This window comes from Oncorhynchus kisutch, linkage group LG23, assembly GCF_002021735.2.
Source record: "Oncorhynchus kisutch isolate 150728-3 linkage group LG23, Okis_V2, whole genome shotgun sequence".
Taxonomy (NCBI): Eukaryota; Metazoa; Chordata; class Actinopteri; order Salmoniformes; family Salmonidae; genus Oncorhynchus; species Oncorhynchus kisutch.
Genome location: NC_034196.2, coordinates 33,634,251 through 33,777,631, shown reverse-complemented (window position 1 = coordinate 33,777,631; position 143,381 = coordinate 33,634,251). Strand labels below are relative to the sequence as shown.

Below are 143,381 nucleotides of genomic sequence, written 5' to 3'. Positions count from 1 at the left end.
TACATTGGATTTTAATGTTTATTTTTCATACAATCAATTTGACAATCAATCTAACTGCTACATAATGGTAGTAATCTATTTGAATGTTAAATCTCTACTGATAAACTGAGTTAATCAGGATGTAGCCTAGGTCTATCCACAATACAGGTGACTGCACATTCAATATGAGTGTGCAAGCATTGAGTTATTGAGCTTGTTTTGTCTGATTTCATGTGGCTACTACAGATGACAAACACAGGCTGTGTGTGTGTGTGTGTGTACTTCCTACCTCATCTATTACAAACAAACTGTTCCTGTCTGTTATGCAGTGGGCCAATTGGGTCAGTGTGATGTAAAGCTATACTTATACTGTTGTCCAAGCAGCTACACATAGCTATCAAATCAAATTGTATTTGTCAAATGCTTACTTACAAGCCCTCAACCAAAAATGCAGTTAAGAAAAATAAGAGTTAAGAAAATATTTACGAAATAAATCAAATTAAATAATTAGATCAATGGTCAGACTCGCAGAACCACACAACGTAGATCAATAATTAGATCAATGGTCAGACTCGCAGAACCACACAACGTAGATCAATAATTAGATCAATGGTCAGACTCACAGAACCACACAACGTAGATCAATAATTAGATCAATGGTCAGACTCACAGAACCACACAACGTAGATCAATAATTAGATCAATGGTCAGACTCACAGAACCACACAACGTAGATCAATAATTAGATCAATGGTCAGACTCGCAGAACCACACAACATAGATCAATAATTAGATCAATGGTCAGACTCACAGAACCACACAACGTAGATCAATAATTAGATCAATGGTCAGACTCACAGAACCACACAACGTAGATCAATAATTAGATCAATGGTCAGACTCGCAGAACCACACAACGTAGATCAATAATTAGATCAATGGTCAGAATCGCAGAACCACACAACGTAGATCAATAATTAGATCAATGGTCAGACTCGCAGAACCACACAACGTAGATCAATAATTAGATCAATGGTCAGACTCGCAGAACCACACAACGTAGATCAATAATTAGATCAATGGTCAGACTCGCAGAACCACACAACGTAGATCAATAATTAGATCAATGGTCAGACTCGCAGAACCACACAACGTAGATCAATAATTAGATCAATGGTCAGACTTGCTCTTGCAGCTCTTCTCTAACATCCTCACCGTCGGTTGTAGTCTTCCGAGACCCAGATCACATTGTGTGTCCATTAGCACCACAACATGGCTGTTACTCTGTATAGACTACTATTCCCATCGGGCAAAGCAAATATATAATCTAATTCATTATTGAAGGTAACTTAATGCAGACACACACACCATGATGACACAGTGTATTGAAGGGAATAAATAGGGAAGAAGAGTATTCCATTGAGAAATGAACAATCACAAAGAACAATTCTGAGTGGAATCTTCTCTTGTAATCAAAGCTTATCCCGGCTGCCAGTCTGAAGGCTTTGTTCTGTCTACCTTTCTTCCTTCCTCTCTCCCCTGCCTGTCTGTCTACCTCTCTGTCCGTCTGCCTGTCTTCTTGCTCACCGGTCTCCCTGCCAATGGCTTGCAAAGGAAGCCAGGCATTCCCAAATATTTGACTAATAAATTATTTTATAATTTTAATTGATTTATCTTTCATCTCTCTCTGTTTTCATAATTTTTTGTCAATTCGCAAGTCCTGAATCTCACTGGCGAAATGATCAGAGCGAGGGAAACAGCACCCCTCTGTCTCAGTATGTGTAGCCCATGTATCTGACGCTGTCTGGACCAAAAGAGTATAACATGTGACCGCCACTGTATTTGATTGATTGATGCCAGCAAGCATTTAGCCTCCCTTCATTTAAAAAAATGCCAATCGGCGTTAAGCTGAGCAGAGCTCAACTGTGGGTTTTCCTGGTGCAGCAAAACACCCTGCCCTGCCTGCATGTCTCCCTGCCTGCCTGTCTCCCTGCCCTGCCTACCTGCATGTCTCCCTGCCCTGTCTGCCTGTCTCCCTGCCTGCCTGTCTCCCTGCCTGCATGTCTCACTGCCCTGCCTGCCTGTCTCCCTGCCTGCCTGTCTCCCTGCCTGTCTCCCTACCTGCATGTCTCCCTGCCTGTCTGTCTGTCTCCCTGCCTGCATGTCTCCCTGCCCTGTCTGCCTGTCTCCCTGCCTGTCTGTCTGTCTCCCTGCCTGCATGTCTCCCTGCCCTGTCTGTCTGTCTCCCTGCCTGTCTCCCTGCCCTGCCTACCTGCCTGTCTCCCTGCCTGCATATCTCCCTGCCCTGTCTGCCTGTCTCCCTGCCTGCATGTCTCCCTGCTCTTAATGTCTGTCTCCCTGCTCTGCCTGTCTCCCTGCCTGCACGTCTCCCTGCCTGCATGTCTCCCTGCCTGCATGTCTCCCTGCCCTGTCTGCCTGTCTCCCTGCCTGCATGTCTTCCTGCCCTGCCTGCCTGTCTCCCTGCTCTTCCTGTCTGTCTCCCTGCTCTGCCTGCCTGCATGTATCCCTGCTCTGGCTGCCTGCATTTCTCCCTTTCCTGCCTAGTTTCTGTACTTTAGCAGTGAACCGTCCTCCAGTCAGGGGGCATTGGGATAGTTTGTGTTTGCACTCGTTTGAACACTGGTTTAAGATCACTTCAGGGAGCTCGAGGGAGTGGGTGTTTTGCAGATGGTTTAACATTAGTTTAGTTTAGCTCACTCCGGTGGCTCCCTGCGATCAAGGTAGAGGTGATGCTTAAAGCGCCAGGGAGGAAAGAAGAGAGGAAGGAGAGAATTGTCAAGTGAGGATAGAGGGATAGAGATGAGGGCTAAAAGAGAGGTATTTCTATGGGGGATTACACTGGAGAGAAAGAAAGAGTAGACAGACATTTTTAGCTGGGTCAGGGTTTATTCCCCATTTCATCAAAATAAGAACATGAGTGCAGAGCCAATTGACAATTTATTGTGGCCTTTTATACTTGACCTCTCCCCGAAGCAGATTGATAAGCAGACTATACTATAAAGCAGACTGGGCTCTAGCTAGAAGAGTAGAGAGCACCTCTCTCTCACTCACACACATGGAGCTTTCCCATTCCAGAGACCTATATTTTGTGTGCTGATTTAGCAGGCCAAAAATATCTCTGCTGTTTCCCCTCCAGTCCTCCAGAGAGCTCATTTACCCACACACACACCACAATGTCAACACACCACCACCCACTAACCTAATATTACAGACACCAAATCTCACAACATTCAGTACTCTACACCCACCCCTTAAACAGAGCCAGCGCCACCCACTAACCTACTATTCCAGTTGGAGACGAAACAAAGTTTTGCTGTAAATAAAATAAAACTTCAGACAGAGAGAAAACGTGTGTGTGTGTGTGTGTGTGTGTGTGTGTGTGTGTGTGTGTGTGTGTGTGTGTGTGTGTGTGTGTGTGTGTGTGTGTGTGTGTGTGTGTGTGTGTGTGTGTGTGTGTGTGTGTGTGTGTGTGTATGTGAGAGCGATCGAGAGAGAGAGAGAGAGAACAGAGAGAGAGAAGGGACACAGAGATTTCTGGACAAATCAAATCAAAGTTGATTTGTCACATGGGCTGAATACAACAGGTGTGCAACAACCTTACAGTGAAATGCATGCTTACAAACCCTTAACCAACGGTGCAGTTTTGAAGTAAAAAAAAAGAGGTATTAGGTAAACAATAGATAAGCAAAGAATTAAAATGTAAAAAGTAAAAAATTACATTAGCGAGGCTATATACAGACATAAATACAGAAAGAGACAGACGGACGGACACACGGAACAGAGAGCTCAAGCCTAAGCTTACTGTAAAAACAATACACTCTAACCTCCAACAAAATATAACCTAAGCTTACTGTAAAAGCAATACACTCTAACCTCCAACAACAGATAACCTAAGCTTACAGTAAACACAATTCAATCTAACCTCCAACAAAAGATAACCTAAGCTTACAGGAAACACGATTCACTCTAACCTCCAACAAAAGATAACCTAAGCTTACTGTAAAAACAATACACTCTAACCTCCAACAACAGATAACCTAAGCATACAGTCAACAAAAGACAACCTAAGCTTACAGTAAACACAATACACTCTAACCTCCAACAAAAGATAACCTAATCTTACAGTAAATGCAATATACAGTGGGGCAAAAAAGTATTTAGTCAGCCACCAATTGTGCAAGTTCTCCCACTTAAAAAGATGAGAGAGGCCTGTAATTTTCATCATAGGTACACAACAACTATGACAGACAAAATTTGAAAATAAATCCAGAAAATCACATTGTAGGATTTTTTATGAATTTATTTGCAAATTATGGTGGAAAATAAGTATTTGGTCACCTACAAACAAGCAAGATTTCTGGCTCTCACAGACCTGTAACTTCTTCTTTAAGAGGATCCTCTGTCCTCCACTCGTTACCTGTATTAATGGCACCTGTTTGAACTTGTTATCAGTATAAAAGACACCTGTCCACAACCTCAAACAGTCACACTCCAAACTCCATTATGGCCAAGACCAAAGAGCTGTCAAAGGACACCAGAAACAAAATTGTAGACCTGCACCAGGCTGGGAAGACTGAATCTGCAATAGGTAAGCAGCTTGGTTTGAAGAAATCAACTGTGGGAGCAATTATTAGGAAATGGAAGACATACAAGACCACTGATAATCTCCCTCGATCTGGGGCTCCACGCAAGATCTTACCCCGTGGGGTCAAATGATCACAAGCAAAAATCCCAGAACCACACGGGGGGACCGAGTGAATGACCTGCAGAGAGCTGGGACCAAAGTAACAAAGCCTACCATCAGTAACACACTACGCTGCCAGGGACTCAAATCCTGCAGTGCCAGACGTGTCCCCCTGCTTAAGCCAGTACATGTCCAGGCCCGTCTGAAGTTTGCTAGAGAGCATTTGGATGATCCAGAAGAAGATTGGGAGAATGTCATATGGTCAGATGAAACCAAAATATAACTTTGTTAAAAACTCAACTCGTCGTGTTTGGAGGACAAAGAATCCTGAGTTGCATCCAAAGAACACCATACCTACTGTGAAGCATGGGGGTGGAAACATCATGCTTTGGGGCTGTTTTTCTGCAAAGGGACCAGGACGACTGATCCGTGTAAAGGAAAGAATGAATGGGGCCATGTATCGTGATATTTTGAGTGAAAACCTCCTTCCATCAGCAAGGGCATTGAAGATGAAACGTGGCTGGGTCTTTCAGCATGACAATGATCCCAAACACACCGCCCTGGCAACGAAGGAGTGGCTTCGCAAGAAGCATTTCAAGGTCCTGGAGTGGCCTAGCCAGTCTCCAGATCTCAACCCCATAGAAAATCTTTGGAGGGAGTTGAAAGTCTGTGTTGCCCAGCAACAGCCCCAAAACATCACTGCTTTAGAGGAGATCTGCATGGAGGAATGGGCCAAAATACCAGCAACAGTGTGTGAAAACCTTGTGAAGACTTACAGAAAACGTTTGACCTCTGTCATTTGCCAACAAAGGGTATATAACAAAGTATTGAGATAAACCTTTGTTATTGACCAAATACTTATTTTCCACAATAATTTGCAAATAAATTCATTAAAAATCCTACAATGTGATTTTCTGAATTTTTTTTCTCATTTTGTCTGTCATAGTTTAAGTGTACCTATGATGAAAATTACAGGCCTCTCTCATCTTTTTAAGTGGGAGAACTTGCACAATTGGTGGCTGACTAAATACCTTTTTGCCCCACTGTACCAGCCTTTCTAAAAGTATTGGTCGCGACCCAAAGAGGGTCATAGTAAATGTATAAATATTTAATTAATTACTGGAATTGACTTGGCCAAGTGCAACTGCGCTCTCTGTTCAGCAGCGGTGTCTCTGCTGAGTTTGGCAGCTGCGCGAGTGGGAGGGAGATGTGCGTGTGCTTCGTGGTTAACCAGATCTTTTTTATGCCGTTTCTGCATTCAGCAGCAGGTGATGCGCTGTCAGCCACTGTCCTGTCATTCCCACTCGCCATCCCTCACCACTGTCATCGCTAGCCGAAGAACTCATCGAAGGACTCAAGCTAGCTAACTCTAGCTAGTCTCTTTAATAAAAATCAAACGCTCCTGTCATGATGTAATCTTGTAAAAGGCCTGTTTTCAGAAGCTTAGGCTACATTATTTATCTCATTACGGCGTACTCTATTTGAAGAGTCTGGATTGGTGCCCCCCTTTGGGTTGTGCCGTGGTGGATATCTTTGTTGGCTATACTCGGCCTTGTCTCAGGATGGTAAGTTGGTGGTTGAAGATATCCCTCTAGTGGTGTGGGGGCTGTGCTTTGGCAAAGTGGGTGGGGTTATATCCTTCCTGTTGGCCCTGTCCGGGGGTATCATCGGATGGGGCCACAGTGTCTCCTGACCCCTCCTGTCTCAGCCTCCAGTATTTATGCTGCAGTAGTTTATGTGTCGGGGGGCTAGGGTCAGTTTGTTATATCTGGAGTGCTTCTCCTGTCTTATCCGGTGTCCTGTGTGAATTTAAGTATGCTCTCTCTAATTCTCTCTTTCTCTCTTTCTTTCTCTCTCTCGGAGGACCTGAGCCCTAGGACCATGCCTCAGGACTACCTGGCATGATGACTCCTTGCTGTCCCCAGTCCACCTGGCCGTGCTGCTGCTCCAGTTTCAACTGTTCTGCCTGTGATTATTATTGGACCATGCTGGTCATTTATGAACATTTGAACATCTTGGCCATGTTCTGTTATAATCTCCACCCGGCACAGCCAGAAGAGGACTGGCCACCCCTCATAGCCTGGTTTCTCTCTAGGTTTCTTCCTAGGTTTTGGCCTTTCTAGGGAGTTTTTCCTAGCCACTGTGCTTCTACACCTGCATTGCTTGCTGTTTGGGGTTTTAGGCTGGGTTTCTGTACAGCACTTTGAGATATCAGCTGATGTACGAAGGGCTATATAAATACATTTGATTTGAAGAACAGTCCCAGCAGCAGGATTTGTGACATTATGCGAATATTTCGGTAAAATTTGGGGGAAAAACATCAGACTTCATGTGAATGGATTTGTGCGTCATAATAGGATCCATATTTATTTTCCTTTTTCCAGGAAAGCCAACAGACAAGGACAAGTAGGCCTATCTTTATTTTGGCTCCGTCATGCTCTAATGTTGTGTCAATACAAAAATGCAATGGATCCTCTCCTGCCTGGCATTTCTTAATTTGTAGATTCATATTTATAAGTAATAACCTTAATAACAAGGAAGTGTAATGGCTTGTTTCAAATAGGTTTTATTAAGAAGCATATCCATGTTAACAAGTATACAAACCAAATTGTGACCTCCCCTTTTTACATAGGGCCTTTATTTTATTTGTTTATGTTTATTTAACCTTAATTTAAAGAGGCATTTATAACCTCAAAACAACAGTATCATACATTTAAACAAAATGGACACCTATGAAAAATGAATGAAAAGGGAAATAAAAGGATAAAACAATAACGAAGTGGAATAGTAAAATTGCAGATGTTTCTTTTGAGTCTGATAGCCTATGCCAGACTGCAAATTGACCGCAAGAAGCCCAAACAGGTATAACATTTGACAAAAACATCATTTTAAACCTTGTTACATGTGTAAACGATCACATATACAGTGCCTGAGTTGTGTTACAGCCTGAATTCTAAATGGATTATATAGATTTTTTTTCTCACCCATCTACACAAAATAACCCATAATGACAAAGTGAAAACATGTTTTTAGACATTTTTGAAAATGTGAATACTTTGTAGAAGCACCTTTGGCAGCGATTACAGCTGTGAGTCTTTCTAGGTATGTCTCTAAGAGCTTTCCACATCTGGATTGTGCAACATTTGCCCATTATTCTTTTCACAATTCTTCAAATTGTTTGTTGATCATTGCTAGACAACAAATTTCAGGTCTTGCCATATATTTTCAAGTAGATTTAAATAAATAAAAACTGTAACTTGGCCACTCAGGAACATTCACAGTCTACTTGCTAAGCAACTCCAGTGTAGATTTGGCTTTGTGTTTTAGGTTACTGTCCTTCTGAAAGGTGAATTGATATCCCAGTGTCTGGTGAAAAGTAGACTTAACCAGGTTTTCCTCTAGGATTTTGCCTGTGCTTATCTCCATTCCGTTAATTTTTTAAATCCTGAAAACCGACCCAGTCCTTAACTATTACAAGCATACCCATAACATGATGCAGCCACCACTATGCCTGAAAATATGAAGAGTGGTATTCAGTTATGTGTTGTATTGGATTAGCCCCAAACATAAGACTTTGTATTCAGGACAAAAAGTGAATTGCTTTGAACAGCTTCTATCCCCAAATGGATAAATAGCTACAAGGACCGAGTTCACCTTGAATCTTTATTTACCTTTGATTTCAGTACTGCACTGTCTCTATGCACACGCACAGGTCCCTACACACTCACAGGGCCCTACACACTCACAGGGCCCTACACACTCACAGGGCCCTACACGCTCACAGGGCCCTACACACTCACACACTCTATCACTACAACACACACAAACACTCACTCACACATAATATGCACATACAATTATACTGACACACCTGCACACCCACTCACATGCAAGATGCTGCTACTCTGTTTATCTTATATCCTGTTGCTTAGTCACCTTACCCCTATACATATCTACCTCCATCGCCCAGTATCCCTGTCACCTTACCCCTATACATATCTACCTCCATCACCCCAGTATCCCTGTCACCTTACCCCTATACATATCTACCTCCATCACCCCAGTATCTCTGTCACCTTACCCCTATACATATCTACCTCCATCACCCCAGTATCCCTGTCACCTTACCCCTATACATATCTACCTCCATCACCCCAGTATCCCTGTCACCTTACCCCTATACATATCTACCTCCGTCACCCCAGGATCCCTGCACATGGAAATATGGTATTGGAACTGACTTTTTAAATATTTGCTGTATATAGTATGCTTGCTTACTTAATTTGCATTTCATATTTCTCTTTTTTTTCTAGTAATACATTGTTATTGAGTTGTTTGAGTTGGCAAGAAAAGCATTTCACTGTTTTTGTGCATGTGACATGACATGTTTTTTTGTATTATTACTTTAGTGCCTAGTTGCAAACAGGATGTATGTTTTGGAATATTTTTATTCTGTACATGCTTCCTTTTCATCCTGAAATTGTAACTACAATGTTGTTGATCCATCCTCAGTTTTCTCCTATCACACCATTAAACTCTGTAACTGTTTTAAAGTCACTATTGGACTAATGGTGCGATCCCTGAGCGGTTTCCTTCCTCTCCGGCAACTGAGTTAGGAAGTATGCCTGTATCTTTGTAATGACTCGGTGTACTGATACACCATCCAAAGTGTAATTAATAACTTCACCATGCTCAATGGGATAGTCAATGTCTTTTTTATATTTTTACCCATCTACCCTTTTTTCGAGGCATTGGAAAACCACGCTGGTCTTTGTGGTTGAATCTGTGTGTGAAATTCACTGCTCGACTGAGGGACCTTACAGATAATTGTATGTGCGGGGTACAGAGATGAGGTAGTCATTCAAAAATAATGTTAAACACTATAATGGCACACAGAGTGAGTCCTTGCAACTTATTATCTGACTGAAGCACATTTTTACTACTGAACTTATTTAGGCTTGCCATAACAAACGGGTTGAATACTTATTGAACAGCTTTTCTTTTTTTATTAATTTGTAAACATTATGGGGTATTATGGGGTATTGTGTGTAGGCCAGTGACAAAACATATCTCAATTGAATCCATTTTAAATTCAGGCTGTAACACAACAGAACTTGGAAAAAGTCAACAGGTGTGAATACTTTCTGAAGGCACTGTACAGTATCTCTCTATTATGTGTGTGTCACACTCTGACCATTATTTGAGTTGTTTGTTTCTATGTTTTGTTTGGTCAGGGTGTGATATGAGTGGGCATTCCATGTTGCATGTCTAGTTTGTCTTTTTCTATATGTTTTGGCCTGATATGGTTCTCAATCAGTGGCAGGTGTTTGTCGTTGTCTCTGATTGGGAACCATATTTAGGTAGCCTGTTTTGTATTGTGGTTGGTGAGTTATTGTCTATGTGATGTTGCATGTTTGCATTCAGTGTTGATAGAGGTCACATTCTATGTTATGTTTGTTTAGTGTACTTCGTGTTTTTTCGTCTTTCATTAAAAAGATGTATTCACATCACGCTGCACTTTGGTCTCCTCACTACGACGATCGTGACAGTGTGGGAATAATTTGGAACAGTTTGCAAAATAAAAATCACTTGGAGCTGATTTGCAGGTGTTCTTACAGTCTTTTATGTCCAACAATTATTTGAAAACTTGGGGGCCCAAATAAAATCACCCACTGGCCAAATTCGGCCCACGGGCCGCCAATTGGGGAACCCTGGCCTATGCTTTAAGTTGTGTCAATACAAAAATATTATTATTACTAAAGTAGTGTACTTTATTATACTACTTTAGTATACTCAACTAATATTTAGAGGTAATAATAACTAACTAACTAGGTAATAATAACTTGAATAATAATTATAAAATGCTACTGATAATAACGAAGTGTAATGGTAATAGTGAAGTTGCAGATAAAAATGTACATGTTTGAGTCTGATATGTGCCAGTGACCATGTACATTGGCCTGGCCAATTACCATAACCTCAAATCCCAAGACGTCACAGCCCTACATCCAAGAAAAGACAACCTCTCCCTCAACGTCAGCAAAACAAAGGAGTTGATTGTTGACTTCAGGAAGTAGAGGTGGAACATGCCCCGATCCACATCAATGGGACTGTAGTAGAGAGTCACAAGTTTTAAGTTGCTCGGCGTCCACATCACAGAGGACTTGTTATCACCACCACTCTTGTCAAGAGGGCGCAACAACGACTCTACTTCCTAAGGTGGCTGAAGAAAGCTCACTGTAAACACAATACACTCAAACCTACAATAACAGATGTTGACAGACTGAGAAGAAACAGTCTTTTGCTCAGTCAGAGCTGCTCACTAATCTGTCTGTTTTTTCCACTGGGTCTGCTCCATGCATGGTGTTAAGTCAGGCTTTAGTAAGAGCCTTGTCATGTCTCAGCCTACCGGCTGACTCACGGTTACTCAGTCACTCTCTCAGTTACTTTTTACATGTTCTGACCTGTGTCGTTCTAAAACCTTTACACAAGTCTTCCTGTTGGGAAAACTTGGGCAAATGAAAGGGTAAGGCTAAATGATGACGGCAGCAATGATTCAGCAGAGCACAATAATAATCATGCCACTATCCACTGCAATGAAAACGCCACACACACCTTCCTATCTCACACTCACGATACCCTCCAGTAGTGTGTATGCAAGACATCTCTCTCGCCTTACACTCTCTCCCTTCGCCTGTCACAGTATGCCCATATGAGAGGGTGAGCTTAGTTGTCCCATAAACAGCTACATTTTGAAAGGCCATTGTGAACACCACCGACACACAGTGTTTGCATTGTGTGTTGTAATCACTGTGTGTTGTAGTCACTGTGTGCTGTAATATCCACTGTATTACTCTGCTGTAGTTAGTGTATAACAGGGACCGAGCACAGATCTCATGGAACTGTGTCCTGGACTTCCTGACGGGCCACTCCCAGGTGGTGAAGGTAGGAAACAACACATCCTCTTCGCTGATCCTCAACACTGGGGCCCCACAAGGGTTCGTACTCAGCCCCCTCCTGTACTCCCTGTTCACCCATGACTGCGTGGCCAAGCACGCCTCCAACTCAATCATCAAGTTTGCAGATGACACAACAGCAGTAGGCTTGATTACCAACAATGATGAGGCAGCCTACAGGGAGGAGGTGAGGGTTCTGGGGGTGTGCTGCCAGGAAAATAACCTCTCACTCAATGTCAACAAAACAAAGGAGATGATCGTGGACTTCAGGAAACAGCAGATGAAGCACCCCCCTATTCACATCGAGAGGACCGCAGTGGAGAAGGTGGAAAGCTTCAAGTTCCTCTGTGTACACATCACTGGCAAACTGAAATGTTACACCCACACATACAGTGTGGTGAAGAAGGCACAACAGTGCCTCTTAAACCTCAGGAGGCTGATGAAATTTGGCTTGGCACCTAAAACCCTAATAAACTTTTACAGATACACAATGGAGAACATTCTGTCGTGGTACCGTCCTGGTATGGCAACTGCACTGCCTGCAATTGCAGGGCTCTCCAGAGGGTGGTGCGGTGTGTCCAACGCATCACTGGGGGCAAACAACCTTCCCTCCAGGACACCTATAGCCCCCGATGTCACAGGAAGGCCAAAAATACCACCTGCACAACGGTCAGGAGGAATTTTGTACTATTCCTCTTTACAAAACTGTTTCAGTTCAGCAATATTCTTGCAAAGTCTGGTGTGAAGCATCTCAAATCGGGTTGAGGTCAGGACTCCAACTGGGCCACTCCAGAAGGTTTATTTTCTTCTGTTGAAGACATTCTGCTGTTGATTTACTTCTGTGTTTTGGGTTTGTCCTGTTGCATCACCCAACTTCTGTTGAGCTTCAATTGGAGGACAGATAGCCTAACATTCTCCTGCAAAATGTCTTGATACTCTTGGGAATTCTTTACATACTTTACAGTTGGGATGAGGTTTTGATGTTGGTGTGCTGTGCTGTACCCTTTTCTCTTCACACAGTGTTATGTGCTCCTTCCAAACAACTCAACTGTAGTTTCATCTGTCCACAGAATATTTTGCCAGTAGCGCTGTGGAACATCTAGCTACATTTGTGCAAACTTCAGACGTGCAGCAATGTTTTTTTTGGACAGCAGTGGCTTCTTCCATGGTGTCCTCCCATGAACACCAATCTTGTTTAGTGTTTTACCTATCGTAGACTCGTCAAGAGATGTTAGCATGTTCCAGAGATTTCTGTAAGTCTTTAGCTGACACTCTAAGATTCTTCTTAACCTCATTGAGCATTTCGCGCTGTGCTCTTGCAGTCATCTTTTCAGGATGGCCACTCCTAGGGAGAGTAGCAACAGTGCTGAATTTCTCCATTTATAGACAATTTGTCTTACCGTGGACTGATGAACATCAAGGCTTTTAGAGATACTTTTGTAACCCTTTCCAGCTTTATGCAAGTCAACTATTCTTAATATTTGGTCTTCTGAGATCTCTTTGTTCGAAGCATGGTTCACATCAGGCAATGCTTCTTGTGAATAGCAAACTCAAATTTCGTGAGTGTTTTTTTGTAGGGCAAGGCAGCTCTAACCACATCTCCAATCGCGTCTTATTGATTGGACTACAGGTTAGCTGACTCCTGACTCCAATTAGCTTTTGGAGAAGTCATTAGCATAGGGGTTCACATACTTTTCCCAAACTACACTGTGAATGTTTAAATGATGTATTCGATGTAAAAAAGAAAAATACAATAATTTGTGTGTTATTAGTTTAAGCACACTATGTCTGTCTATTGTTGTGACTTCAGATCAGATCAAATTTGATGACCAATTTATGCAGAAATCCAGATATTTCCAAAGGGTTCACATACTTTTCCTTGCCACTGTATTTATATATTCTTAATTCATCATTCCTGTACTTAGATGTGTGTGTATTGGGTATATGTTGTGAAATTGTTAGTTATTACTTATTATATATTACTGCTCTGTCAAAGCTAGAAACACAAGCATTTCGCTACACCCGCAATAACATCTGCTAAACATGTGTATGTGACCAATAATAATGATTTGATTATCAAAGGAACAAACAGCTGTATAGAAAAATGCCAACAAACACAAACACGGGCCAAGAGAAAAGGATAGACTTCTTCATCACGCATGTCAACCACCACTCCAGCATCTCTATAAGTGTATGTGAGTGAGTGAGTGAGTGAGTGAGTGAGTGAGTGAGTGAGTGAGTGAGTGAGTGAGTGAGTGAGTGAGTGAGTGAGTGAGTGAGTGAGTGAGAGAGAATGAGAGAGAGCAAGAGAGAATGAGAGAGAGAGCAAGAGAGAGAATGAGAGAGAGAGAGAGAGAGAGAGAGCGAGAGAGCGAGAGAGAGAGAGAGAGGATAAATGCATGTCAGTTCTGCTGTTGGAGAGGATGTACAGTATTATTGTAGGTTCACATGTCACACAAGTTGGTTTTTATGTGATCTGTGCAGTGGGTGGATGCTCTCAGAATAACAACAGCAGAGAAGCAGATCAGTGTTGATGAGGTGTGTCTTACCCTGATCCTCCTCATGGCTGCTACGATCTCCATACGACTGTTGGGCCTGGGAACATCCAGACTGCCCACATACTGAACAACACACACAAGACATATGTTATAGATAAGACAGGTATACAAAACCCAGTTCTACATAGGACAATACACTCAACATACAGTTATAGACGCTACAAAACACAACAGTATGTTTCGATAACACTATATAATACATGACACCTCTCCTTGCAATTATCCTGTGTAAGTGGTTATGCATAGCCTAGTAGCCGATTGCAACCAATAAGTAGCCTTCTAATATTGTTTAGGAAAATATAACTAGTTATTGATTTTTTGACTGTTATTATACTGCTATACACACTTGTAGTGTTTTATTATAAGCATCTTGTAGGATGCAACTCAAATCTTCAAACATTGGGATTTGTTATATGTGTTTTACAAACTTAAATGTATATAATGTTCTGTGTTTTCTGTTTTGCCTCCTTTTGACTAATTCATTAACAATAGTTTGAGTAAGAACCGTCAATATTGAGTACTCTGGTGAAAGTAGGCGACAGAAATGGAGGGAAATGTGAATGTTTGCAGGTTTGGAAAACGTACTCCTAGAAAGCACATTTGCAACATATGGGGGTGGGGGAAATTTGACAAATTATCTAAAGTCACTGGAAATAAGTCACGTCGTTACCACAAAACGTGCACCTGTCCTGAGTTTCATAACGCAACCATGTCAAATTAAATTATCGGCTAGTCCTACCCCAAATGAGACCTTTGAAGTTGGACACCAAAATATAACGCGGCGGCAGAACTGTTTCAAGACGCTCAATGGGAAAGACAATGAATACAGGGAAAACATCAAAGTGCCTTGTTTATTCTAGAAAATGTACATATACATTTCACCTTAGCTTGAAAATGTATCCCGTGTTGGTACGCTTCTTCGTTATGGAGGGGGACCCGCGAATCCGCGACATCGTCCACCAGATTGTACCTGTTCCGTCCAGGCATCTTCAGTCCTATTCCCCTGGACCTACCAAACGCGAGTGAAGGAAACACTACCAGAGAACGATGTTAACATGGGAAAGAACACACGTTACGAGGCATATCTACCACTGACCCACTGAGATGTGGCACACAGAGTGAGCTCCCCGTGGAGACCTGAGTCCATTGTTGCGGTAGCTCCGCGAGAGTGGCGCTCAAAGCGCAGAGAGGGGACCCGTCCACTGAAGGGACAGATTTGGGCGCCTCTTTTTCTTTTATTCCAAGAGCGCCTAGTCTTGCTGCTGACACTCCTTTTGTCAATATAGGGTTCTCTGCTTAGCTAACCGAATCAACCCATAGACTGTCCAATACTAAACCACAATAGTAACTTCTCTCAGGTAGCCCTAGCATGGGTCTGTTGCAGGTGGCTGTTGGCCGCTTGCTGGTGGATGTCGCTTTGCCGGTGTTTTTGAATCTCGGCCATTGTTGGTAGCATTGACGCTGAGCCCTCCCGCTTCAAAGCCATAGACGTTAGTTCAGAGCGAGTCCTGATTGGAGCAAAGTTCCAATACATGACGTAACCCAGTGTTTTTTGGAAGCGTCGACAAATAAACACTCAACCATAAATAATAGTACATGTCCCACCCTTTCTGTCCTGTCAAGGCCGTTTCTTTAAAATCATATCACAGTGTAACATGGTTTTTGACTTTATTGATTTCAGATTGTAAAAACTTACCCTGGTGAAGAGCCTTTTGAAGCCAACTTTTGATGACCCGTACCACTACACCACTGCCTACAATGTAGCAACTGTAGAGCTTATGCTCTTAGAAAAAAATGTTATTTGGGGATCTATACATAACGTTTTGGTTCTTTGGACGAGATTAAATAACCCTTTACTTAAAAAGGAAGGATAGATAGATTTGATAGGATAGGATTGATAGGACTACCTACCCAGTGAAGGCAAATAACCTTGAGGGTTCTATCCAATGATGCATATAAACCCTGATTGCTGTGCTATATATTGGCATTTAAGGGGTCATATTGGCACTCCCCAGTAGTAGTCCTCCATAGAAATGAATGGAATTCGACAGTGTTTCAATTAAATGTTTCAAGAGCAAAATTAAGGTTTACCTTCCAACAGGACAACAACCATAAGCACACAGCCAAGACAACGCAGGAGTGGCTTCGGGACAAGTCTCAATGACCTTGAGTGGCCCAGCCAGAGCCCAGACTTTCACACGCTCGAACATCTCTGGAGAGACCTGAAAATAGCTGTGCATCAACGCTCCCCATCCAACCTGACAGAGCTTGAGAGGATCTGCAGAGAAGAATTGGAGAAACTCCCCAAATACAGGTGTGCCAAGTTTGTAGCATCTTACCCAAGAAGACTCAAGGCTGTAATTGCTGCTAAAGGTGCTTCAACAAAGTACAGTGTAAAGGGTCTGAATGTTTATGTAAATGTCATATTTCTAAAAACTTGCTTTTGTTTTGTCATTATGAGGTATTGTGTGTAGATTGATAAGGGAAAACCAATTTTAGAATAAGGCTGTAACCTATCAAAATGTGGAAAAAGTCAATGTGTCTGAATACTTTCTGAAGGCACTGTGTGTGTGTGTGTGTGTGTGTGTGTGTGTGTGTGTGTGTGTGTGTGTGTGTGTGTGTATATGTGTGTATGTGTGTATGTATGTATGTATGTATGCATGTATGTATGTGTATATACACTGCTCAAAAAAATAAAGGGAACACTAAAATAACACATCCTAGATCTGAATAAATGTTCTTATTAAATACTTTTTTCTTTACATAGTTGAATGTGCTGACAACAAAATCACACAAAAATGATCAATGGAAATCAAATTTATCAACCCATGGAGCTCTGGATTTGGAGTCACACTCAAAATTAAAGTGGAAAACCACACTACAAGCTGATCCAACTTTGATGTAATGTCCTTAAAACAAGTCAAAATGAGGCTCAGTAGTGTGTGTGGCCTCCACGTGCCTGTATGACCTCTCTACAACGCCTGGGCATGCTCCTGATGAGGTGGCGTATGGTCTCCTGAGGGATCTCCTCCCAGACCTGGACTAAAGCATCCGCCAACTCCTGGACAGTCTGTGGTGCAACGTGGCGTTGGTGGATGGAGCGAGACATGACGTCCCAGATGTGCTCAATTGGATTCAGGTCTGGGGAATGGGCGGGTCAGTCCATTGCATCAATGCCTTCCTCTTGCAGGAACTGCTGACACACTCCAGCCACATGAGGTCTAGCATTGTCTTGCATTAGGAGGAACCCAGGGCCAACCGCACCAGCATATGGTCTCACAAGGGGTCTGAGGATCTCATCTCGGTACCTAATGGCAGTCAGGCTACCTCTGGCGAGCACATGGAGGGCTGTGCGGCCCCCCAAAGAAATGCCACCCCACACCATGACTGAACCACCGCCAAACCGGTCATGCTGGAGGATGTTGCAGGCAGCAGAACGTTCTCCACGGTGTCTCCAGACTGTCACGTCTGTCACGTGCTCAGTGTGAACCTGCTTTCATCTGTGAAAAGCACAGGGCGCCAGTGGTGAATTTGCCAATCTTGGTGTTCTCTGGCAAATGCCAAACGTCCTGCACGGTGTTGGGCTGTAAGCACAACCCCCACCTGTGGACGTCGGGCCCTCATACCACCCTCATGGAGTCTGTTTCTGACCGTTTGAGCAGACACATGCACATTTGTGGCCTGCTGGAGGTCATTTTGCAGGGCTCTGGCAGTGCTCCTCCTGCTGCTCCTTGCACAAAGGCGGAGGTAGAGGTCCTGCTGCTGGGTTGTTGCCCTCCTACGGCCTCCTCCACGTCTCCTGATGTACTGGCCTGTCTCCTGTCTCCATGCTCTGGACACTACGCTGACAGACACAGCAAACCTTCTCGCCACAGCTCGCATTGATGTGCCATCCAGGATGAGCTGAACTACCTGAGCCACTTGCGTGGGTTGTAGACTCCGTCTCATGCTACCACTAGAGTGAAAGCACCGCCAGCATTCAAAAGTGACCAAAACATCAGCCAGGAAGAATAGGAACTGCGGAGTGGTCTGTGGTTATCACCTGCTGAACCACTCCTTTATTGGGGGTGTCTTGCTAATTGCCTATAATTTCCACCTGTTGTCTATTCCATTTGCACAACAGCATGTGATATTTATTGTCAATCAGTGTTGCTTCCTAAGTGGACAGTTTGATTTCACAGAAGTGTTCCCTTTATTTTTTTGAGCAGTGTATATATACACAATGTTTGGATCACATAATATAATTTAAAAGTATGCTTTTTTCTTTTTTACCTTTATTTAACTAGGCAAGTCAGTTAAGAACAAATTCTTATTTTCAATGACGGCCTAGGAACAGTGGGTTAACTGCCTGTTCAGGGGCAGAACGACAGATTTGTACCTTGTCAGCTCAGGGGTTTGAACTTGCAACCTTGCGGTTACTAGTCCAACGCTCTAACCACTAGGCTACGCTGCCACCCCATTAGGGTGTGTGTAATAGAATAAACGTGGCTTCCAAAATATTTTCAAAAATGGAGGAGGAGTACTAAGATGGCTGTGCGGTGGCTTCAATACAGCGCCCCTGTCAGTCCAGGGTTTATATACATAATTGGTTCTTTCCCTACCCCAAAGTGTAGGCCTAATTGGGATTGTAGAAATCAACAGCTAACAAAAGCTAACCCAATTACATCAAGCTCTAAAACGACAGCTAGCATTCCTTTTGAATTTGTTTTAGCTGTTTTCCATTGACATTTACATGCATGTTAATGATGCTGCTGCATGATTTTGCCTGGTCAGAAAAACAGTCAGCGGACGTCCCGACATCAGCTCTCTTTGGCAAGGGGAAGATCTAATTCATATTTTGCAATAGTGTTGCTGTCACGTCCTGACCATAGAAAGCCTCTATTTTCTATGGTAGAGTAGGTCAGGACTTGGCTAGGGGTTTTAGTCTAGTTTATTATTTCTATGTGGGGGTTCTAGGTTTATTTTCTATGTTGGGGTTTGTGTATGATTCCCAATTAGAGGCAGCTGGTAATCGTTGTCTCTAATTGGGGATCATACTTAAGTTCCATTTTTTCCACCTGTGGGTTATGGGATATTGTTTGAATGTATGTGTTTTGAGTTAGTGCACATAGCATATCTGTAGTCACGGTTCGTGGTTAGTTTATTGTTTATTTGTTTTTGTCATTGCTTAGTTTCACTTTCATTAAAAAGTGCGCCTTGGTCCGACCATCATTATTACGAACAACGTGACAGTTGCAGAGGTCTGAGTGGTAAAGACCTCTGTGACCTCTGAGTGTAAAGGTTCTTACACACCCGTGCTGTTGCAAAATAAATGCTAGCTAGAAGCAACAGGAAATAATGTGCTTAATAAAAGCATACACTCTATATATAGAACATTTGGGTCAATTCAACATTTGACTGCAATTCTGATTTTAAAAAACAACTGCCAATCCATTCCTGCTTGATGACACAAGAGGACGGTGGTTGAACCAACTTCCAAGTAGGGATGATTTGCAGGTTGACTCATAACCCGCAGTCCCTGCAGTTATATCCGCGTGGTGGGCGGGTTTAGGGTCATTAAATACTGTGTGGATGAAGGGCCGGTGTGTGGCGGGCAGCTTGAATAAAGAGAAAACAATAGTCTAATTATAGGCTACATTGAGCTTTTTCTTTCATTATTTTTAGGCTTTCTGGCATTATTGTGTAAACTTAAGCTTTAGGGTCTAACTGTAGCTACCCACCAAATAGCCCACACACCAATCACCAAAAGCTTTTGGGAATGGGCAGAAAGTCAGTTTAATTCAATAAGAGAAAAGCTGCGAAATGGAGAGTTGGTGAATGGTAAAAGATAATGACTGCAGTGCCAGCTATGTTTTGTGTGATGAAGATGAGGCGCGCTATACGAATTTGGCAGTCACAAGACAGGGACTTCAAATAGGCCTATGGCACGTCAAGGGAACTGTATCCTTTTCTGTTCAGATGGGTTCAATGGAAACTGAAATCTGGACACTGACAGTAGGTCTATAACCTCTTGCATAGCCTTCATTTATTTGCAATAAAATTATAGACCTACACCAAAATGTAGCCTACATTTAGACTTGGGAACAGGTGTTGAGAAATATTTCTTTCTTTCAACATCTTGAGAGAATGAAATGTGCAGTTAGCACCTTTACAGACGGTCCCTATCTTTATCAGCATCATGAAAGCTGAAAGTATTTCCACCACATCAAGTATCCATCCAAGCAGACATTAAATCTTATCAGAAACATGTTGAGTCAGTTTCACAGCTTTCTATTTCCTTACAACCGGTCAAACTCATTTTATGCAGAAAATCTTTCCTGTTATTTAGTTATTGCATTCTCCCCAGTCCCTAAACATCTTTCCTGTTATTTAGTTATTGCATTCTCCCCAGTCCCTAAACATCTTTCCTGTTATTTAGTTATTGCATTCTCCCCAGTCCCTAAACATCTTTCCTGTTATTTAGTTATTGCATTCTCCCCAGTCCCTAAACATCTTTCCTGTTATTTAGTTATTGCATTCTCCCCAGTCCCTAAACATCTTTCCTGTTATTTAGTTATTGCATTCTCCCCAGTCCCTAAACATCTTTCCTGTTATTTAGTTATTGCATTCTCCCCAGTCCCTAAACAGCTTTCCTGTTATTTAGTTATTGCATTCTCCCCAGTCCCTAAACAGCTTTCCTGTTATTTAGTTATTGCATTCTCCCCAGTCCCTAAACATCTTTCCTGTTATTTAGTTATTACATTCTCCCCAGTCCCTATACATCTTTCCTCTGTGAAAGAAGCAAAGATGACTTTAACAACGTCAACTAGATTGACGCATTCATTCCATCAATTTATGACATTCCATTGATCAAGGCTTTATTTTAGTCTTCTAGGGCAACATATAGGCTAATGACAGAAGAGAAGCTGCATGTATATACAGTTGAAGTCGGAAGTTTACATACACCTTAGCCAAATACATTTAAACTCAGTTTTGCACAATTCCTGACATTTAATCCTATTAAAAATATCCTGTTTTAGTTCTGCCCAGAAATTCTCTACAGGATTTAGGTCAGGGCTTTGTGATGGCCACTCCAATACCTTGACTTTGTTGTCCTTAAGCCATTTTGCCACAACTTTAGAATTATGATTGGGGTTAATATCCATTTGGAAGACCATTTGCGACCTAGCTTTAACTTCCTGATTGATGTCTTGAGATGTTGCTTCAATATATCCACATCATTTTCCTACCTCATGATGCCATCTATTTTGTGAAGTGCACCAGCCCCTCCTGCAGCAAAGCACCCCCACAACATGATGCTGCCACCCCCATGCTTCACGGTTGGGACGGTGTTCTTTGGCTTGCAAGCCTCCCCCTTTTTCCTCCAAACATAATGATGGTCATTATGGCCAAACAGTTCTATTTTTGTTTCATCAGACCAGAGGATATTTCTCCAAAAAGTACGAGTCTGGCTTTATGGCGGTTTTGGTGCAGTGGGTTCTTCCGACTGCTGAACGGCCTTTCAGGTTATGTCGATATAGGACTCGTTTCACTGTGGATATAGTTACTTTTGTACCCATTTCCTCCAGCATCTTCACACAATGTCCTTTGCTGTTGTTCTGGGATTGATTTGCACTTTTCACACCAAAGTATCTCTAGGAGACAGAACGCATCTCCTTCCTGAGCAGTATGATGGCTGCTTGGTCCCATGGCGTTTATACTTGCGTACTATTGTTTGTACAGATGAACGTGGTACCTTTCGGCATTTGGAAATTGCTCCCAAGGATGAACCAGACTTGTGGAGGTCTACAATTTTTTTCTGAGGTCTTGGCTGATTCCTTTTAAATTTCCCATGATGTCAAGCAAAGAGGCACTGAGTTTGAAGATAGGCCTTGAAATACATCCACAGGTACACCTCCAATTGACTCAAATGATGTCAGAAGCTTCTAAATCTATGACATCATTTTCTGGAATTTTCCAAGCTATTTAAAGTCACAATCAACTTAGTGTATGTACACTTCTGACCCATTGGAATTGTGATACAGTGAATTATAAGTGAAATAATCCGTCTGTAAACAATTGTGGGAAAATTACTTGTGTCATGCAGAATGTAGATGTCCTAACCGACTTGCCAAAACTATAGTTTGTTAACAATACATTTGTGGAGTGGTTGAAAAATGTGTTTTGACGACTCCAACCGAAGTGTATATAAACATCCGACTTCAACTGTAATTATAGACAAGTTGACTAACAACCTGCCTACCAAAATGTCTAAAATTATAAGCAGAAACATATCTGCTGAAAAAAATCCTTCACCCCCTGTTAAAAAAAATTGTTCAGCTGTTTCTCAATGGCCTACAGCCATTTTTTATATTTGCGGATTATAGACCATTTATGCTCGCTCTGAAGATGCGATCCGTAGGAATCATACGGAGGTCTGATGCAATTGCAGAGCCTCTGGAGGCTTGCTGAAGCCAAATCGAGTTCTTATTTTACATCATTTATTATAAATAATTGATACATAATCTACCTCCTCTCAGTCAGCAACAGTCTTCTATTGGCTTCATGAAACAGGCTAGTCCCTCAATCGACTCCACACTGAAATACGGAAATAAAATAAACAATTAACTATTTTCCAATGTCAGGCTGGGTATGTAGCTCTTTTTGACATATCCCACAATAAAAAAATGAAGTTTATTTGAGAGTTAGCTGGCTAACTTGTAAAGTGGCGAATAAAAGTCTAGCTAGCTGCTTACAAACGTGCTCAAAACACTTTATCTAGCCTATAGTTTATCATATGACTTTGGATTAATATATTTGAATTAAATAAATCAACTTTGCTTACCTTAACACATTGAAAAATAACTTGCTTATTGGTAAGAACAGAGCAAAATACACTAATGAACAAGGTATATCATATTGAATTGGTAAAGTTGACATGGACTATCATTGGGCGGCAGGTAGCCTAGTGGTTAGAGCGCTGGACAAGTAACTGAAAGGTTGCAAGATCGATTCCCCGAGCTGACAAACTATCTTTGCATATAATGACAATCAATTCTAAAAAACATTGCTGATATTCTTGTTTATTAAATGATATTCTTCACTCAAATAACTATTTAATAGCAGTAGACAATTCATAAATTACACAGGCTTCTATATGGAACCATTTTGGTTCACTGAAGAAAAACCTTTTTTTTTTACACACACAGCAAATATAAATGTAATATGTGTTACATTTATTATAAGCTACCAATAATTCATTGGATAGCATTTAGAATCAAGTCTTAAGCTTTTTATCAGATCAGGCTCGAATTTAATCGTAATCAATCACAAGTTTACTCAGGTGTCATATACATGTGTAAAGAGCCTAATCAATTGATATCTGGCATTTTAGCTGCAAATTTCTTTAGTGACACGAGCACCAGGGGCTCCCGAGTGACGCAGTGGTCGAAGGCGTCACTACAAAACCTGGTTCGATTCCAGGCTGTATCACAACCGGCTGTGATTGGGAATCCCATAGGGCGGTGGACAATTGGCCCAGCGTCATCCGGGTTAGGGTTTGGCCGTCATTGTAAATAAGAATTTGTTCTTAACTGACTTGCCTAGTTAAATAAAGGTTCAATTTAAATTTAAAAAAATTTAAACACAGACATATGCAGAAAGAGGCGAGTACAGACGCATGGCTAAAGTAGTGCAGGCACGCCCTCTACTGGTCAGATATAGATCTGCTCCAAAAGGAGGCTCAGCAGCAGGTACACCAGTGAGGTTTCGGCACATCTTGGACTGGTAACTCCGATAGACCTAGCTACTCAAACATAAAACTACAGCTAAACTAAAACACAACCAGCTATAACACACGACACACCATGTTCTAAAAAATAAAAGTGTTTAATACAAACAAAGGCCTTTCCAGTGATGTACAACTTTGATAAATCCTCTTTTCACTTCTGTACAAATCAAAATGTAGTTTTCATTACACCTCACAAAATAGTTTAAAAGAATGGTTCAAACAAAAACCCTGTACATTTATGTCAGTGCCATGATACTCTTAGGGAAACATAATATAAAACTCTGAATGTGAAATAAGGTGCTTCGTCATAAGGTGCCCAGTACATTGGGGATTCACTCTCAAAGGTAAAGTAAAGACAGTGAACTTGGATCATTACCTATTGACCGTGTTTGTATGTACCGGTCAGTATTGATGCTGTACTCCATATTCGTCCATGATGTCTGATCTGGGCATGACCAGGCCTCTCTCCTTCAGGGCCAGGTGTTTGGTCTTCTCTGCCTCCTGCCTGCTCTGCTGCTGCAGTCGCTGTTCCTCCAGGATGTCCTCAATACACACCTGCTGCAGACTGGTGTCACTCTCCTTCTCCAGGTCCTTCACAGGAGTAGACACACATTCAGACATTGGTGTTTGTGTGTGTAGGAGAAGGGGGAAGTTGAATCTCAATATGGCGACCGGAGAATAGGCGATTGGGCGTGTGGAAAGCAAATCAGTGGGCGAGTGGAAAGCAAATCAGTGGGCGAGTGGAAAGCAAATCAGTGGGCGAGTGGAAAGCAAAGCAGTGGGCGAGTGGAAAGCAAAGCAGTGGGCGAGTGGAAAGCAAAGCAGTGGGCGAGTGGAAAGCAAAGCAGTGGGCGAGTGGAAAGCAAAGCAGTGGGCGCGGGGGAAAGCAAAGCAGTGGGCGAGGGGAAAGCAAAGCAGTGGGCGAGTGGAAAGCAAAGCAGTGGGCGAGTGGAAAGCAAAGCAGTGGGCGCGGGGGAAAGCAAAGCAGTGGGCGAGTGGAAAGCAAAGCAGTGGGCGAGTGGAAAGCAAAGCAGTGGGCGCGGGGGAAAGCAAAGCAGTGGGCGCGGGGGAAAGCAAAGCAGTGGGCGAGGAGAAAGCAAAGCAGTGGGCGGGGGGAAAGCAAAGCAGTGGGCAAGGGGAAAGCAAAGCAGTGGGCGAGGAGAAAGCAAAGCAGTTGGCGAGGGGAAAGCAAAGCAGTGGGCGAGGAGAAAGCAAAGCAGTGGGCGAGTGGAAAGCAAAGCAGTGGGCGAGTGGAAAGCAAAGCAGTGGGCGAGGAGAAAGCAAAGCAGTGGGCGAGGAGAAAGCAAAGCAGTGGGCGAGGAGAAAGCAAAGCAGTGGGCGAGGAGAAAGCAAAGCAGTGGGCGAGTAAAAACACAATTTAAAACATGTATTACATTTGTTTTATTTTATTGCTCTGCTATAGGTTAGATGGTTTTGACTGAGCTGTGTTTAATTGTTCTTCCGTTTCCTACCATGAAATTACCTTACATTGAGCTACCTTACCGCAAGAGCTCAGACTTCTGTTAAGAAGCCTGAGTCGTATGTGTCTGAGTCGTATTTCACTGTTAGTTTTAGACAAAAAATTGTAAATGTTCAGCTATAAAACTGACAATAGTTTATTTTTTATTAAAGTATTGATGGGTCTACTGTTGCTTCATGCGTTGTATGCGTGTGCTTAATGTGACTGCCACTCTGATATTGGCTAATAGGTAGATACTTCCCGCGGCGTTGCCAGACAGTAGCACTTGTCAAGTGGGAGCAAAGGGCACTGTGTCCTGGTGTTGTTGCCATTCATGTCCTCCCCATTGAGTAGTAGACTGTATATACACAGTACCAGTCAAAAGTTGACACGCCTACTCATTCAAGAGTTTCTCTATTTTTACTATTTTCTACATTGTAGAATAATAGTGAAGACATCAAAACTATGAAATAACATATATGGAATCATGTAGTAACCAAAAAAACTTAAACCAATCAAAATATATTTTAGGTTACTCAAAGTAGCGAACCCTTGGCCTTGATGACAGCTTTGCACACTCTTGGCATTTTCTCAAGCCAGCTTCACCTGGAATGCTTTTCAAACAGTCTTGAAGGAGTTCCCACATATGCTAAGCACAGTTTGGCTGCTTTTCCTTCACTCCGCAGTCCAACTCATCCCAAACCCTCTCAATTGGGTTTAGGTTGAGTGATTGTAGAAGCCTGGTCATCGGATGCATCACTCCATCACTCTCCTTCTTGGTCAAAGCCATTACATAGCCTGGTGGTGTGTTGGGTCATTGTCCTGTTGAAGAACAAATGCGCAAACCAGATGTGATGGTGTATCGCTGCAGAATTCTTTCGTAGCCATGCTGGTTAAGTGTGCCTTGAATTCTAAATAAATCACAGACAGTGTCACCAGCAAAGCACCCACACCTCCTCCATGCTTCACGGTGGGAACCACACATGTGGAGATCATCCGTTCACCTACTCTGTGTCTCACAAAGACACGGTAGTTGGAATCAAAAATCTCAAATTTGGACTCATCAGAACAAAGGACAGTTTTGAACCAGTCTAATGTCCATTGCTCGTGTTTCTTGGCCCAAGCAAGTCTCTTCTTATTATTGGTGTCCTTTAGTAGTGGTTTCTATGCAGCAATTCGACCATGAAGGACTGATTCAAGCAGTCTCCTCTGAACAGTTGATGTTGAGATGTGTCTGTTACTTGAACTCTGAAGCATTTATTTGGACTGCAATTTCTCAGGCTGGTAACTAATGAATTTATCCTCTGCATCAGAGGTAACTCTGGGTCTTCCTTTCCTGTGGCGGTCCTCATGAGCGCCAGTTTCATCATAGCGTTTGATGGTTTTTACGACTTGAAGAAACTTTCAATGTTCTTGAAATTTTCCAGGTTGACTGACCTTCATGTCTTAAAGTAATGATGGTCTGTCATTTCTCTTTGCTTATTTGAGCTGTTCTTGCCATAATATGGCCTTGGTCTTTTACCAAATAGGGCTATCTTCTGTATACCCCCCTACTTTGTCACAACACAACTGATTTGCTCAAACGCATTGAGGAAATCAATTCCACATATTAACTTTTAACAAGGCACACCTGTTGATTAAAATACATTCCAGGTGACTACCTCATGAAGCTGGTTGAGAAAATGCCAAGAGTGTGCAAAGCTGTCATCAAGGCAAAGGGTGGCTACTTTGAAGAAACACAAATATAAAATGAATTTTGATTACTACATGATTCCATGTGTTATTTCATAGTTTTGCTGTCTTCACTATTACTCTCAAATCTTTTGACTGGTACTGGATGTATCAAGGTGACAACTAGATGGTTATCAATATTAGTTATTTCTTGTGTAGGCTGCTATCATACTTGAAATAAAATCTTGTGAGAGAAAAAAAATGGCCACGTAGCTACCGCCAGCGACCCGACACCCAGTAGGACTCACTTCAAGTCAGCAGGCACAACACTGGAGTACTGGTCGGCGGCTTACTATCGACTCGTAGTGCAGCCCAATCAGCCACAAATAAACGCTCTTGAGTGGCAACAAATCTTCCCATTTAGCCGATGCGCTTTTCATACACCCATTCCCGAGTGGCGTAGCGGTCTGAGGCACTGCATCTCAGTGCTAAAGGCGTCACTACAGACACCCTGATTCAAATCCAGGCCGTGATTGGGAGTCCCATGGGGCAGCGCACAATTGGCCCAGCATCGTCCGGGTTTGGCTGGGGTAGGTTGTCATTGTAAATAAGAATTACAACTACACATACTTGGAGTGTAAGGGGGTCTGTGTGTGTTTGTTGCTGACTTACGATCTCCCCCAGGAGAACTACGTTCTCTCCCCTGACGATAAAGATTCCTCGAGGGATGTCTCCATACCTCTTGCCCACGTGGATCCTCTCCACCGTCTGCTGCAGCACCAGGTTGGCTACACACACAAACACGCACACAAAAATGCTTGGTTGCTTTCTGACTATGTTGTATGCAATACTATGGTATTGCAATGCAATGGTTGGAATACTTACATACCAAACTGATCAATGCTTCTGAGAAAGCCGATCAACGTTCTTCCATCTCTGAGCAGGACGAGATGTTTTTCTGTCAATTCAAACAGGCAGCAAAATGATTGTATATTTGATGCAATTACTATGGTTAACTGTGCATTTTTGTTGGGGGTTATGAAAAGAGATCATGATTATTGATGGTTAGATTAGTAGCCTACTGGTCATGCTCTGCTTACAATCGCGGCCTACAGCCGTTGCCCCTGACCTAGGGAGGTAGCTATGTTGACAGTTGATTTGATAACAGTGTTCAGGTGTGCACTCATCTAAGTGTCAGGCGCACACATCAAGTCCTCTGCTAATGCCATGTGTGTGCATGTCATGTTGGCGCTGCTTTACAAGCTGTTATCTAACAAATATATCAATGGACATTATTTCTAAAACCCTCTACCAGAACCAACCAACGGTAAAAACCGGTGCATCTCGACACAACACCGGCTAGCGGTGTTAGCATGCCTTGGAATGGCCATGCAGCGCCATCGACTTACTATCGATATCCTCGATGAGGCTGGCTGTTCCTGGCATGTAGTTCATTTTTGGTCGGCTTGTAAATCTCATGTACACGATGTTTGGTGCGAATTTAGAGGGGTTATTTGCTGTTGTGTCACTGTCCTTTCAGGCCATCGGACTCTCGTGCAGTTCGGTTTGGGCGATAGTGAAACACTTCCTGTTATGTAATGTACGCACAAGACAGTTGGGTAGCCCCGTTCTCTGCTACTATTGGTCAAACCAAATTTGACGCCACTTGAAGTTTTAATTCTAGAGTGTTATTACAGAATATATGTATTTGTCGGTAGGTTATAATATTAAACCCAAATAGACACCAGTAATTATATAATCTTCAACAACAAAAATCGACCCACTTCTTATCCCCGTACAACACCATGGTTGTCACTAGTTACCACAGCCACAAAATAAAAATTGTTCTAATTTAAGGTTAGTGATAGGCATTAACAGTGGCTGATTTAGGCATAGGCGACATAGGCAGGCGTACAGTGCGGCATCTTGCCGGGTATGGCACAGAGGCGCTGCACGAATTATGTTCAGAATGGGGTCATTTACGCGATCGTTTTTTTAGCACTCATTTTACTAGACAAGTCAGTTATTTTCAATGACAGCCTAAGAACAGTGGGTTAATTGCCTTGTTCAGGGGCAGAACGACAGATTTGTACCTTGTCAGCTCAGGGATTTGTTCTTGCAACCTTTCAGTTGCTAGTCCAACGCTCTAACCACTAGGCTACCTGCCGTCCCACTTCATGTCAATGGTATCATGTCACCGTGTGGGGCAGTTGGTCAATTAACCTTGTCGGAGTGGGTGCCCTGTTTCTAGTTTGTGAGCTAAGCAGGCTACTGCCTGGGAAGGTCTCCCACTCAGAAGTACGAGATGGGGCGGAGGCGGGGGCGAGAGTAGGTTGGTCCTCAGGTCTCCCCACCTCTATATTTGTACAGTACTAATTACTTATTTTTTATATTTACGAGTCTTATTTTTATATATATTTATACAGTTTTAAATGTTTTGATTATTTATTTGTGTTGTTCCAAATGTCTGAATAAAAATGACAGTTAGTGCAGAATGGTGTTTTGGGAGGGGGGGTTCGCCCAGGGAGCCATACAAGCTGGAACTGCCACTGGATAAGGCTAGCAGTGTGGTTAAAGTTAGGGTTAAGTTTAGGGTTAGGCTTAAAATCTGATTTTGAGTAGAGAACTTGTATAAATAGGTGGAGTTTAGCCATAATTATGACTTTGAGGCTGTGGTAACTCGGGTCGACCCAGTACCATACTTGATTGGTTTCATCATCTCATTCCACAGTGATGCCACAAGAGAGAGTATAATCATGTGTACATGTTAAGAGTTTGACCATGGATGGAAATTCTGGCCATTATCTACTTTTATAAAATACAAATATATTACAGTCTTAAACTTTCTTCCTGCTTCTATTGGTCTACACATGCTTCCCTAAGTTCCCTCAGAGACTATACCATATGGACTCATTTAACCCAAACATCTGCCTTCCTATGCTGGAACATACACTGAGTGTACAAAACATTAGAAACACCTACTCTTTCCATGACATATTGATGTCACCTGTTAAATCCACTTCAATCAGTGTAGTTGAAGGGGAGGAGAAGGATGTTAAGCCTTGTGTGTGTGTGACATTCAGAGGGTGAATGGGCAGGACAAAATATTGAAGTGCCTTTGAACAGCAACACTGCTGGGTGTTTCACACTCAACAGTTTCCTGTGTGTATCAAGAATGGTCCACCACCCAAAGGACATCCAGCCAACTGGACACAGCTGTGGGAAGCATTGGACTAGCATCCCTGTGGAATGCTTTCAATACCTTGTATAGTCCATGCCCCTACACAGTGGCGATTTTAGCATGTAAATCTTGGTGGGGCAAACACACAACAAATGTGGGATGCATGCCAGAAAAGCCACTACACAACACAACACTAAACAATACATGAATTACACTATAACAGTGACAAACGGTGCCCACAAACTGTTAGGGCCTAAAGCTGTCCCAACAGCAGAATCCCAACAGCAGAGTCCCAACACCTTACCACTGCTACACCTGGCTATCATCCGAGCCTTGTCTGGCAGCGAAACAGTTCATTCAGCCTCAATTACTGCCTTTTAAAAAAACATAGCTGATACGGCTGACTTGCTTAAACAAATGTGGTTTCTACAAAAAAATGAGATGTACAAATTATGGCATAAGAGGACAACAAGCAGATAAGAGGCAATCCGTAATTTCGATTAAGACATTAATGAGCAAGCGACGACAGACATAGTCAATATAACTATGTGTTCAGCACTTTTGAAATGTACAACGACAGAATTCAGAACATGGGCCGTTCTTACAACGTACTCCCTGTACCAGTCAGAACCGTAGGATAAATAAATGGGGTATATAAACAGACAATGAAAGCTCTTACAATATTCGATGAGTACATTTCTCTAAAACAGGTTATAGGCTATTTGTGCACCACCAAGTTAGAACAGTAGGTGAAATTAAGAGGTGAAAATAGACACAATTATTAGGCACATTGAATGTCGTTTGGGTCTTTACGTGTCAAAAAAGATACACGTCATATAACGCTATTTGACGCGTTAAATAACACAATTCTATTATAGAATGTTGTGTGAAGCCATTACCACAACTACTAACGTTATGTGTTTACAATACCGCGTTGGTGAAAATAGACCAAATTATTAGGGTGAGGCACATTGGTGACTAACAGCTTACTACACAACATACACTTAGTATTACTTTCTTAGCTACATTATACATGTCTCCCTTGTATATAACATAATTTATGCAGCAGCATACAATACCTTTTGTGAAGGTGGCGCAGCGGTCCTTGGTGGGCAAATTTTGTCTCAAACTTTGACATGAAAGTCTGCAATTCTATGGATTTATGGTTGGAACTCTGAAAAAACACAGCCATTCCATTGAATAGCAGGCTAACATTAGTGTTTTTTTGCAATGCTTGCAGTTAGCCACTGATTCATTCCAAACTACTCATTGTTGTGTAATCTTCATGTACAATGGCCAATGAGCATGGATACTTTTTATCTATAATTTCTCTTCATTATTTATCTTCAATGACTAGGATTAAAAAGGATTTGCCAGTAGATTGTCAACTTGATGAGCAAATCAAATCAAATCAAATTGTATTTGTCACATACACATGGTTAGCAGATGTTAATGCGAGTGTTGCGAAATGCTTGTGCTTCTAGTTCCGACAATGCAGTAATAACCAACAAGTAATCTAGCTAACAATTCCAAAACTACTGTCTTATACACACAAGTGTAAGGGGAAAAAGAATATGTACATAAAGATATATGAATGAGTGATGGTACAGAGCGGCATAGGCAAGATGCAGTAGATGGTATCGAGTACAGTATATACATATGAGATGAGTATGTAAACAAAGTGGCATAGTTAAAGTGGCTAGTGATACATGTATTACATAAAGATGCAGTAGATGATATAGAGTAGAGTATATACGTATACATATGAGATGAATAATGTAGGGTATGTAAACATTATATTAGGTAGCATTATTTAAAGTGGCTAGTGATATATTTTACATCATTTCCCATCATTTCTCATTATTAATGTGGCTGGAGTTGAGTCAGTGTGTTGGCAGCAGCCACTCAATGTTAGTGGTGGCTGTTTAACAGTCTGATGGCCTTGAGATAGAAGCTGTTTTTCAGTCTCTCGGTCCCAGCTTTGATGCACCTGTACTGACCTCGCCTTCTGGATGATAGCGGGGTGAACAGGCAGTGGCTCGGGTGGTTGTTGTCCTTGATGATCTTTATGGCCTTCCTGTAACATCGGGTGGTGTAGGTGTCCTGGAGGGCAGGTAGTTTGCCCCCGGTGATGCGTTGTGCAGACCTCACTACCCTCTGGAGAGCCTTACGGTTGTGGGCGGAGCAGTTGCCGTACCAGGCGGTGATACAGCCCGCCAGGATGCTCTCGATTGTGCATCTGTAGAAGTTTGTGAGTGCTTTTGGTGACAAGCCGAATTTCTTCAGCCTCCTGAGGTTGAAGAGGCGCTGCTGCGCCTTCTTCACGATGCTGTCTGTGTGGGTGGACCAATTCAGTTTGTCTGTGATGTGTACTGTATGCCGAGGAACTTAAAACTTGCTACCCTCTCCACTACTGTTCCATCGATGTGGATAGGGGAGTGTTCCCTCTGCTGTTTCCTGAAGTCCACAATCATCTCCTTAGTTTTGTTGACGTTGAGTGACGTTGAGTGTGATAACTGATGATGACTGCTGGCTAAGACTTTGAAAGTAAGATGTTGACATGAGTCCAATCAAAGCTACTGTAAATATAACGTGATTTGATGTCATTCTATCTGTGGCCAATGACCTTGAGCCTTCTTGGATGGGCACTTCTAATATAACTCTATGGCAGAACTCAAGGGGCTAAAATTTGAGAGCTCTAACCTTAGAATTGGGGATGACGTACTGTCCAATGAGTGACAGAAAACTGAGCCAATCATGAGAGAAAACTGAGCCAATCAGGCGCAACGCTCTGTATTTTCTGCTGGCTAGCCCCACCACCACAGAAAGCACTGAGCTAGGCTGAAACACAATTTTGCATCTGCCTTACTCAAGAAAACAAAAAAGAGACCATGTTTGTATGCAGCTTTATTAACTTAATTAAAACATTTTTTTTTACATTGTTTGCAAACTGATATGTGACACATATTAATGCCAAAATAACAAGCAAAACAGATATTATTTTTTTTTACCTAAAAGTGTTCCTAATGTTTTGTACAGTCAGTGTACAGTAGGCCTACTCATGATTTCACAAAGATGGATGCATGCAGATAACCTGGCTGACAGCAAATGGAGAGTTGGGGGCACTAGTCGCCAAATTCAATTTCCATGGATAAATCCTAAGTAGGTAAACATCTTATAGGCCTACATTTATATCCTCAAACTAACTCGGTATAATTGAAGGATGTGCTTAACTATCTGTTAGTGCTTAGGCCTATAGTTTACATTGGCATTTGAGTAATTTAGCAGGCACTCTTATCCAGAGTGACTTACAGTTAGATAGGTGGGAAAACCACATATCTCAATCATAGTAAGTACCTTTTTTCTCAATAAAGTTGCTATAGGCAAAGTCATTGCTAGTAGGGAAAAAAAACTCAAGTGCAAGTGTTTGTTCACAAAAGGGGGGGGGGGGGCTGATACTCTTTTAAGAGGTATGGTTTCAGATGTTTTCGGAAGATGAGCAGGGAGAAGCTTGTTCCACCATTGGAGTGCCAGGACAAAGAAGAGATGTGTCTGGGCTGACGGGGGCTGCCCTACCGTAGGGGTAGAAGGACCAGGAGAGAAGAGGTGGCAGAACAAAGTACTCAGGTTGGGGTGTAGAGTTTGAACATAGCCTGAAGGCAGGGAGGGGCAGATCCCCTTGCTGCTCTGTAGACAAGCAGCATGGTCTTTTAGTGGATGCAAGTCAGTGGAGTGTGCAGAGGAGTTTGTGATCTTTGGTTCAATGTTTTTACCCTCTGAGTTGTTCTGAGCTGCGGAGGAATCACTGTACTGCTGAACATCATTTCACTTTGATGCTCAGGGTTTGGGCCCTGAGAGATGGAGAGAGAGAATGAGTAGGAAACCCAGATACCTAGCTCACACTGCAGAGATGGAAGAGAGAGAGAGATCTACAGAACCCCAGCTCACACTGCAGAGATGGAAGAGAGAGAGATCTACAGAACCCCAGCTCACACTGCAGAGATGGAAGAGAGAGAGATCTACACAACCCCAGCTCATACTGCAGAGATGGAAGAGAGAGAGATCTACAGAACCCCAGGTCACACTGCAGAGATGGAAGAGAGAGAGATCTACACAACCCCAGCTCATACTGCAGAGATGGAAGAGGGAGAGATCTACAGAACCCCAGCTCATACTGCAGAGATGGAAGAGGGAGAGATCTACAGAACCCCAGCTCATACTGCAGAGATGGAAGAGAGCGAGATCTACAGAACCCCAGCTCATACTGCAGACATGAAGGAGAGAGAGAGACAGAACCCCAGCTCACACTGCAGACATAAAGGAGAGAAGAGAGAGAACCCCAGCTCACACTGCAGACATGAAGGAGAGAAGAGAGAGAGACAAAACCCCAGCTCACACTACAGACATGAAGGAGAGAGAGAGGCAGAACCCCAGCTCACACTGCAGACATGAAGGAGAGAGAGAGACAGAACCCCAGCTCACACTACAGACATGAAGGAGAGAGAGAGACCAAACCCCAGCTCACACTGCAGACATGAAGGAGAGAAAGAGACAGAACCCCAGCTCACACTGCAGACATGAAGGAGAGAAGAGAGAGACAGAACCCTAGCTCACACTGCAGACATGAAGGAGAGAAGAGAGAGAGACAGAACCCCAGCTCACACTGCAGAGATGGAAGAGAGAGAGATCTACAGAACCCCAGCTCACACTGCAGAGATGGAAGAGAGAGAGATCTACACAACCCCAGCTCATACTGCAGAGATGGAAGAGGGAGAGATCTACAGAACCCCAGCTCATACTGCAGAGATGGAAGAGGGAGAGATCTACAGAACCCCAGCTCATACTGCAGAGATGGAAGAGAGCGAGATCTACAGAACCCCAGCTCATACTGCAGACATGAAGGAGAGAGAGAGACAGAACCCCAGCTCACACTACAGACATGAAGGAGAGAGAGAGACCGAACCCCAGCTCACACTGCAGACATGAAGGAGAGAAAGAGACAGAACCCCAGCTCACACTGCAGACATGAAGGAGAAAAGAGAGAGACAGAACCCTAGCTCACACTGCAGACATGAAGGAGAGAAGAGAGAGAGACAGAACCCCAGCTCACACTACAGACATGAAGGACAGAGAGAGGCAGAACCCCAGCTCACACTGCAGACATGAAGGAGAGAGAGAGACAGAACCCCAGCTCACACTACAGACATGAAGGAGAGAGAGAGACCGAACCCCAGCTCACACTGCAGACATGGAGAGAGAGAGACAGAACCCCAGCTCACACTGCAGACATGAAGGAGAGAAGAGAGAGACCGAACCCTAGCTCACACTGCAGACATGAAGGAGAGAAGAGAGAGAGACAGAACCCCAGCTCACACTGCAGACATGAAGGAGAGAAGAGAGAGACAGAACCTTAGCTCACACTACAGACATGAAGGAGAGAGAGAGACCGAACCCCAGCTCACACTACAGACATGAAGGAGAGAGAGAGACAGAACCCCAGCTCACACTACAGACATGAAGGAGATAGAGAGACCGAACCCCAGCTCACACTACAGACATGAAGGAGAGAGAGAGACAGAACCCCAGCTCACACTACAGACATGAAGGAGAGAGAGAGACCGAACCCCAGCTCACACTACAGACATGAAAGAGAGAGAGAGACAGAACCCCAGCTCACACTGCAGACATGAAGGAGAGAAGAGAGAGAGACAGAACCCCAGCTCACACTGCCACAGACACCCACACCTAAGCCTGGTTCATGTTTCCTGGTCCTCCAGACCACAACCCAGTCTTAATGTGGTTCTAAGACATTTAGATAAAGTCCAGATTTGAACTCCCTTTGCCTAAAAAAATACACAGATCTTGAGACTAAATAAATAGTAATAGATACAATAAACATAGTCTGTATCCACACAGGAAACAAACCCTGGTCATAGACATAGCTCAAAAACCACAATGTCCTCTAACATGAAGCTGCTTTACCGGAAGACTGATGGTTTTAGGTCAACTCATTCCATGATGTCATGATACATTACCACTGAGCTATACAGTACATTATATTGTTCACTCCAAGTCAGGAAACTACTTTTGATTCATCAGAATTTCCCACACAAACCCACAGAACATAGAGCTCACATCATTAGTAGTGTCTTTAAAATGGTTTATTAGCAAAGCATTCATATTCCATTTATAAAGCTGGAGAACATAGACAGAATGGTATTCCAAGGCTCTGATTCAAGGGAGAGGATTTGTTAAAGGAAAACTCCACCCAAAAACTGTCTTTTGGTATTTGTTTCATTAGTCCATTGTTGACATAGTTCCAAAATGTTTTGCTTGTCAGCAATCAAGTTTTCAAGATATATAACTTCAAAATATCCCTATGATGCAAAATGACCAAATATCAACTATGCATCAACTTAATAACTATCTGTCAACAACACTTTGGTCATCATGAGTTCCATTTTACAAGTACACATAGGCTAACCATGAAACACTCATATACACACACTTGAGATGTCTGTTAAACACATTGAATAACTTTTCCATCGTGAGTGAATGTGAGAGTGTGTCCACAGTGGTGTGTGAAGTGATACTCCAAGCGGCACTTCAGAGGTTTCTACTCATCATCAGTTTGACCTCGGACATGGTTTGTCCTATACTTCACCACAGCCATGATGGTGCACAAGAGGAAGACCACTGCATTAACAGTTTTCGGCAGGTAGAATAATGTTCGCTCACATCTGTAGAAGAATAGCATTGCTTTGAGATAGTAATTAATGAAATCTTTGCATAATGACTATAGGATGGTGTAGCCTACCGCTGGGCTCCATGGTGTGTGTTGTTGACTGAGGCCTGCGAGGTGGAAGAGGAGAGTGCATATTCTCCCGTCATAACTGAGAGCTCTTGGGTAGTTGGCATTGGCATTGCTGTCAATGTTTAAGAAAAAACGTAGTATCAGTACTTCACAGACTAGGATCAAAGTGTGACTATAAAGCAGAACCTACATCAAAATGGGAAGTTTTCGCATTACTGATTCACAATATTGTGTGAAAAGAGATTGCGCAGTACTTACTGATGGTGGTGGTAAACTGTGTTGTGGTTTGAACTGCAAACATCTCTTGAATAGTTGGTATTGATGTAAAAACACTACCCCCCTCAACTCCAGTCTCCTCTTGGTCAACAATAGGACTGTCTGAATAGAGGTTCAGAACACAAGAACTCAGGAGCAGAAAAACAACGTCCATTCAAGACTCTTAATTCAACAGACCACTAAGTTACATGATGTGTAAGTTTCATTATCAAAATAGACTGACACAGAATTGTATTTCAAATGTCATTCTTCTACAGTACTGATATTTATGCCATTCAACATGTTATCTACATTTCTTGGGTCAGCTTGCTAGTTGATAGTTATCAGAAAATGAAGCAATAATGTCAGTAATTGTCTAAGAATGTCAGTGACACATTCATCAACAGGACTATCCATTGGACATTACTGAGCATTATTCAATGTGCTTTACTAAACACAGACACAAGCAGTGCAGGGATCTTCTTACCTGTAATGACTAGTTTGAACAATTCTAGCCATTCATCTGGTCCGTTCTTCTCCACTACACACCAGTAAATATCAGAATCACTTTGTTCTAGACTTTTCATAGTCACAGTAAAGGTTCTCAGATTGACGGCATCAGATATTGAGGTTTTACCACTGCTGTTGGGATGGTCAGTCCGTACCACATAAGAGCATGTAATCCAGGAATCCCCTTTACACCAGTATTTGACATGGTTTAGGTAATCCTGATGATAGATACATGGGAGGGCGATGGAGTCTCCTGTCCACACAGACATCAACCTAATCCAATCCGTTCCTGTAGACATAGAAACAGAAAACATTCTATTCGATGTCAAGATGTCTTGTGATTTTAGGGTTCTTTTTCTTGTCAGTGCAGGAATGATGTACCTTTTTCCATGGTAACTGTAAGTGAACATTTCTTGGGCTATACCGTATATATACACACACTACCGGTCAAAAGTTTTAGAACACCTACTCATTCAAGAGTTTCTTTATTTTTTACTATTTTCTATAGTAAATAGTGTAATAGTGTAATAGTGTAGACATCAAAGCTATGAAATAACACATATGGAATCATGTAGTGACCAAAAAAGTGTTTAACAAATTAAAATATATTTTATATTTGAGGTTATTCAAATAGCCACCCTTTGCCTTGATGACAGCTTTGCACACTCTTGGCATTCTCTCAACCAGCTGCACCTGGAATGCTTTTCCAACAGTCTTGAAGTAGTTCCCACATATGCTGAGCACTTCTTGGCTGCTTTTCCTTCACTCTTCGGTCCGACTCATCCCAAACCATCTCAATTTGGTTGAGGTTGGGGGGATTGTGGAGGCCATCTGATGCAGCACTCCATCACTCTCCTTCTTGGTCAAATAGCCCTTACACAGCCTGTGGGTGTATTGGGTCATTGTCCTATTGAAAAACAAATGATAGTGGGACTAAGTCCAAACCAGATGGAATAGCGTATCGCTGCAGAATGCAGTAGTGCCTTGAAACGGTGGGAAATACACAGTTGATGTTGAGATGCGCCTGTAAATTGAACTCTGTGAAGCGTTTATTTGGGTTGCAATTTCTGAGGCTGGTAACTCTAATGAACTAATCTTCTGCAGCAGAGGTAACTCTGGTTGATCCATTCCTGTGGCGGTCCTCATGAGAGCCAGTTTGATCGTAGCGCTTGATGAATTTTGCGACTACACTTGAAGAAACGTTCAAAGTTATTTTAAGAAGGCACACCTGTTAATTGAAATGCATTCCAGGTGACTACCTCATGAAGGTGGTTGAGAGAATGCCAATAATGTGCAAAACTGTCATCAAGGCAAAGTGTCGTTACTTTGAAGAATCTCAAGTATAAAATATATTTTGATTTGTTTAACACTTTTTTGCTTACTACATGATTCCATAGTTAGTAAAAATATAGAAAAACTCTTGAATGAGTAGGTGTTCTAAAACTTTTGACCAGTAGTGTATTTAAAAATAAATCAGGTTTGATCAAAACATATTCACATCCAAAATATAGATACAACTTTCTTGTATGAAACCAACAGAAGCCACCTGCTGCTCCTGTCTTCAATGTCAGCATGTTCCTAAGTTCATGGAGCACAATCACTTCAGAGAAACATGGTGCCCTTACCTGAGAGTCTGGAGAAGATGAGGAGGAGGGAGAAGGAGAGACGAGAAACCATGTGTGAGCTTGTGTCTGCGTGTTATATAGTACCTGTGCACAAATGTGTGTGTGAAGGACCAAAGCACCAAAGACAATGACTTTACTTAAACATCCATGTCTGTAACTCTCTTCCTGGTTCTGTTTGTGCACACCTGCCCCCATCTGTGGCAGGAAGTAATATCTTATCTAGGCTAGTTGTAACCCAAGGCGTCCAGTCACCTGAATTTCATTCTTTATTTACGTAGAGTTAATTTGTTTCTTTATCCAATACGCTTACACTCCGGGAACAGAGCACCTAGCTACAAAGGAGGCCTCAAAACGTCAGACATTTCTGTTTTAGTCCTTTACACAGCACATGTCTTTGGGTAAGATAACAACAATAACGTAGTGTGTGTGTATATTCTACCTTTTGATCAGTGGTTCTACAGCCAGCCTTAAACAGTCTCTCCTGCCTGTCCTGCAGGCTGTAGAAGGACCGTAGGTGGGGGTCGTGAAGGCTATTGTGAGCCCCATCCAACAACTGCATGCTGAGGTCTGACAGGACAAAGTTGAGGCTGTCCTGGAAGAGCTGAGGAATAGATCATTTTTTTGTTTTTAAAGTGACAAGCTAAATGTGTTGAGGTACAGTAGCCTATAGCACTTTCATGGATAGTTATGTCAATAATACCATCTTCAGCAATCAGTCCCTGATTTTTTGAAGACAGAACTTGTGATAATAAATGATATATAATGGGGTGGTAGGGTAGCCTAGTGGTTAGAGCGTTGGACTAGTAACTGGAAGGTTGCAAGTTCAAACCCCCGAGCTGACAAGGTACAAATCTGTCGTTCTGCCCCTGAACACAGTTCCTAGGCTGTCATTGAAAATAAGAAACTGACTTGCCTAGTAAAATAAAGGTTAAAAAAAAAACATAGCAAGTCAGATCCTCTGGTATATCTTCTATGTACAGTGGGTTAACTGCCTGTTCAGGGCTAGAATGACAGATTTGTAACTTTTTAGCTCAGGAGTTTGAACTTGCAACCTTCCGGTTACTAGTCCAACACTCTAACCACTATGCTACCCTGCCGTATAAGATAGCAAGTCAGATCCTCTCTGGTTATCTTCTCTTCAAGGCTTGTTCTGTGATACTGGAGAGCAGGCCTGCTCTGATAGGGGCACTGAATTCAAAATTATTTATACTTTTACTTTTGATACTTAGGTATATTTTATCAATTACATTTACTTTTGATACTTAAGTATATTTAGAACCAAATACTTTTAGACTTTTACTCAAGTAATATTTTACTGGGTGACTTTCACTTTTACTTGAATCACTTTCTATTAAGGTATCTTTACTTTTACTAAAGTATGACAATTGGGTACCTTTTCCACCACTGTAACTACTTTGCAGTGAATAGTCTGTGTGCATGCAGTACTTTATCTAAACACAAGATGGTGAAACCCACCACGAATCTTAAATGGAGCTTCAATAAATAGGCCTATTTTCATCCTGCAATGCAACGTAGATATCAACAAATCCACAACCAAATGTAATTGTGTTCAACTCACACACACTACGTTATTCAATTCTGATAAAACCATCATTGAAAAACCTGCGATTCTTCTTCAAATATGCTTTACATGGTGGCTGTCCTGGTCCTTACAGGGATACTTTGGGATTTCTACTTCCCAGAGTCAGACTAAGTCGTGGATACCATTTTTAGGTCTCTGCATGCTGTTTGAAGGAAGTTGCTAACTAGTGTTAGCGCCATGACTGACTTCCAGCCATTGCACTAACGCTAGTTCGCATTGGCTCGTAAAAATACACTACATGGCCAAAAGTATGTGGAAACCTACTCGTTGAACATCTCATTCCAAAATCATAGACATTAATATGAAGTTGGTCCCCCCTTTACTGCTATAACAGCCTCCACTTTTCTGGGATGGCTTTCCACTAGATGTTGGAACATTGCTGTCGTGACTTGCTTCCATTCAGCCACAAGAGCATTAGTGAGTTTGGGCACTGATGTTGTGCGATTAGGCCTGGCTCGCAGTTGGTGTTCCAATTCATCTCAAAGTTGTTCAATGGGGTTGAGGTCAGGGCTCTGTCCAGGCCAGTCAAGTTCTTCCACAATGATCTCGACAAACCATTTCTATATGGATCTCACTTTGTGCACGGGAGCATTGTCATACTGAAACAGGAAAGGACCTTCCCAAACTTTTGCTACAAAGTTGGAAGCATAGAATCGCCTAGAATGTCATTGTATGCTATAGCTTTAAGATTTCCCTTCACTGGGCCTCCTGAGTGGCATAGTGGTCTAAGGCACTGCACTATTGTGTCCTGCATCGCAGTGCTTGAGGTGTCACTACAGACCTGAGTTTGATCCTGGGCTGTGTCGCAGTCGCCCGGGATACCCATGAGGCGGTGCACAATTGGTCCAGCATCGTCTGGGTTAGGGAAGGGTTTGGCTGTCTGGGATGTCCTTGTCCCATTGTGCTCTAGCATGCACTCTGACACGGTCGCCAGTTGTGTTTCCTCCGACACATTGGTGCGGCTGACATCCGGGTTAAGCGAGCATTGTGTCAAGAAGCAGTGTGGCTTGGCAGGGTCGTGTTTCAGAGGACGCATGGCTCTCGACCTTCGCCTGTCCTGAGTCCATACGGGAGTTGCAGCAATGGAACAAGACTGCATCTACCAATTGGATATCACGAAAAAGGGGGGATTTTTTAATATTTTTTAATACAATAGATTTCCCTTCACTGGAACTAAGGTGCCTAGCCCGAACCATGGGGGCAGGTAGCGATCTCCTGGCATCCGCTAAAGCACAATTCATCCATCGGACTGCCAAATGGTGAAGCGTGATCCATCCCTCCAGAGAACACGTTTCCACTGCTCGAGAGTCCAATGGCGGCGAGCTTTACACCACTCCAGCCGACGCTTGGCATTGCACATGGTGATCTTAGGCTTGTGTGCGGCTGCTTGGCCATGGAAACCCATTTCATTAAGGTCCCAACGAACAGCTCTTATGCTGACCTTGCTACCGTGGCAGTTTGGGACTATGACTGGAACCGCTATACGTGCTTCAGCACTCTGCGGTGCATTCTGTGAGCTTCTGAGGCCTATCACTTTGCTCCTAATTTTTTCTACTTCACAATAACAGCGCTTACAGTTGCCCGGGGCAGTTCTAGCAGGACAGAAAGTTGACAAACTGACTTGTTGGAAAGGTTGCATCCTATGACAGTGCCATGTTGAAAGTCACTGAGCTCTTCAGTAAGGCCATTCTACTGCCAATGTTTGTCTATGGAGATTGCATGGCTGTGTGCTCAATTTTATACAGCTGTCAGCAACGGGTGTGTCTGAAATAGCTGAATCCACCAATTTGAAGGGGTGTCCACATACCTTTGGTGATGTAGTGTACCTCTAACTTCCTTCATACTGGACACAGAGACATAAAAATGGTATCCACAAGTTCATCTGACTGATAAAGGGCATCATTGCCAAGTAACATTTTAGTCATTTAGTGGACAAGTAACTTACAGGCGCAATTAGGGTTAAGTGCCTTGCTCAAGGGCACATCAACAGATTATTCACCTAGTTAGCTTTGGATTCGAATCAGCAACCTTTCAGTTACTGGACCAACCTCTTAACAGCTAGGCTACCTGCCATGTTGTTGTGTTTTGGTCTAAACTATTGTACCCTTCATCATCTATAGCAGCCTTTATTGAATATTATTATACTAAATGTTTTATTGGTCAGTATCATTAGTGAAAAGCCCCTTTCTGTAATATAATCTAATAATCGAATTAGTTGCTATCAAAACAATGTTTCGTAAACATAATAAAGTAATAACATATGTATGCTACAATATTGAGGAAAAGATTGTGTTATCTTAAATTTGCCTGGTAAGTAATGTGTTGCTGTGACCCTGTTTATGGTCAAATATGGTCCGGGTTTATTGATGATTTTTACATCATTTTACATCCCACTGTTGCTGTATCATGTTCAATAGGCGAGGAACATGGCGGATAGTATGGGCGCCCTGTAGTCGCGTGAGGAGAGGAGAGGAGGGGTGACGCTCGAGAGATAGAAAGTGAAACGAGAAGGAAGAAGGTGAATGATTCTTATTGTGGGATTTTTTTTTCCTCCGGTTTGTACTGTTGTTAGAAGATGTAAGGCATTGTTTAGATAACTCTAATTAATACTGTTTAGCATCAAGCATAAACTCGAGAATAAACAGACATCAAAGAAATTCAAGCGAATCAGAGAAATAGATGCGCTTTAATGTTGATTATTCGCTCTCGTATTATTGCAGAGAGAAATGTCGCCCACCGTTAAAACGTGGATATTCTTTATATGTTCATATAGCTATGTTTTTGCTCTGCAAGCCAATTGTGTTATCTGATGGTGATTTCACCAGCATATGCACGCAACAACAAAAATATGTTTTCTGATTAACGAAATCTATTCACTCATAGGCTACATGAGTGGGCCACGTTTTTTGGCAATTACATATCGAGTATTAAATATTGTAAAACAAAGTAACGTTGTGTAGATAAACATATCTCATAATGGCTTGAGAAGCATTTAACGTCTTAGGAACCATTAACAGAGCTGATAAACCAATCTTGTCATATGCGCATGCTGCTGTGATATTGATGGTCTGGAACGCAACCAACAAAAATGTATTATTTTTCTACCAGAAGCACACGCCCCAGATGGCGTTCATGTCCCGGTTCTCCCGGTCCCGGAGCAGCTCGAGATCTCCCAACAGGAAAGATTCGGGGCGCGGGTCCCCGGTGCTAACAGTGTCTGAGCTGGAACGGCTCCTCTACACTGGGAAAACAGCGTGTAACCATGCCGACGAGGTCTGGCCCAGGCTCTACATTGGAGACCAGTGAGTAACCTAGGCTGCAAAACATTGTGCTTTTTCCTAAGTCTAATATGATATCCAAACATTTTTTAGACATAAGAGATAGGCCTCTATCTGAATTTCAGCAAATTTTGTGATTGGTTGCTTGAATAATTGATCAATTTACTGATTGCCCTCCCCAACCCAACTGTACTGCAGAGACATTGCATCAGACCGGCGTGAGCTGGCACGGCTTGGCATCACCCACATCCTGAACTGTGCCCAGAGTAAGTGGCGCGGCGGGGCGGAGTACTATGCTGGCATGGACATCACCTACCAGGGCATCGAGGCCCACGACACGCCCTCCTTCGACATGAGTGTCAACTTCTACCCCGCTGCAGAGTTCATACACAGAGCCCTCAGCAGCGGTGGTGAGTCAATTTGTCTTCCTCTCTCTCTCACACATACACTCAACACACTCAGCAAAACCGAGGCTTGAGTCAGCACAATCGATTCACCTGCAACAATTCAAGCATGGCCCCCCTCGCATGCAGTAGTTCACGCAGACACACACACACAAAAACACATACACATACACACCTTCACATCTGCACACACATACACCTTAACACGTACTTAGGTGCACACCATCTACAAATATTCATCCCACACCTGTTGATCTGTTCAGATGTTCCTGTGTGTACTATTGCCCTGGAGGTCAACACGTCCTCATCTCTCTCTCTCTCCTTCTCTTCTTTCTCTTTCTGTACCTCCCTCCCTCTCTCTCTCCTTCCTTCCCTCTCTTCCTCCTACCCTACTTCTCTCTCCTTACCCCCCCTCCCCCTCCCCTCTAGGTAAGGTGCTGGTGCACTGTGCGGTGGGTGTGAGTCGTTCGGCCACGCTGGTTCTGGCCTACCTGATGATCCGTCAGAACCTGACCCTGGTGGAGGCCATCAAGGCAGTGAAGGACCACCGTGGCGTAATCCCCAACCGGGGCTTCCTACGCCAGCTCAACGGCCTGGACAGCATCCTCCGGGACAACCGCAAGGCTCTACACTCCCCAACCTCTCCAACCTCTCTTTAGAGCTAACAGCTAAAGACACTACTTTAGAGTTGTAACAATGCTAACCCATCTACAAAACCTGGGTAAACAATTTTTTAAACCAGAAAAATACATCAGCAACAGGTGTGTCATTGTCTTTCCCATGTCTTGATCTCGTCATGAAAAAGGCGTCTTTACCTGGTTGAAACAGAGACCAATTGGTCAGAATCTGGTTTTATGACATCTTCAAAACCAGAAAAACAGTTTACAACCAGAAATGGATATAATTCAAACGTCAGGCAGAATTTCTTTCCTGCTGTGTGGTCGTGTGACAATAGTTGTCTGTTTCCCTTTTTATCTTTGGATAAAAGCGCCTGGGTCTTGACTAACAGTCCCAGGTATTGTGGTCAGTTATACAGTACTAACTATATGGGAGAATTACGTATCAATGGGATATAAATCATGCCTTATATAGAAGTAACTTCAACCTATACAGTGCAGTAGAGACATGGAGACATTTAGATGACATGTACAATCATATCATTCCCAAATGGCCATTCCAAGACATTTACATGTTTCCCCTTAAACCACTCGAGTGTTGCTTTAGCAGTATGCTTAGTATCATCGTCCTGCTGGAAGGTGAACCTCCATCACAGTCTCAAATCTCTGGAAGACTGAAACAGGTTTCCCTCAAGAATTTCCCTGTTTTTAGCACCATCCATCATTCCTTCAATTCTGACCAGTTTCCCAGTCCCTGACGATAAAAAACATCCCCACAGAATGATGCTGCCACCACCATGGCAACATCATGCTGGGGATGGTGTTCTCGGTGAGTGCATTACGCACTCAAGCCACCATCAGTACGCACACCTGCCTTCCCCCCGTAACATGCATCAGCGATCATTGGACTCACGTGGACTCCATTACTTGTGTCATTACCTTCCCTATATCTGTCTGTTCCCAAGCTCTGTTCCCTGCTTTGGGATTAATTGTCTCATGTCCATTTTACCCGTGTTCTGATGCTGTTCCTGTCTTGTATCCTTGTCTGTTCCTGAATAAATTTCTGACTCCTCATTCCTGCTTCTCCTGTCCAGCGTCGGTCTTTACAGACATTGCGTTTTCCTTGATGGACAAAAAGCTCAATTTTAGTCTCATCTGACCAGAGTACCTTCTTCCATATGTTTGGGGAGTCTCCCACATGCCTTTTGGCGAACACCAAACGTGTTTGCTTATTTTTTTCTTTAAGCAATGGCTTTTTTCTGGCCACTCTTTTGTAAAGCTCTGTTGAGTGTACAGCTTAATGTGGTCCTGTGGACAGATACTCCAATATCCGCTGTGGAGCTTTGCAGCTCCTTCATGGTTATCTTTGGTCTCTTTGTTTTATCTCTGATTAATGCCCTCCTTGCTTTGTCCGTGAGTTTTGGTGGGCGGCCCTCTCTTGGCAGGTTTGTTGTGGTGCCATATTCATTCCATCTTTTAGTAATGGATTTAATGATGCTCCATGGGATGTTCAAAGTTTCTGATATTTTTTTACAACACAACCCTGATCTGTACTTCTCCACAACTTTGTCCCTGACCTGTTTGGAGAGCTCCTTGGTCTTCATGGTGCCTCTTGCTTGGTGGTGCCCCTTGCTTAGTGGTGTTGCAGACTCTGGGGCCTTTCAGAACAGGTGTATATATACTGAGATCATGTGACACTTAGATTGCACACAGGTGGACTTTATTTAACTAATTATGTGACTTCGGAAGGTAATTGGTTGCACAATCCTATTTTGGGGCGTCATAGCAAAGGGGGTGAATACATAGGCATGCACAGATTATTTTGCTGTGACAATACAAGTCAAATTAAAATACTACATCTGTAGCTAGCTACTACCTACTGTGTTTTTTGTTATTTTAGGTGCTAGGCTTCTGTACCAGCTGAACCTTGGGGATTTATTTTGCATAATGGCAAGCTGGTTTGAGCTCAATCAAATCAAATCAAATGTATTTACATAGCCCTTCTTACATCAGCTGATATCTCAAACTGCTGTACAGAAACCCAGCCTAAAACCCCAAACAACAAACAATGCAGGTGTAGAAGCACAGTGGCTAGGAAGAACTGCCTAGAAAGGCCAAAACCTAGGAAGATACCTAGAGAGAAACCAGGCTATTTGGGGTGGCCAGTCCTCTTCTGGCTGTGCTGTGTGGAGATTATAACAGAACATGGCCAAGATGTTCAAATGTTCATAAATGACCAGCATAGTCAAATAATAATAATCACAGTAGTTGTCGAGGGTGCAGCAAGTCAGCACCTCAGGAGTAAATGTCAGTTGGCTTTTCATAGCCGATCATTGAGAGTATCTCTACCGCTCCTCTACCGCTCCTCAATCCCATTTCAGTTCAGTTCATTCAGCAAGTGCCAATTATTTTGAGTAGTTTTCAATATATGCTCCTGGGTGGCGCACCGGTATAAGGCACTGCATCTCAGTGCAAAAGGCATCACGACAGTACCTGGTTTGAATCCAGGCTGTATCACATCTGGCTGTGATTGGGAGTCCCATAGGGCGGTGCGCATTGGGCCAGCGTTGGCCGGGGTAGGCCGTCATTGTAAATAAGAATTTGCTTTTAACTTAATTTGCCTAGTTAAATAAAGATTAAAAAGTATATATACAAAAAATAGGAATGTCAATTGGCAGAATTGATATGGACCTCAACCCTGCATGCAGACAAAGTCAAGAAGGCTTGCGTATGGAATAGATGACAAGTCAGAATGATTGATTATCCAATGCTGACATTTACTCCAACTGAAAATATTCCTGTTCGTTGATTATGAATACCTCAAGTAGCCTCTATGTGTGTGACACATACTCCACATACCATTTGATATACCATCTCTAAACAGTGCCAGGATGTTAGAGTTGCACCTACAGTATTACTATAGTATTACTATGTTATTACTACAGGTGTACTATAGTATTACTATGATATTACTAGGGTTGCACATTTTGGGGAATATTCAGAGGTGAAAACTTTCCGTGGGAATTAACAGGAATATATGGAATTAAGGGGAATATATGCAAATTAATATTAATACCATTTAAATGTAGTTGCTTTTTGCATTGGATATATTTACCATATAATATGGAGACAGAAACATAAACCTTTTAACTTATCATAGACATAATTGGAAATTATTAAATCCTTCCAATAGAAATGAAAAAAAACTATTTAGTTACGAATTGGACTTTAATTAATGAGTTGACTCTTCACATGGGATGATTTCACTGAACAACAAAAGAAAGGGAATATTGAATGATCCCCAATGATCCATCGCATCTCCCAAAAACATTTTCAACATACATCTGGAAAATGATAGTCTAGAAACTAAAGCTTTGGTTGTTTTCCTCTCAGGCTTCCATGTCTTCTCCCTGGATCTCCTCAATGTCCACCTCTTGAACATCAGACTCTGAGGCCTCATCTTCACTGTCACTTTCCAACCTTGTTGAGGATGGCTCAAAGTTTGGCTCAAAAAGCCTCAAATTTTCCCAGGTGGCCAGCAATTTGTTCACCCTTGTATTGGTCAGCCTGTTGCGTGCTTTGGTGTGTGTGTTCCCAAACAAGGACCAGTTGCACTCTGAGGCGGCTGATGTTGGTGAGATTTGGTGGATGATGGAGGCAACAGGGGAAAGAGCCTCAGATCCAAAGTCCCTTCCATCAGGTGGCTGATGAGATATGTTGGCACAACTGCCATATTGCATGTCCATCCCAAAGCCCTTCCTTGGAAGTGTGCTTCGCCAGACTGCCAAGAACCTTGCCCTCATCCAGGCCAAGGGGATGAGACATGGTAGTGATGACACCATAGGCCTTGTTGATCTCTGCACCAGACAGGATGCCCTTGTCAACATACTTGGGGTCCAACATGTACGCTGCGGCGTCTATGGGCTTCAGGCAGAGGTCTTCACGCTTTTTGATGTATTTCACAACTGCAGTTTCCTCTGCTTAGAGCAACAGTGAAGTGGGCAGGCAGTACGGATTTCTTCTCTTACATCTGCAAGCAGAGTCTGAACATCAGACAGGATGGCATTGTCTCCCTCCATCCGTACAATAGCTACTGCTTTAGGTTTTAGGAGTTTCAGGCTGCTTACCACTGCTTACCACTCTCTCCCAAAATACAAAAAAGTATTTAGTCAGCGAACAATTGTGCAAGTGCTCCCACTTAAAAAGTTGAGAGAGGCCTGTAATTCTCATCATAGGTACACTTCAACTATGACAGACAAAATGAGGAAAGAAAATCCAGAAAATCACATTGTAGGATTTTTAAGTAATTTATTTGCAAATTATGGTGGAAAATAAGTATTAAGTCAATATACCCTTTGTTGGCAATGACAGAGGTCAAACATTTTCTGTAAGTCTTCACAAGGTTTTCACACACTGTTGCTGGCATTTTGGCCCATTCCTCCATGCAGATCTCTTCTAGAGCAGTGATGTTTTGGGGCTGTTGCTGGGCAACACAGACTTTCAACTCCCTCCAAAGATTTTCTATGGGGTTGAGATCTGGAGACTGGCTAAGGCCACTCCAGGACCTTGAAATGCTTCTTACGAAGCCACTCCTTCGTTGCCCGGGCGGTGTGTTTGGGATCATTGTCATGCTGAAAGACCCAGCCACATTTCATCTTCAATGCCCTTGCTGATGAAAGGAGGTTTTCACTCAAAATCTCACGATACATGGCCCCATTCATTTTTTCCTTTACACGGATCAGTCGTCCTGGTCCCTTTGCAGAAAAACAGCCCCAAAGCATGATGTTTCCACCCCCATGCTTCACAGTAGGTATGGTGTTCTTTGGATGCAACTCAGCATTCTTTGTCCTCCAAACACGACGAGTTGAGTTTTTACCAAAAAGTTATATTTTGGTTTCATCTGACCATATGACATTCTCCCAATCTTCTTCTGGATCATCCAAATGCTCTCTAGCAAACTTCAGACGGGCCTGGACATGTACTGGCTTAAGCAGGGGGACAGGTCTGGCACTGCAGGATTTGAGTCCCTGGCGGCGTAGTGTGTTACTGATGGTAGGCTTTGTTACTTTGGTCCCAGCTCTCTGCAGGTCATTCACTAGGTCCCCCCATGTGGTTCTGGGATTTTTGCTCACCGTTCTTGTGATCATTTTGACCCCACGGGGTGAGATCTTGCGTGGAGCCCCAGATCGAGGGAGATTATCAGTGGTCTTGTATGTCTTCCATTTCCTAATAATTGCTCCCACAGTTGATTTCTTCAAAACAAGCTGCTTACCTATTGCAGATTCAGTCTTCCCAGCCTGGTGCACGTCTACAATTTTGTTTCTGGTGTCCTTTGACAGGTCTTTGGTCTTGGCCATAGTGGAGTTTGGAGTGTGACTGTTTGAGGTTGTGGACAGGTGTCTTTTACACTGATAACAAGTTCAAACAGGTGCCATTAATACAGGTAACGAGTGGCGAACAGAGGAGCCTCTTAAAGAAGAAGTTACAAGTCTGTGAGAGCCAGAAATCTTGCTTGTTTGTAGGTGACCAAATACTTATTTTCCACCATAATTTGCAAATTAATTCATAAAAAATCCTACTATGTGATTTTCAGGATTTTTTTTTTCATTTTGTCTACCATAGTTGAAGTGTACCTATGATGAAAATTACAGGCCTCTCTCATCTTTTTAAGTGGGAGAACTTGCACAATTGGTGGCTGACTAAATACTTTTTTGCCCCACTGTATGTCATATAAAATATATTCAACCTACCCAGTATTGTAATCAAAACTCGGCTCAGACAGTCTAGTAGTATAGGTTGAATAGCATCTCATTAGTGTGCAAGGTCTTGAGAATCAGATGTACATGTGATGGAAGAATGCACTGTGCATGCAGAGGGTTGAAATTTCATTGAATTGCGGATAGTTTAACCAAAATATTCCATGAGACCTAGAATTGCCTTATGTGTATCCCACAAAAAAGGTTCACTGTTATAAGCTAACTTTTTTGATGAATTTAACTTCTTGTCGCACTCCGTTATGGGGATAATTTTCGTCAACATCCACTGAATTGCAGAGCGCCAAATTCAAATTAAATTACTAAAATCACAAGTGCAATATAGCAAAACACAGCTTAGCTTGTTGTTATTCCACCTGGCGTTTCAGATTTCAAAAAAGCATTACAGCAAAAGCTATCCAAGCGTTTATGTTAGGACATCTCTCTCAGCAGACAAAACATTACAAACGGCTAGCAGCAAAGTAGATTGGTCACGAAAGTCAGAAAAGCAATAAAATGAATCGCTTACCTTTGATCTTCGGATGTTCGCACTCACGAGACCCCCAGTTACACAATAAATGTTCCTTTTGTTCGATAAAGATTATTTTTATATCCAAAAACCTCCATTTGGTTGGTGCGTTTTGTTCAGAAATACACAGGCTCGTGTAGGTCATGACGGGCATTAGAAAATTCAAAATAGTAACCGTAAAGTTCGTAGACACATGTCAAACGTTTTTTATAATCAATCCTCAGGTTGTTTTTACAATAAATAATCGATAATATTTCAACCGGACCGTAGCTTTTTCAATAGGAGAGAGAGAGAAAATGTCTGCTCCAAGCTGTTGCGCATGCAAAACTCTGCTGGCACCCAGCCATCCACTGACGCGATGTGAGTCTTCTCACTCATGTCTAAAGACTGTTCACATCATGTGGATTGCAAACAAATGTTTCTGTACCAAATATTAAGTTCTGCTTTTCTGATATATCAAATACTTATGTCATGCAATAAAATGCAAATTCATTACTTAAAAATCATACAATGTGATTTTCTGGATTTTTGTTTTAGATTCCGTCTCTCACAGTTGAAGTGTACCTATGATAAAAATGACAGACCTCTACATGCTTTGTAAGTACGAAAACCAGCAAAATCGTCAGTGTATCAAATACTTGTTCTCCCCACTGTACATTCCTTTCTTCCTAGGTCTATGCTACATAACCCCTTCCTAATGAACAAACATTACTCATCATTATATAAATACAGAATTCTGTTAGTTATAGTTCTACGTTAAAGCATACATCATTTAGTCATTATTCATAAAAATCCCATAACAGGCATGCAATGGAACAGGGAGATTAGTTTATCTTAGGCACTTCCTTGTTGGATTTTCCTCAGGTTTTCGCCTGCAATATCAGTTCTGTTATACTCACAGACAATATTCTTACAGTTTTGGAAACTTTAGAGTTTTTTCTATCCTAATCTGACAATTATATGTATATTCTAGATTCTGGGCCTGAGAAATAGGCCGTTTCATTTGGGTACGTTTTTGTTAATGTAATTTCATAATTCCAATATGTTTTTATTAATTGAATTCTCTTAGTCTATTCTATGAGAATTTGTAAGATTCTTATTTGCATAAAATAGACAGAGACCAGTCTAATCAAAATTAGATAATAGTATTTATTCTCGAAGCGCGCTGCCATGTAACCACGAACAATAGTTTATATACAAAATATGACGTCATAGGTTATAAAACGTCCTTTCTCCCAACAGTTCAAAAAAAAAATCCCACCCCTTCTCTCTCTCACTCCAGACACACAGTTAAGTCGAAATTAAACTTCTGAAGTCTTTATCCATCACCATTCAGCAGACAGTTCCAGCTAATGGAAAACCTAAGAAAACACACACTGCCTTATCTAAACATCCAAGAGCTAAGTTGAGCCGGTTCAACCATAGGTTAATGACCCTTTTTGCTTACTTAAAAACCCACAATTCCAGTCCTATCCAACCTGGCTGGAATGGTATTTATTTAATTGAATTACCCCCTGTTTCATGCTCCACAATCATGTAACGATTTGGGTGTCGTGAGTGTGAAGTCAGGTGCAGGAAACAGAGAGTTCAATATAGTGCTCTTTTAATGCACACACGGTGAACAACGGCCACCCCACAAAACACTGGCTGCTCAAAACAAATGCCCCAAACGCGGGGACGAAACCAGTCCAGTAAAATCTACGAACAGAAACAAACACGTTCGCCTCCAACATACACAAATGCACAAAGAAACAGGCGGGCCGACTGACTAATAAAGCCCAACTAATTACCACAAACTCATAACAGGTGTAACCTATAAACACACAAGGAGGGGGAGGAAAGAATCAGTGGCAGCTAGTAGGCAGGTGACGACGACCGCCGAGCGCCACCCGAACGGGAAGGGGAGCCACTTTCGGTGGGAGTCGTGACAAATCCCTTCCTTATGAATTAATATTGTTAATCAGATATAATAAAACAGAGTAGAGTTTAATTAGTTATAGTTCTATTTTAAAATGTATATATTGTTTAGTCATTATTCATAAAATTCCTAACAGTTTTTCATCCAAACATCAAAATACTGCCCCCTACACTCAACAGGTTAAGCAAAATTCCCCAAATTCCTTAACTTCCCATGGAAGAATTATGGAAAGTTTCCGACCCATTGCAACCCTAGATATTACTTCAGGTGTACTATAGTATTACTATAGTTTTACTATGTTATTACTACAGGTTTACTACAATATTACTATAGTATTACTATGTTATTACTACAGGTGTACTTCAGTATTAGGTGTGAGAAGTTAGCTAATGTAGCAAACTGTTGATAGATGTACAGTACAGTATGTAAGAGTTGGACTTGAGGATGTGATCGTGCTCAGTCAGTGGAGTGTTGAAGTGATCTGTTGACTCGTATGTATCTTGTGTACAGCAGAACATTTAGGGTTTTGCGCATACAGAATTATCATTATTTGGCTGATAATGGGGGCCTTGAGGAAAAAAATGGGCTGATTCTGGTCCCAGTCCGTCCCTTGTGTGCAGAGGTTTGTTTACAGGCCTCTGTAACTGTGATCTTGTCATTCTGTCCCTATGTAGTGTGTATCTGTAGGGTTCGGTGAGGTTATTGATCCTGTATGTCTCTGTGTCTGTTTATACTCTACACTTCTACCTTTCCATTTCGTATAGAGACCCTTTCTATAGGAATTCTTGAATATTTTTTTAGCTTTGTTATTTCTGTGTCCTCGGTCTGTGAAATTGTATATAAAGAACAAAATGAGCAGAGGTTGTCGCCTTAAGTGTAGTTCAATAACCTGACAGTTTAACCTGTGTAACAGTTCAATAACCTGACAGTTTAACCTGTGTAACAGTTCAATAACCTGACAGTTTAGCCTGTGTAACAGTTCAATAACCTGACAGTTTAGCCTGTGTAACAGTTCAATAACCTGACAGTTTAACCTGTGTAACAGTTCAATAACCTGACAGTTTAACCTGTGTAACAGTTCAATAACCTGACAGTTTAGCCTGTGTAACAGTTCAATAACCTGACAGTTTAGCCTGTGTAACAGTTCAATAACCTGACAGTTTAGCCTGTGTAACAGTTCAATAACCTGACAGTTTAGCCTGTGTAACAGTTCAATAACCTGACAGTTTAGCCTGTGTAACAGTTCAATAACCTGGCTTGCCATAACAAAAGGGTTCAATACTTTTCAGCTTTTCATTTTAAATGAATTTGTGGGGGTGTAACGCTGTGTAACGCTGAAGGAGAGGAGGACCAAAATGCAGCGTGGTTAGTGTTCAACATCTTTAATATCGACGATAAACGAGAACACTATAAAATACAAAACAACAAAAGTGAAATCCGAAACAGTCCTATCTGGTGCAATGACACAAAGACAGAAGACAATCACCCACAAAATACCCAAAGAACATGGCTGCCTAAATATGGTCCCCAATCAGAGACAAGACAGACAGCTGCCTCTAATTGAGAAACAATCTAGACAACCATAGACATACCAAACTACCTAGAAAGGAAACAGCCCCATAAACATACAAAACTACCTAGAAAGGAAACAGCCCCATAAACATACAAAACTACCTAGAAAGGAAACAGCCCCATAAACATACAAAACCCCTAGACCAGACCAAACACATAAATCCCCCATGTCACACCCTGACCGAACCAAAATAATAAAGAAAACAAAGAAAACTAAGGCCAGGGCGTGACAGGGGGGGAAAAATCTACATTTAATATATTTTAAATTCAGGCTGTAACACAACAAAATGTGGAAAAAGTCAAGGGATGTGAATACTTTGAGAGTACTCTATATGAAATATATCTACAAGGAAAATGGAATGTGTGTTTAAAGTCTATTCTACTCTTTTCGATTCTGTTTAGTCCATTGTATGAAATTAGACCTCTAGGTGGTAATGTGGAGCTGTTTCCTGATTCTGGTACTCCAGTAAAAATATATTTTACAGTAACATAATTATGCTGTAATATTTTTATAGAGAAATTACATCCCTTTGGGAGACATGGTCCTGTGTGCCATTTGCACATGTGTATAAAAACTCACAGATGTCCCTTCCTTTCTGCCTCTCTTGGGACAACCCAAGTGTGTGTGTGTTTTGGGGTGCGATGCGTATACATTTGTGTGCATTTGTGTGCATTTGCGGTGTATATGCCCGCATGTGTGCGGATGTGTGTTTGCGGTGTGCTTATGTGCGTGCATGTGTGTATGTGCGTGCATGTGTGTATGTGCGTGCATGTGTGGTTGTGCGTGTGTAACGGATGTGAAATGGCTAGCTTAGTTAGCGGTGGTGTGCGCTAAATAGCGTTTCAATCGGTGACGTCACTTGCTCTGAGACCTTGAAGTAGTAGTTCCCCTTGCTCTGCAAGGACCGCGGCTTTTGTGGAGCGATGGGTAACGATGTTTCGTGGGTGTCAGTTGTTGATGTGTGCAGAGGGTCCCTGGTTCGCGCCCGGGTATGGGCGATGGGACGGTCTAAAGTTATACTGTTACACGTTCATGTGTGTATGTGCGTGCATGTGTGTATGTGCGTGACGAGCTTGGGACAGATGGAGAAAGTAATCTCCTTTGACGATATTCCCTGATATCTTCCACTGCCCATCTGTCACTTAGAGTACTGGAATCGAATACAGAGGATGTAGTTGATAAGTGACGTTTAGATATTATTTCAGGGCTCTCTCCAAGTGTTTACTTCCCTGACCTCATTCTAGTCACAACCAGGGCCGGCCAGCTCATTCAGCAGGATTAGGTGGCCGCCTGCGGCAGCAGATTGACGAGGGCAGCATTTTCTGAGCTAAACGGACCAAGATGCATCTTCAACAACACATAAAACATCACATAATGCTGCCCCAAAACAATGACAATTTCTCTCTCAACCAGTGGCATATGGGCCTTTTAGATGAGAGCTGATGCTGCCCTGTGATAGGCAGTGCCCCCTTTGTCAAAGGCAGGGATGCAAAATATTTATCTTGTCCATTCCCAGTGCGCCTCTCCAGGGTGCCGTTGGAGAGACGCATCGCTGCTGAGCTCCACCAACATTCTGTTAGATTTTTAAAAATTAACATAAATCATTTAGCAGATATAGCATATGGTAGAAAGAGTTATGTATGTGGCCTTTTCTGTAGCCTATAGGTAGGAGGCAAAAATATATGACGATGTCAATGATACAGACACTTTTTACATCATGCAGGTTTCTCCAATCAAATAGCCTGACCTAAATGGCACCCAATCAAATAGCCTGACCTAAATGGCACCCAATCAAAACAAAATGTGCTGACATGTTAACAAACAACATATTCTAAAAACAGAACAGGTCAAAGTCAAATGGACAATATGGAATGGATGGTCAGGCTACTCACAACTGCTGTCCAGGAGTTTGATCCAGTGGGCTAAATGTTCATGATCAGTTGTTTTAAGTTAGTATCCATACACATTTTACCAGCTGATCATAGCTAAAAAGAAAATACTTCTGCATTTCCCGCTGTGTAAACACATTGCAAACAGGCTCAGGATAACTCCTGATGAAGTTGTGTAAACACATTACAAACAGGCTCAGGATAACTCCTCCTGATAAAGTCGGGTAGCTGATATTCAGAGCTTAAATAGCCAAATTCATTAGTCACAGGAATCCGGACTAATAAATCCAATGCAACGGCCTGTTTTAAAAAACAATGGACCTACCACATGGATGGGCATTCATAAAATTCCATTGCTAGCTGACATGGTAGGCTACACCCCAGTAAGCACGGACTGACGCCAATGTCTTTTTTTGGTCCTGTACGAACCAGCTGTCTTTTTTTGGTGTTTTACAAACGGTAGGCCAACCCCTCTTTTACGCTACTGCTACTCTCTGTTCATCACATATGCATAGTCACTTTAACCATATCTACATGTACATACTACCGCAATCAGCCTGACTAACCGGTGTCTGTATGTAGCCTCTCTACTTTTATAGCCTCGCTACTGTATATAGCCTGTCTTTTTACTGTTGTTTTTGTTTCGTTACTTACCTATTGTTCACCTAATACCTTTTTTGCACTATTGGTTAGAGCCTGTAAGTAAACATTTCACTGTTTTATTTATTTAACCAGTTAGGCTAGTTGAGAACAAGTTCTCATTTGCAACTGCAACCTGGCCAAGATAAAGCAAAGCAGTTTGACACATACAACAACACAGAGTTACACATGGAATAAACAAAACATACAGTCAATAATACAACAGAACAAAAGAAAACAAAATGTCTATATACAGTGAGTGCAAATGAGGTAAGATAACTAGTTAAGGCAATAAATAGGCCATGGTGGCGAAGTAATTACAATATAGCAATTAAACACTGGAATGGTAGATGTGCAGAAGATGAATGTGCAAGTAGAGATACTGGGGTGCAAAGGAGCAAGATAAATAAATAAATACTGTATGGGGATGAGGTAGGTAGATAGATGGGCTGTTTACAGATGGGATATGCACAGGTGCAGTGATCTGTGAGCTGCACTGACAGCTGGTGCTTAAAGCTAGTGAGGGAGATATGAGTCTCCAACTTCAGAGATTTTTGCAGTTTGTTCCAGTCATTGGCAGCAGAGAACTGGAAGGAAAGACGACCAAAGGAGGAATTGGCTTTGGGAGTGACCAGTGAGATATATCTGCTGGAGCGTGTGCTACGAGTGGGTGCTGCTAAGATGACCAGTGAGCTGAGATAAGGCGGGGCTTTACCTAGCAGATACTTGTAGATAACCTGTAGCCAGTGGGTTTGGCGACGAGTATGAAGCGAGGGCCAACCAACAAGAGCGTACAGGTGGCAATGGTGGGTAGTGTATGGGGCTTTGGTGACAAAACGGATGGCACTGTGATGGACTGCATCCAGTTTGTTGAGTAGAGTGTTGGAGGCTATTTTATAGATGACATCACCGAAGTCGAGGATCGGTAGGATGGTCAGTTTTACGAGGGTATGTTTGGCAGCATGAGTGAAGGATGCTTTGTTGCGATATAGGAAGCCAATTCTAGATTTAATTTTGGATTGGAGATGTTTAATGTGATTCTGGAAGGAGAGTTTACAGTCTAGCCAGACACCTAGGTATGTGTAGTTGTCCACGTATTCTAAGTCAGAGCCGTCCAGAGTAGTGATGCTGGACGGGCGAGCAGGTGCGGGCAGGGATAGGTTGAATAGCATGCATTTAGTTTCCCCTGCGTTTAAGAGCAGTTGGAGGCCACGGAAGAAGTGTTGTATGGCATTGAAGCTCGTCAGGAGGTTAGTTAACACTGTGTCCAAAGAGGGGCCAGAAGTATACAGAATGGTGTCGTCTGCAAAGAGGTGTACCAGAGAATCACCAGCAGCAAGAGCAACATCATTGATGTATACAGAGAAGAGACGGCCCAAGGATTGAACCCTGTGGCACCCCCATAGAGACTGCCAGAGGTCCGGACAACAGGCCCTCCGATTTGACACACTGAACTCTATCAGAGAAGTAGTTGGTAGACCAGGCGAGGCAATCATTTGAGAAACCAAGGCTGTCGAGTCTGCCAATAAGAATGTGTTGATTGACAGAGTCGAGAGCCTTGGCCAGGTTGATGAATACGGCTGCACAGTAATGTCTCTTATCGATGGCAGTTATGATGTCATTTAGGACCTTTAGGACCACTGTAAGGTGTACACCTGTTGTATTCGGCGCACGTGACTGTAACGCTCGTCTGAAGAAGAGGACCAAAGCGCAGCGTGGTACGTGTTCATGATCATTTATTCAAATTGAACACTGACACAAAATAACAAAGTGGAACAAAATGAAACAGTTCTGTCTGGTGCAGAAACACAAAACAGAAAACAACTACCCACAAACCCAGGTGGGAAAAAGGCTAGCTAAGTATGATTCTCAATCATAGACAACGATAGAGAGCTGCCTCTGATTGAGAACCACACCTGGCCAAACACAAAGAAATAGAAAACATAGAAATAAAGAAACTAGAATGCCCACCCTAGTCACACCCTGGCCTAACCAAAATAGAGAATAAAAACCTCTCTATGGCCAGGGCGTGACAGTGACAAATAAACTTTGATTTGATATAGATGGCCATTCCTAAAATGTAATTTCAGGTGACACTGTAGGCTATACTTCAGTAAGAACGGACTGACGCATTTTGAATGTCTTTTTTTGGTCCTGTCCAGACCCGATGTCTTTTTTTGGTGCAGACGTCTATGATTAGTTCAGATTTTGTCTGGTCAAGACCGGCCTTGATTTGGCCCAAACATACATACAATTACGTCTATAAATTATGTCTTTTCAACTCTAATTCAGAACTGAAAATGAACCTGATTTCAACGTCCGGAAAATACATATTTTCAACATTTCATTCAGAACCGAAATGGAACCGAACTTCAATGTCTGGAAAAATAAGTATTTTAGACTGGGACTATCCTTGTATGGGTGGCAATTGTTTTTGTCTGGCCTAGGAGGGCAGAATGGCCAGGACTGGACCTGGTCACAACCCTGCCCACTGGCATCCAGATGTGGCGAGTTGAGACATATTGTGTTGCTGTCATTATTTTTTATATCCTAGTCAGAGGAAACAGAGGACATGGCAGATCTTTGTCTAATTGTCTCCTTCCTGTCACAGGATGAAATGTGATCACTGTGCTGACATCACCACTACACACAATATTGTATGACTCTATTGTCTATGTGTAAAACTCTATTGTATGACTCTATTGTCTATGTGTATGGCTCTATTATCCATGATTAGGCTTGTATTGGATGGATGCAGCTTTACCCCAGACTAAAAGCTGAGCATGTTTAGAGGCAATTTGTGTTGTATAGAATGAACACAGTTACCATAATTGCCACATGGTTATTATTGGCTCCAAGGTCATGTAGCCTCATCATCATCATTTGGCTGCATGACAATCAACCATAAGCTTCCCCAAGTTGCTACGGTGGTTGAAAGCCACGTGTCTTCATCCATCCCCCATCAGGCCTTGAATGTATATGTAACGCTCGTCGTCGTAAGGAAGTGTGGACCAAAGCACAGCGTGGAAAGCGTTCATGATTTTTATTGTCAAGAATCACTCAAACAAAAATAACGAATACAAAAACGAAAGCAAACAGTTCCGTCAGGCACAGATACTAAACGGAAAACAACACCCCACAAAACCCAAACAGAAAATGACAACTATTATATGATCCCCAATCAGAGACAACGATAGACAGCTGCCTCTGATTGGGAACCACACTAGGAAAAAACTACAAAGAAATAGAAAACATAAATTATCCCACCCGAGTCACACCCTGACCTACCCAAACATAAAGAATAAATAAGGATCTCTAAGGTCAGGGCGTGACAGTATGTGAGATATGTTCACTGGTGCTGTGGTCTTCTTTTACCAAGTGATGGATTGTAAAGAGTATATCACTTTGCAGGCTTTTTGCTCTTCATGTAGAAAAAAAACATAGGCGCCAAGCCTTAAATAACACACCTGATTCAACTGAAATCTTGATTGAAGAATATGATATGATATGTTGAAACAGGTCTCATACTGCATGGACTGGAGGTCATGGCCACGGCTTTAGACTAGATTCTAGACACATACGTCTGTTTGACTTTGTATGTTAGCTCAACAGCACTGAACAGTCTTGGAACCACAGGGCTAAAACATTCAGCCATGCAGGAACCAAACTGGCATATCGCAAAAATCCTGAGGACAGTTTAAGATGTTGTTGGTGGTATTTGGGTTCCTCTTTCTGACATGTAGCAGACAGCAGTACAAGGCCATGGGTCATTTCCTGCTCATATACATAGTTGGGACTTGACAGCAGTGTTTGGTCTTCATCGTGGTTCAAGTTCTTAGATGGTTCATGAGATTGGTACAGAGATTGGTACATAGTACAGCCACTGTGTGAGATGATGAAACATTGTCCACTAGTGAAAACTTTTTCACCTGGTGTAAAATGTTGTTGTACAGTATAAAATGGTATCTGTTTTATAGGTACACTACTGTTCAAAAGTTTGGGGTCACTTAGAAATGTCCCTGTTTTTGAAAGAAAATGGACAAAAAATGTGCTTAAAATAACATAAAATGTATCAGAAATACAGTGTAGACAATGGTTGCTGATAACTGGCCTCTGTACACCTATGTAGATATTCCATAAAAAATCTGCCGTTTCCAGCTACAATAGTAATTCACAACATTACTATTGCAGCTGGAAAAGGATGATTTTTAATGGAATGTCTACATAGGTGTACAGAGGCCAGTTATCAGCAACCATCACTCCTGTTTTACAATGACAGTTTGTGCTAGCTAATCCAAGTGTATCATTTTAAAAGGCTAATTGATCATTAGAAAACCCTTTTCCAATTATGTTAGCACAGCTGAAAACTGTTGTCCTCATTAAAGAAGCAATAAAACTGTCCTTCTTTAGACTTGTTGAATATCTGTAGCATCAGCATTTGTGGGTTCGATTACAGGCTCAAAATGGCCAGAAACAAATAACTTTCTGAAACTTGTCAGTCTATTCTTGTTCTGAAAAATGAAGGCTATTCCATGCGAAAAATTGTCAAGAAACTGAAGATCTCGTACAACGCTGTGTACTATGTTCAATATATGCATCATAATGCATATCATCAGCTTAGCAGCACTGAAAATAACGCACTGTCTGAACTTCAAGCTCTGTCTCAGAAGTGTACGCGCCTCCCCGCGTCTCTCTCATTGTGAAAGGGCGGGGAAGGAGAGAGGAGGCAAGGAAAAGGAATTGTTTCCAATCCTCGCATTCATCAACATTAGCAGCAATTGTAACTGTAACGGTAATGATGTGTATGACGATACCAAGGCAGTACTTGTGTCCTTAGGATAATAACGACAGATGTATAACCCTCAAGCCAAATTGTCTATAGATGCAACCCAGCACAGATGTGGTAAGATAGGATACACATCACTCATCACTTGCCTGTCAACTTTTTTTCGAAATATTTTTTTGTCTCACATTTAATACCTCATGGCAAGCCACTTGCACAAACGTAAGTTCAACATCTAGTTTCGATTTGCTTGAGTTGTCAACTAACGTGAATTGAACGTGAAATCAACGGGAGAAAATAAATTCCCTTACGTTGTTGGCGTTTTGCAAACCTTGAAATGACGTGGAAACCACGTTGATTCATCCAGTTGTTGCCCAGTGGGAAGATTTTTATTTTTTAATCGTTTGTCTTTTTGGGGTGGGACATTGTAAAAGAGGGCCAGAGAGAGAGAGAGAGAAAGAAAAAGACAGAGAGAGAATAGTCCAGATGTGAGATGTGACGCGCTGCCGGACGAGCCAGACACGACGATCCAGTGTTATTGATGAAGAATAGAAAATGTTCTACCATCGAGGGAAAGTCTGCGCTATTGATGGGCTTTCTCATTTATAACGGTAAGCATTTAAGCATAGGACACATTTGTTTCTCTGAACGTTTCTTGTTTTTCAAAATATTTACTTAATCGCTGTGTGATATTACATGTTTTTGATGGCCATGCAAGAAGATTTATGAGCTGACACCATTTGACTTTTTTTTCAAATGAGAAACTGTGTGATAATGCACAATTTTAGCGGATAACACTAGGATTACATGGATTCAGTATATATCATATTTTCTAATACTTTGGAACGTCGACGATACATATACTCTGTTGATAAATACATAATAGGCTAAGATCATCATGATGTTATCATGTCATTGTCCCTTGACGTCACCGTGAATGTGCAGTGTGCACAACTTAACTTTTGTGCGCAGACAGTTCTTGATATCCAAGTGTGTTTATGGCAAGTTTACGACAAGAGTAAACTTTCTTCAGAATGATTACCTCCTTTATATTACACACACCTATACATTTATCTTCAGATACTCTTAGCAAAGAAACTGGATGAAGTGTTTCAAAATCAGTCTCATATCCAGTTTCTCTTCCAACAGTGAACCACACCAACATCTGTCCATTAGTGTGCAGACACACACCATAAACCTGCTGTGTGTGTGTGTGTGTACACCCACACCCAAGGGGATTTTATACTCTGCCTGAGAGGTAATGCATAACATTGACATTAATAGTGAACCCCTTCCTTATTTGCCAGGTCGCAATTGTAAATGAGAACTTATTCTCAACTTGCCTATCTGGTTAAATAAATGTTAAATAAATTAAAAATAAAACCATTTTGGGTTGGAGGCTGAGTGCACCCCTGTGATCTGTTCTCTTAGCCAATGAACTGACCATGTGCCTCTTGACTAATATAGCTTAGGCATGTAAACTGTGTCTGTAGCCAATGGCCTGCCTAGGTCAGTATGTGTGTGTGTAGGTTGTTGTACTTGCCTGACAATATCTCTAGAGCCATTAGTGTTGTAAAGTCTTACAGAGGACTAGGGCATCAGTAAGCCCATAGATAGACAACAGTCAGAGATCTATGATCATCATTCCTCCCCCAATCCTTACTAACCTTCCATTAGATACTAACTGACCTTTCATCAGTGTCTAAGGGCATCCTTATACCGTCAGAGTCTATATCCTGGCAACTGCACAACAGCCAGACTGTATCACTTCCTGCTTTTACCAGGGCTTGTTACCTGAACCCTCACCCACCAACAGAGACAGCCTGGGTTACATACTGTTTCTGTGTGTGTGCATGTGTGTCTGTGTTTGTGTTATGGTTACTGTATGTGCTTTTCATTATTTGTGATGAACATAAAACATGAATAATGTGTCTCTCTCCAGGGTGTATGTGTGTGTCTGGTTAACAGTCAGAGGTGAAAGATCAGAGTTCACAGCAGGTCGGAGGCAAGAGGTCAGGGGTCATGTCTACCGTGGCATTCCAGAACCTTCCTCTCAACATTTATATGGTCATCTTCGGGACCGGAGTCTTCGTTTTCGTCCTGAGCCTCATCTTCTGCTGCTACTTCATCAGGTAAACATATCCCTCCTATCTAGCTATCTACACTGAACACAAATATAAACGCAATTTTTTTAATAAATGTTTTATTTTGATTGAATACCCAAAACATACAATATACTTGCAGTGAAGCCGTTCAACAACTACACCACACCAGTCATCCAACAGACTCCCATTCAGAGCGACACAGAGGCAGCCAGGGTCAAAGCCCTGCTCAAGGGCACATCGACAGATCTCCCACAAGGCCAAAAACGGGGACCCGAACCCTCCAAGATCCCCCACAGTTCCCCAAACCCAAGAATAAATAATAATAATACAATTAATTACATTTCCCACCCCCAAGAACCCCCCCAATGCACCCACAAAATTAACTAAAGAGAAAAAACTAAGGAAAACAGAAATGCAAAAAAACAAAGGACATTAAGGACAACTAAAATCATAACAGCAAGGCCAACTGTATATGTTTGAGGGAATGTATGGCACTATTTACATGTGTGTGTCTGTGTATGTGTGTGTTTGAATGGGAGTGTATGTATATGCGGAAGGTAGCCTAGTGGTTAGAGCATTGAGCCAGTATCCGAAAGTTTGTTAGATTAAATCCCTGAGCTGACCAGGTAAAAATATGCCCCTGAACAAGGCAGTTCAACCCACTGTTCCTAGGCTGCCATTGTAAATAAGAATTTGTTCTTAACTGACTTGCCTAGTTTAACAAACACCTGCATGGCCTCAGGCAAACTGTCATTAGCTGTAAAAAAAAACTGCCCCTCAGTGTTATTCAAACAAACTTTTTATTATCTATTAGTTTGAATTAATTTTTTTACACTTATATCTTTGGCCGTCATGCTACCTCCCGCCCAGCAACTCCACTTCTACTTGTCTCCAATTCCACATCCCAACCCTCGACTTCCCTCAGCCCATCCCACCTGTCTCTGTTGGCCACCCTCTTCCGATTTCTACGCTACATATCTTTCAACTATGCTGTGATGTTTAATGTATGATTTCAATCTATCTAATCAAATAGAATCCACAGATGAGTTGAAGATCAATACTTTCACTAAGAGTATTAGTAATTGACTGACCCGGTCTCTCCAGATCTCCTATCAGTACTATGTCTAGGGTCAATTTTGGTTCAATGTTATGCATTTTTTGCCATTCCTGAACCTGAGACCAGAAACAGGCTGAGGGCAATACCAAAATAAATGTTCTATTGATTCTGTATCCTCACAACAAAATCTGCAGAGCTTTGATGATTTTGTGCCCCAAATATTCAACATTTTGTTGGTGGCAAGAATTCTATATAATTTTAGCTGAAAAGCATGAAGTTTTGAATCTTGCGTCATTTCTATATTTCAACTCATAGACCCTGTACCATGGAATCGGTACATCAAAAATCTAATCCAAACTATTTTTCAATCTGTATGGCACAGTTGTCAACATCCTGGTCCTCAAATGTTACTGATATACCTTCCAATTTATGCTATTTTTATTCCTCTGCCAGTTTTGATACTTTATATTGGGCAGACACCAGTTCCCTACCTCCTCACGCTGCCACCAGCCTCCTCTATTTTTGGGGTAATGCTGTAATCAATTGGTTGTACTCTTGGATTGAGCAGACCTTCCCATACAATTCTGATAACTCCATGAAAGACCTAACTCTACCATTCCAATATAATTTAAGAACAAAAAACCAATTTCAAACATCTTTCCCATAAAGACAGGTATTTTATCAACCAGCACATTTGAGTTCAGCCATAATATTTGTCCTATCTTTTCAGGGGGATGAAATTGTAGCCAGCTGTTACGAATCCCTTTTGGCCCGACAGTCTAGGGGGGGATATTAATGAGACCTGTAACATAACTCATGCAAATTATAATTGTGACAAGTGAGAACGAAATAACCACGACTACTGAAATCTACCGTCAAACTCAGGGTTTATTGTAAAACACACGGTAATGGGGGGAGCAGGAAAAGGGGCTGAGCTGGACCCAAGGAAAGAAACAATAACTATTCAAAAAAACCCTAAGCTAGACTAGCCTACTTTAACAACAGCTAACTAACCAAAAATACAGTGGGTGGTCCGCCCAGTTCTAACTAGTGTATTTAACAAAGTCTACCTACGGGTAGTGTATGCCCATGGGCGACTTGTCTTGGTTTCCCCTTTTCCCACCAGCAATCAAACAAAAACACCATAACCAAAAACAATACTCACAGGTGATGACAAAGTGCCATGGAGGTGCTCAAACAAAAGAGAGGTTAATACACAACGAGAGAGTGACCTACAGAGAGATTGAGCTCTAGAGCAAACAACTGACAGGGTTTTTAAACCAAGGGAAAGGAACTGTGATAGGGTAGGAAACAGGAGGAGGTGTGTCTTCTGATTGATGATTGGATTGGTGACTGATTGGGGAGTAATGATTTTCACCTGTGAGGGGAGAAGGAGAGAAAAGAAACACACAGGATACTTGTATCCGTAACACCAGCTCTGCAATGCTTGTTTGAAAAATATACTTTTTCAACGTATCATTTTCAATTAATCGAAAATGAGACATGGCAATCTGCACAAATGCAAAAAGGCCATTTTTAAACAATGGCTTTTCTTGGTAATCTACTTGAGAACCATTTAGGGTTTAAGTAAAACTTTTGAATAAGTGACGCTTTAAAGAGAGGTTTAGTGCTTTTATATTTAATCATCTCAACCCAACCTATTCATTATATAGACAGGCATGCTTTATTTAGTCTAGTTTTGTAACGGTTTTCTTCTGGTGAAAGAGGCGGACCAAAATGCAGTATGGTTAGTTTTGTACATCTTTAATAAAGATTAAAGTACAACAATCTACAAAACAATAAACGTGAAAAAACCGAAACAGTCCTATCTGGTGCCACAAACAAAGACAGGAACAATCACCCACAAGAGACCTAAAGAATATGGCTGCCCAAATATGGTTCCCAATCAGAGACAACGATAAACACCTGCCTCTGATTGAGAACCACTCTAGGCAACCATAGACTTACCTAGAGTACTACTCTAACCACAATCCCATAACTACACACAACACCAGACAAAACAAACCACAAATCCCCATGTCACACCCTGGCCTAACCAAAATAATAACAAAAACACAGAAATACTAAGGCCAGGGCGTGACAAGTTTAGCGTCCCAGATGAAGATAAATATTTTTTTGTCATATGATTTGAAAAACAAAATCAGGAGTAGGCAGCGCCATAATGTCACTAACGTCGTCTTGAAAATGACCGGACCAAGGTGCAGCGTGGTGAGCCTACATTTTTCTTTATTTTTTAAATGTCTCCAACAAAACAACAAAAACTAACGTGAAGCTCCGTAAGGTTATACATGCATTAAATGAAGACAACAACCCACAAATGAGAAAAGGAAAAAAGGCTGCCTAAGTATGATTCCCAATCAGAGACAACGATAGACAGCTGTCCCTGATTGAGAATCATACCCGGCCAAAAACAAAGAACCAGAAAGCATAGACTTTCCCACCTGAATCACAGCCTGACCAAAAAAACATAGAATAAAAGGATCTCTACGATCAGGGCGTGACACATAAGTAAGTGAGTAAACTGAGATATGACTAAGGAGTTAATCAGGGCAATTTTTCCTATTTTTACAAGTTTTGTATTGAAATTCATTGTGGAGAGCTTATTTGTATATTTTGTGATATGAATACCAAGTATGTCTACTTCACCGTCAGCCCATTTTATAGGTAAACTGCAGGGTAATGTAAAAGTTGTATTTTTTTAAAGATCCAATACGTATTTATTGTACACTTATCATAATTATATTTGAGTCCAGAAAAGTTATCTAGATCTTCAATGAGACATTGCAGGGATCTAGCTTGCACACTTAATATGAAAGTTGAGTTATCGGCATACATGCACACCTCTGTTTTTAAGCCTTGGATTTCTAATCCTCTAATGTTGTTATTAGATCTGATTTTAATAGCTAGCATTTCGGTGGCCATAACGAATAGATATGGTGACAGCGGACACCCTTGTTTCACTCCTCTTGACAATTCAAAACTCTGAGAAGTAGCCGTTATTAACTATTTTACCCCTGGGGTTGCTATACATTACTTTTACCCATTTTATAAGACAATCACCGAAAGTGAGAAAATCCTGACATTTTATAAATAAAATCCAGTCTTACTTTATCAAATAACTTTTCAAAATCCGCTATAAATACCAGGCCTGGCTTCTTAGATGTTTCATGATCTATTATTTCTCGTAGTTCTAGTAATCTCCAATGTATCATCCACGTAAAAAAACCTGTCTGATCAGAATGAACAATACCTGGTAAAAAAAATGAAATTCTGGGTGCTATGCATTTCGCTAATATTTTTGCATCACAACATTGAAGTGTAAGGGGCCTCCAGCTTTTTAGACTGGGCCTATATATTTGCCGTCTGAGTCTTGTTTTAATAATAGTGAAATCAGACCTTCCATCTGAATACCTGACAGACTACCATTTCCATAGGAGTAGTTAAAACAATTGAGCTTTTAGTATTTAAAAAAGGCATGATATGCCTCTACCAGTATGCCATCAAGCCCTGGGGTTTTTCCAGACTGAAAGGATTTAATAGCCTCAAAGTTCTTCCTCTGTATTTTGGCCTTTGCACGGATCTTTCTGTACATTTGTTAATTTTAAATTTTTTGTATTATTTGGAAAGAATTCCTTAACGTAATCTTCATTCAGTGGGAGAGGATGAGATGGAAAAGAGAACATCTGCTTAAAATACTTAGCTTCCTCTTAAAATATAATTTGGAGAATTATAGATGAGTCTGTCTTCAGTAACGAGTTTCTGCAAATTATTTTTGTTAGCGTTCCTTTGTTGGAGATTCAGGAAGAATTTTGTGCATTTTTCTCCATATTCCATTCAGTTTGCTCTATTTTTGTAATAGATTACATTAGATCGTTCTTGAATAAGTTCTCAAGTTCTTTTTGTTTTTCCTCTCACTTATTTTTTAAAATCTCTGTAGTATCAGAGATCCCTTGTTAGTCCTGTCTCTTTAGCCAGAAGCTGCCTTTTTATTATTGATGAATATTGAATATAAGTTCCTCTGAAGGTACATTTTAAAGGTATCCCAAACAATTTGGATTTGGATTTGTTGAACCTACAGTGGGGCAGAAAAGTATTTAGTCAGCCACCAATTGTGCAAGTTCTCCCACTTAAAAAGATGAGAGGCCTGTAATTTTCATCATAGGTACACTTCAACTATGACAGACAAAATGAGGGAAAAAAATCCAGAATACTTTGTTATATACCCTTTGTTGGCAATGACAGAGGTCAAATGTTTTCTGTAAGTCTTCACAAGGTTTTCACACACTGTTGCTGGTATTTTGGTCCATTCCTCCATGCAGATCTCTCTGACCATATGACATTCTCCCAATCTTCTTCTGGATCATCCAAATGCTCTCTAGCAAACTTCAGACGGTCCTGGACATGTACTGGCTTAAGCAGGGGGACACGTCTGGCACTGCAGGATTTGAGTCCCTGGCGGCGTAGTGTGTTACTGATGGTAGGCTTTGTTACTTTGGTCCCAGCTCTCTGCAGGTCATTCACTAGGTCCCCCCCGTGTGGTTCTGGGATTTTTGCTCACCGTTCTTGTGATCATTTTGACCCCACGGGGTGAGATCTTGTATGTCTTCCATTTCATAATAATTGCTCCCACAGTTGATTTCTTCAAAACAAGCTGCTTACCTATTGCAGATTCAGTCTTCCCAGCCTGGTGCACGTCTACAATTTTGTTTCTGGTGTCCTTTGACAGGTCTTTGGTCTTGGCCATAGTGGAGTTTGGAGTGTGACTGTTTGAGGTTGTGGACAGGTGTCTTTTATACTGATAACAAGTTCAAACAGGTGCCATTAATACAGGTAACGAGTGGAGAACAGAGGAGCCTCTTAAAGAAGAAGTTACAAGTCTGTGAGAGCCAGAAATCTTGCTTGTTTGTAGGTGACCAAATACTTATTTTCCACCATAATTCGGAAATAAATTCATAAAAAAATCCTACAATGTGATTTTCTGGATTTAGACTTGCTGGTTGTAAACATATATAAACATGTAGACAAAGATATAGAAAAGATAAACAAACAAGAAACATTAAATTATAGAACAGTTCTCGACAATAGGGAGAGAAGAGGAGAGAGCGAGATCAAGTGTGTATGTATAAGTCCGCATGTGTAAGTGAGCATGTAATTGAGTACATGTATGCTCATATCCACTTCATAGTGTTCAGATATTTTTACAGTTTCCATACTTTCTTTTTTTCATAACCTGAAGTCCCTATAGGATTTAGTACAGCCACTGTGTTTATGGAGCTGTCTCTGAATCGCTGTCCATCTATAAAGAGTTTGTCCACAATGAGAAAGGCAGCTTACCCCTCTCCCTCTGATGCCTCTGTTCAGGAAACAGCCTCTTGCGATGTTCGTTTATCTCCCGTGGAAATTTGTCATTGAGACCAAATGTGGTCCCTTTAAGCTCCCTTCCCCTGCTTTTGATCAGCTCCTTTTGTTGGTAATGTTCAAATTTTGCGATGATTGGTCGGGGACCCTTGGTCTTGTTGCTGCAAGTCTGTGTACTCGGTGGAAAGCCACCTTGTTTACAGTCTCTAGAGGAAGTTTCAAGGTGGATTGCATGAACTCTCTGATCGCGCCCTCTGGATTATTGGATGCGTCCTCAGGAATCCCAGAAAATATTAGATTTTCACGCATGCTACAACTATGTCTAGTAGCGACTCCCTCATCACCCTGTTTTCCCTGAATAGACCTATGTTAGAATCGTGGATTTTTACCTTGGCTGTGAGTGCGTTGTTCTCTCCTTGGAGCGTGAGAATGTCACTCTGGCTAAACTCCAAACTCCCCCTCAGCCCTGCTACCTCCTCACACAACTTTTACAGTGTTGCATGGATTCCATCCAGAGCACTGGCCTCTACTTCAACGGTAAGTAAATTGTCCGTGTCTGTAGATGAATCAGTCTTTCTTTTTTTGGGGGGTTAGAGATCTTTTGAGGTAGCTTTCTCTTTCCATGATGGAGTATGTTGTTCCTCCATAGCGTAAAGCTGTTGGTACTCGTCGATTTCCCTCAGGATCTGCTTAGTATCCAGGTTGGCTCTTTACTGCAACCAATTGTTTACAAAAAGTTTTTAACAATGTGTCTTTCCCACGATGACGACCTGTGTTTCTGTAGTACAGCCACCTAGCACTGTTGTTTGGTTAGTGGTGTTTACTAGCTGTTAAAAGCTAACCGCGTCGTGGAATTAACGCAAAAACAAGTTTTTATTTAAAATATTTTACTGAGTTACAGTTTATATAAGGAAATCAGTCAATTTAAATAAATTCAAAAGGCCCTAATCTATGGATTTCACATGACTGGGAATACAGATATGCATCTGTTGGTCACAGAACTTTAAAAAAAAGGTAGGGGCGTGGATCAGAAAACCAGTCAGTATCTGGTGTGACCACCATTTACCTCCTTCAGCGTGACACATCTCCTTCGCATAGAGTTGATCAGGCTCCTGTCCCACTCCTCTTCAATGGCTGTGCGATGTTGCTGGATATTGGCGGGAACTGGAACACGCTGTTTTACACATTGTTCCAGAGCATCCCAAACATGCTCAAATGGTGACATGTTTGGTGGGTATGCAGGCCATGGAAGAACTGGGACATTTTCAGTTTCCAGGAATTGTGTACAGATCCTTGCGACATGGGGCCGTGCATTATCATGCGTATATGAGGTGATGGCGGGTGGATGAATGGCACGACTATGGGTTTCAAGATTTTGTCACGGTATTTCTGTGCATTCAAATTGCCATTGGTAAAATGCAATCGTGATTGTTATCCATTTCTTATGCCTGCTCATACCATAACCCCACCTCCACCATGGGCCACTCTGTTCACAACATTGACATCAGCAAACCGCTCGCCCACACAATGGCATACACACTGTCTGCCATCTGGCCCGTACATTTGAAACCGGGATTAATCCGTGAAGTGCACACTTCTTCAGCGTGCCAGTGGCCATCGAGGGTGATTATTTGCCCACTGAATTCGGTTACTCAGGTCAAGACCCTGGTGAGGACGACAAGCACACAGATGAGCTTCCCTGAGACGGTTTCTGACAGTTTGTACAGACATTCTTCAGTTGTGCAAACCCATGGTTTCATCAGCTGTCCAGGTGCCTGGTCTCAGACGATCCCGCAGGTGAAGAAGCCGGATTTGGAGGTCCTGGGCTGGCGTGGTAACACGTGATCTGTGGTTGGGAAGCCGGTTGGACGTACTACCAAATTCTCTAAAATGACGTTGGAGGCGGCTTATGGTAGAGGAATTAACATTCAATTCTCTGGTAAAAGCTCTGGTGGAGATTCTTGCAGTCAGTATGCCAATTTCACACTTCCTCAACTTGAGACATTTGTGGCATTGTGTTGTGTGACAAAACTGCCAGTTTTGCAACTGTTTAATCAGCTTCTTGATGTGCCATACCTTTCAGGTGAATGGATTATCTAAATATAAATGTTCACTAAAAGGTATGTAAACACATTTGTGCTCAACATTTGAGAGAAATACACTTTTTGTGCACATGGAAAATGTCTGTGATCATTTATTTCAGCTCATGAAACATGGGACCAACACTTTACATGTTGCGTTTATATTTTTGTTCAGTCTCTCTATTTATCATTCTATTTATCATTCTATCATTCTGTCTTTTGGAACGCTTTTGTCTAAGAGTGTAGTGGTGGCTGCATCATGTTATGGGTATGCTTGTAAGTATTAAGAGTTTTCAGGATAAAAAATTAATGGAATGGAGCTAAAATCCTAGAGGAAAACCTGGTTCAGTCGGCTTTTCACCAGAGACTGGGAGATGAATTCACCTTTCAGCAGGACAGTAACCTAAAGCACAAGGCCAGTGATCAAAAATCTCAATTTAAACCATTTAAAATTCAGGCTGTAACAAAATGTAGAAAAGTAATGGGGTTTGAATACTTTCTGAAGGCACTTTAAGTGATGGGACCTGAATTATGAGAATACATCTATGGATGTGAGTGTGTGTGTGAGAGAGACTGTTATTACTGTTACTGTAACTAAGGTTTCTCTAAAATTGTTGACATGGGAGATCCCCTTCTGACCCCCTCCTCACCCCTCCCTAGGTTTCCTCTGTCCTTAAGTACTTCCCAACTCAAACAATCAGTTGCAAATGCTTATCAGCATAGTTTGAGTCTATTTAAGGCTTCAGGCAGCAGCCTCAGGCTGGAACTAAAAGTATGGTGTGTTTCTCTTGTAACAAAGAGGATATATGACTGTGGTAGCTGGAGACTGCTCTGGTGTCTGAAGAGCTCTTGAGACTTTTGACATTTTTTTACTAGGCAAGTCCGTTAACAACAAATTCTTATTTTCACTGACGGCCTAGGAACAGTGGGTTAACTGCCTTGTTCAGGGGCAGAACGACAAGGCACAGAATGACGTTCACCTTGTCAGCTTAGGGATTTGACCTTGCAACCTTTTGGTTACTAGTCCAACACTCTAACCACTAGGCTACCTCTGCACAACACAGCACTGTGTCCAGGGTATGACCCTCTCTGCTCCACAATGTGGTCCTTTCACCGTGGCAGAGAGGAGAGGAAAGGGGGCCCATTGAAACTGAGTGGGTACAGTGAGTGTGTGCCTATTTACTAAGATTTATCTTTTGGATAAACAAGTAGTACCGTATATGGTCATTTGTACACAGAATTAATGAAAAAATATTGAACTTGGTCAATCCCAAGACTGAGATGACAAATATCATAACTATCTCTGTGTATATTGCTCTTGGAAGCTGCCAGTGTCAGCGGATGTCACTCAAACAGGTTGATTCGTGTGTCTGTCTGTCTGTCTGTCTGTCTGTCTGTCTGTCTGTCTGTCTGTCTGTCTGTCTGTCTGTCTGTCTGTCTGTCTGTCTGTCTGTCTGTCTGTCTGTCTGTCTGTCTGTCTGTCTTCTCACTCAGTTGTACTAACAGTCTCTCCTCTATTTCTGCTCTCTCCTCCCTCCCAGTAAACTGAGGCACCAGGCCCAACGAGAGAGGTTTGGATATAAAGCGGTAAGCTAATACAGGGTCCATTCTAAATCACCTTTAGTGCAGTCGTGCTGTGCAGATCTTCAGAAGCACCTGGAGAAGTGTTTTAACATCTCAGGAATGCATTAGAGAAATCTATTGTAACTGCAATAAAGACAGCCTGGAATGCCATCTCAATTCTCATAGTGTCTCAGGCCCCCTAGTGATGAGTGCAGAAACATCCAAATTATATTTTAGTCATCAAACATCCCTTCATCTTTTGAACTAAAAATGTGTTTCATTCTATATTTATCTCGCAATTCTAGCTCTAATCAATTATGCTTTTTCACAGGTGGTGTTCAAAGGGGATACAAAGAAACTAAATCTACACGGGGTTAGTTCTGTCACCTGTTTAGTCTCTCTCTCTGTCTCGCTCTCTCTCATCCCCTGGTTTATTTTTCTCTCTCCCCATTGCTCTCCCTCCCCTTCTCTCAATCACAGCAGACATGTGCGGTGTGCTTGGAGGACTTCAGAGTGAAAGATGAGCTAGGAGTGTTGCCATGCCAACATGCCTTTCACCGGAGGCAAGTGTCACCTCACCACACACTAAGCAGATATAAATTATGTGCCTGTGTGTGTGTGTGTGTGTGTTACTGGGGTGTTGCTTGTCCTACAGGTGCCTGGTGAAATTGCTAGAGGTGTGTGTGTGTGTGCATGCGTACATACACAGTACAAGTACCTAATCATTCAAGGGTTTTTCTTTATTTTTACTATTTTCTACATTGTAGAATAATAGTGAAGATGTCAAAATTATGAAATAACACGTCAAAATATATTTTAGATTCTTCAAAATAGCTACCTTTTGCCTTGATTGGAGCTTTGCACACTCTTGGCATGCTCTCAACCATCTTCACGTGGAATGCTTTTCCAATAGTCTTGAAGGAGTTCCATCATATGCTGAGCACTTGTTGGCTGCTTTTCCTTCACTTTGCGGTCCAACTCATCCCAAACCATCTCAATTGGGTTGAGGTCGGGTCATCTGATCCAGCACTCCATCACTCTCCTTATTGGTCAAATAGCCCTTACACAGCCTGGAGGTGTGTTGGGTCATTGTCCTGTTGAAAAACAAATGATAGTCCCACTAAGCCCAAACCAGATGGGATGGCGTATCACTGCATGATGCTGTGGTAGCCATGCTGGTTAAGTGTGCCTTGAATTCTAAATAAATCAGTGTCACCAGCAAAGCACCCCCACACCATCACCTCCTCCTCCATGCTTCACTGTGGGAAACACACAGGCAGAGATTATCCGTTCACATACTCTACGTTCACAAAGACACGGCGGTTGGAACCAAAAATCTACAATTTGGACTCATCAGACCAAAGGACAGATTTCCACCAGTCAAATGTCCATTTATTTGGGCTGCAATTTCTGAGACTGGTAACTCTAATGAACTTGTTCTCTGCAGCAGAGGTAACTCTGGGTCTTCCTTTCCTGTGGTGGTCCTCATGAGAGCCAGTTTCATCATAGCTCTTGATGGTTTTTGCGACTGCGCTTTAAGAAACGTTCAAAGTTTTTGAAATGTTCCGTATTGACTTACCTTCATGTCTTAAAGCAATGATGGACTGTTGTTTCTCTTTGCTTATTTGAGCTGATCTTGACATAATATGGACTTGATCTTTTACCAAATAGGGCTATCTTGTATAAACCCCCTTACCTTGTTACAACACAACTGATTGGCTCAAACACATTAAGAAGGAAAGAAATTCCACAAATGAACTTTTAACAAGGCAAACCCGTTAATTGAAATGCGTTCCAGGTGACTACCTCATGAAGCTGGTTGAGAGAATGCCAAGAGTGTGCAAAGCTGTCATCAAGGCCAAGGGTGGCTACTTTGAATAATATAAAGTATATACTGTATTTGTTTAACACTTTTTTGCTTACTACATGATTCCATATCTGTTATTTAATAGTTTTGATGTCTTCACTTGATGTCTTCACTATTATTCTACAATGTAGAAAATAGTCAAAATAAAGAAAAACCCTTGAATGAGTAGGTGTGTCCAAACTTTTGACTGGTACTGTATGTATGTGTTGTACTGACTTGTTGCTTGCCCCTGCAGATGCCTGGTGAAGTGGCTGGAAGTGCGCTGTGTGTGTCCCATGTGTAACAGGCACATCGCTGGGCCACCTGAACAACGCCACAGCCTGGGCACACTGCTGGATGAACTGGTGTAGTGGGTTGCTATGGCAATACAGCTGGAAATGAGTGGTGTAGCAAGTTGATATGACGATGCAGCTGGAAAGAACTAGTGTAGGATGTTGCTATGGTGGTACGACCGGAACAGACTGGTTTAGAGGTCCCGGTACGGACTATACATTGTCAGGTCATTTTGCTTCAGCAATCTATTATTAGGGACCAGTGACGAAACCACATGACACCATAAATATAGGGAAATCTAGCTTCAGACTTCACACACTCATGTATTGATAAGGAGATGGGACACACGGGCGGCAGGTAGCCCATCAGTTAGAGCGTTGGGCCAGGTTGCTTGTTTGAATCCCCGAGCTGACCATGGTGTAAATCTGTCGACGTGCCCTTGAAAAAGGAGCAACCCTAATTACTCCAGGGTTGCTGTTGATAACGGCAGACACTGGCTGTGACCCCACTCTCTGGGGGTGTCCCAGGGAGAGTTGGGATCTGCAAAAAAACAAATGAAATAGGACAAATATAAGCACCCACCAAATTATTACCATTATGGGTACTGTAGTATGTCATGCTACACCTTATCATGTAGAATCAGTCATTTAATGACTGACTGCCGAGCCTCTACAATACACACTCCACCAGCATGCCCACTTTTCAACAGACTTCTTCATGAAGAACGGATTCACAAAGCCACAAAATCTGGGACAAAAACTCCGCTCTCAGCCCTCAGTCACTGTCTGGAAGAGGGGCTACCTGTGAAAAGAGAGCTTGAGAACTTAAGGGATGTATTGCTGAACGCCCAGATAGAAATATATGATGTAGAACAGACATGCCTTTCTGAAATCTGGATTGAGGAATTGTGTCAGCTCTGTTCATGGCATATCTATCTGCAATGTCCAGTATGTTACACCCTGGGGATGATGACATACAGGTATCATTGTGACATTTTTTTCTGACTGTGTCACACGTCTGTCTGTCAGGTCTGTGTGTGTGTCTGTCTGTGTGTCAGGTCTGCATCCTGCTTATATTAAGTGGGTGTGACATATACTCCTGTTATGAACTGTAGGAGGGACCAACAACTTTTTTTATCCTGACTAGTATTTCCTTGCCAAACAAGCCTTTCCCGTTAATTATATTTAAAGTGAAGGGAGATTTGGAACAATTCCTTTCTGTCTGGGGACGTGTACTGAAGCACAGGCACTGCCCAATGGCAAAGTAAACATTCCCCATGTGTACAATATCTGCTTTTGTAAATATCTGAAAATACAACGTGTCCTGTTCTGATCCATGTCCAACCATGTTTGTGGTGTGTGAACGAACAAGTCGCATTTCTTGTATGGACAATCGCAAAGCGAACAAAAGCAACAATATCGTCAGAACTGACAAGCAAATCTTTTAGGGGTTAAAATCATATTTGTGATTAGAAATCTCTTCCGTCCTCTCTACCATGACCAGATAGTGAGTCGTACCTTCCTGTAGCTATCAGGAGTGTCACTAGAGGAGTCCCATTGATGCACAGACGGTGGCCTGTATGAGTCATTCCTGGGTTTTTGGGTCAGAACACTACGCACCCAGAAATCAATGAATATGATTGTTTCCAAAATGGCACCCTAATCCCATGGTGCAGTAGAATGCAATGACAGAATATACTGATTTGGGTAACACTTGACTTGACACACAGCATCATAACACATTATGACAGTCTTAACATGTCATAACCAGTTATAATATAGTCATAACACTGTCATGACACCTGTTAGGATATACATAGCAGTATTTTAGGGCTGGTTACAAGACCTACATAAACATGTAAAAACCAACATAACCTACCACGGTAGTTATTTTATGGCTGTTTATGACACCTACATATAGTGCCTTCAGAAAGTATTCAGACCCCTTGACTTTTCCCACATTTTGTATGTTACAGCCACGTTCTAAAATGGATTAAATGTGTTTCCTCAGCAGTCTATACACAATACCCCATAATGACAGTGAAAACATTTATTTTTGGGGGCAAATTTTTGTTTTGTTTTAAAAGTATTCAGCCCCTTTGCTATGAGAGTCAAAATTGAGCTCAGATGCATCTTGTTTCCATTGATCATCCTTGAGATGGACTTGTGTTATTTCAGTTAGCCATTTCTAAAAAGCTTTCTTTGCTTTGTCATTATGGGGTATTGTGTGTAAACTATTGAATCAATTTTAGGATACGGATGGAATGTAAAATATGGAAAAGGTCCAAACGGTCTGAATACTTTCTGGAGCCACCAAGTGTCAAAACAAAACATTCCATTACACCATAGGCTACATGTCATTGTTATATGTATTAAATTACCATTGTAATTGCGCACACAGATTGCCCACGCACCTACCCCAAGACGCTCTTGCTGATGACTGGGACAAATGGACAAGCCACCCTCTTACTGACATAAGGGCATATGTGACTGGCTTGTATGAATATGGGCATAATGCTTGATATGTCAATAGTATTTTAGTCCAAGTCGTGGCACTGAAAGGACATAACTAGAAAATACACTGTCAACGCGTTATTAATATATATACGAAAGCATTAAATGATTTAACAGCTTTCAAACAAAAGGACACCTCTTTGGTGGTAAAAAATGGAATGTTGGGTTTGACACTTACGCAAGTGTCACAACAGGTATATGGGTCAAGACACTGGGTGTCTAGTGTTACCTTGCTGACAGTAACAGGCTGCCCTTCGGGGTCTGTTGTAAAGGACATGCTGCACAACACCTGGGATTTTAAACCAAATAACAGTATTAAAACCAAACTGAGAAATATTTTAGCATGGGCTTGTAATCAAGCGTCACATTGTCTACTCAAGACTGTCAGTAAAGTGGAGAAGCTGCAGGGGTGTTCATGAGGGTAACCATGCGCTTACCGTTCTAGATAACTCACATTTCCAGCCCAGTCAAATGGATGTGTTCTATTTCCACCCTGAAAATGGCAATAATGCCATTTAGTGTACGAGCAGTTTGTAGACTGAAATGTCAGTCCATTTGTCCCCAGGAAGAAATGTTGATCAATTCCAAACCTGCCAATAACAGGTTGTTCCCCTCCCCACAAAATCCTTACTTGATAAATTCCATTTTTGCTAAGCTTTGTTTACCATTTACATTGAACAAATCACAGTATGTCCTTGTGAAATAAGTAGCAAAGAGCTGCATTGGACCTTTAAAGCATAGCACTAAACAGTAAGACTCGGCTCACCTCCGGTGGAGAAAGGTGTGAATTGCAAACTCAGCAATTTTAGCCTACAGGTTTGTGTATGTCCTCTAGACAAAAGGTACATGTCCAACTAAGTATCCAGGGTGAGTAAAAGAGCAAAGCAGTTGTGAACTGAAACAAGTGTGTTATATTGGTAGAGCATGACTTGTGACATCCAGGTCACCTATCAGGTGGGCCAAGGATGGAAACTGGAACATGAGGGGAGCCATACCCCACTTACTGTTAATGATATTGTTTGAAAGATTTCAGAATTTGTAGGATATTAACTGGGTAATGAACTCAGACAGGGAAGCAGAGAAGAGTAACATGCTTTGAGCTGGTTGTTGAATAACTTAAATCACATTACCAGAAAGAAACCCACTACCACAGCAAATACTGACCACTTGTATGTAGTGCCAAATACCAAACACTTCAAATTCACACATCCACTCTTATGCAGTCAGGTAAGGAGTCTTTTGCCACTTTATTCTGATTTTGTTAAACAAAAGTGGTCCACATGGGACAAGTCAAAATGCAAAATAAAGGCAAGCCACAAATGAAACAAGTTCAGACACAGGACAAACCGTTCCCTAAGGGAGAGGAATGGTAAAAAAAACTAATCTCAATATTAGGGAATATTTTTGATTCTGGGGAGGGGAGAGATCAAGGGGAAGTAAGGAGAGGTTGATGCTTAGAGCTGCATGGAGGGAACAAGGGAGGAAAGGCTCAAAGCTGGGTGAAGGAGGGGTGGGAGGGACGCTCAGAGCTCTCCGCAGTCAGCGATGGCGACCTTGGCGGAACACTTGCCACTGCTGGAACCCTTCTTCTCCATGCTAGCGATGATGTTGAGGCCCTCGACCACCTTGCCAAACACAACGTGCTTGCCGTTCAGCCTAAAGACGGAAAGAGGTAAGAGTCAGTGGGTACCAATGCTGAGGGGGTATGGCAGTGTTCTTCCTGAACTAGCAGACAGGATTCCTGAGGTTGAAGGCAAACAAAACAGAATGTTTGTAGCCATAGGGCTGTGAAAAATATGGACTTTGGGATAACAATTGCCTGACAAAGGTAAATGTACAACCACTCAAAATAGACATTATCTTGCTTTTCTCCCTGGCATATTACCCTAGTAGTGGGAACTACAGCAAGACCAGGGCTAATGTGTCAACTATAACATCCTGAAAATACATTTAGTATAAACAGCTCTTTAGTCTTCATCCATAATCACTGGTAACACCATCATAGAACTACAATAACAGCCGAATTGCTTGGTGAAAACATTCAGGCCAATGGTTCAATTCCCTGAAGGACACTAGTATGCTGCCAGTGTGGAGGAAGTATCTTCCCAGTCAGTTTGATTGTTGGTGTTTGTCACAGGCAGCCCAATTCTCAACTTCGTTCTACCAATTGGTCTTTTCACCCATTCCTTTCAGATAATCAAAACAGGTGATAAAGAATCTGAACCAATCTGCCTGTTTAGACAGCACGAGTAGTGCACGCATGTATCAGAGGCACCATTGAAGGGGCTGAGGAGTGTTGGAAGGTTGGACTGCATCAGTTGTTGCCATTAGGCAGTGTCGTCACAACCACAAGGCTTGGAAGACCATCGTGAGAAACATCACTTGCAGAATGTAAAGGTGCATTAATTTCTACTGCATGTCAGTGTCAACTGCGTGTCGCATGCCTCACCAGTCAGTGTTAGCAGTGCAGATAAAGAACTGGGACCCGTTGGTGTTAGGGCCAGCGTTAGCCATGGACAGGCACCCCATGCCTGTGTGCTTCAGGGTGAAGTTCTCGTCAGCAAACTTATTGCCATAGATGGACTTGCCCCCAGTTCCATTGTGGTTGGTGAAGTCTCCGCCCTGAAGGCAAGGAAAGAAATTAACTGTCACATTAATTGTCACATGTCATGAAACACGCTCACTTACAAGCCCTTCCCCAACAACGCAGTTAAAAACACAAATTGTGCACAAAAAAGGAAATCATAACATAAACATTGCCTAGCCTACATAATCTATGTAGACTAAGCAATCAGGACAGTCAGTGAGATTTTATTTGTATAACTCGCTTTTTTAATCATGCCACTGGAAAGGGTCCTGTTTTCCCCCCAAAAAATTGGGAGTGTTGGAAATGCATCAGTGTTGCCATTTGGCAACGTCGGCATCACCACAAGGTTTGGAAGACCATGAGAAAAACATCAGCTGCAGAGAACCTGTGTAAATCAGTCAATTAAACATATGGTGGGTTGGAGTCCAGCACTGGGCCTGGTTGCAGCTGTCAGCTATGATCAGAGCCTGTATTCAGAAAGCGTCTCGGAATATACACGTTGATCTAGGTTCAGGTCATACCCCCCCGCTCACCTGGCACATGAAACCGGGGATGATGCGATGGAAGCTGGAGCCCTTGTAGCCAAACCCCTTGTCCCCAGTGCACAGGACACGGAAGTTCTCTGGGGGAAAACAGGCAATGTCACGATCAGTGACTGCATAGCAGCTTAAAGGCATAACGGCTGCATCAAGTCAAAATGCAGGGGTTCTCTGATCATTGAAATATCAAACTGAAAAGGTTGGTTTCAAGTACACTTCATTATATCTTTGAAACAGATTTGATTTAGAAGTCAATGCTTCTTTGGGTGATAAAGCATTGCAGCTACATTACTGAAAAGTAGAATCATTGAGTCAAACAGATTGGCCCATATGTTTGACATCACTAGAATATGTTCGCTAGCTAACCACGTGTGCATCACAACCACAGTCTATTGCAGAGGCAGCAAATAGGCCATCTCTGCAGGGCCTAATTCACAGGCTGTCAACCAGGCCACGAGGGCTAACAATAGGCGGGGGGCCCCACTCTGCCGAGTAAACCCATTCACAGCACAGCGGGCCACACAATGCTCCTGCTTATCGGAAGCAGACCTGCCCTTTTGAATTTACATGCATCAGCAGTTCATTGTATATCTGGGGGGGCATGACAGGGGCACCTTTGGAAGGGGCTGAGGAGCGTTGGGAAGATGACTGCATCAGTTGTTGCCATTAGGCAGTGTCGTCACCACCACAAGGCTTGGAAGACCATCGTGAGAAACATCATTTGCAGAAAATGTGAATTATTCAGGAAATGTTAATCATTGAAGCCATCTTACCTGCAGTCTTGGGGACAACATCTGCAAAAAGCTGTAAGAAAAGATGACTTTACATTAGCATACAATCAATGAGGAGCAAAAACAGCATGCAAAGAAAGCCTGACACTGAACACGAGGGCAAGGCAGGGCTGGAAGGGAAACACTAAAAGCATTGACTACAGGAACCAAGGCAGACATGGGCAAGACCTTTGGTTCAAGGTGTCGTGTTGTAGATTCACTCCGTTAAGATCCACCAGAACTCCCATGTAACACCAGTCTTGTTCTCACGCCGAGGTGAAGCTACAGAAGCTGTTCATTTCCAAGATATCATGTGACAGTCCATTGCAACAGACTAGCAAACATCTTCAGGCAATGATGTCAGAATCAGAGCAGTGTGCACCATCTCATATTGCCTTATACAAGACAACTGCTCACAATACACTATCAGCTAACCACTCATAGTAAAAGTTTAAATTATACTTTTCCTTATGGCACTAATCTAGGATCAGTTAACACATTTTGAATGCATTAGGAGGGATGGGAAGACAGTGTAACTGGCACCTAGACATCTATATTATATTCCTGACAAATGTCAACACCTGAAGTGATAACAGCAACATACAGGCCCCTTCACAACATGCCTTTACTGCCAAAGGGCAGCTACAGTTCTGGGAGGGCCTCTGCATGGAACACCATGCGCCAGCCTACACAGCAGCTCTCCTCCCTCCTAGCCCCAGACACACCCACATCTGGAGCCAGTACTTTTCCACTCAGGAACAAGTTCAATGCAGAAAAGGGAAGTCAACAGTTAACACAGCCACAAAGTCAATGGCTAAACCCCACCTATTTCCAATGCTTGATTTTTACAACCCACTGCTGACCTTGTCCAATCTTACAATAGGACCAAAGTGCAAATGTTTGTTTTAATGAATCTATCATAGACCATTGACTGTGATAAGGCCAACCCACTCCACCGCTAGAGCTGACCAATGATGTAGGGCCAAGTGGCCAAGCACCATAAAGGCTTATCTAAGGGCAGTTGTGTCCCATGGCCAAATGATCCAGAATATTATTGACCAAGCTCTACAGGGCTTTCTGGCAAACTTGTTAGTTTGGCAAGCACCAACAGGCAATGCCTGTTGCTGGCGTCTGCATGGCCTCTGCGTCAAACAATGGAGTCCGCTACATGGACACGTGCTCCCTCCCACAGGATGACAAAGGTTGGGAGATCAAATTGTACAAAACGCAAAAGTCAGCGCTACAAGAATCGCCACTAGTCACTGTTGCCGTTTGGAAGGTAATGTTGAATCTGATAAAGTAGGAATGGCATTTTATTCTCCTGGATTTCGCGGAGGCCTTGCGGGTGGACAAGCGTGTCTTCATGTCCACGTGCTCCTGGAAGGGGCAACAACCGGTACACGCGTGCAATCTGGTGCCAACACTGCACCTACAACTTCAGTCAACGAAATCTGGAGATTTCATGTTATAAATTGTAACGTAAAACGAGATCTCATTGTGAAATTAATGGGCAGTAGGCACTTGGGATATGCACGGGCCTTGGGAACCAGGGCCTTGTTTGAATGCAACAATTATCTAACAGTCGCAATGACAATAGCAGCGATATTTTACCACATGGCCAGATGACTGAACAGGTCTGGCATTTAGCAAAATACAGCTTACTTAATAACGATGAATACCGATTGTTATCTGATGTGCTGCGGTTATACTGAGGGCGCATAGGCCACATACTCCTTGGGCCAGTGCAAATATGGCTGGTAGAGAGCATTAATATAATTCAGATGCATCAATCTAAATGTATTTAAATTTTAACGATTGTACGTAATCAGAGCATGGGCTGCGGTGAATGCTTTTTGGTACGTTGTTCCCTTCAAAACCTGCATCCCCTCCTTTTTCAAAATGGCATCTGGCGCGACGAAAAGGGGATGCTGAAAATGGCGACCGGCTAAAATTGCATGTGCGGTGACTAGCTAGCTACAGCACATAACCTAGCTAGTGATGTTAATCGAATCAACGTAATTACAACATTACGTTCACATGTCTAAGACTGTGGTAAACTGTGACCAAGTTACGAAAGCGATGGACATTTTACACCACCATGGCAAGTTTTTCAAACTCTGCTTCCGAAAGAAATGCGATTTAGTTTAAGAGTACCGGTGTGAAAATGCAACACATACCGCGTTAAAGGCCAGTCAACGCTAACAGCAAATAAACCACAATCGATTGACAGTTTAAAATGTGGGCAAATCAAGCGAGGTAAGTTAGTGTTCGTGAAGTACGAGAAGAGTTAAGCTTTCAATGAAGGTAAAGTTGAATTGTTCGTAAGGTAGCTAACATGTTAGAGCACGTGGACCACGTCTGACAGCATCCCGGGTGCAGTCACCTACCTGGCAGCGAGTTAGAATAAATCGAACGAGAAATTAACAATTATTTTCAAAGTTCAGTTGAGCAGAAAGTTGAGTCCAAAAAGCCGATCCGCTTTACTCCTTACCTCCATTTCAATCCTTCCGGCGGGGGTATCGCCGATAGTGATGTCGAAGTAAACTCTGGGGTTAGGCATGATTGGGATTAAACTTTATTTTTTTGTGAAACTACACGAGTGCAGACAGTAGATACAGGACGGTGCCGCAGCTGAATCGGAACGGAAATGCTGCCGTTATTACGAGATATATATGCGCACCAAGGGAAGCCCCCGGAGGCAATGAGAACCAATAAGAAGACTGGGGCTGCTGAGTGACATCGGATTTAACCAATTAAAGGTCTTGCGGGTGAATAAATTGGAACAATGGTCACTTCCCCTGCACACCCGTTTGATCAGTAAGGTTTAGGGGACGGACTAGTGATTTACATCTCGATTGGCCCATTGTGGTTCATACATATGACGATCTCGCATTCTGCCCAATGCGCTGCCAGGGGAAATGTGGGTGTGTTCTGGTGGTGGCGCGTTGGTGGATTCCAGGGCGTCTCCCGCCGAATAAAATCGCCATTATGGCTCAAATATAAATGTGAGTTATCAATGGATCTGTATGGTGCAACGGGTCGGGAATGGCCTGTTTCTCTCGATCACCGCTGGACAAAGCGCTTACGGAATGTATGCCACATCATCACGAATCATTGTAATAAAATACAAAGCTTTTATGTTGCATTGTGAATAATCTTCTGATTGTCATATTTGAAAAAGTGTTGTGTGTGTGTGTGTGTGTGTGTGTCTGCGTGATGCCACAGCATGCGATGGGGGCCACGCCTGAAATGTTGCGGATGAATCGATTGTATCGGGTTGCTGACTCGAGCCTGAGTTCTGCTGAACATGGAATGACATCAGGGTGTTCTTTCCTGTAGCCTACCCTGCTACACCAGCTACGGGGACCGAATACAGTAAATAGAAAACTAGGGAAACTTGATCATTCAGAAGTGACATTTTTTACTTAGAAAACGGATGGAAAATATGGAAATCATCTTTAGAAAAACTGGTGTGCAGTTAAATAGGACAATTCAACATTTCATTAATTATTATTAACTGACATTAGCCTCTAAGCATCATCATCTAGAGAATAATAAACCATTAAAAATTCTTACATAGCATGTGCTGTTCATGTCTCATATAGTAACCATGGCCCATATTCACAAAGCATCTCAGGGTAGGAATGCTTATCTAGGATCTGGTCCATATAATCCATATTAATTTACTCATTATGATCGGAGAATGTGTGAATACAGGCCCCCATATTTCTTCTGACATTATGAATGACACATTTCCTAACTCATAGCCTCTGTTAGTTTAAACACATATAGGACAGATGTGCACAGCTTCACCAACACTTTAATTACTCTAATAACAACAATATTATCATGATTATTAAAAAAATGAATTGGATACAGATGTTCTTAAACTAAACATTGCACATCCAACATCTGGTGCTCTAAACAGTTAGGCCTACAAACCAATGACAACCTCAGAGGGGTGGGAACAGACAGATAGTCCCCTCAGGCTAAGGACCCAGAGAGAGGAAGCATAAAGGCTGTTTAAACCTTGGAAATAGGCGGTTTTAAATGTGTTACTGGAAAGGAAGAGAGAGGGAGGAAGGAATGGAGGGAGGAAGGAATGGAGGGAGAATACACATTCACTCCTTGACATATGGGAAACACATGGTGAGCATAATTTGCCCACCTGTCCTCTCTCCATCAATTCACAGGAGTTCACTGGGGATGCTTCGATCCATTCCCATGGTCTTGAAAGTGTGTGTATATTTGTGCATGTTTAAATGTCTCTGCAGTATAGTTATAAAAGAGAGACAGAGAGTGAGAAGGGAGAAGTGCCAGAGACAGATAGGGTGCAAGTGAAGGTGAGTTCCCCATGTCTGGCTTCTGACCCCCTCTCAGGGAAAAACAAACAATTCAAACATCTAGTAGTTTCCTTATTTACCAACTGGCCTGATATGAGACACCTCTCTGTCTCAAAAATCCCTCCAATCTCCTTTTGTGTGCTGGCTTTGTATGACCTCATCTGTATAGAGACATTAAGGTGTGTACTGTTGGCATTACCCAGGGACCAGTTTCCTGATGGAACTTGGCTTAATGGTTTTATGCCTGGAGCAGACCAACTGCTTAATTGCATTTTGGTACACCAGAAGTACCTTCATTTAAAATGGAATGCTGCATCGCGTTTGTTCTGTGTTGTGCATACATTGGATTTATCCAACATGGGCATCAAATTGTATGCGTAGACTTAACAAACAGTAGCAAAAGATGAATGTTGAACTTTTGTTGCTCATATACCAAGTAACAACTTTGGATTACATAATGAAAAAGTTGGACTGCAGAAAGTATTATGCAGCGTTGATGCAACGGCAATGTTGGTCTGTTCCAGGCGTTAAATGATGCACATTTCCTACAACATCGAGTAGGTACCCGTTTCCCGAAACACAACGTAGAGTGAACGGTCGCTAAATGAATAATTGGAGCACTTGTCGATACCGATAGGATCGAAAGAACGGGAGCGCTGCTCTCAGATCAGCTTTCTCCATCCAAATCTTACCTTAACATTAGAATTATTTCACAATACTGACGGATAAGCTCCTAGAGAAATATTACCGCCTACTGCTGCAAATATTGACGCAGCTTATTCTATTTGGCACATCATTAAGCACGTTAGGCTACACATGAACTATATTGACTAAATACAGACAGTAGCCTAGCCTAAAAGTAGCACAATAGAACTCGATTGAACATTAAATATATTTCAATATGACTATAATAGGTCTGTAGCCTACTTTTTATTTGAAACATTTTCATACGTTGCTTGTTTGTATCAAATGCAAAGACATTGGCAACTTAGTATTTGTATTCAACTTTGTACTTAAGTTTTCGGCGGTCATAGAGATGGATAAACCATGTGATTCTATGATTAGCGAGATCGGTGTAATGAAGTGACGCGGGAAAAAAAAAAAGATTCTAAGCACTTAGCTGTTCTACTAGCGGTCGGAGGCAGGCGATAAATCAGGCCTATGAGCGTTTACGTGCAATGTTAATAACGATGGTTTTGGGAAAAAGCTCAATAAATTTAACCATCCTCCTATTAAGGTTCTAACGATTAATTTAGCCTTCGATGCTTTTGGGAAACCGGGCCCTGGTGTAAACACTACATATCTTCATTTCAGCATTCATAACTCCCATTTAGAATGAACAACAACAACTCTTAGTTTTATTTATGACACTAAGTAATGTAATGTCATGTCAGAGATCCACTGTCTGTTTCTCGTTTATTGACAAGTTCCACAATCATAAATACACAATGGAAAGTCAACATAACACTTAATTTTTCTGGTTTCTAAAAAGGTCCTTTAAAAAGTTGAAAATCCTTCGGCTTGTGATTTTTTAAGAACATTACAGTTATAGTGGCTGGCCAGTGCAGGCAGTCCCATTTTTCACTGGATTATTCTTTTTTCATTTATTTGATGGATCCAGAGTGCAAAGGGATGCTTTATAATGAGTCTAAAAACACTAGAGTCTTGACAGAGTTTCCAGACAGAGAAAGTCATGTCTGTCTCTCACTACCCTCTGCACCTTCCTGTTGGTCTGGTCCACAGAGGGTAGGGATGGGCAGGCATGGGGTATAAAAACATGAATCCCTCTCTGTCCCGTCCCCTCCCCCCTCTCAATAGGATGAAGCTGTCCCTAAACGAGGAAGAAAGTGAGTCTTCAGTTGTTCTCGAACAGAGAGAGCAGGTCATCGTTGCTGTTGCTAGGTAGATCTGGAGGACCTAGGTAGGACAACAGCTCATCTGGATTGGTCAGCTCAGGGAGAAGCTGGAGAGGGGGCACAAAGAGAAAGAGAAGGGAGAGAAGGGTGTTATTGTTGTTATTGTTGCTTTAGCGTTTTCCTTCGCTTTTCATGCCAATAAAGCGTCTTGAATTAAAATAAATGGATTTTGAAAAAGCAGAGAGAAAGGGGTAGAGAGAGAAAGAGAGAGAGAAAGGTTTGTTTGTGGCACATGGATGTGGCAAAAAACAAGCTCTTTCCAAGAGTGAAGGTAGCTTCAGATAGCTTCAGTTCGACATGCCCAATATAACTCAATCTACAGTATCGCTGAACGAGCAGCTAGCTGGCTTTCTGTGTGGTTGCCTTACGGTTGTCTAACGGTTGTCTTATGGTTGTCTTACGGTTGTCGAAGTAGAATGATCTGTGGAAGTTCCTCCCCTGCAACCGGTTCACCCCGTCCCCAGTGAAAGAGGGAGGGTGGGGGTTAGTATAAAACCACCCACATGGGCCCAGATCCAATGTCCCACCAGCAATATCACTTAGGATGTATGCCCAATATAGGACTTGGTAATGGCATCGCATGCATCACATGTACACACTTAACTTAAACCTGCATGAATCATAACCACTTCCTCATTGGTGTTGCATTTTCAAACCAATGTGTACCTTACAGATTTGCAAAGTGGATGTTTTCTATCGCAGCGCTTGCCCAATCTCACAAGGAGAAAACTTGTTTTTGCCATATCTGTATCGGCTATCATTGTGTCTAGAAAATATCAGTTATCGGTATCGGACACCATTTCCATATGGGTGTGACAGGGCTAAGGTAGTGACTTACGTCCAGGGTGTGATCCGCTCCCTCTCCTCCTCCCGCTCCACCCAGGCCGAACGAACCCTCCGTCTGCAGCCGGGCATTCTGGGTATTGGAGTTCCGCTGCTGCATCTGTCCGCCAACGCCGCCTCCGATACTCTGGTTACCGTGGACACCCTGCTGGTGCTGCTGCTGTTGTTGCTGCAGGGCATTATGGGAAGGGTCCATACGGCCAGAGTGGGACATCTGATGGAGAGCGAAAGAGAAGGGGAAGAAAGGGATAGGAAGGGAGAAAGAGAACATCGAGTTTCACATTGTATGATGTTATTTGGAGGTTACGTTCAGGGCAGGTGCGAATGAATCCTTCACAACTTTTTCTCCACAGTCTGTGTGTGTGACAAGAGAGAGAGAGAGAGAGAAGTGAAGAGGAGGAATGGTGGATGCTTTGTGCCCTCTCTAAAATACTTTCTTGGACAGCTGAGCAGCTGTCTGTGACAGGCGTGAGCGCCTGCAGGTGTGTGTGTGTGTTTGTAAGAGTGTGTGTGTGTGTAAATGCTGTCTTCTCCAGGCCCAGTCAAAAGGCTCTTCACTGTACACACAAGCCAGAAGGGCATGACAGTCACTCTTAGAGAACTTCAATAAATACATCACTTTATATAAACGTGCGCACGCACACAAAGTAGCTTCAGGCAAAACTAATGTAACATGGTCAATCAGCTGATGCCTTTATTCAAAGCCACTTACGGTGAACACAAACACACAATATTCACCCTACTCAGGATCCACCTAACTACCGTTTCAAACACCATTCTCTAACCAACTGCACCATTGGAACCACAGCAAGACAGTGTTTGTGTGTCTCTGACTTACTACTCTACTGTGTCAAGGAGAGTCAATGGTTGAATCTCAAATGGCACCCAATTCCCTATATAGTTCACTACTATTGACCAGGGCTGTAGGGCTCTGTTCATATGTAGTGTACTATAGGGAATAGGGTGCCATTTGGGACGTACTCGATGTGTGTAATTGGAAGCACGAGATAGTCATCTGATATTGGACACATTCTCAGGAGATACTCCATTACCATACTACTGCTACTTTTAGTCACTGCTTGTCAGACACTTTAAGATGTCCAATATGTACATATTTAAAAGTATGCTATGCAATTATAATATATTAGAGAATTTAGTCCTAACAAGTGTGCATCGGATAAGGGCACATTCCATTGAAGTTAATGGCAGTATTACATATAGCATAATATACAGTCCCAGTCAAAAGTTTGGACACCTACTCATTCAAGGGGTTTTCTTTATTTTTTACTATTTTCTTCATTGTAGAATAATAGTGAAAACATCAAAACTATAAAATAACAAATACGGATTCATGTAGTAACCAAAAAAAAAAGTGTTAAATCAAAATATATTGATGACAGAGGAGGAATGGGAGAAGGTCATGTGGTCTGATGCAACGAAAATAGAGCTTTTTGGTCTGAACTCCACTCGCCGTGTTTGGAAGAAGGATGAGTACAACCCCAAGAACACCATCCCAACCGTGAAGCATGGAGGTGGAAACATCATTCTTCGGGGATGCTTTTCTGCAAAGGGGACAGGACGACTGCACCGTATTGAGGGGAGGATGGATGGGGCCATGTATAGCGAGATCTTGGCCAACAACCTCCTTCCCTCAGTAAGAGCAATGAAGATGGGTCGTGGCTGGGTCTTCCAGCATGACAACGACCCGAAACACAGCCAGGGCAACTAAAGAGTGGCTCAGTAAGAAGCATCTCAAGGTCCTGGAGTGGCCTAGCCAGTCTCCAGACCTGAACCCAATAGAAAATCTTTGGAGGGAGCTGAAAGTCCGTATTGCCCAGCGACAGCCCCGAAACCTGAAGGATCTGGAGAAGGTCTGTATGGAGGAGTGGGCCAAAATCCCTGCTGCAGTGTGTGCAAACCTGGTCAAGAACTACAGGAAACGTATGATCTCTGTAATTGCAAACAAAGGTTTCTGTACCAAATATTAGGTTCTGCTTTTCTGATGTATCAAATACTTATGTCATGCAATAAAATGCAAATGAATTACTTAAATATCATACGATGTGATTTTCTGGATTTTTGTTTTAGATTCCGTCTCTCACAGTTAAAGTGTACCTATGATAAAAATGACAGACCTCTACATGCTTTGTAAGTAGGAAAACGTGCTAAATCGGCAGTGTATCAAATACTTGTTCTCCCCACTGTGTGTGTGTGTGTGTTTATACACACACACACACACACACACACACACACACACACACACACAATTATAATAATAATAATAATAAGCAGCTCAGTGGCCAGTTCATTAGGTATACAACCCTGTTCACAAAAATGGTTCGCTCCTAGACAGTGAGTCACGTGCTGGCCACGGCTTGCTATATAAAGCAGGTAGACAGGCATCGAGGCATTCAGTCACTGTTTGATTAAACGTATGAATGGGCAAAACGAGTGACCTAAGCAACTTTGTGTGGTCGTCGGTGTCAGGTGCGCCAGATCCAGTATCTCAGAAACAGTCAGCCTCCTGGGCTTTTCACAAATGACATTGTCTAGGGTGTTCAGAGAATAGCGCGACAAGCAAAAAAACATCCAGTCAGCGGCATTCCTTTGGGCGAAAACAGTGTGTTGATGAGAGGTTGAAGGAGAATGGCAAGAATTGTGCAAGTGGGCCACAAACAGGCAAATGAAGGCACAGTACAACGGTGGTATGCAGAGCATCATCTCGGAACGCACAACTCGTTAGTCTTTGTCACGGTTGGGCAGCAGACGACCACACCGGGTTCCACTCCTATCAGCTAAAAACAAGAAGTGGCGGCTCCAGTGGGCACACAATGACCAACACTGGACAATTCATTGAGTGGAATTGTTTGTTGCTGTTGCCTGGTACTACAAATCCCGGTTCCTGTTGCATCATGCTGATGGTAGAGTCAGGATTTGGCATAAGCAGCATGAATCCATGGCCGATCCTGCCTGGTGTCAACGGTACAGGCTGGTAGTATAATATATAGGATATTATAAAAAACTTGGGTGATTCGAGTCCTGAATGCTGATTGGCTGACAGCTGTGGTATATCAGACCGTATACCACGGATAAGACAAAATATATTTTTTCGCTGCTCTAATTACGTTGGTAACCAGTTTATAATAGCATTAAGGCACCTAATACATCACGGCTAAGGGCTGTATTAAGGCACTCTGTTGCGTCGTGCAAAAGAACAGCCCTTAACCGTGGTATATTGGACAGATAGCATACCCACTCAGGCCTTACTTTAGTGATGATACCTGAGAAGCCGGTGTTTGGAGAATATATTGGCATGGGTGTTGTTCAGCCCGAGACTAAGTCAAGGGCAGGCAAAACATGCCAATATATCCAGCAAACATCAGCTTCGGGGGCACTATCACTTTTATACAACCGGTTATCAACATGTTCAAATAATGATTAACATTTTCATTAAAAAAATATTTTGATGAATTTATTCATTCTATTTAATCTTTCCACAAGATACAGTCCTGACACAAATCTAGGGTTGCTACCCAAGCCTGATGGTCGTTTGTTCTATTGGCTAACTACAGCTAACTTAGTCACATCAAACAGTGCAGCCAGTATAACAACAAAGTAGCTGAATTTGCATAAGCTCTTTTCTAGTGAAATTTGTTTGGATACAGTGCATTCACAAAGTATTCAGACCCCTTGACTTTTCACACATTTTGCTACGTTACAGCCTTTGTTGAAGCACCTTTGGCAGCAATTACAGCCTCAAGTCTTCTTGGGTATGACACCACAAGCTTGGCACACCTTTATTTGGGGAGTTTCTCCCATTCTTCTCTGCAGATCCTCTCAAGCTCCATCAGGTTGAAAAAACTGCACAGCTATTTTCAGGTCTCTCCAGAGATGTTAGATAAGGTTCAAGTCCGGGATCTGGCAGGGCCGCTGAAGGACATTCAGAAACTTGTCCCGAAGCTACTCCTGCATTGCCTTAGATGTGTGCTTAGGGTTGTTGTCTTGTTGGAAGGTGAACCTTCACCCCAGTGAGGTCCTACGTGCTCTGGAACAGGTTTTCATCAACGATCTCTGTACTTTGCCTCGTTCATCCTTTCCTCGATTCTGACTAGTCTTCCGGTCCTTGCAGCTAAAAAACAATAACATCCCTACAGCATTATGCAGCCACCCCAATGCTTCACCGTAGCAATGTTGACAGGTTCGCCGAAGGGCATGACGCTTAGCATTCAGGCCAAAGAGTTCAATCTTGGTTTCATCAGATCAGAGAATCTTGTTTCTCATTGTTAGAGTCCTTTAGGTGCCTTTTGGCAAACTCCAAGCGGGCTGTCATGTTCCTTTTACTGAGGAGTGGCTTCCATCTGGCCACTCTACCATAAAGGCCTGATTGGTGGAGTACTGCAGAGATGGGAGAACTTTCCAGAAGGACAACCATCTCCACAGAGGAACTCTGGAGCTCTGTCAGAGTGACCATCGGGTTCTTGGTCACCTCTCTGACCAAGGCCTTTCTCCCCCGATTACTCAGTTTGGCTGGGCGGCCAGCTCTAGGAAGAGTCTTGGTGGTTCCAAACTTCTTCCATTTAAAAATGGAGGCCACTGTGTTCTTGGGGAACTTCAATGCTGCAGACATTTTTTGGTACCCTTCCCCATTCCTTCGACCTCATGGCTTGGTTTTTGCTTTGACATGCACTGTCAACTGTGGGACCCTATATGGACAGGTGTGTGCCTTTCCAAATCATGTCCAATCAATTGAATTTACCACGGGTGGACTCCAATCAAGTTGTAGAAACATCTCAAGGATGATCAATGGAAACAGGATGCACCTGAACTCAATTTTGAGTCTCATAGCAAAGGGGCTGAATACTGATGTAAATAAGGTTTATTTTTATTTTTAATACATGTAAAAAAAAAATATATATATATTTAAAAAAAATACTGTTTTCACATTGTCAGTATGGGGTATTGTGTGTTGATTGATGAGAATGGTTTAACATACTTTTTGTTGTTGAATAAAGCTGTATATTAAAAGGAGTCTGAAAGCTTTCCGAATGCACTGTAAATCCATAACAATGAGCCAATGATACACGATTTCACCTGGCATAGAAAATGTGCTCGCCAGGACACTGTTGTTCGAGACCGAATTTGAATATTTAAACAATGTTGCAAATGTCAGAGAGACAGACAGCAAGATTTATACATATTTCAGCTGTTGAAACCTAAATATTAGTCTAGAAGAAATGTGAGATAATGTCTAGATTATTTTTATAGCGGAGATCAAGTTGATAAATTGCTTGGCTGGGTTGATGAGACAGTGGATTGCGCAGTCTGATGGAACAGATTAAATAGGCATTTTAACGTCATAGATTTAGCCAGTGGTTACTTGTGGAATAGAAACCAGCTGGAATGCGGTTTAACCAATGAGAATTCAGGATTAGACGCACCCGTTGTATATTGCTTAAATATATTATTCTAGTGGATGCATCACACTTACGCTGACCCTTTTTACATTTATTTTTACAAGTAGCACGTGTGTGCAAAAGCTGAATAATGTAGGCGCACAGTAATTTAGGAGCACAATGAAAAATATTCGAGATATTACATCTAGAATCCTTCAATCTTTCTAGGTGCACCTAAACACAAATTCTAGGTCATACAGGAAAATATTTAGGCGCATATGCGAGTAAAATGGTCACACTGTAGAGCCCTGTGCACATCATTTAGTAAATCCAAGGGAGATAATGGGAAGTCTAAGACAAGGCACCCAGAATATTGCGTGTTTCACATTCCGAACAGATAAACATCATTTGTGTATAGTTCACTTTCCTGGACTGAAACAACTTTATATGCATTTCGATTGTATCAAACAAACTAATTAATTCCATTAACTGAAAAGATAATGGAAAATAAATTAGAAGATTAAGTGCTTGTTTCAGGATAACATTTTTTGCCAATGCTTTCGAAGTATTTCAGAGTCCATTTGGACTTTCATGTTCAACAATCTCGTTTAGCTCCGCTGTTAACCATTAAGTGACCTAATTGGAGCCTGTGATGTAGGAACATCAGTGTGTACTTTGACCCTGTGTTTGTGTGTGTTTCTTCACTGCCTTTCTAACCCAGTCAGACATTAGGCCATTCACTTTCAGACCCTGACTTGAAATGGAATCTACCCCGGAACCATATCACTGTAGCCTGAGGGGATCTGTGTGTGTGTTTACCTGGTCCTGCTGGTAGATGTTAGGTGGTCCAGGGGAGGTGAAGTCTCTCAGGGTTGGAGTTCCAGGGGTGTTGGGGAACTCAGAGAAGCCTGACTGGCTGGAGTATCCTTGACCTGCTGGATGAACAACACACGACAGACACAGGTGGAAGTCTTCTGTTGCAAAACACTATTTCAATTGTAACTAATAGGATGCAATATAATTAATTTGCTGTGCAGTACCAGTCAAAAGATAGGACACACCTACTCATTCACGGGTTTGTCTTTATTTTTGACTATTGTCTACATTGTAGAATAATAATCAAGATTTCAAAACTATGAAATAACACATATGAAATCATGTAGTAACCAAAAATGTATATATTTTATATGAGACTCTTCAAAGTAGCCACCCTTTGCCTTGATGACAGCTTTACACTCTTGGCATTCTCTCAACCAGCTTCACCTGGAATGCTTTTCCAACAGTCTTGAAGGACTTCCCACATATGCGGAGCACTTGTTGGCTTCTTTTCATTCACTCTGCGGCCCAACTCATCTCAATTGGGTTGATGAAAGATTAGTGGAATCTGTGTGGGTAGCTGGACAGGTAGGATGACTGACAGTGAAGGTGAACAGGTGGTCACGTGTCAGGTGACAGAGGAATGGATGAGACTGAGGCAGGAATTCCTTTAACCATAAAGTGGTATATTTACTGAGTGGTGGATTCATGGACGCACAGAACTTCTGGATCCGATGGAGTTAAGGAAGTGAAAGCAGCGAGAACCGGTCGATGGCAATTTCCTCCTTTTATGGAGTTGAGATCTGTCGGACATTTCCACCTGACCTAATTAAAGCACCCCTGGCCCAGCTGAGTAAATGGCAATGCATTAAAGGATTATTCCACCAACTCCATGGGCCTTTTCTACAGCCACCCCAGAAATTTGTTAAATTCCACACTCTTCAAAAAAGGCTCATTGCTCCCCGTCCTCTGTCATCTCAGGGAGAGGAATTAGTCGGGCAACTGGCCGGATACATGTCCGGTTCTTCACCTGGATCTCCACGGATCTAACACGACCATCGGTCCCAGGCATGGTCTTAGTTATACGGCCCACCGGCCAGGAGGCTCGAGGCAGCTGAGGGTCCACCATCATTACTACTTGGCCAGTTTCCAGGCTGGCCATTTCTCTCCGCCACTTCCCTCTGTGCTGTAGACTTGGTAGGTAATCCCGAATGAATCGGGCCCAAAAATGGTCAGCTAAGATTTGGCTGTGTCGCCACCGGCGTCTGCCTACGAGGTTGGTATCAGCATTCATGGCTTGAGGAAGTGACGCATCTCGGCGTCCCATCAAGAGCATATTCGGTGTAACCGGATCGGGGTCAGCGATGTCTGCAGAGAGATTTCCCAAGGGTTTGGAGTTCAGAATCCCTTCCACCTCTATCAGGACGGTCCTCAAGACAGTTTGGTCCCCCAGGACGACTCGTAAGGACGTCTTTACAGATTTGATCTCTCGCTCCCATGTTCCTCCAAAATGAGGAGCGTCCGGAGGGTTAAATTTGAATGAGATTTGTTGGTCCATCAGCTGATCCTGGAGGCTGGGTTCCATGGCTTGGAAGGCTTCCTCCAACCTGGCTTCTCCTGCCTTGAAGTTTGTAACTCTGTCAGCCAGGATCTCGTAGGGTTTCCCCCGTCGGGAGATAAACCACCGTGGGGCCATGAGGAAGGCTTCCGTATCCAAACTCTCCAGCAGGTCCAGGTGGACACATCTGGTTGTCAAACACTTGAATAGAATGCTCCAGCGCTTTTCCACACGACGACCTAACTTGATCATCAAGGGGCCAAAGCAATCTACTCCTGTTGACCAGAAGGGTGGTTTAAGGAGGCGCAAGCGAGCACGGGGTAAATCTGCCATTTTGGGCACCGTAGCTCCGGCCCGCCATTTCTGACATTCTACGCAGGTGTATTTGTGCTTACTAATGGCTCCTCGTCCTCCAATTATTCAGTACTTCCGCCTCATCTCCCCATAGACCCTCTCTGGCCCTGGGTGGAGAAGCCGCTCATCATAACTCGAGGGTGTCTGGAGTCAAGGATAATTGGGTGGATAGCATCTGGGTCCAAAACCTCTGCTTGGCGCAGCCTCCCTCCGACACTGATCACTCCAAGGATTGGATCATATTCTGGGGCAAGAGAGAGAAGACGGCTGTCATTAGCCACTTCCCTACCGGCTTTCAGAGCTTTTAACTCCCCAGGGAAGCGAACTGCTTGTGCTTGCGGAGGAGTAGTGTCTCTGCCGCGAGGGAGGTGGGTATAGAAGCCACCCCATCTGAGGTCTGGTTTGTGGCGGCGATCAGATCCGGCAGTGTTTGAGATTGTGTTAGGTCAGGGAGAGCCGTTGTTGGTTCCGTAGAGATGCTGTAGCATTGGGCGGACTTCCTTAACTCATGAGCTTCAGTTGGTGGCGGAGGGGCCGCACGCCTGGGGGCTGTTGGCCACTCGTTCTCTGGTTGGGACAAGAATGGTGGTCCCAAGCTCCAGCGATGGGGTTGAGCCAGTTCCTGAAGGGTTTTACCTCTAGTAATGTCATCAGCAGGATTGTTTATGCTATCAACATACCTCCCGTCCTGGACTTCTGTTAGGTCTTGGATTTCCGCAATGCGTGATCCGACGAACACCTGCAGGACTCCGACTTGAGCCAGGTCAATACAGTGGTCGAATCACTCCAGTAGATGACCCTTTGGATTGGCAAGTTGAGCTCGGCTCGCAAGGTAGAGGCCAACTGGGCTCCGGAAAGGGCAGCACTGAGTTCCAGTCTAGGCATTGACAACTGCTTCTTGGGTGCGACCCTGGACCTGGCCATGACAAAGGAGACATGGGTGTGGCCTGCCTTATCCTCCACTCTAAGATAGGAAACCGCCGCATAAGCTCGCTCCGAAGCGTCACAGAACACATGCAGTTCCAGGCATGATCCCAGTTGGTCAGCACAGGATGGTACATAACATCTTGGCATTTGGACATCAGAGAGCTCCGTTAACTCCGTTTCCCAACAGATCCATCGTTCCACTAGGTCAGCCGGGTGGATTGGTTCATCCCAGTCCCTCTAGGTCTGCCACAGGTCCTGGACTAAGACTTTGGCCCGTGTTGTGTATGGCAGGATATACCCAAGGGGATCATATTGACTGGCCAGGGTCCGATAGATGGTGCGCAGAGTGGTGGTTTCGGTACTCAGGGATGAGCGGTGCTTATACCCCAGGGTATCCAGTATGCAGCTCCACCTCAGTCCTAGAGTGGGCTCTTCTGGGTTAGCACCAGACTGCGTTAGCCATAGTTCACTGCTACTGGACCTAGCTTGTGGCAGGAGGTGCTGGATAACCTCCGCTCAGTTACTAGCCCACTGTCGGACCTCAAATCCCCCTTTGGACAGCAGATTCCGTACTTTATCAAGGAGTGCTTTCGCTTCAGCCGTGGATGGGATGCTCTGTAAGCAGTTATCCACATATAAGGCATTTTCCACTGAATCCAATACTTCTGGGTCACTGTCTGGATGCTCCCGTGCGTGTCTCTGCAGAGCGTGTATGGCACAGCAAGGACTGCAGGTGGTGCCAAATGGGATTACCTGCCATTCATAGATTGTGGGCTCTGCATCTCGTTCCATATCTCGCCATATGAACCGGAGCAGTGTGGTGTCAGAAGGCAGTAAACAAATCTGATGAAACATGGCTTTGATGTCTCCACTGATGGCTGTAGAGTGCTGCCGGAACCGGAGAAGGACACCTAGCAAGGAAGGACCTAAGGTTGGTCCAGGGAGTAGACAGTCATTCAGGCTTTGACCAGCAGCTTGGAATGAACAGTTGAAGACAAGTCTATACTTCCCACCATGTTGCTGGATAACATGGTGAGGGAGATACCAGGATTCACGGAGTGCGTTTCCCTCTTCATGAGCTGTCACTTCCGTGACGTAGCCTGCCTTCACAAGGTTATGAATCTCTCGGTTATGAACTTCTGCAAGCGCAGGATTCTTCACCAGGCGTCGCTCTGTTCCACGCAGTAATGAGAGTACAGCCCGTGTCGTGGTTGCCAGAGGAGGATGGTTGCGCACCCGTAGCAGTGGTGTTGCATACCTGCGAACGACATCCATTTCAGTGGTGGTGGTGCTCTTCTCCAGGAGGTCTAATGCATAGGAGTCATGTTTCGAGCGAGTGACCTCCTGTAGCTTCCGGTTGGAGAAGGTGTCCATCATCCAAAGCATCTCAACATTCCGAAGGAGGTCAGTGGCTGCATCTGGATTGCTTCTGGTGAAGAGGACTTGCTGTGACTGTACAGCTTGGGTGGAGAGAAGTAGATGGGATGGACCTTGCACAGCCCAACCCAAGGATGTATGGACAGCAATGGGCCCTCCTTCTGGTCCAGCTCGTATAGGCTCAGTCGGGGTGACGAGATGTGGGTGGTCTGATCCAATCAGGATAAGTGGCGCTACTCTGGCCAGGTTAGGAAGAGGCAATCCTCGTAAATGAGGATATTGTTTCTGTAGAACACTTACCGGGCAGGAGTGCGCTGCGAGATTCAAGCCATCTGCCGTGAAGGCATTGGTGATGTTATAGGCCACGTCCCTGTTTGCTGAAGGTGAAATGCTAAAGGTTACAGCAGAGCCTTTCATTTGGATAACATCATGTCGCACCGTTCTGAGAATAAGGGTCTCGGGGTCCCCTCCAGGTTAAGCTGACGGGTGGCCGCCGTGAGAATGATTGTTCTTTCTGACCCATCATCTAGAACGGCGAATGTATCAATGCTTCTCCCTTCACTTTGCAGAGTGACCTTGACCACCTTCAACATGACCCTTGGAGACCGGTTCTGCTGGTCGAGGTACAGCTCCTTTGCAGCTCCTACCATGAGCATACTCTGCTCCTTCTGTGCTTGGGGAATTAGATCATGCAACACAGTGAGATGGATTTCTTTACAGCGGTTGCAGGGTTTCCTCAATGTGCAGGTCTCCGCCTTATGGCTACGGGCACACTTGTAGCGTCGCTCGCCTGAAGTGATCCAGGCCTTCATATGAGTTTGAGTGAGCTTCTTTATCCTGGGGCATGAGCCAAGGAAGTGCCCCTCACTATTGCAATATGGGCAGTAAAGGCTGGAATTTGATGTTCTTGCTCTTGAGAGGGGTCTTCTTCCCGGGTTCCTCCCCGGCCTCACTATTTAAGTACATGGTAGTGGGATTTGGCCTTTTCTGTCCCTCCTGGCGTTCAAACTCCTTCCTTCCCCCGGTGGCTATGGCTGAGATTGTGGCCTTGTGGGCGATGCTCTTCGCCTTTGCCTTCACCTCCAACCATGCGGCCAGGTCTCTAAGAGCATAGGTGCTTCTTGAGCCATCTTTCAGGATGCCCTTATTCAAACAATGTTCAATGAAACTCTCTCTGAGGTACACTGGAAGTTTGCTAAGAAGCCTGTCCACGTGGGAGCCACATTTCAGCTCGTTCCTGTCTTCTCCTTCAACGGATTGGAGCATCGAGGTCAGGGATTGGACAGCCAGGGAGAATTCTTGGAAGGCAGCATGGTCTCCCATTTTAATTGGAGACGTGTTCAGGATGTATCTCGCCTTCAGGGCCTGGAGAGCTGCAGTGTATGGTGTTGCGGAGTGCATAAAGGATTGGGCCAGCCTGTATGCACTGGGAAACCGCAAATGATCCATTAGTACTTGGTATTTGTAGCGTTCTGACAGATGACTGTGAATACCCAGTAGGCTCTCCAATGCAATTTCCAAAAGGACAAATTCACTCTCCTTTCCGTTTTCAAAGTATGGCAGTTTGGGTCTGGGAATTCCATAGGCTGAGGCTACTAGAAGTTTCATAATGTTGGCTCCCTCTTCTGGTTGCGTGAAGGATAAACCCGGGACTTCTGATGAGCCCACTGTGGCCTCATTGGGCCGGTCCCCTACTGTCCCAGACCCTCCATTTGTGGCAGCCGGAATTGGGCGAGAGCCCTCCAACCTGTTATTTGAGGACTGGCCTGGCCCTGGACGAAAGGAAAGATTTGCCTTGGTTAGTAATTGGCGGAAAGGCGAAGGAGTGATGCTTTGTCCAGATGGAGGAATGCTAACTTGTGTCACTGGCATAGAGGGCGTTGGCGGAGCGGCCGGTCTCCCGTGTTCCGTGTTGGCTGTTGATCCCGGAGCCTCCGGGGACTGTGTGCCATAATGTACCAGAGGGGCAGACAGGTCAGGTCCATGTGGAGGGGTGTTCAGGTCAACTCCCTGTTCGTTCCTCTCCAGGAAGGATGAGACCATCCGTGCCTCCTCCAATTCCCTTCTGGCTTGACGGTGCCGTCGCTGCTGTGCCAGGTCCTTGGCAATGAATTCCCGTTCCTGTAGAGCTCTACGGGCCTGCACATCCAATTGGTGACATCGTTCATCAGCCTGTCGTTCCTCCTCAATCTGACGCTCAATTTCCTCCAAAGCTAATAGTTTCATCCTCTCTTGTAGGACAGCGGTCTGTGAATCACTGAGGGCTAGTGAATGGCGGCTGCCATGGCCACTTCCAAAGGGGTATCCACTGGTCGAACTCCCACTCCGTCTGGAGTGCTTAGACGATTTCCCATTAGTTAAGGGGTGAGCGGAGCCTGCCTCAGGAAGCTGTTCGACCTGTGCGGTGGGAGTTATCTCCTCCATAGGTTCTTCATGTAGACCACTTTCCTGCTCCAAAGCAGTTTCCGGTCCTTGGCTCAAAGGAGATGGTTGATGGCTGAAACGTATAGTTGATCCATCAACACTGAGCTCTAGTGGGCTTGCCCTTTGATGTCGGAAACTCGACCACATAATCCTTAAGATAACCAGGTGCTTGCCTGGTTCTTCTGGTGCTGCTGGTGGTTGAGGATGAAGCCTTTGTTGCTTTAGGCTTAGCTCCTGGATATTTCCTTTGTTCCAAGACCTTTCCCTCAGCTGCTCTCTCCTCCTCTCTTCTTCCTTCCAGTGGAGACAATTCTTCCCTCTCCGACTCCATTTCCTTTTCACCTGTCTTTGGTTCAGTCATCATCCAGCTCGAAGGACCATTGAAAGATTAGTGGAATCTGTGTGGGTAACTGGACAGGTAGGATGACTGACAGTGAAGGTGAACAGGTGGTCACGTGTCAGGTGACAGAGGAATGGATGAGACTGGGGCAGGAATTCCTTTAACCATAAAGTGGTATATTTACTGAGTAGTCTGTGGTGGATTCATGGACGCACAGAACTTCTGGATCAGATGAGAGTTAAGGAAGTGAAAGCAGCGAGATCAGGCGATGGCCATTTCCTCCTTTTATGGAATTGAGATCTGTCGGACATTTCCACCTGACCTAATTAAAGCGCCCCTGGCTCAGCTGAGTAAATGGCAATGCATTAAAGGATTATTCTACCAACTCCATGGGCCTTTTCTACAGTTGAGGTCGTGATTGTGGAGGCCAGGTCATCTGATGCAGCACTTCATTACTCTCCTTCTTGGTCAAATAGCCCTTACACAGCCTGGAGGTGTGTTGGGTCATTGTGCTGTTGAAAAACAATTGATAGTCCCACTAAGCACAAACCAGCTAGGATGGCGTATCGCTGCAGAATGCTGTGCTGGTTAAGTGTGCCTTGAATTCTAAATAAATCACAGTGTCACCAGCAAAGCACCTCCACAGCATTACACCTCCTCCTCCATGCTTCACGGTGGGAACCACACATGCAGCGGTCATCCGTTCAAATATTCTGTGTCTCAAAAAGACAGCAGTTTGAACGAAAAATATCAAATTTCGATTACACCAGCTTTCCACTGGTCTACTGTCCATTGCTCGTGTTTCTTGGCCCAAGAAAGTCTCTTCTTCTTATTGGTGTCCTTTAGTTGTGGTTCCTTTGCAGCAATTCAACCATGAAGGCCTGATTCACGCAGTCTCCTCTGAACAGCTGATGTTGAGATGTGTCGGTTACTTGAACTCTGAAGCATTTATTTGGGCTGCCATCTGAGGTGCAGTTAAATCTCATGAACTTATCCTCTGCAGTAGAGCTAACCGTCCTCCTTTCCTTCGGCGGTCCTCATGAGAGCCAGTTTCATCATAGCACTTGCGACTGCACTTCAAGAAACTTTCAAAGTTCTTGAAATGTTCCGTATTGCCTGACCATGTTTTAAAGTAATATTTGAGCTGTTCTTGCCATAATATGGGCTTGGTATTTTACCAAACAGGGCTATCTTCTGTATATCACCCCTACCTTGTTACAACACAACTGACTGGCTCAAACCATTAAGAAGGAAAGAAATTACACAAATTAACTTTTAACAAGTCACACCTGTTAATTGAAATGCATTCCAGATGACTACCTCATGAAGCTGGTTGAGAGAATGCCAAGGCAAAGGGTGGCTATTTGAAGAATCTCAAATATAAAATATATTTTGATTTGTTTAACACTTTTTTGGTAACTACATGATTCCATGTGTTATTTCATAGCTTTGATGGCTTAAGAAAAACCCTGTAATGAGTAGGTGTGTAAACTTTTGACTGGTACTGAATGTGTGCCTGTCTCCTCCCTACCTTGGCTGTTGTAGTCAGGTGTGTTCCTGCCCCCAGGTGGTAGACCCTGGTAGGGCGAGGAGGCCGGTCCCAGGGCAGCTATCATCTCCATGACATTGGGCATCATCATGTGACTGGGGCTGACCGTCCGGCAGCGCTTCAACACAGGCCCGTCTGCTTCCTCCTTTATGTGGATGTCTGGTTTAATGGGCACCGGCCTCCAGCCACACACTGGATCAATGGTGATCTCCTCATAGTCCGAGCTGAGGAGGGAAGAGGAGGAGAGAAAGGTTAGTGAATGAAGAGAAAGAAGGTGAGAAAGATGAAGGGCCCATTTCAAGGACACCTAACTTTAGACCTCATTCTGGCTAAGTTAATGAACTAAAAATGGACATAGGACAGGCAAATTCAGATCTAGACCTCAAAGCTAGTTCCACTTCTGATGTATTTTAATTCTTCCCTTTTAAATGGACACCAGGTGGGTGTAATTCATTATCAGGTAGAACAGAAAACCAGCAGTAGTCTGGTCCTCCAGGCCCAGATATGAACACCCCTGTAGTAGGGGATGTGTACACAGACACACATTCTTTTCTTCTATCCTTGTGGGGACCTAAAACTGATTCCCATTCAAAATCCTATTTTTCCTTACCCCTAACCCGACCCTTACCATTCACCCCTAACCCGACCCTTACCATTCACCCCTAACCCGACCCTTACCATTCACCCCTAACCCGACCCTTACCATTCACCCCTAACCCAACACGACCCTTACCATTCACCCCTAACCCAACACGACCCTTACCATTCACCCCTAACCCGACCCTTACCATTCACCCCTAACCCGACCCTTACCATTCACCCCTAACCCGACCCTTACCATTCACCCCTAACCCGACCCTTACCATTCACCCCTAACCCAACACGACCCTTACCATTCACCCCTAACCCGACCCTTACCATTCACCCCTAACCCGACCCTTACCATTCACCCCTAACCCGACCCTTACCATTCACCCCTAACCCAACACGACCCTTACTATTCACCCCTAACCCGACCCTTACCATTCACCCCTAACCCAACACGACCCTTACCATTCACCCCTAACCCGACACGACCCTTACCATTCACCCCTAACCCGACACGACCCTTACCATTCACCCCTAACCCGACCCGAACCTTACCATTCACCCCTAACCCGACCCGACCCTTACCATTCACCCCTAACCCGACCCGACCCTTACCATTCACCCCTAACCCGACCCGACCCTTACCATTCACCCCTAACCCGACCCGACCCTTACCATTCACCCCTAACCCGACCCGACCCTTACCATTCACCCCTAACCCGACCCGACCCTTACCATTCACCCCTAACCCGACCCGACCCTTACCATTCACCCCTAACCCGACCCGACCCTTACCATTCACCCCTAACCCGACCCGACCCTTACCATTCACCCCTAACCCGACCCGACCCTTACCATTCACCCCTAACCCGACCCGACCCTTACCATTCACCCCTAACCTTACCATTCACCCCTAACCCGACCCGACCCTTACCATTCACCCCTAACCCGACCCGACCCTTACCATTCACCCCTAACCCGACCCGACCCTTACCATTCACCCCTAACCCGACCCGACCCTTACCATTCACCCCTAACCCGACCCGACCCTTACCATTCACCCCTAACCCGACCCTTACCATTCACCCCTAACCCGACCCGACCCTTACCATTCACCCCTAACCCGACACAACCCGTACCATTCACCCCTAACCCGACACAACCCTTACCATTCACGCCTAACCTGACACAACCCTTACCATTCACCCCTAACCTGACCTAACCATGAACCCCTCACCCTTACTGGAACTCTAAACCTAAACCCTAAGCTTAAACTAGCATTTGTCCTCATGGGGATGTGGGAAATGTCCCTACGAGGGAGAATTGTCCTTGTTTTACTATTCTTGTGGGGACTTTGGGGGATTTTAGGTCCCCACAAGGATAGAATGACCCCTCCCCCCCACACACACACTTACTTCTGTATGTAAATTAGAATCCCCAGCATGTACTGGTCCACTTCTAGTCCCTCCAGTAGAGCGCTCTTACTGTGGAGTGGAGACACGGTCAGGTTAACTAAGAAACAACAGGTCTACCTATGGGAAAAACAGTAAATGGTTGTGTTAACCTACTTGCACACAGGGCATCTCCAGGTCCCTCTCTCACAGTTCAACTGCAGGTACGACTCCAGGTCAAAACACTGCAGAGAGAGACAGACAGACGTTTAGGGTGCGTTTGTGTGTCTCTAGTCTCTCACCTGGATGTTTAGAGTTATAGTATGTAAGTTCTTGTGGGAGTATGTGTATGTTTTCACCAGTGTGGGTGTGTCTCGCTCACCTGGATATGTCTACAGTCATGTCCCCGTGCGGGCAGCTGGATGCGTCTGAAGGTGATGGGACATTTCAGAGAGACTTTGATGGCTGTCTGCTCCACACCATCCTCTCCGTTCAGCCCTGTGGTTCCAGGGATGGTCCCACTATTGAAGTTCCTCTTAACTGAGGAGAGGGACATGGCGGGGGAGACGACAAGGCAGGCCAGAAAATAGGTGAGACTGCGACAAAATCTGTCTTTCTGAGCACCAACCAGGCAGTCAATCAAGTGTGTGTTTGTGTGTGTGTGTGTGTGTGTGTGTGTGTGTGTGTTCCACTCACTCTTAGACACACAGTGCTCTGCGGGCAGTAATCTCTTCTTCATTAAACCTTGCAGAACTGAGCGTACTGATGGCCTGTGGACCAGCTGCAACACAAACAGGTGGGACTGGAGGGAGACAGAGTGAGATGAGAAGAAAGGGATGGGGGAGAGAGAGAGACAGGGTGAGGTTCATTTGGATCCTGCATAACACTTATAGACCAACAGATGTGCACATCCAGCATGCAAAATTTGCCAGGTGAAGTACTTTTCTGGCTGTAAACTGGTTGTTAAGATATCATAAAACCAGATTCCATCCAACCTGTCTCTGTTACAACCAGGTAAAGAAAGATTTTTCATGACAAGACCAAGATGTTGTTGCTAAGACCTCATATTTTGGTTTTCTGACCAGATAAAGATTTTATAAAGACGTTAACAAAACATGCTTATAGAACCAGTATACCACCTAACCATGACATCATTAAAGCAAACAGTTTTGCCCACTATGCAAAACATGTCCCATGCACCCCCCACTTACGCAGCAGCAGGCGGTGACGGTGATCTGGATGGTGTTGCGTCCCGGCTGACACACCTGCTTGAGGTAGAGGGGCTTGTGGGACGTCTTGTTGTCGCCCCTCTCGATGGTGAGCGGTGTGGCGTTCACACTCACCTGTAAGCAAGGACCAGAAACCTACATGACAGACAGGTGAATGGAGGGTCGGCTAACACGCTAGTCACAGTCGTCACACTGGCCTCAGAGCAGGAGTGCTGATCTATGATCAGGTAACCGCTGTCCATATGCTCGTATTCGTTATGAGCTAAAAGGACAAACGGATCCTAGAGCAACACTCCTACTCTGAGACGATTTATGAACATGGCCTTGTGCAGCATTGTGGAACGTTTGAACAGAAATATGTTGTGTAGAACAGACATCCAGAGTAGAGATATTGAGTAAGGAATCATCAGTTTCATTGATGTATTTCTATCTACAATGTTCAGTACCTTGTACCCTACTGAATGCTACCCTGTGGCTCAAATGGCTAGCTAATTCACAGTTGTCTTTCATCAACTTGTTAACCCAGAAACTAAGGCTGGATTAACACTAGATCAGGGGTGGGCAATTCCAGTCCTCGAGGGCCTGATTGGTGTCACACTTTCTCCGTCCCTAGCAAACACAGCTGATTAATCAAATGGCATTCTAAACTGAAGATCATGATTAGGTGATTATTGAGGTCAGGTGTGTTTGCTGGGGCAAACATGTGACACCAATCAGGCCATTGAGGACTGGAACTGCCCACCCTTGCACTAGATGAACTCTGCTGAGACTCCACAACAACTTTGAGATTTCGGTGCATGCCAGAATTTGTAACTTTACGCAAGCATAAGTGAGAGCGCTTAGGGGAGCGTAATCCCAGCCTAACCCATTCTGATTTGGATGTGTGTACATGCACATAGATCCAGTTGTATGTGAAAAAATTAAACCCTGCTATCATGGGAAACATCTTATGCTTTGATCGCTCTCCCTCGCTCTCGCTCTGTGTGTGTGTGTGTATATATTTGAATGGGTACCTGTACGTGTGATTGTACCTGTACGTGTGATTGTACCTGTACGTGTGATTGTACCTGTACGTGTGATTGTACCTGTACGTGTGATTGTACCTGTAAGTGTGATTGTACCTGTAAGTGTGATTGTACCTGTAAGTGTGATTGTACCTGTAAGTGTGATTGTACCTGTACGGAAGCGGGCCAGTTAGTGTTCATCTGCCGGTCCTCATGGTGATAACACTTAAACTGCAGCTCCAGGTCAGGCCTAGGACACACACAGTCAAAAGATTCACGCACACACACCAGTGTCATTAGTTAATAATGTGGTAAAACTCTAAACTCCACGGTATTAAAAAACACTGGATCACGTCACAGAAACGGCTGAGTGATTGGTTGAGAGGCGTTGGGCTCTGACCTCATCATGAGGGTTTTGTAGACAGAGTCTCGCAGCTGGAAGGCATGGTTGCTGACTGCCAGGTTGTGCTCCAATCGGAACGGCTCCAGCACCACGCCGTCGCGCACCGGGAAGGTCAGCCGCAGGTCGTCGCTAGGGTTACCTAAACAGGGGGAGGGGAATGAGAGTGCACAGGTACTTAACCTATGAATTGGTCCCAGGGTCATGTTCATTAAGGAACACAAAGGAACATTTTGCAAAGGAAAACAAAAATGTGCATTTCTTACTGGACACGTCCAGGCAGTCTCTTCTCATTTCAGTCTGTTTTTTTCCCCGGTTTGATGTCTAATGAACACGACCCAGGTCTCTCTCAATACATTTCCATTAGTCCAATAACATGATAAAGGAGTGTGTGCTGCAGTAAGTATCTCACCAGTGGGGGGCTGTAGGGAGTTGATGTTGGGCTTGATGTCAGGGCCTTGGGGGAGGTAGGGGGGCTTGATGTCAGGGCCTTGGGGGAGGTAGGGGGGCTTGGTGTCCGGTCCAGGCCCACCGGGTGACAGGTAGGGGGGCATGCTGCCTGGAGTCATGGGAGGGGTTGGGTTACCCCCCAAAGGAGAACTGGGGTACCCCGGCATCACTCGGCCACCCTGCTGAGGGAGAGTTTTAAATAGAAGATATCATCATAAGGCTACAATACATAAAGTGAAAGGTGGATACCTTGTCAGTTGTACAACTGAATGAAAGGTGGATACCTTGTCAGTTGTACAACTGAATGAAAGGTGGATACCTTGTCAGTTGTACAACTGAATGAAAGGTGGATACCTTGTCAGTTGTACAACTGAATGAAAGGTGGATACCTTGTCAGTTGTACAACTGAATGAAAGGTGGATACCTTGTCAGTTGTACAACTGAATGCAATCAACTGAAATGTGTCTTCCGCATTTAACCCAACCCCTCTGAATCAGTTACTGTATAACACTACGGCTATAAAGACATGCATGAACACAGATTCAATTGTATATTAATTATTTAATTGTCAACTCTAGTCAACAATTTTTAGATGAGTAGCATACAGCAATTGTGATTTTTTTTATTTTTTTTTACAGACAATCATCTCCGTTGTCCATCATATGTCAACGTATGACTTGCATTGAAAAACCATTTAGCTCAATCTAATTGCTGACACAAAATCCCTGTGTGCCACAGCCTAACATGTTCTTTATTTGGATCGCCAAATTACAATTATATTATAAAATTACATTTGCAAAGGACCCAAACATTCCAAAGCAAAGGACCATCTCCTCCACACCGCTAAGCTACACACACACAAGGTGGCTTACCGCATTGACAGCAGCCTGTGTGAAGGCGTTGTAGCCTCCTGGTGGCATGTTACCCTGCTGCCCATTGTACTGCTGCTCCTGTTTAAACACACACACAATAATCAGTTGTGTTGGAGTGCCAGTAGGAGGCACTCTTAACTCTATTCTAAAAAATATATTTATCCCAATGCCCCAGGGCAGAGATTGGGGACATTGCCCTGTGTAGGGAGCCATCACTAAAGATCCCATGGCACTTATCGTAAGAGTAGGGGTGTTATCCTAGGTGTCCTGGCTAAATTCCCAATCTGTCCCTCATATCATCATGGCCACCTAATCATCCCCAGCTTCCAGTTGGCGCATTCATCCCCCTTCCTCTCCCCTGTAACTATTCCCCAGATCGTTGCTGTAAATGAGAATTTGTTCTCAGTCAACTTACCTGGTAAAATAAGGGTTAAATAAACCATGAAAAAACATCAGCACAAGATCGGCATCACCACAGACACTAAGAGGTAGCGGTCAATAACATGTAGCGATTAAGAGCATTTGGCCAGTAACTGAAAAGGTCGCTGGTTCAAAACCCTGAGCAGAGAAAGTGACTAAATCTATTGGTGCCCTTGAGCAAGGCACTTAACCCTAATTGCTCATGTAATTCGCTCCGGATAATAGCATCTGTGTGTGTGTGTGTGACAGATGTAAATTAAATGTAAAATACTTAATAAAAATATATGTATTTTAAAGTAAGGAAAACAGAATTCCATTCCACTTTCATATTTTAAAAGCTTTTATTTGTGAACAAAAATGTGAGAGATGAAAGGGAAGTAAAATAAGGCGTAAGCGGATATCGAACCCCTATTAAATGGAGGACGTGTGTGATCTTGGGTCGGCTGCATTGCTGCTAGCCCCTTTCACAAGTTAACCTAAACACAGGAGTGTGATCTCACAGTTTACCTTGTAGTACTGTGCCGGGTTGGGTGGTCCTTGCTGGTACTGTGCCATGGGGGGCATGCGCTGGTTGGGGTGGTATGATGGGGACTGGGGCGGGCGCTGCTGGGGTCCGGGGGGGTACTGGAGCGGCTGGCCACCATGGTACGGAGACATGCCCCCTGAACCATACTGTTGCTGCCCTGGGAAACCCTGGGGGAGGGACAGGGGGAGAGGAGGGGGAGTTTGTAAGCTCATGTTAACGCGTGTTAGTGTCTTGCATGTGTTTGCTCTGTGTATATTCTAAGTGTACCTCAGATTGGTAGGGGCGTTTGAGCCCCTGTTGTTGACCTGCTGGGTAGCCTGGGTGCTGCTGGGACATCCTCTGGCCCTGACCCTGGGAGGGGTGCGAGGGGTACCCCATGCCCCCCATTGAGGGGTGCTGTCCAGGCCGGGACTGGACCATCCCACTGGGGCTCATCCCCGGGGGGCCACGGGGCCCACCCTGCTGGGGGCCCGGGTGGGACAGGAACTGGGTACTGTAGGAGGAGGGTCCTCCACCCATCTGAAGACAGAAACAAAAAAGAGAAAAAAAAAGGAGAGAAACAGACCGATGAAGAGAGAGGACTTACAGTGTGGTTTCTCCTCAGAGACAGATTCTGTAGACGTGTAAACAGTCTGCTAAAAAATACTTTTGTTCTCCCTCTAATCAAGCCCATGTCTCTAGAGTCTGGAGCGTGTGTGGGTGTGGCAGAGCTAGTTCCTGCTCTGTCCTGCAGGGTGTGTAATGAGCTCTAACAATGAACCAAACAGAAGCACAATATCCCCCCAATAAATTGTTTAAGAAATAGCTCACTATTTAGAGGAAAGCTGTCCAGGTAAGCCGTTTCCTGCTCACACACACGGTAAGGTGGAGCCTCTTACCTGGCCGTAGTTCATTTCCTGGTTCTGCTTCTCCTGGATGGCGGCAACTGTTGCCGTGGCAGTGGCGGTTGCCGTGGCAGCAGCGGCGGCAACAGCAGCGGCAGCAGCCTGGGTGAAGTCAGAGGGGGGGCGTTGGCCCATTCCCCCTCCACCACCACCATTATTAGAGTAACTAAGATACACACAGAGAGAGGGAGAGAGAGAGGGGGAGAGAAAGGGAGAATTATTTGCAACTCACTCCATAGTGGCCAAGCACAATGAGTGTTGATTGTGTGTGTGTGTGTGTGTGTGTGTGTGAGTGCGTGCGTCTTGCTCAGAGATGTGGGTGGGACTCCCTCTCTGATACACGTAGCTCTTGTTCTGACTCCATGAAGAACCCCCCACAGACAGCAGTGACGCAGCTTGCTGCTTTGACTGAGACACACAGCGACATAGGGAAGATCTCAATTGCATACACCTCACGTCCCCTCTCCTCCTCAAAACCCATTGGAGGTCAAGGCCAGAGGGGAGGGACCTCAGTCTTTCTCATCCAATGGGTTTTGAGAAGCAGACGAGGAGAGAACGTGGATCTTCCCATAGCACTATGACTCACTCACACAGCAGAAATAAACCTTCCTCCACCAGTGGAGTCTCCATGGGAGAATCTCAATGGCATTTCCTTGATTCCTTCTCAAAACCAATTGGATGACAAGATCAGAGGTTAGGGACCTCTGCTCTGTCCTTCTCAACAAATGGGCTTTGAGAGGAAGAGGAAACCAAATCAAATGCAATTCAAATTCTCCCCATGTGTCTGACTGACTGGAGCCCTGGGTTGTGTTCATTCGGCTAATGAAACTTTACACATTCTGCAATGGAGAAGAAAAGTTCAGGGTTATATTCATTAGCACAAACCTTATTGTATTTGTATTTATTATGGATCCCCATAAGCTGCTGTAAAAGCAGCAGCAGCTACTCTCCCTGGGGTCCAGCAAAATTATGGCAGTTTATATAATTTTAAAACATTACATTCACAGATTTCACAACACAGTGCGCCCTCAGGCTGCTACTCCACCACATATCTACAGTAATAAATCAATGTGTGTGTATGCATGCGTCTGTGCCAATGTTTGTGTTGCTTCACAGTCCCCGCTGTTCCATAAGGTGTTTTTTAAAATCTAATTTTACTGCTGGTGTCAGTTACTTGATGTATAATAGAGTTCCATGTAGTCATGGCTCTATGTAGTACTGTGTGCCTCCCATAGTCTGTTCTGGACTTGGAGACTGTGAAGAGACCTCGTGGCATGTCTTGTGGTGTATGCATGGGTGTCGGAGCTGTTTGCCAGACAGCTCGGTGCATTCAACATGTGAATACCGTTCAGAAATACAAGTTGTGATGAAGTCAATCTCTCCTCCACTTTCAGCCGGGAGAGATTGACATGCATATTATTAATATTAGCTCTCTGTGTATATCCAAGGGCCAGCCGTGCTGCCCTGTTCTGAGCCAAATGCAATTTTCCTAAGTCCTTTTCATGGCATCTGACCACACGACTGAACAGTAGTCAAGCAGGGCAAAACTAGGGCCTGTAGAACCTGCCTTGTAGAGTGTTGTTAAGGCAGAGCATCGCTTTATTATAGACAGACTTCTCATCTTAGCTACTACTACATCAATATGTTTTTACCATGACAGTTTACAATCTAGTGTTACTCCAAGCAGTTTGGTCATCTCAATTTGCTCAATTTCCACATGATCTATTACAAGATTTAGTTGAGGTTTAGGGTTTAGTGAGTGTTTTGTTCCAAATACAATGCTTTTAGTTATAGAAATATTTAGGGCTAACTTATTCCTTGCCACCCACTCTGAAACTAACTGCAGCTCTTTGTTGAGTATTGCAGTCATTTCAGTCACTGTAGTAGCTGACGTGTATAGTGTTGAGTCATCCGCATATATATAGAAACTCTGGCTTTACTCAAAGTCAGTGGCATGTCGTTAGTAAAAATTGAAAAAAGCAAGGGGCCTAAACAGCTACCCTGGGGAATTCCTGATTCTAACTCGATTATATTTTATAGGCTTCCATTAAAGAATTCCTCTGTGTTCTGTTAGACAAGTAACTCTTTATCCACATTATAGCAGGGGGTGAAAAGCCATAACACATACGTTTTTCCAGCAGCAGACTATGATCGATAATGTCAAAAGCTGCACTGAAGTCTAACAAGACAGCCCCAACAATAATTTTATCATCAATTTCTCTCAGCCAATCATCAGTCATTTGTGTAAGTGCTGTGCTTGTTGAATGTCCTTCCCTATAAGCGTGCCGAAATTCTGCTGTCAGTTTGTTTACTGTAAAATAGCATTGTATCTGGTCAAACACAATTTTTTCCATAAGTTTACTAAGGGTTGGTAACAGGCTGATTGGTCGGCTATTTGAGACAGTAAAGGGGTTTTTACTTTTCTTGGGTAGCGGAATGACTTTAGCTTCCCTCCAGGCCTGAGGGTACAACCTCTCTAGTAGGGTTAAATTAAAGATGTGGCAAATAGGAGTGGCAATATCATCTGCTATTATCCTCAGTAATTTTCCATCCAGATTGTCAGACCTTGGTGGCTTGTCTTCCATACGGAATTCAAAAGTACAATTCTCGTCTTTCATAATTTGGTCTGATATACTTGGATGTGTAGCGTCAGAGTTTGTTGCTGGCATGTCATCCCTAAGTTTGCTTATCTTGCCAATGAAAAAGTAATTAAAGTAATTAATGTAGTTTGCGGTATCAGTGGGCTTTGTGATGAATGAGCCATCTGATTCAATAAATGAAGGAGCCAAGTTGGCTTTTTACTATCATTCTTTATATAATTTATCTTCGTTTCATAGTCTAGTTTATTTAGGTTAGTCACATGATTTCTTAATTTTCAGTATGTTTGCCAATCAGTTGGGCTGACAGACTTAATTGCCATACCTTTTGCCTCATCCCTTTCAACCATACAATTCAATTCCTCATCAAGCCAAGGGGATTTAACAGTTTTTAACAGTCATTTTCTTAATGGGTGCTTATTATTATTATAAATAATTTTTTTACCCCCTTTTCTCCCCAATTTCCTAGTATCCAATTGTTAGTAGTTACTGTCTTGTCTCATCGCTACAACTCCCGTACGGGCTCGGGAGAGATGAAGGTCAAGAGCCATGTGTCCTCCGAAACACAACCCAACCAAGCAGCACTGCTTCTTAGCACCAATTGTCAGAGGAAACACTGTGCACGATGAGACAAGGATATCCCTACCGGCCAAACCCTCATTAACCCGGACAATGCTAGGCCAATTGTGCGTCGCCCCATGGACCTCCCGGTCGGCTGCGACAGAGACTGGGCTCGAACCCAGAGTCTCTGGTGGCACAGCTAGCACTGCGATGCAGTGACTTAGACCACCGCGTGCTTATTATTAACTGGAATAAGTAGTTTCATAAATGCGTCAAGTGCGGCGTCTGGTTGCTCCTTATTACACACCACAAACCAGCAAATATTCTTTACATCATCAACATATGAATCACGACAAAACTTATTGTATGACCTCTTATACACTATATTAAGCCCAGCCTTTGGAACTGTGGTTTTCCTAGATATGGCTATTATATTGTGATCACTACATCCTATGGATTTGGATACTGCTCTAAAGCAAATATCTGCAGCGTTAGTAAAAATGTGATCAATACATGTTGATGATTTAATTCCTGTGCTGTTTGTAACTACCCTGGTAGGTTGACGGACAACCTGATTCAGGTTGCAGGCACTGGTTACAGCTTGAAGCTTGATGATAGCCAGTCAATATTTAAAAATCACCCAGAAAATATACCTCTCTGTTGATATCACATACATTATCAAGCATTTCACACATTATCTAGATACTGACTGTTAACACTTGGTCGTCTATAGCAGCTTCCCACAATAATGGGCTTTAGGTGAGGCAGATTAACCTGTAGCCATATTACTTCAACAGTATTTAACATTAGATTGTCTCTAAGCGTTACAGGAATGTGGTTCTGAATATCGACAGCAACACCACCTCAGTTGGCATTTCTGTCTTTTCGGTAGATGTTAAAACCATGTATTGCTACCACTGTATCATCAAAGGTATTATCTAAGTGAGTTTCAGAGATTTCAGAGAATATGAATGTCATCTGTTACAAGCAAGTTATTGACTTCCTGGATCTTGTTTCTTAGACTACATATGTTAAAATGGGCTATTTTTAAGCACCTTTCTGTGTTGATTGTTTTTCATTATTTACTGGGAAGCTTATCAGACGTACTCATGTAATTTACATTGGAGCTGATTATGCAACTCACCCTGCACTAAGTGGTCATCCTACTATTGCACACCACCTAAGTGCTAACAGCATAACTCTGGTTTACAGGCTCTGGTTTATATGATTACTGCTTACAATAGCTATAGGTTAAACAGATGTATTCGGTGCAATGTTCCAGGTAGTCCTTCCCTATTTCAGTCAATTCTTTCCTTCCATTTCATGCCTAGTGAATACCCTAGGTAGTACCTTGCAGTTGTACTCCATTTTCTTCCATTTGATGCCTAATGAACACGACCCCGGTGAACATATACCATAAAAACAGGTCAAAAGGTGTTTACCTCTGTCCATATGGTGGTGCTTGGTTATAGGCGGTGTTGGGGCGTCCGTAGAGACCTGGTTGTCCGTAGCCCTTATCACCATAGCTCTGGTACTGGTGGTTCACACCGGGACTCATCCCCCCACCGCCACCGCTGCCCTGCATCATGTGACCTCCAGAGTTCCCGCCCGGACCCATGGGCGCGCCAAACACCTAGACGGGGTAACACAGGAAGTGGATAGGTAGTGGAAACAGGTAACCGGTAGGAAAAAAAAGAAATTGACATTCCATACAGTCTGCAAAGCACTTATACTGTACAAATGAACAAATAATCAAAAGCTGTGTCATCTACATTGTAGCAGGATTGGAATATCACTGATGCGGTACTAACATGTTAAAACACAATCCAGGCCTTGTCAGATTTGGTGAACAACTGCTATGTAGGCGGCCTGGAATGCTGCCAACGATATTTGCTCTCCTTCAAACAAGGTTAAATACATGGACGTAGGAGTGGGGGATGGAAGAGGGTTGGCTGATGGATGGAAAAGATGATAATGATAGCAGGATGGATGAGAGAAGGGGGGTGGGGTGATGAGGAAGGAGACATAATTGGCCTGGTCCGTTACCTGGCTGTGCGAGGGATTGGTCACGCCCCAGACAGTGGTTACCACAGAGAGGGCGCCTGGCTGCTGATTGGTGCCTTGTTGCCAGGAGGCAGAGTCATACAGGAAGTTACCGTCACTAAGGGAGACAGGAAGCAGGGATATTATGGTATGGAGTCATGTACGGGCATGGCTTACAGACCTGGGTCTGTAATGTGCATCAAGACCTGGGTCTGTAATGTGCATCAAACATCTCAGAGTAGGGTTGCCGATTTAGTATCAGTCTTGCGTTTCAGATATAAAAAAAATGAACAAGAGTACATGGAAAGGGCATGTGATCCTAGATCAGCACTCCTACTCTGAGACGCTTGCTACATATGGACCCTGGACAGGTGAAAGCAATACCTGGTAGGTAACTGTACACTACCATAATGCTCTCTCACCTATCCTAATTGGTCAGATCTGTACAGATGAAGGAGAGGAAGCAGTTATTGTTAGTTTGTTGAAGAGAAAGACAAGTGGGTGTATTTGTAGGAGTTGAATGACTTGTACCACATCACATCCTCAAGAGGCACTCAACAACGTTTCCATAACAACAACAAAGCAGTTACTTAGAAACCAGTATGAGCAGCCCTTCTGAGGGAGAGGAGGCTCCTGAGAGTGTGTGTGTGTGTGTGTGTGTCAGAGTTGGGCTCAATTCATAAATTTGGAATTGACTCCTATTCAACTCATGAATTGAAATTCAAAATTGGCCACACCCGACAGGATGTAGAATTTGAATTTGCGTTTGAATGACAGGAAGTGTAATTCCACTCAGTCAAAGCATAAAAGTTTCAGCCTCCCATGTGGCTTCCGGGTTAAGAGGGCGGATGTTAATTAAGGAGAGCGGTTTGACGGGTCATGTTTTGGAGGACGCATGGCTCGACCGTCGCCTCTCCCGAGCCCGTTGGGAAGTTGCAGCGATGTGACAAGATCATAATTGAAATTGGGAGGAAAAAAAGGGGGTAAAATATATTTATAAATAAATAATAACAAGTTTAATTGAATGTGACACGTAACACTTCCAGATACCAAAGAGTATATATATATATATATAACTTCTCTCTGGAAACTGTGTTCATGTACTCGAACCTTAGTGCATAGAATAGCCAATAAAATTTCCACCAACCATTTAATTTGTTTGGCTTCTTTTTGAAGGCTTCAGGGTCAACTTTAAGGTTAGGCTAATGCATTCTGGGAAATGTATTTTCCCCATATTTAAATTATTAATGAAATAGAATAACTTAGAATATTTGCATACAGATATTGTTCATTTTCAGAGTTTGTTCTGCAAATCAATTGTTTCCCCCCAAATTGATATGTATATAACATGCTTGATGTTTTATATACAGTACCAGTCAAAATGTTGGACACCTACTCATTACAGGTTTCTTTCTTTCTTTATACATTGTAGAATAATAATAAGACATCAAAACACATAAGGAATCATGTAGTAACCCAAAAAAAAAAGTGTTAAACAAATTTAAATATATTTATATTTCAGATTCTTCAAAGTAGCCACCCTTTGCCTTGACAGCTTTTGGCATTCTCTCAACCAGCTTCATGAGGTAGTCACCTGGAATGCATTCCAATTAACAGGAGTGCCTTGCTAAAAGGCAATTTGTGGAATTTCTTTCCTTCTTAATGTGTTTGAGACAATCAGTTCTACTGTGACAAGGTAGGGGTGGTATACAGAAGATAACCCTATATGGTAAAAGACCAAGTCCATATTATGGCAAGAACAGCTCAAATAAACAAAGTGAAATGACAGTTAATCATTATTTTAAGCTATGGCTGGCTCTCATGAAGACCACTACAGGAATGGAAGACCCAGAGTTACCTCTGCTGCAGAGGATAGGTTCATTAGAGTTACCAGCCTTAGAAATTGCAGCCCAAATAAATGCTTCAGAGTTCAAGTAACAGACACATTTCAATATCAACTGTTCATGTGAGACTGCGGGAATCAGGCCTTCATGGCCAAATTTCTGCAAAGAAACCACAACTAAAGGACAACAATAAGAAGAGACTTGCTTGGGTCAAGAAACACGAGCAATGGACATTAGACTGGTGGGAATCTGTCCTTTGGTGTGACGAGTCCAAATCAGACATTTTTGGTTCCAACCCATATGTCTTTGTGAGACGCTGAGTAGATGAACAGATGATCTCTGCATGTGTGGTTGTGGTGCAATGGTGTGGGGGTGCTTTGCTGGTGACACTGTCTGATTTATTTAGAATTCAATGCACACTCAACCAGCATGGCTACCACAGCATTCTGTAGCGATATGCCATCCCATTTCGTTTGAGCTTAGTGGGACTATCATGTTTTTCAACAGGACAATGACCAGACACCTCCAGACTGTGTAAGGGCTATTTGACCAAGGAGGAGAGTGATGAAGTGCTGCATCAGATGACCTGGCCTCCACAATCACCCAACCTCAACCCAATTGAGATGGTTTGGGATGAGTTGGACCGCAGAGTGAAGGAAAATCAGCCAACAAGTGCTCAGCATATGTGGAAACTCCTCAAAGACTGTTGGAAAGCATTCCAGGTGAAGCTGGTTGAGAAAATGTCAAGAGTGTGCAAAGCTGTCATCAAGGCAAAGAGTGGCTACTTTGAAGAATCTAAAATATATTTGTTTAACACTTTTTTGGTTACCACATGATTCCATATGTGTTATTTCATAGTTTTGATGTTTTCACTATTATTCTACAATGTAGAAAATAGTAAAAAATAAAGAAAAACCCTTGAATGAGTAGGTGTGTCCAAACTTTTGACTGGTAATGTATATTTGTAAAGACCACACTTAATATATAATAGAACAGGCATTTTAATGTCATTGAATTTCTATTTCCTTTAATTCAAATTGCAATTACGTATCCTGTTTACTAATTAAAATTCAAGAATTGAATTGGAATTTATGAGACATTCAATTGAACTGAGCCCAACCCTTGTGTGTGTGTGCGGATAAGGTTACGCTCTTGAAACCACTTCCCCCCTGAAACCACAGGAAGTGAACTCTTAAACAGGAAACCAGCGCTCGGGCCAGCAGCAGCAAATCGGCAGTCAGATCCCAGAGATCAGCCAATAGCAGGATAGGTGAGAGGTCAAAGCCAACCAGAAGCCAACTGACAATCAGTTCAGCACTCCCTCTATGAGTCACTCTGTGTGTGTGTACCTGTGCGGAGTGGGAGGCAGACCGGGTTTCATGGAGTTGAGGGGGTTCATCGGAGGAACGGGGGGGTCAACAAGACCCTGACAGGCAGCCTGAGAGAGAGAGAGAGAGAGAGAGAGTATTGAAATGGTGTGTCATTTGTGTTTCATTCGTATTCTGAATAGGTCTAATTATTTTGTGATAATGTATTATTCCATGCATTATCGTTTCCTTGTCATCACCAATATCATGTCAATTGAATTGAATGAATTGAGAGCGAAATTAGTCTCATAGCATTGAACTGAAGCAGTGATTTCACAATCATAGCCCACACAAGTTACCCTCCTCTCCCTTTTAGCCTCTGTCTCTATGTGTGCGTGTGTGTGTGTGTGTGTCTCTCAGAGCGGTAGCCTATCACTGCCTGGCATAAAGCTTCTCATAGAAGGGAGGGGCAGCAGCAGGAATTGAAGAGAACAGCCATGAAGAGGCTGCCTACACACACACAGCTCGTTAAGGGCTGAGAGAGAGCGAAAGGGGGCTTGGCTTCTCTTGCACTGCCATTTCTCAGTTTTAGGATCACACGCCTTCAATATAACTTTCCCTCCATCACCGTTCCCTTCCCTCCATCCCAGTTTCTCTTCTTCACCCTCCCTTTCTGCTGCTCTTTCTCTGTAAATTACTCTTCATTCCAGGGTAAGCTCCGCTAACTGACAGGCTAATTTGTTGCCAACATTAGAGCCATCTCTTTCTTCTTCGTCTCCTCTCCTCACAGAATTGGGTCAGACACCCTGCAGATTGAAGAGGGGTGTGTGTGTGTGGGGGGAGGGGATAGATAGAGTGACAGTTACCAGACAGAAACCTTCTATGAATATTAGTTCCCTTCAACCTTGTGTGCGCGCGAGTGTGGGTGTTCTCCTTCCCTCACTCTCTTCCCAATTCCCCCTCTCTTCCATTTCTCATTCCCATCTCTCTCAGACAAAAACACTGTACAGCCACCACCTCGTTTTGCCTCCTACATAGCCAACATGTGTGTTGCGTCCCTGCTGTCTGAGGGGGTTTCATGGAGTCGAACAACAGTTAAGTGTGTTAGAGAGGGAGTCCCACCCACATCTCTGACTCACACGGTCTGACACACAGGTTTGCATATCTATCATATCCTGTCTATCTGTCACCCACTGCGAGTACAGCCACTAGGAGCAGTCACACTGTCACTCGCCGGGAGTATTTAGATGAGGTATCTTATGTAATTAAACACTGAGACCTCCAGATACCGCTCATATAAAGCTGAATCTAAATACACGACTTAGGATGGCTGTGTAAATGCAAGCTAAGAACCAAATTCAGATAAAAAAATGTATGACTGTCTACAATCAGTTTTATATATGTGGCCCATATCAGATATGTACATTACTAAGATTTGTGCATGACCTTTGAAATAGCACACAGATGCAATTATCATTTCCTATCACTGTTCCTTTACATTTTGGGGTGGTTGTCATGCAACAACAGGTCATGTGTAAAAAAACACACAAAAAAACCTACAAAACACCTCAGAGCAAAAACAACTGATTATAGTGTCCAGACTGAGGTCACATATGAACCATCAGAATTGTATCAAGATTGAAATCTGGTTAGACAATGGGGAAAATATCAGATTGGTATCAGATATGCCAATACATTAGAATTGGGGTGACTGTGTAAACACAGGCTAGGAGTTTTTCCCACACGTGGGCCGAAAAGCATTTTATACTACTGCGATTCATGGTTCTCCATGGAAAACGTACTGTGACAGCAGGTTGGGTGATGGAGGCATCTGATGAAAAGACAACTGACGTGCGGCCAGACTGCGCACCACTAATTCACATATAAGCAATGGTACTCAATCGTTCCGCGTCCCTCCAATATAGATGGACCTTTACAGTACATGGTCTGAGTCACGGGTCTGAGACACAGCTGAAGTGTTCAGTGAACTGAAATACATCTACATGTTGGAGGGTAGATTAAAGAGATAGTTCACTCAAATTAGTTTACAGGGCAACGAAGACATTTTGTAATTTGGGTGAACTATTCTTTTAATACACCAAGTGAAAAATCATATGGAGATCATCAGCGAGATGTGGAGAAGGAACTATTCAGAAGCTTAAGGTGGGAACACACAGGGGAAACATCTCATCACATCCTTGTATGAGGGTAGGATGTCATTACCCCTAGGTGCCGATATTGGTCACCACATGTCTCCTGCAGAGGGACAAGAGAGAGCCATGAGAACACATTTTGATCAGTCATGGAAATAAAAGTGCTGAAAACAAATTGGCTTCCTATTTTCCTAACAAGCTATGAAGGAAAAATAATTTTAAAAAGGGAACTATCTGAGCCAGCACAGTAGGGTTTGGGTTGGCTCCATTGGTGTGAATCAGGCATTATCATAGGCTGAACTATGACCCCTGTCCCCAGCCTGACTTCAGATGAGATAGTCCCGTTTGGTTCAGTTGGTAGAGCATGGTGCTTGCAACTCCAGGGTTGCGGGTTCTATTCCCACAGGGGACCAGTAAGAAAAAGTTTGGAAATGTATGCAGTCGTACTGTAAGTCGCTCTGGATAAGAGCGTCTGCTAAATGAATGTTTGAAAAAAAATGTTTTTTTATATAATAGTGCTTTATAGCGGATCTCAACATAAAGACTTCAATCTGAAGTGAAGCTCCAGTTTGTTCTGCATAGCCCCTGTTTACACCTCTACTACAGTAAACCAATGTTCTCTCTCACTCACTCTGCATCTCCCCATCTATCTCCCTCTCCATTCCAAGGTCACAGTGTTTACTGCTTGTCACCAGCAGGGTTGTATTAATTAGGACACTGGCTTCTTATTGGACAAGTTCAGATAGTACTTCCCAGTTTCCTTCCGTTTCGTACCTAATGAATAGGACCCAGGGCTGAGAAACACACTGATGGATTCCCCTACTGCTCTGCTGAATGTACATGGAAACTTGGCTCTGCCTCATGACTTGCTAATTGATGTTGTTGTGTAATAACAGTACAAATACACACTTACATACCACCCAAGAGACCAAACCACCCAGAGCAGTGGTCTGGGCCCACATTCACAGAGTAGAGTACTGATCTAGGATCCACCCATTCCCTCCTCATAATTATGATCTAAAAGACAAAACTGATCCTAGATCAGCACTTACTCAGATGCTTTGTAAGAACAAGCCCTGGCTGGTCTTCAACCCTAGTCCTGGAGGGCTACAGTGTGCAGGCTATTGTTTCGGCCGAGCACTAACACATGATTTAAATAATCAACTGATCATCAAGACCTTAATGGAAAAGTTGGCTTTTTTTCAACCACATCCTTTATTTTTTATGTAAATGGATGTTAAGGAAGGATCTTGATACCTTTTTTGTAATTTCACTTGTTTTTGAGAAACTTACCCCAAACAGCAAATCACTTCCTCATCCTCATTGAATAGTATGGGGGCCCTGAAAAAACATGAACAAAGGCTCCATTTCTCAGTATAGTGATGTCTCATTTAATTAGTTGAATCAGTTGTGTTTCCGTGGGGCTGGAACAAAAGACCTTGGAGAAGGTTGTGTGTCCTCAATCCCTGTGACTGTTTGTCTGTGTGCCTGCATATGTAGAGGACTCACAGCCAGATGAATGGACTCCAATGACTCACCTACCAGACCAGCAGTCCAGGATTAGGTGGCTTTCACCCTTTCACTTTTAACCCTTATTTTACCAGGTAAGTTGATTGAGAACACTTTCTCATTTACAGCAAGAACCTGGGGAATAGTTACAGGGGAGACAAATGAGCCAATTGGAAGCTGGGGATGATTAGGTGACCATTAGGTGACCATGATTAGGTGACCATTTAGCCAAGACAGCGGGGTTAACAACCCTACATTTACGATAAGTGCCATAGGCTCTTTAGTGGCCACGGAGAGTCAGGACACCCGTTTAACATCCCACCTGAAAGACGGCACCGTACACAGAGCAACGTTCCCTATTACTGCCCTGGGGCATTGTGATATTTAATTATAGACCAAATGAAAGAGTGCCTCCTACTGTCCCTCCAACACCATTTCTAGCAGCATCTTGTCTCCCATCTATGGACTGACCAGGACCTAACCTGCTTAGCTTCAGAGACAAGCCAGCAGTGGGATGCAGGGTGGTATGCTGCTGACCCACTTACTGAGAGGGATATCTGGAGGAGGGGTGTGGAAAAGGTGAGGAGAAACAAGTGAAGAGGGAAATGAGTCCAGTGCCACTGATCATACTGTCAATCACCAGAGGTACCATTGTAAACATTATCATCATTCTAGACTTAACCCATAATTGTGTGTGGATTGACATTTAGGCCTGAAAGGCAATTGCCCATCGGGGTAGTCAGGATCATTTTTTCAGGTTGCCAGAAAATTATGGTCACTTGCCCGAAAATGTGAAAATAGCCGAAGACACACAGAAATGCCATAACTTGTCAGTCTTTCACTTAAACAATGGGGAGGAACCAAAAACATCAGTTTTAGTCTAGAATTATTTGCAGTTTGGTTGTTTCAAGACAAAATTGATTTGGGTCCAGGCAGGCCTTGATTACTTGAATCATAATTGCAATGAACTAGTTTGACGCTAGAATGTTGTCTATGCACTAAAGTAACTACAGTCTATCAATTTTCAGTAGATATTATGGGTTAGTCTGAGATGCAAGCCAAATTCTTTCGATTTGATCTGATTGCAGGGACAATTCACAACGGTCAAGCATTGAATTTAAAATTGTTCTAAAGACGGCCTTAGTTGACAGAATAAACAATATGTTCATAATATTGATCATATAGGATCCAAATCAAATGTTAAGTCAAATGTGCTACAAACGGACTTTTGAGAAGTACATGACTTATGATAAAGCTCTCAAAGGAACGGTAAAGAGGGAAAGGGAACAGGGATGCTACAGGTCGGTGACATGTGTGCGCAGTGGTGTGTATTCATGGATGCCAAGGGAGGTCAGGCTTCCCCAAATATTTGACCAATAAATAAATTACAATTCTAAAATAATTTCTCTATCATCTCTGTTTCCCCACAAAAACTTGTGAATTTGCAAGTAGCTGAATCTCACTGGCGAAATGATCAGAGCGAGGGAAACAGCACCCCCCTGTCTCAGTATGTGTAGCCCATGTATCTGACGCTGTCTGGACCAAAAGAGTATAACATGTGACCGCCACTGTATTTGATTGATTGATGCCAGCAGGCATTTGGCCTCCCTAGATAAAATAAATAAATAGCCAATCGGCATTGAGCTGAGCTCAAGTGTGGGTCGTCCTGGTGCAGCAACCCCCCCCCCCCCCAACATTGGTTAAAAAAAAGCTATTTTACAGCCTGCTTGCTACTGTGTGCGGTGTGTGTGTGTGTGTCTCTAACAGCAGTGAGACAGAATTTCAGGTGACAGCAGCTGTTCTGTTGAGAAGCAGCAGAACCCTCAGGTCATTCATGCTGTTTGTCTGCCTGCCCGTCTGTAAGTGAGAGCCAGACACATACAGTGAGTGTATTTCAGATACATAAATTCAGCTCCTGAGTGGCACAGAGGTCTAAGGCACTGGTTTGAGCCCAGGCTGGATCACAACCGGCCGTGATCGGGAGTCCCATATGGCGGCGCACAATTGGCCCAGCATCATCCGGGTTAGGCCGGGGTAGGCCGTCATTGTAAATAAGAATTTGCATAGTTAAATAAAAAGGTTAAATATATGAACTACTTGTTATGACTACAGGTTATGGGAGTGCAGCAAGGAGCCATGGTAAGGTGCTAGCTAGCATTAGACGTATCTTATACAAAACAATCAATCTTAACATAATCACTAGTTAACTACACATGGTTGATGATATTACTAGCTAATCTAGCTTGTCCTGCGTTGCATATAATCGATGCTGTGCTTGTTAATTTATCATTGAATCATAGCCTACTTTGCCAAACGGTTATTTAACAAGCGCATTCGCAAAAAAAGCACTTTCGTTGCACCAATGTGTACCTAACCATAAACATCAACGCCTTTCTTAAAATCAATACACAAGTATATATTTTTAAACCTGCATATTTAATTAATATTGCCTGCTAACATGAATTTCTTTCAACGAAGGGAAATTGTGTCACTTCTCTTGCGTTCATTGCACACAGAGTCAGGGTATATGCAGCAGTTTGGGCCGTCTGGCTCGTCGCGAACTCATTTGCCAGAATTTTACGTAATTATGACATAACATTGAAGGTTGTACAATGTAACAGGAATATTTAGACTTAGGGTTGCCACCCGTTTGATAAAATACGGAACCACCAGCTTTCATATGTTCTCATGTTCTGAGCAAGGAACTTAAACATTAGCTTTCTTACATGGCACATATTGCACTTTTACTTCTCCAAAACTTTGCTTTTGCATTATTTAAACCAAATTGAACATGTTTCATTATTTATTTGAGGCTAAATTGATTTTTATTTATTATATTAAGTTAAAATAAATGTGTTCATTCAGTAGTATTGTTGTAATTGTCATTATTACATAGAAATAAATGTTAAAAATCGTCCGATGAATCAGTTTCGGCCTTTTTTGGTTCTCCAATAATCAGTATCGATGTTGAAAAATCACTCGGTCGACCTCTATTCTCCAGGCATTGTAAAGATCTGATATTCCTCACATGCCTGTGTAGAACGTGTGTATGTGGAATAGGCCTACTCCCAATCTCACCCACCTCTGGGTTTGACTCCATCTAGCATACAGGGGACATCTGGCCAGCCGATAGACACCCAATGCCATGTATTGTCACCTAGCCTCACCTTTAACCTCTGACACCCAGCTGCCTCACCTGGCTACAGCTGGACCCCTAAATACCTGGAGCAGAGTCCCTCAACCCCCGGTCTCTGGACCAGCACTGGTCCTTGGGATGTTGCTGACCGGTCCTTCAGATGTGTTATTTGTGTATCGTTGTACATGTAGGTCTGGGTATAAGTGTGCGAACTAACCATTTACATATAGAAAGTCCTCATGAATACACAGGTATGTGGTGGCTGAGGTGATACACAGGGGTGAACATATTATTTGTCTGCCTTGAGCTAGGTTAAGTTTGTGTTTTAGCAATTCGCAACACAGCGTCTAGTCTGATGGAAACTCACACAAAGACTATGGTGTTTAAGGACCTAAATTGCCTACAAGGGATGTAGCTTTTTGGCGCTAATCTATTTAGCACCAGCTCAGATCTCATCGTGAGGCGATCGACAGATCGCAAGATAATCTGTCAGTATACATTTGTTGTAGCCTAATAAAAAAACACATTCAACCCAATTATCTCACACACAAAAAACATCAACCATACTGGTGTTGAAACGTTATGCTTTACGCGGATACAATGTAAGCAATCCACGGACACGTTTCCACTGAAATCGTGCATCGCTTACAGATAGATGTCAGAGAATTCCAAGGCAGTCCGTGCTACATCGTAGCTACCATGCTACGCATGCTGCTCGCACTTGAAATAACAATGGGAGACATTTTGTTTCATCTAACCTTGTAATATCAGAAACTACTCAGAGGTGTTGCGACTTGCGACCCCGTTTGTTTACAACCAGACTATTTTACTGTCAGTTATGTCCACGTTTCCCCATTAGAGAAGGGGTCTCAACCACGTAATTATGCTAGCTACTTTGTAGCTAAATTAGCTATTGCCCTGTAGGCTACATACAGAACCGTAGCCAACAAGGCATGACCAAACTATTGTTTGCAGCAATTAAACAACGCGTTCCGGAGCGCTTGTCAGACAAACCGAGATGCAGACGCTGTCCAAACGTTATACAGCACAGGCTAGTGACTGCATATTTAGTCTGGGTAATATTTGCAAATAGCTTAACGTTAGTGGCTACAGTAGGCTATTCGACAACGCTAGCCTAGCCATCTGGTGTTCTGCTGGGGCTTACCTTTGACTCCAACTACCCGTGGTTGGAATTATTTATTTGATTCTGTATTATTCAGCTGGTAGATAGTTCCAAGAAGTATTGGTCGGTGACAATAAAAGTAGGCTATGTTCGCTATTTTTCCTTATATCCGCAACAGTGTCTCTTGTCTGTCTTCAAGTTGTAACGTTCGCTCCCATGTCTGGATGTGGCGAATCGTTTCCCCTTTAAAACTGTAGCTGGCAGCCTCGTCGAATGTCCCTCAAAAGATCCGTATCACTGCTTGTCCGGCGTCGTCACTACTCGGAATGTAAGCATGCACAAAAGTGAGAAGAATCGCTGTGTAGTAGTTGGTCCTTGCTCCGAGCAGCCGTTTTTGCCTATGAAACTGGATTGCATACCTCCCTGACTATTGCACAATGGCCCGCCAGCTAGAATATATTCATGAGATCACGGGGCTGTTGTCTCCGACGGGAGAAAGGCATTTTTCATGTCCCTCACACACCCTACACAAGGCTAGCGACTGACTTTTCTCCTCGCCCCTAGACCAGAGTAGCTGATCATTACAGAAGGAGTCATCGAGAGAGATGTCACCCCTGCCTCCACGGTGACGTCGGTTCGGTAACGATCGTTAATCATTCCCATTGACGATTACATTTTGTATATTGTATATTAGGTCTGTTTCAGAATGGTAGCCTGTTTATTCAGAGGAAATGATTTAGAGTTGCAGGTAGACATCTATAGAATATAGGCCTACAAATATAGATTTCCACAGGGTAAGTGATGCATGTCTATTCTATGCATTACATTTTTATTGGAAGCAAATGAAACTATGGCCTTTTGTTGTCATCGTTAAAATCAGCAGTTCTCATTGACACAAAGCATCAGTGGCAGGATAGTCATTTTCTGTTTGATACATTGGTGTGTCAATTAATTAGAGGAAGAGAGGGGTAATGGAAGGACAAAGTCACACACCTGTCCCTTTCTACAGCAGCAAGAGGGGGAGGGGTGAGCGAGATGGACCGGGTTTAGAGAGAGAGCACACTAATGTCTGACACTTTTATCCCTCTCAGGTGTTCCCATGGCTCTGCCTGTTCTCAGGTATCTGGGAATGCCCCTTACATGCATTGTAGGGGTATAGGGGCTAAGGGAAGTATCTGAGGTGTCTAGCAGCTAATACTCAACCTTAAAAACACTTAACCGGAGTTGTGTTTAGTATGTCACAAGCACAATGTCTTGAAACCGAAAACCAAAATATGTGCTGTTATTGAACACATTCCGTTTTACTTTGTGTTTCAAAACATTTTGTACCTACTAAACGTGACCCAGGCTGAGGGTAACAGATCGTACCCCTGCAGACTGAGAAGGGGGAGATGAGTTGGGTTACACCAGTGTCTGTGTGTGATATAGCACTGGTAGGGGGTCTCTTGTGTAGATCAGTGCTTCTCAAACCTTTCCTCTGGGACCCCAACCCATAACTGTCGAATTCCATAACTAGCACACCTGATTCAATTTTATTATATATATATATATTTTTTTCACCTTTATTTAACCAGGTAAGCTAGTTGCTACTGCGACCTGGCCAAGATAAAGCAAAGCAGTGCGACACAAACAACAACACAGAGTTACACATGGAATAAACAAGCATACAGTCAATAACACAATAGAAAAAAAATAAAGTATATATACAGTGTGTGCAAATGGCGTGAGGAGGTAAGGCAATAAATAGGCCATAGTAGCAAAGTAATTACAGTTTAGCAAATGAACACTGGAGTGATAGATGTGCAGATGATGATGTGCAAGTAGAAATATTGGTGTGCAAAAGAGCAAAAAAGTAAATAAAAACAATATGGGGGTGAGGTAGGTAGATTGGATGGGATATTTACAGATTGGCTATGTACAGCTGCAGCGATTGGTTAGCTGCTCAGATAGCTGATGTTTAAAGTTAGTGAGTGAAATATAAGTCTCCAGCTTCAGCGATTTTTGCAATTCGTTCCAGTCATTGGCAGCAGAGAACTGGAAGGAAAGGCGGCCAAAGGAGGTGTTGGCTTTGGGGACGACCAGTGAGATATACCTGCTGGAGTGGGTGCTACGAGTGGGTGTTGTTATCGTGACCAGTGAGCTGAGATAAGGCGGAGCTTTACCTAGCATAGACTTATAGATGACCTGGAGCCAGTGGGTCTGGCGACGAATATGTAGCGAGGGCCAGCTGACTACGCATACAGGTCGCAGTGGTAGGTGGTATAAGGGGCTTTGGTGACAAAACGGATGGCACTGTGATAGACTGCATCCAGTTTGCTGAGTAGAGTATTGGAAGCTATTTTGTAAATGACATCGCCGAAGTTGAGGATCAGTAGGATAGTCAGTTTTACGAGGGTATGTTTGGTGGCGTGAGTGAAGGAGGCTTTGTTGCGAAATAGGAAGCCAATTCTAGTTTTAATTTTGGATTGGAGATGTTTAATGTGAGTCTGGAAGGAGAGTTTACAGTCTTGCCAGACACCTAGGTATGTGTAGTTGTCCACATATTCTAAGTCAGAAACGTCCAGAGTAGTGATGCTAGTCGGGCGGGCGGGTGCGGGCAGCGAACGGTTGAAAAGCATGCATTTGGTTTTACTAGCGTGAATGAGCTAATCAGCAAGCCCTTAATTAGCTGAATCAGTCGTGCTAGTGGTGAAATGTAACAGGTATGTGAAACAACTCAGTTCCTGAGGATTGGTTTAAGGAACACTGCTGTAGTAGAGAAGACAGGTTCTAAAGTGTGTGTCAAGATGGAAACTAAAAAGCTTTCCTTCCTTTCTGTGCCTTCCCTTGATCTAGTGCGGTTGGTATGTTCCACCCTAGGGCAATCACATACTGTATCATGTGAATTAGCCAGATGGGAGAGGGGGAAGAGAGGGGTGCAGTGGGAGAGAGGTTGTAGGGTGGAATATAGGGGGTGTAGAGGGAAAGAGGGGGTGCAGAGGGAGAAAGGAGGTTGACAGGGAAAGAGGGGAGTGAAGAGGGGATGGGAGGGAGAAATCAAAGGACAGAGGGGGTGGAGAGGGAGGGAGGTGGGATGAAAAGAGGGGGTAGGAGGGGTAAATCGAGGGGGAGAGAGGGGGCTGCAGTGGGGAACGACAGAGAGGTGGGTGGAGAGGCAGAGCTGGAGGGAGAGGGTGGTGAGGAGAACAATAGATGAAGAGTGTTGTTGACTACGGCTGAACAGAGCTGCCCTCTCCTGATGTCAGGTCAGAGCAATACACAAGGGAACGTGTGTGTGTGTGTGTGTGTGTGTGTGTGTGTTTGTGTGGGACGACAAAGCCAGTGTTGGCAGACCATAGTGTCTGATCAGACAGTCACACAAGACTGAATACACAGTTACTACTCTGTTTATAGACACCTTATAGATGATGAATATACATGAAGTGGTCATAAAACTACAGCTGGTTTATGTGTGCACGTGTGTGAGTGTGAGGGGGCAGACACAAATACACACACACACACACACACACACACACACACACACACACACACACACACACACACACACACACACACACACCTTGTACATTAAGTCCTGACCTGATGTAAAACACAGTTATTCAGTGTTAGGTACAGAGCTGTTCATAGCCCATCACTAGCAGAGATTCAGAAGCAAGGACACATTGCTCAGTATGCACTGAGGTAAGTCTGAGTTGTGTGTGTGTGTGTTTATAGGTGTCTGCAGTGTGTGTGCAGAGGTGTCTGCAGTATTCTGCTAGAGGGCAGCGTAGCGTGGAGAAAACACTCCGACCTGCAGTTTTCCGTTGCCCTGGAAACAGGTAGAGATCCTCTCCTGTTCTTCATCTTTCTCTCCTCTACCCAGTGTCCCCTCCTCCTCCTCTCCCTCCTACTCCTTCTCTTCCCTCTTCCCCCCACCGCCTCCTCTTCACCCTCCTCCTCCTCCCTTAATTCCTTCCTCTCCACCCCCGTCCTATGCCCCCTCCCCCCACGACCTGCCGCAGCGCGAACACACACACTCACCAACTCCCCACCATTCCAATTCACTGCAGTCATTTAACAACCGACTCTTCCTGACTCCCACTCCACATACTAGCACACAGAGTGAATGCACACACACACACATGCTTACAGGGCACAGGGTCAAATGGTGCTTCAGTATTGATCTGATATTTGTGTGTGTGTGTGTGTGTGTGTGGTTGAGACAGGAGGATCACTATTGCAGCAATATGACCTCCAGCTAATCTCTCAGAAGAGAGGGAGGGAGAGAAATAAGAGAGGGAGGAGAGAGAAGAGAAAGAGAGAGACAAGAAGGAGAGAAAGAGAGTAAAAGAAAGAGGGAGGGGGAGAGAGAGTGTGTGAAGTGTCTGCATGTGATTATGTCTGTTTCTGCACTGCTATTGCTGCAGCTGATGATGGAGACAAAGGGAATGGAAGCTTTTTCCTTTCTTTCTCTCTCTCTCTCTTTCTATTTCTCCCTCTCCTGTGCTGACCTTCTGTCTCTTACACTATTTTACATTATTTTAGAGACGCTAGACACACACACAGACACAGGTGTGTGTGCTTACCCACACATGCAAGGTAGCCTTTCTTCATTTTCTGGCCTTTCTTGGTCAGTGTTTTGTTTTTCTGTTTTCTCAGTGCATTCCATTGTGGTGACTTCTCTCTGGCCAGGGGCGGAACATTCCACAGAAATGGCTGACCCACAATAACACACACACAGGCAGGAAGAGTGAACAAGGGTCTCCACCCTCGCTCAGCCAAATACAGTAGTCCTACACACACACACACACACACACACACACACACACACACACACACACACACACACACACACACACACACACACACACACACAACTCATCCATGTAATGACACATACTGCTCATACAATCTCTAGCAATGTGTAGTCCCTGATTTTCCCTCTCATATTTGCAGACCACATGCCTAAGGCAAACTGATACAGTTACCATCTGCCTCTCTACCCCTCACACTCACACAGCCTAGTGACTGGGACTGGCACAGTTATCGTATCGTCGTGTATCCAACAATTAAAGACAAAAATCGTGAACAAAAAAAAAAGATAATCATCTTAATATTCATTTTAGGAGTAGGTGGGATACAACTTTGTATTCAAGTAGATATAGTTTTACCCTATAGCAGTTTTAAATGTTTACAGGAAATGGGTAAAGTTGGTAGTCATTTGACGAGTAGAACAGCACGAACGGGAGGAGAAGCTTAATTTCCAAAAGTTCAAATGGTCAGAACCATTTTTTTTGTGTGTATTTTACCCCCTTTTTCTCCCAATTTCTTGATATCCAAATGCGATCCCATTACAATCTTGTCTCGTCGCTGCAACTCCCCAACAGGCTCGGGAGAAGTGAAGGTCGAGTCATGCGTCCTCCAACACATGACCCGCCAAACAGCGCTTTTTAACAACCGCCCTCTTAACCTGGAAGCCAGCTGCACCAATGTGTAGGAGGAAACATCGTTTATCTAACTATCGGAGTCAGCCTGCAGTCGCACGGCCCGCCACAAGGAGTCACTAGAGCGCAATGAGCCAAGTAAAGCCCCCCCAGCCAATCCTCTAACTCGGATGACGCCGGACCAATTGTACACAGTCCTATGGTACTCCAGGTCACGGCCGGTTGTGACACAGGCCGGGATCGAACCCGGGTCTGTAGTGACGCCTCAGAACCATTCATTTTTGAGACAGGGGTGTTCCCAAAGCTGTGCTCTAGTCATTAGGTATTTCATTGCTAATTTTCAAAAATGCATTATGATGCATTACATTACTAGCTCAAAACATTTTAAAACAATTTTGACAATAACCAAGTCTATTTGCATGACAATTAACTGTTACCCAAAATTCCATAATCCTCACAGCCCCACATACCTGTGTCTGTGTGCCCTGACTACACACACACACACACACACACACACACACACACACACACACACACACACACACACACACACACACACACACACACATTCACAACAGTGGAGGCTGCTGAGGGGATGACAGCTCATAATAATGGCTGGAATGGAGTCAATGGAATGGTATCAAACAAATCAAAGATGTGGTTTCCATGTGGTTGATACCACTCCATTGACTTCATTCCAGACATTATTATGAGCTGTCCTCCCCTCATCAGCCTCCACTAACACACACAGGCATGTACACATACAGGTCCACAGGCATGTCATGCACGAACACACAAACAACTCCAACCCCTCCATCTGTCCAGAAACATATTGATAACAGACCGATGGTGTGTTTTAATAGTCCATCCTATCTTTGCCTCTTATTCTGTGTTTCCAGATCAGATTAGGGAATTAGTGGAGAATGAGGAGACAGCGCATAAAATTGACGACACCAGAGCCCCTGGATTACACTGTCTATCACCGCCACCTTGTGTTCAAGGGTGGTCTTGACAGTTACTCTTCCACATAGCGAATTTGCACAGATACCTGCTTTATTTCGTGCTGGATATGCAATGACAAATGATCAAATGTGCGAATAAAATAACTAGCTAGTTAAGTCTATTGAGTGTAGTCAATTTGGTTCTAAAGGCAGAAATGATCTGTTTGGTTTCTAAAAGGTAAATGGGCGGAGTTTAACAGATGCACAACTTTTAAAAACAAGCGGAGGTTTGAACTGAGAATCTTGTTAATTAAACTTTGACATACAAGTTGTAATGTTTTGAAATCATTATTGTGTCACAGATAAGTGTGACAATATCGCTAAAATACAACTAGCCGCCTGACTTGAAGCAAAGAATAATTCATCAGAGCAAGCTAGCTAGCTAGCTATGCATTTAGCAATCTCAAATTAATAAATAGAGCTAGCTAGGTAGCTAGGTGTCAAATCTACAAGTCAGCTAACATTTTCTTGATTGAAATTTAATCAACTATATGAATTTAAGAAAATGGGGATGGACAGATAGCTAGCTAATTTTCCTCCAACATCGGACACTCTCTAGCGGTTGGAGGATTAAATCACTTTGAGCTCAACATTTAAATGGCCTGGAAAATAACGGTACGTTTTGCAACTAAAGACACCTTTCTAGCTAGCTGACCACCGATTTTCATTGCAGTTTATGTAAATTAAGTTATGTTTTGAGAGTTTTCAAAAAAGTTATATATATATACACACATACATGCATACATATAATTTAATATCCAACTTTTTACCTAAATTATTCAAACTCATATGTGAGTATTAACCTGTTATCTACTTTCTCAAAACAAAAGATGAATCTGTAAAACAAAGAATGAGACAGTATTTGGTTACAACACTGAAGAAGATGATTTAATGATGAATGATTTTTAAGAGTACAGGAGGGCATACCGGGCTACGCAATGAAAAGTTGACATTCAAGTATTATGTTTTTACTGGAAGGCTAGCCAACTAGTCAACTATCTAGTAAACACTTCGGATACGAGGCTGGTGTCTATTTTTTAACAAAATTAAACATATATCTTGTAATTGAACAAAATAGTAAGATGGCGAATAACTGGGGACCAGGTTTTTATTTTTTTAAATGTAACCTTTATTTAACTAGGCAAGTCAATTATAAACAAATTCTTATTTACAATGACGGCTTATCCCGGCCAAACCCGGACGACACTGGGCCAATTGTGCGCCACCCTATGGAACTCCCAAATCACGGACGGATGTGATACAGTTTGAAACCGAACCAGGGACTGTAGATGCAGGGACCTCTTGCACTGAGATGCAGTGCCTAAGACAGATGCGCCACTTGGGATACCATATACCGATAATAAAGGACATATTTTTTTTGTTGCTAAACCGCTTATCAAAAAGCTGACTGTAGTAGTATTTCCATTGAAATGTCAAACACCAATAATGACAAAACATTGATGGCTTTTTCACAAGATAACGCTGTTGAATATACCGATAATATGATAATTACTAATGTTGAGTCATAGAATAGAACTAGCTAGCTAGGTCGCAAATATCAATTAATCTGCTTCCACTTAATTTATCAGAATATTTAGTTGAATAAATTTAAACATTTCAATGGACTGTTATGCTTCACTGGGGGCAGAAACATAAAATGCTACGCTAAATGTAGCTTAGCTGAGCAGAGAGCTATTTCCTTAAATTGAATAATGAAATAGAAATCGCTAGCAAGTTAGGTGACAAATCTGCCAGTAAATCTGTTCGTTGAATAAGTGATATAAACCAGAAAAAATGTCTAGCTCTTTTTTATGATTCAACATTATCTGCTTAACCAGCTAGTCCAGTTTAGTTTAGCATTTTACATTTCGGGAACCCAGGGCTAGTTCATTCCATTTTTTTGTTTATTTAGTTTATTCCACAAAATACTGATGAAGTGGGTGATTACTTAATGGTATATTTGAGACCTAGCTAGCTAGCTTTATTCTATGACTCAACATTTAGTAAGAGATCTGCAAATCAACTAGCTCTGTTTAGCTTAGCAATTTACATTGCTGTCCTCGTTTGTGTAGTTTATTCAACTTAACATTTCAATAAAACAAATGTTAGCTGACTTTCTTGTATATTTGCTAGCTAGCTCCATTCACTAATTCAATATGAGTAGCTAATTCTGTAGCTATTCTGAGTTCAAACCTATTCCATGTTTCCAAAAGTTGTGCAACTGTTAAACTCTGACCATTGACCTTTTAGAAACCAATCGGATTTGTTCTTCCCTAAACCAAACAGATTATTTCTGCCCTAAGAACAACGTTGATTTCACTTCATAAAAACACGCACGTATGGCGTTACGTCATATGCACAGTCGACGTGCTTGAAAATTTGCCTAGTCTACGTTTCACTTTCATTTTCAGGATTGCTGGAACTTCGCGGAGAGTTCTAGATGGAAAAGAACATATTTTTGCTCTTCAGAAATTAGCTGCAGATTCGGGCATCATTTAAGTGAGTAGCCCACCTACACAATGTATCCCCGGTGCGTGTAACGTTTATCAATCCAATTATCAAATAGGATTGTTCAATTTGAATAATAGAAACGGAGTTAAACATTTTCAATGTTGTAATTGACCTTGTGTCGTTTGAAAAGGGAAAGTAAAAATATTGGTGCGGTTAGGAAAACTGGGTGATTGTCAAATACATGGTTCTAGTGGACGCCACTAGGCTACTACAGTGCACAGGGCGAGACCCTATACTCATCCAAAGTGATAATTGGTTGTGTATGGTCCGATCGGTCCTTTTACTCTTGACACATTGGCTTCCGGGTTAAGCGGGCGGGTGTTAAGAAGCGCTGTTTGTTATGTTTCAGAGGACGCATGACTCGATCTTCGCGTCCCGAGCCCGTTGGATGAGACAGGATATAATTTGTGGAGAAAAATAAATAAAGAACCAACACACACACACACACATACCAGAGCAGACAGGAAAGCGAGTGCTACGATTCACGGACTTCGGCCCTTTAGAGGCGAAGTTGGGCACATATAACAGGCCGTCACTGTGCGCAAACACGCACACATACATACAACTTCAGACTATAGGCATACACTCTTCTAATGGCCATGGTGCGTTATGAGCACAACCTGATGAAGAAACTCTTAGCTCTGTCACTGACTGAGAAGAGACCTGGGATTGAGTCCCTATCATTCTGCCCTCTGAAGTGGCTACAATGTTCTGCTGTGTAGCAAACACCTTTCGTAGCCTACAGTAGTTTAGAAGTCTTAACATCTTGGCCTATGTGACAAAAGGAACGTTCAGAATCAATAATCTTTGTGTAATGGCAACTTAACGACCATGGTGCTTTACTAACAGTAGCATTTCCCCCTTATGGCAACTATTCTAAACTACTGTAAATAGTACATGAGCACACCCAATGAAACAAATGATCTTGAGATATGTTGCTATGTCTAACTGCCTTCCAAATTCGCTACAACTGCTATTTTGCTGCCCATTACAAACCTACACTGGCCCACTATATTGAGAACCCATAACCTGTACGCTAACAGTAGGTTGCAGTGGGCAAGTGAAATTAAATGAGACTATAGTTTAACGGCATTATAGGTCTATAGGCCTATCCAATGACTGTGGGAAGAGTGAAGGAGGGATTTTATGCAAACGTGTCTGTGGGACGAGAGGCAACTCAAGGACCACTCCTGCAAAGCAATGTAATTTAGGTGCCGTTTGAATATATTCATGGATGGATTCTCAGTTTCTTGAAATACTTTTTGTATTTAGATCAATTATTATGTGGGCACCTGCTCTTCTAGTATCTCATTCCAAAATCATGGGCATTATTATGGAGTTGCTACTAAAACAGTCTCCACTCTTCTGGGAAGGCTTTCCACTAGATGTTGGAACATTGCTGCGGGGACTTGCTTCCATTCAGCAACAAGAGCATTAGTGAAGTTGGGCACCGATGATGTGCGATTAGGCCTGGCTCACAGTCGGAGTTCCAATTCATTCCAAGTGTGTTCAGTGGGGTTGAGGTCAGGGCTCTGTGCAGGCCAGTCAAGTTCTTTCACACTAATCTCAACAAACCATTTCTGTATGGACCTCGCATTGTGCACAGGGGTATTGTCATGCTGAAATAGGAAAGTGCCTTACAGAAACTGTTGCCACAAAGTTGGAAGCACAGAATCGTCTAGAATGTCATTGTATGCTGTAGTTTTAAGATTTCCCTTCACTGGAACTAAGAAGCCTACCCCGAACAATGAAAATCAGACCCAGACCATTACTCCTCCTCCTCCAAACAAAGTTGGCACTATGCATTCGGCAGGTAGTGTTCTCCTGGCATTCGCCAAACCCTGATTCGACTGCCAGATGGTGAAGCGTGATTCATCACTCCAGAGAACGCTTTTCCACTGCTCCAGAGTCCAATAGTGGCGAGCTTTACACCACTCCAGCTGATGCTTGGCATGGTGATCTTAGGCTTGTGTGTGGCTGCCATGGAAACCCATTTCGTGAAGCTCCCGTCGAACAGTTCTTGTGCTGACGTTGCTTCCAGAGGCAGTTTGGAACTCGGTAGTGAGTGTTGCAAGGACAGACAATTTTTACGCGATCCAGCACTCGGTGGTCCCATTGTATGAGCTTGTGTGGCCTAGATGTTTCCATTTTACAATAACAGCACTACCAGGGCAGAAAATTGACCAACTGGCTTGTTGGAAAGATGGCATCCTATGACGGTGCCACGTTGAAAGTCACTCTTCAGTAAGGCCATTCTACTGCCAATGTTTGGCTATTGAGATTGCATGGCTGTTTGCGTGATTCAATGTGCTTGATTTTATACACCTGTCAGCAATAGGTGTGGCTGAAATAGCCAAATCCACTAAATTGAAGGGGTGTCGACATACTTTTGTATACACAGTGTATATTAGATCAATGATCATAGGCTATAGAAATAATCACTGATCTGACATCACTTGGTTGGTAGCCTAGCGTAACATCACCTATCATTCAAGAATGGGAGGACTGAAGGATGCATAGGTTATCCCAAATCAGGAGCATCATTTCCATTATAGGCTATGCATTTATCTCAGCTATACCGCTAACTTGTACGGTGAACTAGGCTACTAGTTCACCGTACACAAGCTAGTGTCTCGACCTTTAATAGGTTCTAACAATGGACCGTAACATTGCTGTCTCAGACGCTGCTTTACCTGAACCCCTGCCCCAAGATGTTCATCACAGGGGTTCGGGGGGCAACTCGTGAGTCGACAGGGACATGCAATAGATCTCGGCACAATCTGTGCATTAGGCTACATTCACAAGATAACAAGCCTATGAGGCTACTTCATTGAATGTTTACATAAAACACAATGCCATTACGCACAGATTTGTAAGTTTACCTTCCATTTCAACTTATAGGCTAGGCGTAGCTGTTAGACTTTCTATATGCACGGTGTTGGCATACGCAGGGGTTTGAAGATAACATTGTAGCGAAGGGCAATCTGACAGCAACTGATGTACGCAACTCCGTGTCTCTTCACAGTCAGTGACCGTACCATTCAGTGTCCTGACAACGCACAATGGCCGTTAAAATGGTATAGCATTGCTTCGGAGATACCTGGTGTTTCTGTGTGTGTAAGTGTGGACTGGGACCAGAAATCAGCCTTAGCATTTCTAACACACTGGGCCATGTTTTTCCTCAAGGCCCCCCACACCAGCCCATTTATTTCCTTGTAGCCCCCAGTATTAGCCAGATAATTATCTTTTTGCACAAAAACATGCCCTCCGCCCGAAATGCCAGATGGCCAATCCACCCCTGCCACTAAATTACATCCACCACCCACACTTCTCTATGAGATAAAGTGTGCATAGCAATGTGATACACTAACCACCACACTGTTGTTCCTTTGCTCACCCCCTCAGACCATTAACATATTTAGCAAAAAGGAACATTCATAACTTATACCAGTGATTTAAGATATTCTTAGCAGGATAATGTTAAACATGCATGATTTCAGTTTTGAACTGTTGTAAATGTAGCCTACACACAATTTCCTTTTTCTCAAAGTGGAAAAATAAGATCTGACCCAGATGAACCAACATATATAACGGTTCCATCTGCGTGTAGGCCATGAGACCACAATGCACTGCAGCTCTGCAGAGCGTCATGGAAACTCCCTCTCTGTGTGGGCAGAAAGCAGGAAGTGGTGTGATTCTCAGAAACAGGTTTAGGTTTAGAAGTGATATACACACATCAGAATGAAAATAAATGCACAAAAGAAGACATTGTAATGACTTGATTTCTGGAATAGGCTCTTTGAGGATTTAGTTTTTAGCCTTCACCTCCAAGTCAGTCATGAGTCATCCCAGGTTTCAGCATCCCTTAGGTAGAAATAAGTCAGAGTTAGAATCTGTCATTTACAGCTTTATTATTGAGTAAAACATTAATACACAGTAGCAGTTTTTGTTTGCTTGTAAGTAATTGTTTTCCTTGATCATTTGCACACAAAAAAACAAGTTAGACCGGCCCATCCGGGTAAAAACTGATCAGCCAATCCGCCCCTGTGTGTGTAACAGTATATCTTTAGACCGTCCCCTCACCCATACCTGGGCGCGAACCAGGGACCCTCTGCACACAACAACAGTCACCCACGAAGCATTGTTACCCATCGCTCCACAAAAGCCGCGGCCCTTGCAGAGCAAGGGGAACTACTACTTCAAGGTCTCAGAGCAAGTGACGTCACCGATTGAAACGCTATTTAGCGCGCACCACCGCTAACTAAGCTAGCCGTTTTAGTATTCTTTGTTTTCTTTATTATTTTGGTCAGTGGCGTGCCGTGGGCCTGGGGCCTGGGCCTTCAGTGAGGTCCTACACAGTCCCACCCGAATTAATCCACCTCTTATTACCACCATTATGATGCCATGGCTCTAGACACTATACATTTAGACAGAAACGCAGTATAACCAGGCATTGCGTCACCTTGAAAATGACATTTTTATTCAGAGAATTGCAGGGGAAGAGTACAATACAGTACAGTTCAACTAATTGGCAAGAACTTAGTCGAGTGCAACAGAGTTATATGAATATTCTTCTTCTATCCATTTCTGGTCCACAAACTTCGAGCTTTAAGTCCCCCCCCAAAAATGCAGTTCCTGTTTACCCAAAAACACAATCAATGAGTCTTTTCAATATTTCCCTATTTTTCTTCACCTTTTCATTGGTTGCAGCTCCGTTGCCCTGCGCGCTTGTTCGTTGAGCTGTAGATCCACTCGGGTGTCCCCAAAAGTTTTCAAAAGCACCATTGCTTGTAAGTGGCCAGCCGTAATTTGGTGTCTCGTTGCTGCCTTGCTTAGACAACTCAAGTTTGCAAAGCCAGTGTGGCTCCAAACACCAAATCGATCACTTGCAAATAATAGGCATTCCCAGCAGTACAGGTTGCAGTGTTCCTCGGAGCCTGTGAGCCATTGATAGCGCTTGTAGTTGGAACTTTGAAAGTGGCGAACAAACCCCTTTCCCGCCTGTGACAGGCTTTGTAGCGTCGGCGTCGGGTGACCTCTCCTTACAATGTCTAACTTTTCTTGAAAAGTTCATCTTGAGAATGCCGTTATAATTATATCCTCGACCAAATCTATATCTTCTCCTCCTTCCGCCATTGTTGGTTGAAAAAACAGCTTAGTAGTACGCAAATTAATTTGTTTATCAAATTCAGTTTCCTAGTTCTGAGGTTCTGCATAGACCTGCCCATAGGACTTGCCTCTCAATATTGGTAATCCAATCAAAAGACGTGCACGCACTACGCCTGCTAGCTGGCTCCTGTGTAACACTGGAGCCAGCCAGCAGGCGTACAATAGCCAACTCTAAAGCTGATTGGTTGACACTAAATT

At 43.2% G+C, this 143,381-nt stretch overlaps 7 protein-coding genes and 3 non-coding genes across 50 annotated transcripts in view; 2 read left to right on the top strand and 8 right to left on the bottom strand.

Annotated features, from left to right (window-relative positions):
- si:dkey-34e4.1 (carboxyl-terminal PDZ ligand of neuronal nitric oxide synthase protein) overlaps window positions 1–16,320 on the bottom strand; it is a 167,388-nt gene extending 151,068 nt beyond the window's left edge. The window contains exons 1-2 of the mRNA XM_031803071.1: window positions 15,081–16,320; window positions 14,190–14,261 (exon numbers count right to left, since the gene is read on the bottom strand). Coding sequence (XP_031658931.1) covers window positions 14,190–14,261; window positions 15,081–15,185 — 177 coding nt within the window. The 5' untranslated portion in view covers window positions 15,186–16,320. The remainder of the gene's footprint in view (window positions 1–14,189; window positions 14,262–15,080) is intronic.
- A 7,726-nt stretch (window positions 16,321–24,046) lies between these two features.
- On the bottom strand, window positions 24,047–28,708 carry LOC109868827 (U6 snRNA-associated Sm-like protein LSm1). Of its 2 annotated transcripts, none has more exons than XM_020458549.2 (4): window positions 28,507–28,708; window positions 27,983–28,055; window positions 27,837–27,885; window positions 24,047–24,558 (listed from the first exon to the last, which is right to left on the bottom strand). In XM_020458549.2, the coding sequence occupies exons 1-4, from the start codon at window positions 28,574–28,576 to the stop codon at window positions 24,370–24,372; spliced, it is 381 nt and encodes a 126-aa protein (XP_020314138.1). In that variant the 5' UTR covers window positions 28,577–28,708; the 3' UTR covers window positions 24,047–24,369. The 2 variants fall into 2 exon arrangements, with proteins under 2 accessions (XP_020314138.1, XP_020314137.1); XM_020458548.2 differs by having other exon boundaries at window positions 27,770–27,885; window positions 27,987–28,055; window positions 28,507–28,704.
- Window positions 28,709–36,424: 7,716 nt separating this feature from the next.
- LOC109867934 (CMRF35-like molecule 3) lies at window positions 36,425–39,623 on the bottom strand. The gene is made up of 5 exons (XM_031803150.1): window positions 39,483–39,623; window positions 37,835–38,146; window positions 37,351–37,470; window positions 37,096–37,204; window positions 36,425–37,018 (listed from the first exon to the last, which is right to left on the bottom strand). The coding sequence occupies exons 1-5, from the start codon at window positions 39,532–39,534 to the stop codon at window positions 36,895–36,897; spliced, it is 717 nt and encodes a 238-aa protein (XP_031659010.1). The 5' UTR covers window positions 39,535–39,623; the 3' UTR covers window positions 36,425–36,894.
- Window positions 39,624–43,475: 3,852 nt separating this feature from the next.
- dusp26 (dual specificity phosphatase 26) lies at window positions 43,476–46,466 on the top strand. Of its 4 annotated transcripts, none has more exons than XM_020457985.2 (4): window positions 43,476–43,603; window positions 44,194–44,387; window positions 44,562–44,773; window positions 45,197–46,466. In XM_020457985.2, the coding sequence occupies exons 2-4, from the start codon at window positions 44,209–44,211 to the stop codon at window positions 45,424–45,426; spliced, it is 621 nt and encodes a 206-aa protein (XP_020313574.1). In that variant the 5' UTR covers window positions 43,476–43,603; window positions 44,194–44,208; the 3' UTR covers window positions 45,427–46,466. The 4 variants fall into 4 exon arrangements, with proteins under 4 accessions (XP_020313574.1, XP_020313576.1, XP_020313573.1 ...); XM_020457987.2 differs by having other exon boundaries at window positions 43,484–43,603; window positions 44,197–44,387; XM_020457984.2 differs by having other exon boundaries at window positions 43,585–43,662.
- A 15,915-nt stretch (window positions 46,467–62,381) lies between these two features.
- LOC109868489 (RING finger protein 122-like) lies at window positions 62,382–78,125 on the top strand. Of its 4 annotated transcripts, none has more exons than XM_020458087.2 (7): window positions 62,382–63,079; window positions 63,618–63,726; window positions 64,411–64,600; window positions 74,632–74,677; window positions 74,985–75,026; window positions 75,137–75,216; window positions 76,756–78,125. In XM_020458087.2, the coding sequence occupies exons 3-7, from the start codon at window positions 64,491–64,493 to the stop codon at window positions 76,868–76,870; spliced, it is 393 nt and encodes a 130-aa protein (XP_020313676.1). In that variant the 5' UTR covers window positions 62,382–63,079; window positions 63,618–63,726; window positions 64,411–64,490; the 3' UTR covers window positions 76,871–78,125. The 4 variants fall into 4 exon arrangements, with proteins under 4 accessions (XP_020313676.1, XP_020313674.1, XP_020313675.1 ...); XM_020458085.2 differs by having other exon boundaries at window positions 75,134–75,216; XM_020458086.2 differs by lacking the exon at window positions 63,618–63,726 and having other exon boundaries at window positions 75,134–75,216.
- Window positions 78,126–80,529: 2,404 nt separating this feature from the next.
- Window positions 80,530–85,900, bottom strand: LOC109868620 (peptidyl-prolyl cis-trans isomerase A). Its single transcript, XM_020458315.2, has 5 exons — window positions 85,694–85,900; window positions 83,206–83,236; window positions 82,427–82,515; window positions 81,756–81,928; window positions 80,530–80,962 (listed from the first exon to the last, which is right to left on the bottom strand). Exons 1-5 carry the CDS (start codon window positions 85,760–85,762, stop codon window positions 80,830–80,832), a joined length of 495 nt encoding a protein of 164 aa, XP_020313904.1. The 5' UTR covers window positions 85,763–85,900; the 3' UTR covers window positions 80,530–80,829.
- LOC116356672 (small nucleolar RNA SNORD35) lies at window positions 81,612–81,693 on the bottom strand. The gene has a single exon (XR_004205099.1). It is a non-coding gene; the product is annotated as a small nucleolar RNA SNORD35 (small nucleolar RNA).
- On the bottom strand, window positions 82,193–82,272 carry LOC116356673 (small nucleolar RNA SNORD35). Its single transcript, XR_004205100.1, has one exon. It is a non-coding gene; the product is annotated as a small nucleolar RNA SNORD35 (small nucleolar RNA).
- LOC116356671 (small nucleolar RNA SNORD35) lies at window positions 83,077–83,158 on the bottom strand. The gene has a single exon (XR_004205098.1). It is a non-coding gene; the product is annotated as a small nucleolar RNA SNORD35 (small nucleolar RNA).
- A 706-nt stretch (window positions 85,901–86,606) lies between the features above and the next one.
- LOC109868619 (zinc finger MIZ domain-containing protein 2) lies at window positions 86,607–129,706 on the bottom strand. 34 transcript variants are annotated; one of them, XM_020458311.2, is made up of 21 exons: window positions 129,122–129,675; window positions 121,201–121,289; window positions 118,011–118,125; window positions 117,407–117,597; window positions 112,801–112,972; window positions 112,190–112,441; window positions 111,904–112,089; window positions 110,977–111,054; window positions 110,067–110,286; window positions 109,655–109,796; window positions 109,408–109,504; window positions 108,233–108,385; window positions 107,718–107,823; window positions 107,404–107,561; window positions 107,199–107,266; window positions 107,046–107,114; window positions 105,025–105,266; window positions 96,517–96,632; window positions 90,300–90,518; window positions 89,830–89,899; window positions 86,607–89,508 (listed from the first exon to the last, which is right to left on the bottom strand). In XM_020458311.2, exons 2-21 carry the CDS (start codon window positions 121,248–121,250, stop codon window positions 89,498–89,500), a joined length of 2,715 nt encoding a protein of 904 aa, XP_020313900.1. In that variant the 5' UTR covers window positions 121,251–121,289; window positions 129,122–129,675; the 3' UTR covers window positions 86,607–89,497. The 34 variants fall into 34 exon arrangements, with proteins under 34 accessions (XP_020313900.1, XP_020313895.1, XP_020313893.1 ...); XM_020458306.2 differs by lacking the exon at window positions 89,830–89,899 and adding an exon at window positions 124,605–124,652 and having other exon boundaries at window positions 129,122–129,535; XM_031803257.1 differs by having other exon boundaries at window positions 88,931–89,508; window positions 96,517–96,629; window positions 129,122–129,676.
- Window positions 129,707–143,381: the final 13,675 nt, after the last annotated feature.

Excerpts from the sequence above, each read along its gene's own strand:
- LOC109868827 (XM_020458548.2), bottom strand. The coding sequence starts at position 28,576 with ATGAGATTTACAAGCCGACCAAAAATGAACTACATGCCAGGAACAGCC. Across the intron at positions 27,886-27,986 it reads CAGAAGCATTGATCAGTTTG|CCAACCTGGTGCTGCAGCAG; the intron begins GTATGTAAGTAT and ends TTGTGTGTGTAG. Across the intron at positions 24,559-27,769 it reads TAGTTCTCCTGGGGGAGATC|GACCTGGAGAAGGAGAGTGA; the intron begins GTAAGTCAGCAA and ends ACTCCTGTGAAG.
- LOC109867934 (XM_031803150.1), bottom strand. The coding sequence starts at position 39,534 with ATGGTTTCTCGTCTCTCCTTCTCCCTCCTCCTCATCTTCTCCAGACTC. Across the intron at positions 38,147-39,482 it reads CATCTTCTCCAGACTCTCAG|GAACGGATTGGATTAGGTTG; the intron begins GTAAGGGCACCA and ends CTATGTCTACAG. Across the intron at positions 37,019-37,095 it reads ACACACCATGGAGCCCAGCG|ATGTGAGCGAACATTATTCT; the intron begins GTAGGCTACACC and ends ATTCTTCTACAG.
- dusp26 (XM_020457985.2), top strand. The coding sequence starts at position 44,209 with ATGGCGTTCATGTCCCGGTTCTCCCGGTCCCGGAGCAGCTCGAGATCT. Across the intron at positions 44,388-44,561 it reads AGGCTCTACATTGGAGACCA|AGACATTGCATCAGACCGGC; the intron begins GTGAGTAACCTA and ends ACTGTACTGCAG. Across the intron at positions 44,774-45,196 it reads CAGAGCCCTCAGCAGCGGTG|GTAAGGTGCTGGTGCACTGT; the intron begins GTGAGTCAATTT and ends CCTCCCCTCTAG.
- LOC109868489 (XM_020458086.2), top strand. The coding sequence starts at position 64,491 with ATGTCTACCGTGGCATTCCAGAACCTTCCTCTCAACATTTATATGGTC. Across the intron at positions 74,678-74,984 it reads AGAGGTTTGGATATAAAGCG|GTGGTGTTCAAAGGGGATAC; the intron begins GTAAGCTAATAC and ends GCTTTTTCACAG. Across the intron at positions 75,027-75,133 it reads AGAAACTAAATCTACACGGG|CAGACATGTGCGGTGTGCTT; the intron begins GTTAGTTCTGTC and ends TCTCAATCACAG.
- LOC109868620 (XM_020458315.2), bottom strand. The coding sequence starts at position 85,762 with ATGCCTAACCCCAGAGTTTACTTCGACATCACTATCGGCGATACCCCC. Across the intron at positions 83,237-85,693 it reads CCGGAAGGATTGAAATGGAG|CTTTTTGCAGATGTTGTCCC; the intron begins GTAAGGAGTAAA and ends CTTTTCTTACAG. Across the intron at positions 81,929-82,426 it reads TCCCCGGTTTCATGTGCCAG|GGCGGAGACTTCACCAACCA; the intron begins GTGAGCGGGGGG and ends CCTTGCCTTCAG.
- LOC109868619 (XM_020458304.2), bottom strand. The coding sequence starts at position 121,250 with ATGAACCCCCTCAACTCCATGAAACCCGGTCTGCCTCCCACTCCGCAC. Across the intron at positions 117,598-118,010 it reads CCAATCCCTCGCACAGCCAG|GTGTTTGGCGCGCCCATGGG; the intron begins GTAACGGACCAG and ends TACCCCGTCTAG. Across the intron at positions 105,267-107,045 it reads ATTCTAATTTACATACAGAA|CTCGGACTATGAGGAGATCA; the intron begins GTAAGTGTGTGT and ends TTCCCTCCTCAG.